A 124,735-nucleotide genomic window follows, 5' to 3' on the forward strand; every position below is an offset into this window, starting at 1 on the left:
ATACCTATTTTTTTGCATGAAATGATGTAATGCCCAGTGTTTTTACTATAGTGCCCTCTATGGGCAGTCGTATCTTCTCCAAGCTTAATGTGTTTATCTGAAGTGACCTCTGCCAGGTAAGTGAGATTTTTCACAAAAGTTATACAAATTATCCAAATATTATATTATATATGGATATGTCTTATGATGTGGGCGTAGTAAGGTTCTCTTTGAGGAAAAAAAATTTGAAGTAAAATAATAAAAACCATTTTACTGATGGATTAAAATATATTTCTGTACAAAAAACAAAAACACTCTTTAGTAGTAGAATAAAAATTGCACAGGGTCATTTCAAGTTCATATTGAATTTTAGCAAAGCACCGACAAGATTACTCGCAAAAAGCATTACATAAAATAATATAACACTAATTGCAAGCAAAAATCTTACGCCGATGTTAATTATTAACATGTCAAATTTTGTTTTTTTTTTTTCTCTTTAATTGAATACATGAAGAACTGATAACAATAATTACACAACATATTTTACAAAAGTGTTTGTAAGTATTTGAATGAATTGAAAATTCCTATAGACTCTTGTATCACCTAGGAAACCTTAATTCACTTGATGCCACAAGGAGAAAAGATGGAAATGTTAAATCATGCATTTTTGCTTCAAATAAAACAATTCAATTTCCTGTTTTTTATTCTCCTTTGGAAGCCTTTGGTTGCATATTTAAATACATATAAAATCAATCGAAAAAAAAAAAACTACCAAATGTCGTTTTGTCTAAAGTTCGATATTAGCTTATAGATAAAACTATATTATGTCATTGCGCCAGTAACATTTAATAAATTTGAAATGTCTTGATGAGAGCAACTGTTCATAAATAAAGGCTATAAAAAGTGATGTTCTACAAGAAATAGCATTTGTTGAACTATGTTCCAAACTATCAACGAACAATTATTAATTATATCATGTTACCAGTGCAAAGACAGTAATAATATTAAAATAAAGTTAGTCTAGTTGAGATGTGATTTATATCTAAAAGCTAAATATAAAACATTCATTGTTGAAATCAATCAAGATTTCTTACGGCATACGAAGAGACGAAGAAGGTGTCTAGAATGAGGATTTCTCTAAAAGTTTACTGAAGATAAACTAAAGAAACAAAAAAAATTGCCAACGGGTGAGCAGATATTATTCAACGCTTTAGTAAAATTCTTTTAATAAGACATGAAAATTTCAAAAATCTTCCGAGAGTCCAGACTTCCGTCCAGCTACTGTGGCCCTAGCATAAAAGAAAGTTCCTACTGTAACTAGTATTGAGCCCATTTTCGTATTCATCGCGTTAATTAATCCAGACACCTCATTTCTTTGAATAAATGCGTCAAGCATTGTGGTATTTTGTAAACAATTCACAGCAAATTACAATAATTAACTAAAACACATTTATTTTACATAACGATTAAGTTAATTATAAATAATAAAATATTTTATAATTGGCTCTATATTCTCATGTGATGGAACCCTATTCCTGAAAATTTTATCGGTTATATCCCCCTCAAAACATCAAAATGTGACCAACGCTAGGTCTGGTAAATGGAGGAGTAAAAAGCTAAATAAAATCATCTGAGATTTTTATTTATTATTAAAAATATATGAATCCCATACTTCTGTCTGTAGTATGCAATCTGGAGAATATTTCTCAACAGAAATTCAAATGTCTGATTAAACAAACTTTGAGTTACAGTACAGATCCCCATTTCAGTACAAGACAACAGTACAACAGCCCAGTATCCCATACACCCGAATACAGGACAGAACAGATGTTCTAGCACAGCATAGCAAAACACGAGGAATGGCGCTGTTGAATGAAATTTCAGAAACAGTAGATGCATTTCATTTCTCTGTAACTAGCCTTAATACTTTTTTTGTATAATAATCTTCCCAGATGTTAAGAGTGTCAGAATGAGGAGATTGTACTGTAATTGGATTAACAATCTGTTGTACAATATTTAAAAAAAAAAAAAAAAGTGACGCACTCGAAAAAACCCAACTTTTTCTGTACATTGATGTAGATTAAAGCTTTTTTTAAATTAATATAAACAGACAGTGATTTTGGCAGCAGATAAATTGGGTGAATTTAATTTCTTATCCTGGAGAAAATTTCTCAACAGAAATTCAAATGTACCAGCATATAGGACGATTAAACAAACTTTAGATTAAATTACAGTACAGATCCTCATTTCACAACAGCCCAGTATATCCCATATACCCGAATAAGTGACCCACTCGAAAAAGTTTTTCTGTCCATTGATGTAAAGATTTTTAATAATTAATATAAACAGACAGTGATTTTGGCAGCAGATAAATTGAGTGAATTTAAGTTCTCTAGAGTCAGAACATTAGAATCCCAATGATTTTATTTAACCAAAATCATTTATATTGGGAATGTGCCAAGCTTCCATTGCGACCTGTGTTCGTACCTAATGCATCAGACAACTATTTTTTCAGGTTAGGTTAGGTAGTCTGTTTCTGGTTCTGGTTTTCTGATTGAAACCTTGTCGAGTGGCACTTGTGTGGGATTAAAGATGTAAGGATGAGAGCAGACAGGTGGGTGGAGGGTGGGGCACCTCTTAGCAGCAGCCCCCTCCAGCAGCCCCCTTGCCCCCTACTCCGCCAGCACCGGCGCCCCCCACCGGAGAATGCTGGGCCCCGATCTTGATACCGTTGGCCTGGAGAATTCATTATACATATTGTTAGTTATGACATTTATAATAAACTAAATTCAAAATGTAAAGCTTCATCAAAATAAAGGAAATTATGTAAGATCCATAAATAAGGAAGTTGAGTGAAAAATATTTTGACTTATAAAAAATATGTTCATGTAGATCAAAAAATATCGATTCTAAATATATTTCTATATTATTATTCTTAGAATTAGTTAAACGTTCTTGAAAAAGCATTCAATAGCAATAGACTGTATACGCTCCACGATTGGTCGAAAGAATTCTGATGTCACATGTGTCGTGACTTGTACGTACAACGGATCACCTATGGTGCATCTCTTTCTATTACATGAGAGATGGTCGGTTTAGATGAGAGAGGTGTATAGGCCAAAGGTTTATTTGGGTTTGTCAAATATATGTACGTATTTGTTGTTATTATTATATGAAATGGATTTCTAAAGATACATATTCGTATAGTGCTTTATAATAATATGTTGTTTATTGCATAACTTAGAAGTTTTTATTATTATACATGTCACATAGCATGTGATACACTTCAGGCCGCCGGCCGCCCAGAAAAGTCTCACAGTGAACTGGGCTGTAAACCGTTATTTTACTTTTGGTCTTTACTTTTCTGCGCGGTGGTCCTGAATTCGCGCGGGGAACGTCAACAAGTAGCGACGGCAATACCGTACAAGTACCGTACCGGGCGGGAAAAGCAAATATTCTAACTTAAAATATTAATTTAACTATGAAATCTTAATCAATTTTCTTTTTTTTAATAACATCAATTCTAATAGACGGTTAACATTGGTAAAAAAATTGCTGGAATTCCTTGTTGAAGAATTAAAAAATTTTCCATACAAAATGCTTAAGCGACGTGGTTTTCACAGTTCGAATGACGTCACACCACACCCCGCCTCTTACCGCTCGGATTCCGCTCGTTTTGGCGGGCTTAATAAAATTTAAACTTTGAGAATTAATTTAATTATGAAAACAAACTTGAAAAAAAAAAAAAAATACCAGTATTTAAGATGCGAACATTGATAAAAAAAAAATAAAAAAAATGGACTCAACTTCCTTATTGTGAGAAAATGTTGTATTTTTCAGATTTGACAAGATTCTGAGGATTTTGCCAGTTCAAGGACAGTTGTTACACAGAAATTCAAATGTAACGTTGTCATCAAACGCCCATTCAGCGCCATTTTTTTTTTTTGGCAGTTGAAAGGTCCCCGTTAAACGCCGTTTCTAAGTCAGCTTTTGAACAAATTGTGATCAGCAGAAGCGGACAACTATCATGTTGTTAAGCTTATTGGCTTATTACAATTTGATAGTGCAGTGTCTTGCAACACTGTACAAGCGGTTCAGAACTGCTCGGGAAGGCCGAGCAGTTCCGAGCCGGTCGCGTTAACTACAGACGCTGGCGGAGCAGCGCCAGACGGAAAACCACCCCACTAGTGAGCACACGTTACCAACTAATATTGTACAGCTCGGTTGTAATTGCTTTTATCGTAATAAATCTGTAAACGAACCATCAGAGTCATCAATCATCTAACGAGCCTTGAGCAACAGAAAAGTGTAGTAAACAATAGAAACACTACAGATAGAAAGCTGAAACGCACCTAGAATCAGCATTTAACGGGGACCTTTCAAATGTGAAAAAAACAAAATGGCGCTGAATGGCCATTTGATGAAAATATTACATTTGAATTTGTGTGAAACAACCTGTCCTTAAAATGATTATGACGAGTAACGAGTCTGATGACTGACCTCATTGTTGATATCAAACACTCCCTCTTGGATCTTCTCGTAGATCTCCTTGGCCGTGTTGATGAAGGCCTCCTCCACGTTGGCAGCCGTCTTGGCTGACGTCTCCATGAACACCAGCCCGTGCTCCCGGGCAAAAGCCTCTCCTTCCTCCTTCTTCACCTCTCGTCGGGACTCCAGATCGCTGAAAGTTTTATATTATTATTATTACGGCTATGTAATAAATTTGCCATTAGTACGCAGATGCATATGATGAAGATTACCTCTTGTTGCCGATGAGCATGATGACCATGTTGGAGTTGGAATGTTGGCGCGCGTCCTCCAGCCATGTGGATAAGTGGTTGAAGGTCTCCCTCCGCGTGATGTCGTACACCAGCAGTGCCCCGGCGGCCCCGCGGTAGTATGATCGGGTGATAGATCTACAACAACAAATAGTCAACATACATGGGAAGAGATGGCACAATCAAAAACTTGGGTCCAGTCACACCAACAATCAGTAAAACAGAAAAGTATGTAATTGGAATGTTTTTTTTCTAAGATTATCTTGAATATTATTTACCATTTAAAATTTGGCAGTATGATGTTACGTAATGCGAATAGGCAATAGTTACGGACTCCAGAAATGCCGGAGAAAGCCCTACTAGTTTTTAGTTCCAACACGCGCCGCAAACATGGCGCCAGTCAAGCAGAAATGCGGCAACGAACCAGCCAGCGGCTATGACCCGTGATCCCGGGCAGAAAAAATCCAACGCTCTTAGAGCTCGGTCATGCCAATGGTTGTGCCGAGAGTTCCCGTGTCCTACTCCAACGCTTTGTGCCGAGGCATCCCGCAGCGTAGCGGCCGCCCATTCAAATAAGATGGGGATCTTATTTTAATAAACCAAGGACGTAGCCGATACCAGACGACAGGTAGACCACTTTTACTTGCCTGGCCGAGGGATTGCCTAAATCACGACCAACGCTATATTCAAGATACACGTGAGTTTAATATTTAACCTGTTTCCCCTGCTGTGTCGTGTCTTGCCGTAATATTAACTCCAGTATACCGGAGCCCAGAGAGAAATTAGATAGGATAATGCTAAGATGTTTATCACCTATGTTTTGTGTTGTTATACTACTAATATCTGTCCCATATTGTGACGCCATGTACTGCTAGATGTATTAAACCCGATGTATCACAATACTTCTTTCATTTGGTAACTGAATGCGACGTGAACCCTTTCTAGCAAAAGGTAGGTCCAGAAACATAAGCCCGATTAACGATCCACGCCTGAACTTGAGTAATCCATCTTGCCGACCCAAAGAGCTAGTCGCCGGCAAATGTACACTCCCGCCTCGCTGGGGGCCCTCAACCCCCTGAACCTACAATGAACACAAAACAAGGTGTATAGTTAGACTCTAAATCATTGGAAGCGATAAAAAAATTGCTGTTGGGGCTATGGGGAGTTTATTGGGTCACTTGCCCATTAGTGGGTTATTACCTGAAGGCCTCCTGCCCAGCCGTGTCCCATATCTGCAGCTTGATTTGTTTCCCGTCGATGGTGATCATCCGCGCCCCAAACTCCACCCCGATGGTCAGGTCATGGACAGGCTGGAAGCGTTTGTCTGTGAACTGCAACAGGACACATGACTTACCCACTCCTGCAAAAGAAATACAAACACCATATTATTCTATCTGCCGTGGTTTTTCTTTGGGAGGGAAACCACAGAACTTAAATACTAATTGACATTTCATAAATAACTAGTATTTGCTGTAAGGTTTCGCCAGAGATTTCAACATTCTTTTTTCTCGTTGAAATTGAACACTTGAAAAATATGTAACAATGCCATTATTGAGAGTTTTTCTGTTTCATGCAATTTCAGCTACATAGTTCCTCTGGCCTTGTGATAAAACTACCTAAGTCGGCTTTTTCAGTATTGAGTTAATTTGGCTAATTTGTATGGTTTTGCGAATAAAGTAATTCATAAATCTTAACTTCTTTTCAATATTTTATAATAAGCCATATTCTAAAACTTCCGGTAATTGTTTGGTTTCGGTTGTCTCCTTATTGTACCTTTTTAAAATGTCTGTTCAGAAGATTTTCATTTCTGAGCACAAACTGCCTCCTGTTTTATATTATGTTTTAGTTTTAATGTTGTTTTGTCCTGTCCTGCTGTTATTGTTATTCTAAGTTTTGTCATCACTTTGTATAAACAGTATATTTAGTTTTATGTTTAGATCTGTATTGGATAAGGCACACTGTAGGAATAATTTTAAGAACATGACCACTAATACTAAATTACTGTTTTTAAGTTTATTATAGTAAAGTGCACTTGAAGTGAAATGACACTAAACTGCGCTATATAAATGCCATGTTATTATTATTATAATTAGCCTTTGAGTCAATTTTTTCGCTTTTTTAACAGCTCATATTATGGTCTCGTAGAAATCATTGTATCTCCCTTACTGTCATGGTGAGAAATATGAACTAAATAGTGTTAGAAAGAAAAAACACCACGCTTTATATTCAAATCCAGCAGTTAACCACAAAAGAATTAAAATATATATCTATGAAATCAAAGTTTCTGACTACAATTTGAGCAACTTCTGCAACTTTTTAGTAATCATTTTTTATAAGAAAATGCAAAAAAGTGAGGTGGCAATATTTTTGGCACAATATCTTACATTTCTTAGTACAATTTAGTAATGTTGGCCTTACTGGGTGGCTTACCCGTGCTGAGGTATATTTTACAAAACATTTGTGCGATATTTTATAAAACATTTGTCTAGTAAAATATGTATTTTTTACATTATCAGTAATTTTCGGTCGGTATTTGGATGAAAAACTTAAGCCATTTTTAAAATTTTGATAACTCAAAAATTATATATTTATTTCTAATAATAAAATTTGAAAGCTTGTTTTATCACCTTTAGAAAACAATTTTTCAGTTTTCAGAAATCAATTCATTCAGAAATATTCCATTCATTTGAATTTAATTGCGAAGCGGAAATACACACAAATTTTCATACTTTCTGACAGCGTCTTTAAGAAATATAATGGTCAATATGCCAGAGGCCTGAGGGTTAATGATACAAAAGTTGGTTTAAAAAGATGAACATTGTTATCATTTGTTTATAGGATAATATGTATAATCATCGAACCTGCGTATGTACATAATATCTTATCTATCTGACTATATATTTTATATTGTAATAATTATAATACGCTTTTGCTGTTTGAGTCCCATATCAGCAAAAATATATAAAATTACTGGAACAAATTCAAAAAAGTTTCTAAGGTATCTTTATGAGAATGCATGGTGTGTATAATGCATCGCGATTCATTCATCACATGCATTTGCTCTAACCTAACCTAACTTAGGAGGAAAGGGGCCCATCAAGTAACAGCTGATAAAAACCCGTTGCCGCAGTTTTAAGACTTCCACGGTTCTTTTTGAAAATAATAGATGGTGCCACTTCCGTTTACAACAATCCTAAACTGTAGACAATAAGATAATAATATTATCAGATAACCTATTTTATTGACAGCCCATACTTCCTGGAATGCTATAAATTATTCGTACCAAACAACTACCCCCAAGGTCGACACACAATGTGCTGTATTCCATGTGGCTCAGCATAGCATGACAAGAGGTATGGTGCTGCTAAATGATATCTCTAGGTCTCTTGACATTTTCAGCATCAGCATTGAAGGTTTCAAGAGTCAATTTAGGCAAAACTCTAAAATATATTATTGTATTTGTGTAATTATTTTTAAGTTAAGTAAATTGTTTCATGTTTATTGTAATAGGTTTATACAAATCAGTAATAAACATTATTAAAAATATATACATATATATATTTAAATAGATACTTATTGTAATTTCTCATTATACAGGGTGTATCGGCACGTACCCGACAAACTTTAACCAGCTTTTCCTTAGCACATTTGGAGTAAAAAATGTTATAGGCACTTTCCTGTCCGGTAACATTTTTTTTCAATTAAAAACAAAAAATGATTAAAAAAATCCACACTCCGTCACTGTCATTGGCATTGTTTCTCGTGTTCAACAGCTGTTATTAGCAAGTGTGTCAAAAAGCGTGTACGCTCTTTCATACACACTAAATAATAATAGCTAAAAATGAGACGAATGGTGCCATGCCATTTCGTTGTGATCGTAAAAGCGCGCTAATGTAGGTACGTACATATATTATTCAACGAAACTCGAATAAAATATTGCCAGGTGGGTTTTCAAACTTTGACACAGGATAAAACAGTGGTGAAATGTGGTGAAAATATGAATAGTAAATTTTTTATTTAAAAAAAAATGTTACCGGATAGCAAAGTGCCCATAACATTTTTTACTCAAAATGTGCTAAGGAATAGCTGGTTAAAGTTTGTCGGGTACGTGCCGATATACCCTGTATATATGCTTTAGTATTATAATTCGGGTGCTTAGGATCACAGGGACTTAACTACAAAAACTGGTGTTTTGAGTTAAGCTTGGTTTCGATAATGCCATAATCAAATTTATTAGTGACGTGAAGCTCTAAATCCTACATACAGCCGTTTAAGAGATACAGTTGGGCATATGAGCATTCCAATCTTTATTTGCGTTTATCTTAAAACTATGTTTTTGTTTTTGTAAATAGGCCCCTGTGATTCTAAACCGTCGAATTATTATTGTAAAATTAGCCTGCTGACAAACTGCTTTCACAGTTTAGTGGGTGTTTATAATAAAGAGTAAAAAAGAAATAAAAAAAAAATAATAAAAAAAAAAAAAAATAAAAAAAAAAAAAAAAAGAAATACAAAATCATTCCTAAAAGAACCAAACTAACATAACCCGATTCAAAGATAAACAAGACATCGAAGTCAATATTCATTCCTTCAAACAAAACTTGTAACATAACCCAATTCAAAGATAAGCGAGACATCAAAGTCAATATTCATTCCTTAGAACAAAACATCTAACATAACCCGATTAACCGCTTCTGTGCCAAGAGCGAGTTAACTCGCATTCTTGGCCTGCTGTGCACAGCTACACTTCTACCTACTGGCATTTAAAAGGTTAAAAGATAAACGAGATATCAAAGTCAATATTCATTCCTTAGAACAAAACTTCTAAGATAACCTAATTCAAAGATATACGAGACAATGAATCCAATATAAATAATAAAATATTCAATAATCTACTGCAACTCATTCCCTTCAATATCCCCTCGCAAAGACTCAGAAATAATGAACTGCTCTTCCTCAACCATCATTCGACAAATTATGGATATTATTCACCATTGTCCAGAATGTGTAGACTGGTCAACTCAAGTCAAAACCTTTACTTTTTTGGGATAAGTCTGAATGATTTTTGCCAGTCGCTAAACAAGTGACGGAATATTATAAGTGTCCTGTGGTCCTGACCCACGGCGTATTCTTGACTTGATTCGACTTGTCACTTTATTTTCTTATATTATATCTACCATATGTCTTTGCTTTCATGTACCATTGTATACTCCTGTATTTTTCATTTTACTTTATTAGTGTTATTATTTTGTAATTTGGACGATGTCCGTTAATAAATAAATAAATAAATATTCATTCTTTAACCAGTGGACTGCCGATGGGTCTCCATAAAACATGCGAGCATTATAATATTACCCTTGTTAGAATAATTTGCGATGCGATTTTGACCTTAATGCTTCGAAAAATGTATGAAAAACAAAATCAGCATTGTTTGGGCTAATTAAACTTTAGGTTCCACTTTTGAATTTATGAATGGCGCCTCTCTGAAGGCTGAAAAAATAATTTTTCTGTTTTATTTATGCTCTGGCCTTCAACAGGTTAACCACTTAATTGCCCAACATTTTATGAAAGGTAGTCAGGAATGCTCCTGAAGAAAAGCGACCGGAAAGAAATTTCATTCTTAGCTATATAAGTGCACAAATATAATAATTGTTTGTCGCAGATGAAACATGAACAAATTTTTTGTTAACTTTTATCATCAACAGTTGATTTTTTTTTAATGGGGGTTCACTTCACAAACGCACTTTAGAGAAAACCAACACTGGACCTAACCTAACATCTGTCTGTGAGGGAGAGGTTACTACAGAGCCGCCGTGAGGCTGTAGTAATAACAGTTTCCTTTGTAAAATATGAATTTTACTTGACTCACAATGAAGTCCTTGTGGAATTAGATCACATAAAACAATCTTACTTTGAAAATTTTTGTTCATAGAGTTCTAGTGTAGGTAAATGGCATTTTAAGTATACCCTGCCATGCAGTAACATACCAAAACAACATAGGTTATTTTCCAAATATGAACCAAGGTTGCCCAAGTTGGGATAAGCTTTCGTTAGATAAGTTATCTACTAATTGTGGTTACGAGGGGGTGAGCGATTGTTATCTCGAATATTACTACAAAACACAAAGGAATCAAAGCCTACTGTTTATAATAGAAAACGACGGATTTTCGAGTTTCCCGATATCTCTGGCAGAATTGTTGTACCTAGTTGTGAATGAGCACAAACCTTGCTCCATTCATACTCTTCTGTTATTTCAACTCTTTACGAATGCTGTAGAAAAAGAGATCCCTGAGGCGTATGTCTTATAAAACCATGTATGATATGAAAAATGTGGAGATCCGCAAAGAATGCAAGGCTGATGCTTACATAGCGTAATGAGTATGATTAATTAAGCGTGATGAGTAAGATTAAGAAAGGGACGCTCAGATGGTTTGAGCACGTAGAGCGAATGAACAAAGAAAGGAGTATAAGCAGAATATATGACGCAATGTGAATGGTAGAAGTCGGGGACGCCAGGGGGAAAATATGGCACGATCAAGTGAATTAGATACTGGAGTCGGCCCATGTCAAGAATCAGAATAATAGAAGAGTATGTATGAGACGGTATGAATATGAATGAGGCAAGGAGTGTGTGCCAAAACAGAGTTGTTTGGCGGTACATCCTCTCTGCCTATGCCTGCGGAAAACGGTGTTTTGGTAAGTTAGTTAGTTCAGTTGAACATGAGCCCTTCAAGTATTTGATTGAACTTTGAATGTTTAATGAGGCAGCAGGGGTAGAAACGTTACCATTCATTTAAGCATGTTATTTTGTCCTGACACTACTTTCTATTTTACAATTATCTGAATGTTTGATTAAACTACTGATCCATAAACAGTATGTTGTATTGTTGGTAATGAGTCAGTCGTTAATCTGGTGATTCATTGTCACTACAGAATTGTTCTTATTATGCTATTTAAATTATTGTCTCAATTCCAAGATAATTTAGAGTTGCATTAGTACCTTTACAATCGTAAAACTAATTTTTACCACTGATTTTTGCAAACACAATTGCCAGCATTCTTTTAACATTATTGTACGTGTCGCATAGTTATAATTTTTCTATTTTTAAATCCAATTCAATAAAGTTATGCTAATAATACTAAATGTACCATTGTCAAGCATTTGCAAACAGAATATAATACTATCTTCACATTCAACAAGTCAAGTAGGCACAGTATGAGAAATATAAATTGTAATAGAAATATATATTTTTAAATGCAATAATAAATAAATTGGAAAGAAAATGTCGAATCACGAAATGTTTCAATCCAAATGTATTTTGGACATCTTTCAGTCCTTTTTTAAAAATTTTTGTCATTTTTACTCTATGATTCACAATATCATCTGATAACTGTATTACTCTAAAAATGCTAACTCCTCCCTTCAAATTATGACAATGACAATTTTCATGAAAATGAAGCATGTTTCAGAGATCATTTAGGATTACTGCGTTTGATTTCAAATTTGCAAATAAACTACGCGTAATACATTATATTGTGACAGACCCATCAAAATACTAGTTTCGACGTAAATATTAAGACAAAAACATCTGCCAGAATTTAAGTCGGGGAAAAGTCAGTGGCCATAACATTAATGCCGTAATCTTTTGTTTTGTCTTTCGAGTGTGTACTTGAAACGCATGAATGCATAAATTTGCAGCGACAGAAAATCGATGATCAGCTCAAAAGTCAATAAACCCGAAAAAATCTCACAACATTTTAGCGAAATAATCAATAACTCACCCGTGTCTCCGATAATAATGTACTTAAATAGGTAAGCGTAAGACATTTTGTATTGTTTTGGGGTCTCGGAACGTCAATTTTTCACAAAATATTGTAAAGTTTTCACAAGCACAAAGCAAATCGTAGATATAATAATTATTACAGCTGTCCGCACGTCATGTCGCAGATAAAAACACTGACATCTCTGGCGCAGGTATACCACCCTACCCCTATGTGGCCATTGTGTAAATGCCCAAAGTACCTACGCCCATTGTGCAAGTGTGTTGAGAGCTTAATAACAATGTATCTACCAGAACTACTATACTAGAACGTCTTCCTACAATTTGACAATAATAAGAGTTAACAACTCAACCCAAAGAAAATTATAATGAACATTCTGGATAAATAAATTGTTTTCCTTCCCTTTATTTATAATCAGTCATGCCCTAGTTTAATTAGGTGTTATTTGTTTAATAATGATTAGATTATTTGTATAGCGCCGTTTTCGTGGGAAAATCACCTTCGAAATTTTGAGGCATTACTCTCTGCACTCTCCGCCTAGCCCTGCGGACAAACGGCATGATGGTTAGTTAGTAGAGTCTTCCTTGAGGTAATTTTTCACAAAAACGGCGCTGCATAAAATTATCCAATTATTATTGAGTCATTGCAGCGCTCAGTTCTTGCCCAGTACCAGTAGTATTCGAACTATTCTCCCAAGGTCAGCTTCCGCGACAACTTCACTTCAGTTCAATTGTATTTTTTGTTCAAGTTTATAAAACATGGAAACTGCAGGTTGACAGTATGACAGTATTGTGTTGTAAATATTACGTTATTCCCAAAATAAACAGTTTTAAGTGAATAGAAACAATAGGGTGTCGCATTTGTATACGATTGAAGTCACTTTCTTGTAAATTTCTCCTCAAACTGTCATATTATTTGATTGTCGGAGGATATTAATATCGCCATGATCGAGCGATTTAAAAATATTTAAGTTCCGAGTTATATGTATTTGATTTAATTTCGACACTGAATTTGAATAATGGATCCTGGCGAAGGAAACGATCATCGTTTTGCCGAAAACCACTCAGCGTTCGAGGATAGACAGGCTCGCGAGAAGTCGCAAGGAAAGAAATACAGACATAACGTCGGGGACAATAATGCCGTCCAAGGAGCCGTTTCGCGTCCCAAGCAGCGCGCACCCGGGAACCTCACCACCAATGGCATCTGCCCGAACAGCGCCGAAGCCAAGTTCAACAACAACTGCAGTAAGTGCGAGGCAACCGACCCCTACAGTGTGTCCTACAATGTGGACTCCAAGACCTCCATAGACAAGTGCTCCTCCAAGATAGAGCGGGCCGACAGGAGCGGGGAGGGCTACCCGGGCTGCTGCAGCTGGAGTCTCGAGGGGCTCCTGGCGCATGGAGAGAAGATCAACAACACCGAGACTGAAGTTACAGTCAAACTAAACAACTGTGAGCCACAGCAAATCTCCACTCCCAACCGCAAATCTGAAAACACCCAAAATGGAGTTAACCAAAATGACTTTAATATAAATGTGCCATCCACAAGCAGTTCCAACAGAGCGGGCCCCAGTGCCGGGAGCTCTGGAAGTCGGGGGAGCAGAAAGCGAAGTGCCCAGAGCTGCCGAAAAGTGCGGGAAACTGCGGAGCTCCCCGTGCCTTATGTAGATGACTCTTCTAGCGATACGGGTAACGATGACTACTCTGTGGGTTCGGACGAATGCTGCATTTACACCTACAGGGGTGGGGAGCACCTGGCCGACCTGCCTTCCTCATTCTTCAGCTTAGACATGGGTCTGGCAGAGGGAGCTGCCTTGCCCGCACCACCCTTGTTCGCCCCCCGCGTAGCACCTCCGGCCGCCCCCTCCCGCAACTCCAGCCCAGACATGGACTACCTGGAGATGGACTTCGACCCGGGTCCCTCCTGCGAGGCAGACTCGGATCGGGAGTCCAGCCTCGACCTTGACTTAGATGCCACCCAGCCAGACGATCTCCATTCTGACAATGAAAATAGTCTTCCGCCCAACGTATCAGACCCTATTGAAATAGAAGCGAAACCTCCGGAGAATAATTGTATTCCAAACAGAGTGCCTATGGATCCAACACCATCATTAGCCATAATAGCAACCTCTTCTACTAGTGCTGCTGTTGAGCTGGCGCCTGATGTCCTGGCAGCGCCGACTGCCAATGATATGCCATCAACATCACGTCGCGGACTATCTCCTATCCCTTCCACGAGTGGAACGTGCCATGTGTCTGCCACGTGTCAGGCGGCAGAGAAGGTAGTGGAGGCTGAAGAAGAAGTGGCGCAATTGGAGCACGCTGGCTTGAACACCCTCATAGCGCACACTCTGCCAAGTGGGGAAGTGGTGTGCGTGCGGCGGACTTGTCGCAGCTGGCCCGCGAGGGAGGGGCCCGGGCACCACAGTTCTAGTGGGGACCTCATCTCACCGGGAGATACAGCCGAGTGTAAGCCAACAATTCATTCTAAACATTATTAGTACTTTATTGGTTCATCTTATCCAACAGGAATCTATTCAATGTTTTAAAAAAAATATTTATTTAGAATTTGTTTGATATTGAAATAAAATTGAAAAAAAAACAGCTTTGAAATTATCAAAATTATAGATATAAAACTACTAGCATGATTAACCTATTAATTTCATCCAGTGGTGGTTTGTGACCTATCTCGTACGGATTAAAAAAGGGAGAAAAAGTATTTCCTCAGATACGTGATCAGATATGTTTAATATTTTCCATATTGTGCCCATATATTTTTCCCTAGATGTAAAGGCATTTCATCACCAGAGCGATCGAGCAACAAGATACAATTCGGCAATTCATTAAAACCTCTGTGGCTAGAACCGGGATCACACCTGATCTATTCCACAGATATAAAAAAATTTCTATTCAATAGAAACCCAAAGTTTTTTATCTATTATTTTTTATTTTTTTTTACTCTCTTGCTCTTTTTGAAAAATTAATGTTAAAACTTTCACCAAAATAAAAAGTATATATATATTTTGGTGTATTTTGGCTATAGATTCTCAAAAAATAGATCAGATGAGAATGCTCCATAAGGAATATAATGTTGTAGGTTACAAAAAATAGTTTTAAATATGAAAATCACAATTTACAAAATAAACTGTTCGTTTTTTTGATACCGTCGAACTTGCTTATAATATTCACAGCAATAGCGAGTTGTTATTTTAGTTCAAGCTTATCTTCATATAATTGTTGATTGTTATAACGAGGTCGATTCACTGATATACCCAGAAAATAATTTTGTCAACACAATTTCTGAATACATGAATGGGTCCTTGGGTCTGAAAAAATAGTTATTAATTATTAGAGAATTATTCTCTAAGTATGTAGTAACAAGCAAAGGGGGGTCATAGTGCGGCGGTTTCCTGCCTGGCGCACAACGTCGGCTGGCGGGACATTTCCCACTTGGGACGGATTCATATTTTTATGCAATACCTGTGTAAGATTGTCGCCTATGTGAACCATTGCTACCCATCGGGTATAATGCAAAATTGTCATAAAATCTGCGAAACTCATGCGACATTTGAGCTTCTCAAATTTGTTCCCTTTTGACATCTTCTTTTGTATTACGACTCATCGTCAATTTTATTTTAAAAACAAATAAATATGTTTGTGAAGGTACCTAAGTTAGTAACTTTTTCAGCCAAGGGGTCGCTTTGCCTATTTTTCAAAAAGGCTGTCTGTTTTTGCAAGTCAAGTTTGTTGGCGCTCTAGACCAAAGCTGGCTGCCAAATTCAACAGTGGGGCGCACTTGCGATTAGCACAGGGTTATCTGCAGTATCTGCGGGCCCTGTACAGTACGCCCAGCTTCTGAGAGGTTCACTAGACTCTTTCCTTGATGGAATTATTCAGAGTTATTCAATTTCAGAGTACAGTTTCACAGAATTTGAACAATTCATCGAAGTTGGTATTAGAGTTCTGTGAAAGTCCTATTCAAGTTCGGTTTTTTTTTAATATTTATTTTTTCCTTAAACTTTACAACATAAGTTCATATATTTTAACACGTTGACTGCCAACTACAAGATAACTTGTAGATTGCGTTCTTTGCTAGGACGCCGACTACGAGATAACTCGTAGTGTGTTCACTTGCCATATTCGCTAAAATACCATAAAATTTGTAGTATATCAGTGCTAATATGGATAGATGGATTCTGGGAAGAGAACAAAAAATCAATGCTGGCTTACAGAACAGAAAATTTATTAATAAATAAACAGAAAAGATTAGAGTTTTTAATAATAAAATATGTTTAAATGAAATTGGCTTTTTATACCAGAATTCTGAAAATTGCCATGGCAGTCAACGTGTTGATGACACATTTCTATAGATTTCGTTTATATTCAGAGATATTTAACTTTTCCAAAGCACAAAAATTTTTCAAGAAATCAATAATTTTGACATTGGACCTTTTAGTAGTGAGCCACAGATATATTTCAAGTACTTAGTTCCTTGGTGCTATATAGGTGAACTCCCTGAGTCTCTCCTGTGGAGTCCGGCCGCCGCCATCCTTGGGGAGTGTCCTCCCGTGTGCCACTCGGAGTCGGGTAGACTCACCTTGGACGTGGGTCGCCTAAACCCTGAGCTGGGCCGTAGCTCGCTGCTAGAAGCGGGGCGGCATAACCTGGCTTCAGCCTTGTTCCACTGCACAATGGCCAAAAGACTGACTGTGCATCGGACGGATAATTTCCTCCATGACCAGGATACTTCTAACGTGGTGAGTCTCATTCCATATAACTCAGTATTGTAATTACGGTAAAATATCTTTTTTACGCTTTTCAAAAAAATGTGTAAAACTAGAGAAATATAAAACAGGAAATGAAATGTGCGCAGAAAAATTGATTTATCAAGTACCCGTTCAATTTTCAAATTTAAAAAAAAATGTATTTTTTAATATGATGTCCGATTTCTTCTCAGAAAGTGATTATTCATCTATTAATTTATATTTTGAGGTTTTTACAGTCGAGATAATTTCTGGTTATAAGCACAACATTTCTTAAATTCAAGTCTCATTTTAATAATTAGCAAATGAGTTCGGTGACGAGTAAGTCAATATCCCCTACAATCATCAATTCGTAATAGATTTACGAAAATATTTGAATATTATTGCTGCGGAAATCGAAACGCTCTCACTGATCTGCCACCCCAAAAACCGGGTAAGTATCCAATTAGTGAAAGTGGCAGATTATAGAGCATGCAGACAAAATATGCTCAAAATTAATCATAAAAACAAACAAACATCACTATCGATTTTTTAAAAAGGGTGTCATAATGTCGCTTGAAAATGAACAAAAACACATGCGACAGTTGCAAAGAACTAATCGAAAACTGAAAGTATTAAAAAAACAATAATACTTAAATAACAATAATTAACCCGACTTGGTGACTGATAAAATTGTCAGCCAGAGCAAGCTAGATGGCTGTATACATAGAATAAAGAATAACACATGCTAGATGGCTGTATACATAGAATAAAGAATAACACATGCTATATGGCTGTATACATAGAATAAAGAATAACACAAGCTGGATGACCGTATACATAGAATAAAGAATAACACACGCTAGATGGCTGTATACATAGAATAAAGAATAACACAAGCTGGATGGCTGTATGCATAGAATAAAGAATAACACAAGCTGGATGGCTGTATACATAGAATAAAGAATAACACAAGCTTGATGGCTGTATACATAGAATAAAGAATAACACAAGCTTGATGGCTGTATACATAGAATAAAAAATAACACAAGCTAGATGGCTGTATACATATAATAAAGATTAACACAAGCTGGATGGCTGTATACATAGAATAAATAATAACACAAGCTGGATGGCTGTATACATATAATAAAGAATAACACAAGCTTGATGGCTGTATACATAGAATAAAGAATAACACAAGCTAGATGGCTGTATACATAGAATAAAGAATAACACAAGCTGGATGATGTATACATGCATAGAATAAAGAATAACACAAGCTGGATGGCTGTATACATAGAATAAAGAATAACACAAGCTTGATGGCTGTATACATAGAATAAAGAATAACACAAGCTGGATGGCTGTATACATAGAATAAATAATAACACAAGCTGGATGGCTGTATACATATAATAAAGAATAACACAAGCTTGATGGCTGTATACATAGAATAAAGAATAACACAAGCTAGATGGCTGTATACATAGAATAAAGAATAACACAAGCTGGATGGCTGTATGCATAGAATAAAGAATAACACAAGCTGGATGGCTGTATACATAGAATAAAGAATAATACAAGCTTGATGGCTGTATACATAGAATAAAGAATAACACAAGCTGGATGGCTGTATACATAGAATAAATAATAACACAAGCTGGATGGCTGTATACATATAATAAAGAATAACACAAGCTTGATGGCTGTATACATAGAATAAAGAATAACACAAGCTAGATGGCTGTATACATAGAATAAAGATTAACACAAGAGATGCCTTGTAGTCATGTTTCATGATACAAATATTTACCCAATGGAGGCTTAAATTTCCAATACAAAACTGTGTTTACGAAATTCAAATGGAGATCTACGATGTCAGGCGAGTGTAAGTGAGGCAGGGCGCTTGGCTATTGGGCTAAATGGAACATATGTTTCGATTCAAATCTGTATGGGAGGCACTTTTAGTTTTTTTTGTGTCTCCGGGGTTTTCTCTCAAACTCTCTTATTCAATAAAACTCCGGCTTCGACAAAACACTTGAACTTTTATTGTGATAGATTGACAATGGCTTTGATATCTTAATTACTGTGAGGTTCTCACCTTATTTATTATCCTATTATTCTCGACAGCTAACTCCGTCTATGGGTAACCTAATCTAGTGCCGTCTATGGGTGAGCTCATACACTAATATCAAGGATATTACAGTTTTCTTATTTATTCTATGACTGTATGGTACAAGAGAGTGTAAGAGTAAGATATCCCAACCCAACCTATCAGTGTACAAAGCTTGGCGCTCGAGTCTAGACTTGCAACGGACTACTAAATTTGACGTACACAAATACCAGCGAATTATAGAGCTTGATTTTGTGTTTACAACTAGTCAAAATAACGGCTGATTATAGTAGTTGTTGGATAATGGAACTGCGGATTTGTGAGAGGGTACTGTATTCATATTAAGTAGTTACCTGGTTTGGGTTTGGGCCGTGTCAATTTGCCCCACTGTTTTGGTTTCAGGATGGCGTTGGTGAGTCGGTGGAGCGTCCTCTGGCAGTTCCCAAGAGCATGGTGTGGTCGGAGCAAGAGGCGTGCTGTCGTCAGGTCACACAGATTGGAACCTCCGCCTGTGGGGCCACCGCAGTCATCAATGCGCTGGTAACATAACACAATACAATTAAAGTCATACACTATTTAGCCACGTCCTATCTGCGCATCGTTATATTATGTGCTAGCTGTACCCCGCCACGCGTTGCTGTGACTCAGTCTGTATATGCAGATAGAGAAACAATAGTGTGTTTTACTTTAACCTTCAACAGATGGCGCTGTTTTTAAAAAAAGGAGATTTTTTGATTTCACAGACAAAAAGCATGTTTTTTATCTGTCACAGGTGCCATCTATATAATATAGGTTTATATAAACACACGCACATTTAATGGCAATGTTGTGCCAAAATTTCAAAGCAATTGGTGAGAACTTTCGGAGATTTAAGATTTTGAACAAACGAACATTTACATTTTTATTTATATAGATTTTAACACTAAATGGTCGGGCATTTTACCGCCAAATTGGGGGCGAAGCGCGGGTGTTTTTTTAAATTTTAGCGCCAAAATTAGACTTTCTGCAAAATATTCATATCTATTTGATATTTTTCGATGAAACTTTCAGTGTTTTACTTTAAAAAGATGTCTCTATTTGCAGTGTAATTCCTCTTTTTATGAACAAAAACTTTGATAAAAAAACTACTTTCTTGGGAATCATAGAAAAAACAGTATTTCACAATCGAAATTTATTTATACAAAATTACAAGATTATTTAGAAATTTTCAATACATATAAAAAAAAACTATAACCTAAAAGTGCTTCAATGTGTGATAGCGTTCGAAACACTTTCCTTTATGCAGGGGCACATTGCAAAACTTGCACATGTACCGCGTTTCACTGCGTAGTTTGTGAGCGGAACATACGCGACAATGATTTTATTTTTTTGTTGTGTTTCAAACTCTTTGTATTGACGGGTAGATAGATCGGGTACCGCCGGCAATAGAAAGCACATGACCCCGCACCCATTTAGAACCCCTTGTTTACAAGTTTCTTTGCGCAACAAAACGAGTAAACTCGTCTCCTGCGTCTTACTGTAAAACGGCATATGACGAGTTTTGCGCAAAGAATGTGTTAATATTTTAGCTGATGAGACTTCAAATTTATTTTTTATATAATCAATTTAAATTATGTAGTTAAATATCCAATAATTCTGTTTATCTGATAATTTTATTTATCCGGTATTCGTTATAGATAAATTTGACCTCTGTACGAAAGTTTTTTTAAAACTTTGTTATTGTTGTTAATTAAAATTGCAGTTTTTCTTTCCAGCGTGCTTTTTTTTTTTTGTTTCTGTACCTATTATCAAAGATTTACTATAATAATATGTGTTAAATTGTGTAATTGGATTCAAATTCGGGTCAACTTAGTCATTTTTTTAATTAAACATAACATCAAAATGTTAAAATTTTCATTAACCCCTCAGGACTCTGGCATATTGACCATTATATTTCTTAAAGACCCTGTCAAATGGTCAGAGAATATAAAAATATAATTAATTATAAGAATATAATTCAAATAATGGGAATATTTCTGAAGGTATCCGAAAACTAAAAACTGTTTTTGAAAGGTGACAAAATAGGCTTTATAATTTTACTATTATAAATAAACATAATATAATTTTGTAAATGCTCAAATTTTTAATGCAAACATTAAAAGTTTTAAAAATGACTCATCTTACTTATTTTCGTCTAAATACTGTCTAAAATTATTGATAACAAATAAATAACACATTTTATTAAACAAATGTACTATAAACATTAATTTCACCTCACTTTTTTGTTGTTTCATATAAAAATAATTAATCTAAAGTTTACCAAAGTTTCATAATTTTTATTCAAATTGCGGTTAGACCCTCTGGTTTCATGGGTCACATTTCAATTATTTTGTGGTTAACTTCTAGATTTGAGTATAAAGCATGGTGTTTTCTCTTTCTAACACCATTTAAATAATATTTATCCCCATGACGGCAAGGGAGACACAACCACTTTCTATAACCATATGAGCTGTTCCCAAAAGCAAATTTGCCTGAGGGGTTAATTAAGATATGATTAACATTGATCATATGAATCCTATAATTTCTATACCCGCTATATCCGATTTTTTGACAAAATGATCTGAGTATGACATCTTGTTCACATTTTTGCGAGCAACAAGAGGAGCCTAAAATTGAGTTTCAAAACCCTCCTTATCACGACCAAAAACCATGTTAAAACTGCGAGTGAGAAACCAAATACGCTATATCATACAGAAAGTTACTATCAAAACGCGCTATATCGGATTCAACCAATCACAAACAGTTATTTTGCCAAAATACAATATGGCCGCCGCTCTGACGCCACGCTCGTGTGTCAAAATGATCTACGCGTGTGTTTCTAAACCCGCCATGTCGGCTCAGTTGACTTTCAAAAGCCTCTATATCACAAAGTGAGTATCAAAATCCGCTTTATCCATTTTATTTATCGAAATTACTTAATTATTGCTAGACATATATAGAAAAATAAATGCTTTTCGATATTTTATTACTCCAATTCATTATATAAAAAATTGTAATGCAATTACTTATGTACGCTAGAGATGTGACAGTTTTTTGCGGTTTTCTCCAAATCAATGAAAGTTGATATAGCGGGTATAGAAATTGCACGACTCATATCTAAGAATATACTTAAAAATAATAAGATTTATTCCAGTATGTATGCAGGGATAGTGCAATGCAATACATTCCATATTTTGAAATAATATACATAATTAGAGTAGTAAAAATAATAATACATAGGCGATTCCGATAGGCACAAATAAAACGGAATATAAGTGAAAAAAGAAAAAGATAAAAACAAAAATGAGTGTAAGCAGCCGTTTATGGAGGATATTTGGACATCTCCCCTCTCCAGCGGGCCATCAGGGGGGATTCCATCCAGGCAACCATTGCAATGATGATTTTGTTACTTGATTGGCGTAGTCTGCGCCATAAACTTCCCAATTGATGACGGAGAAGCTCTCTGAAAGGGTGCACTCGGCCCTCCAGGAACATTTCCGTGGCGCTGCAGTATCTCGGTAGGCGGAATAGTCGGCGATATTCATTATTGTAAGCGACTTTTAGCTTATGCCATTGGGATGCAGTGTAATTCACCCACAGTTCTAACGTGTACAGCGAAGTGCAAAATGTGTTGAAAAGTATCTTTTTAATGTTTGTACGGCAAAAATGAAAACGCCTTGACAGCATACCTGCTCTAACGGATATCGCTCGTCTTTGCCTTTCCATATCTTTCTATGTCTTTCAGGTCGTCTATGATAATATGTCCCAGGTATTTGACGTTACGACTAACAATAACGTAATGTAAAGCATTTTGCACATTTTAAATTTTGGGCACTTGTAGCTAAAAATTAATTAATATATTGGAAACGTTAAATGTAACTGTTACATATTATTATAAAAATGTTATAGAGAACTTTAAGTAAACCATATTATGTCGGAATATTATTTCACATTTAGTTGTTAACTGTATTATTTTGTTGTTATTACAGATGGGTCTCAACCAACCTGTAGAGATTGAACGAATTCTGGCGGCAGTGTTAACACGATCCCGGGCCTGCTCCGCACCGCTCCCCCGCTACCTTGTGTCGCGCGCGCTCGCCGGCTGCAATGCCGTGGCGCTGGCGGCTGGACTGCGCACTCAGCATGTGCATTGCCGCCACTTTCGCACGTGGCCCGAGAGGGCAATGTCTCTGTCGCATTGGCTGGCTTATTGGATTGGTTTGGGTGAGTAAATATGTCATTATATTGTCTTCAAAAATTAAAACATTACAATTTGAAGTTTTACTCATTAACACACTTTGGCCGGGAAGGGAGTTCTACCTTTTGCGCCAGCCTCATTTCAATGGAAGAAAAGATGGAATTATTCAATGTTTTTATATACCAATCTCTTTGTATAGGTCCCAACTGTATGTACATAATTATCGTAATGCAAGTCTTCTTTTTATATTTATCTTCGTGCCTTTTGTTTACATCGGTATTTCACCAAAAGGATAGTATATTATTTGTTTAACTGTGAAACTCGATTCGAATCTCTATCTCTGTTCCGCCCCACTCAACTCCTATGTGCAAGCGAGTGAGAGATGTCGGGCACATTTAAAGAAAGCAGGTATGGGATAATACTGATAGGTTAATTGAGTTGCATTTCAAATAATATTCGATTTTCGTTTAGTACTTTTATAGTTTAGTTACTATGTAGAAATTTTTATTATAAAATCTTTAATTATTCTCAAAGATATAGTGATTTAAAAAAAATTAAAGAAATTTGTGCGGGACCTTTATTTTTGCCCGGAAACAGTGTAGCGCCAGCGCGAAAAATATCCCCCAAAAATGTGTCAAGTTATTAAAAAAAAAAACGGTTTATTCCTCTCTTTAATAATCTCTTTTATTTATCAAAAGACAGCTCCTTAAACTAATCTTAACCTGTTGAATGTCGGGCGAGAATTTTCAGAACCGTGTACAAATTTCCTTTATGAGTTTTGTTTAAATATAAAATAATAAATACTATATTTTAATTATTTAACTCCGCCACACGTTGCTGTGGCCCAATCTGTCTGTGCAGACAGAGAAACAAGAGTGCGTGTTGTTTTTACGTCCAACAGATGGTGCTGTTTTTCAAAAAAACATGTGTGTTCAACAGATGACACAGGTGACATCTATAAAATGGTGACCGGATAAATCACCAAAATGATAATTCATCACATTTTTAAAAAGTTATATAAAGTCATGGAAAGTGATGAAACAAAAACTTTATTAACTGGGTTTAGTAGGTTAGGTTATGTTAGGTTTAATTTTTTTTTTCATCGTTTCTAATGACTTTATATCACTTTTTAAAGGTGTGTTGAATTGTCACTGTGTTGAGTTATATAAAAACCCTCCCGTATTCGAATGCAATGCGGTGTCAAAATTTCAAAGCAATCAGTGAAGAACATTTACATATATAGATAATTATTTCATGTTTCTTTTCTTCAGAATACCTAACTTTATACCTAAATACATAGCCTACACTAAAAACAACAATCAATGGGTGGTTTTAAAGAAATAATGACGTTGAAGTTTGACATAATTGAGTGATTGATGTGTTTCAGGTGCCGTGCCCGTAGTAACTCTAAACCTGCAGTCGGGAGTGCTGGACCCCGCACGCACTCCCGACTCCTGGCACCATCAGATGGTGTTTGGGGTAGGCCCCCGTGGGGTCTACCTCACCAACCCCCTGGAGTGTGTGGACGAGGGGGCCCTCTGGCACCATCTGTGCTCCGATTCGGTAAACACTATATTCATTCTTATTAATTATACACTATACCGCACTACCGAGAGTCATTCCCAATTGGGGAATGCTATGAAGAAGACTCTGGAAGGAAGTGCAAATAAACTATTATTTATTCATGAAAGATAAAAGGTTTTCATAAAACTAAATTACAAATATAGGCTTAAAGATGGAATGGGAGAAGGAATAGGAGGGGAGTTTACAATGGGAACAAATTTAGCTGAGAATCATTCAAAAAGGTTTTCTGATTTAGTGCCACAAAATAAGTTTCCTTTGTTGTGTTCTGCTGGAGAAGTGTTCTTTATTGCTTGTTTTTATGTATTTCAGGTGTTGCTAGTTCGTAGAAAGGACATAGTCAGCAGATGGACTTGTAATACGGACCTCTCTCCCCTGCTGACGGTCCCAGGAGATCCTCGGTGGAGGACTATGAATGTTCTGGGTGAGTCATTTCAACAGCTATATATACATATACTCTCTCATTGAAGCGCCCCTCGATTATCCGACAACTAGTACAATCTCCTGTTATTTAATTACTTAGTAAACTCAAATATTTTCATTTTTGTGACACGGGTTAGGTAAATGAATTTTGACATTTAATACACAAGTTGTCATAGAGTCTACATTCACGAAATAAACATTAGAATCTACAGTGATATTAGTACCTGCCAGTGACGTTTTCTATGTCATTATGACATTATAGCCAGTTGGAACCGTTCGAAAGTACTGTTTTAGATAGTTTTTAAAATCAATAATTAAGAATAAAAATATTAAAATTACGCATTTTCAGAGTCAGAAAAATAAAATTTTAATTTTTAAAACATATTTAACAGTTAGTGAAAATACTCCATTCTGATATGTCCTCTATACAGTTTTTAAAGAATAAAGGTTAAAATCGCTTCTGATAAAATTCCAGCGTGGAAGGTATTAGAGCTCTCACACATGTGCGCAAGCGCCGATCACGGTCTTTAAAATTTGCACACACGTGTGCTCGAAAAACAATCCGATGGTTAAAGTTGTGAGTCATTGGGTTGTAAATAAATAATACATGAAGTAATGATTATTGAATTATCGAAGAAAGCAAACACTTTGTGGCTTGACTTGTTTTAAACTTTGTTGCATTCAATCTTCTTATTTATATTTACATTGTCCTGATGAAGGTTGAGTGCAACCGAAACCGGTAGACCTATATAACTCAATAAAGTGGTTTAAAACGTAGTAATTTTTTTTTCATTTATATAATGATTATTGTTTGTTTGTTTCCAGGTCAAGTAGTGAATGTGATAAGGGAGTCGCACACGTGGAGTGAGTCCACCCTCACTAGCCACGTCCGTATCCCGGCGTGCTACGAAGCTGGAATCACCATTGCCGCCGTGTTTGGCTCCGAGGCTCATCGGAGACTTCTTCTCGCTCCGGAACTTCCTCTGCTGCATCAGTAGACCAACAGTCGGTACTTTTAAATTTGTGCCAGCATGTACAATCGCTCGCTGATGATCAAGTATCTTTATCTTCCTTGAATGGTTTTTATGTGTTAGGATGGTTCACATAGAATATTGTTACAGGATATTTCCACTTTTGCTTTGCACAAAAGAAATAATGTACATCCATGTTCTTCAACTGAAATTTTGACAAATGATCACTTTAAAGAAAAATAATTTTACTAACCTAATGATTATAATCACACTCTTCTTTCATATTTCAAAGGAAAAGGGGAAATATTCAATTTGTTAAACATTATGTATTACATTATTTTAATCCCAAAGGATTAATGTCGTACTAAATACAGCAGAACCCCTTTAATTAGAACCACGATAATTTAAAACAAATTTGTAATTCGTGTTTTTTGCCTAAAGTGAGTTTGCCGAATCTTTTTTCATTACAATTTTTGTTTTATAATTAGAAATTTATCTTGGTCTGTGCACCGACATTTCTCTTGACTTGGCGGTAAAATGCTGTAAATCTTCAATCTACACGATTATACATCATACCTAATAATTGGTATTATTATTTCGTAAATCTGAATTTGATGGATCGCGGTGGCCGCGCCGGTAATTGGCCTCAAAAATGCACTGTTTGGTATTGTCTTCTGGTTGTTGCTGACTGGTGGAGGGTTGTAGCAGTGATGTTGGTGGTGCCTCCCACTGGTTGTTCCTCATCGACAATATCACTTATCTTCATCTACTATTTCTGATTCCGAGTATTATTCACCTGATGAATAATATTACTCTCCGTTTTTTAAATTTCTCCATTCCTTTCGAATCCATTAGGGGGGTTCATTCAAGTTCAAGACCTTTCAAGAACGAAAACTAGTTTTAAAAAAACCAATCGTTTGTGGTTGTAGTCACAATTGATAATGTTTTACTATAAGATCAGTCAATTTATGGTGTGGCGGTAATAATACACGGTACTTTACGTTTTCCAATATCAATCATAACCTTGTAAAAACAAGGATTTAATGCCTTCAAGGAGTTATTTTTCTTAACATTTAATTTTAAAACTTGAATCTCATCTTTGAAAGCATGAGAGAGCACAAGCAAACAACATACTTAAAGAGTTATATAATTCATGAACAGTTAAATATTAGATTATTGAAGACAATATTAGCGATTTCTAAACGAAAATCTGATACAGAAAAATCAGAAAAGGATACGGTCACATCTAGGACTCGAACCCAGGACCCTTGTCTTTCCGGGACACCGCTCTACAGAAAGACAAGGGTCCTGGGTTCGAGTCCTAGATGTGACCGTATCCTTTTCTGATTTTTCTGTTTCAGATTTTCGTTTAGAAATCGCTAATATTGTCTTCAATAATCAAATATTACAATTTGAGATTTTACTCAATAAAGATATTCCGAAAAATAAATAGTTAAATATTACATCACACTGTTTTTATGATGGATTCCTGCGATTATATTCAAATCTTATTAATTGTTCTGTTACCTTTTTTAATTTAGTTATCCTTGAGAATATATCCCAGTCAATGTCCCATATGAGCGTTGACCTTGTTTTGACCTTTGGTGGATCTGTACACACTGCTGCACTGCAGGCGGGCCCGGACCACTAAATGCTTAAATATAGTAATTGGGAAACGTTGGTACCTCTTGACAGTAAGTCTACAGATCTCACATGCCTCCATTGAGAGGTTTGGCTCATTTTCTGAATATCGGACACCCTATTAGCTACGAACGTTTCTAGGAATGAAGAGGGCCACAAATAAACCATGACTTCTTTCTTATGATTGAAAGCAATATCCATCCTGCTGAGGTTTTTTTTCGATTGGGGTTGAAAATTCCAAGACATAAACTCTTCTGTTAAACATTTAATAAATTCTTGGAGGGTAGGAATTTTATTTTGAATCTAATAAACTCTTCTGTTAAACATTTAATAAATTCTTGGAGGGTAGGAATTTTATTTTGAATCGGATATCGTTCCCAATATACTCTGGTGTCTTATTTGCTATAGAAGGTAAATCAATAATATACTCCATGACTGATGGGTAGATATTATTTAAATACTTACAATGTAATAGCGCTTCATCTAAGAGATTTCTTAAGCTATATGAACTTCTGACTTTGATTTTAATACTTTCGTAATTATTTACAATTAGCTTTGTATTCTGATATCTGCCTGTTAGCATCTCCCATTCCTTCTCATCTTGATGGATTGACTAGGAATTAATTAATTTCGCTTCATCACCATTCATTTGACGGCCGGCATAGTCCAGTGGTAACGCATTGGACTGCCATTCCGAAGGTCGCGGGTTCGAACCCGGCGTACGCAAATAAATTTTATTTGATTAATTTGTGTTATTTCACAATTAATTAATTTAAATAATATATAGTATATTTCCGGCACGTTCCAGAGTGGAAGATACTACCAGTATCGCCCTGGTGTAAGACCACCATTCAGAATTGAAACGTTGCTCCAAATGGCTTTAGCCGTGTTTAGTGACTAGATCTGAATAGCCAGGTACTTCCCCACCTTCCTCTTTCCCTTCCCCACCTACCTTCAGCCTCACAACATCCCCCAATTGGGGATGCCATAGTCTCACTGGCTCCAGACGGGAGCAGTTGGGACTCTTGTGAGGTATTCACTATAAAAAAAAAAAAAAAATCATATTATTAAAGTAGTCACAATTATTCACTAATTACAGGTATACAGCTGAAGTTCAACCAATCTGATGAAATGTGATAGTTTTAAAGTTGGCAACTGTATGTTATTCATTTTTGATTAAATTTTACTATTTTTTTCCGTATCTATTGCTTTTGCAAGTTCACAGAAAAGTTGTATGTTCATCCGTAGACAGACCTTCTATTTTATTTTATCTATGGTTTTCACCATTGAAGTATAATCATGTATTGTTTCATAGTGCTTTCACACAAACAAAGTTTTTATTTAATAATAATTTAAATTCGTCCAGGATAGGTTCGAATTTTGTTAATCTCACTTCTAATTCTGATTGAGTTCCAAACGGAATGGAACCCGATACCGGGTTCTATGTAATCTTTGAATCTAGTTATTTTCGACATGAATATACCCCGATGCGCTACCAAAGTTTTTAAATCCATTTTAGCAAGTAATTTTAATAATCACAGGAGACAAACTGATAATTGATTTTAAATTAGGATTAAACTGATGTTTTTAACTCAATTCACTAATTTAAAAAAACATCACACCTCGCACTGTATCTATTTACGATCTGTCTCAACACAAAAGACGTATTTACAAACTACTACGCCACCCCTCTGGTGTTAACCATCGAAACGACAATAAAAGAATCGCGATTTAAAAAAAAAAGAAATACATAACACGGTTCAATGATATCTCATTAAAATGACAATTCAACACACCTTCAAGAAGTTATATAGTCATTAAAAGTGATGAAACAAAAACTAGGTTAAATAGCTACCCATGTAACCTATTTAACCTAGTTTTTGTTTCATCACTTTTCACGACTTTATGTTACTTTTTGTAGGTGTGTTGAATTGTCATTTTGATGAGATATCCGGGTACCTAATAACACATTGTATACACAATAATATACATTTTTTTTGTATATTTTATTTAGTTATAAAATTATTTTATATCTAGTGTACATCTATTCTAAAAATTCTACAAAAATATTCTATTCCTACGTACTAATATTTGGACTTGACAACAACAAAAACTGCAAAAATTTTCGGTGTTTTTTTTTAATCAATTTCTCGAATTTCGTGGAATTTTTTAATTCGAAATTTGGTACATAGTTGAGATCCCGTGGATTTCAAATTAACTGGATTCTGCTGTATTATGTTCCTTGAAAGCAACTAATAATACACCACAATTAAAATTCAGATGCCTCTGTATTATGTATTATAATGTTGGTTGGTTGTGTTTTGTACAAAATCATAGCTTCAATATCTGTATTATATTTAATTTTTATATCCAACCTAATGTGCGGTGCCCCAATGCTAACTAATAGCAATGGAGGAAAGGCAAACAATCTTGGTTTTTCTTATTTTTGTTATCTCCCAGAATTATTAAACTTCCCGCTTTCAGATTCATTTAATCATTCAAACTGAGGAGGTTTTTAGAAAGACCCTTTTAGCATACATATGTAATTGTGTACGTGCAATAGTTGTATCAGATGCATATTAAATGCTAAATGGTGAAAAGAGCCTTACAAAACACTTTTAAATTAACTTTTATTAAAGTACAATAAATGCTTTTCTATGTTCGTGGATTACAATAAAATCTTATATATGTTTATTAGATTACAATAACAGCAGTGGAAATTTATATGTATACAGGGTGTCCGGAAACTCGTAGTACAAGCGGGAAACTGATGAATCTACATCACATTTGGAGTCGATTTTGTAGTATATTTTTTTTTTATTTGAGCTTTCGTTATCGAGTAAATCGAGTTTGAAGTTGATTTTTTTTTTTTTTTTTTAATCAAATTCTTATAAATTATTACTGAAGATCAAAGTACCCAACTAATTAAAACTATTTGAAAGTAAAACAAATGAAGAAACTCGGATTTGAAGCATTATTTTGAAATCACCCTTCATTTAACCCGGTGTAATCATAAAATATTTCTGCTCTGCAGGGTTAAAACATCTGTTATTCAACCCTAAACACCAGAAAAAACTTTAACCCTAAAATAGCCGAAAAATATATTTTTTTGGTTTTTTTTTTTTTTTGAAAATGCTCAAATCAAAAAACTTTATGTTTTTTTGGGTTTCCCATGTGGTGTAGATTCTCCAGTTTCCCGCTTGTACTACGAGTTTCCGGACACCGTGTATAAAAATGAAATGCAGTAAAAAAGTTTTCATGTTTATCGGTCTTTATATTTTTATTGTTTATTTGGGAAAAACGGTGATTCCAATAACATTTCACAACATTTACAATTACAATTAATCATATATCTACGAGTATATTCATCTTTTATATAAATTTATTGAATCGGTTGCGATGCATCATCGTGTTAAAAAAATACTTATTCTAATCTTGAATTCATGGAGACACTGAAACGTGTCTATCCCCAAAGGCATCGGTAGGTTGGTCCTAGCTCTGGTGAAGTTATCGGGGACATAACGTAATACGCTCCAGAACATCGGGATTGCAAATGTGTCCGTTGAGCAGCTTATGAGCTACTAGTACCATTGCAATTTTTCTCCTAACGTCTAGACGATCTAGTCGTAGCATTCCAGCGAGAAAGTCGGAGGCATATAACCGAGGGGTAGTACTTAAACTTTTGCATGTAATTATCGCATAAACTTTTTTTGCACCTTTTCTATATCATTTAAGTGTATGGCATCTTCGAATCCCCAAATTACCGACCCACTCTCGAGAATGCTTCGAACCAGAGTAAAATAGAGCATTTTACAAAACCTAGCATTCACATGGCAGTATTGCACACCGAATCAATATTAGAATGAAAAGTCAGGAGCTTGTCAGAAGTGATTCCTAAATCCTTTGTTAAAGAAGTAAGTATGTTTTATTAACCTTTCCCCTCTGTGGTGTGTATTTACTACACATTGCTTCTAATAACTTTAATAACTCTATAAATATAATAAATTCTGGGTTCAGATTTTAGGTATTCCTCCGTTATACATTTATGCACTGAATTAAAAAATAATATATTACATAGTTTTCAAATTCAATTAAAAATCAGAGTTTTTTGTTAAAAATCGGGAACAAATACACCAATACAATCAACCGTGTGATACTAATACGAGAAGAGTGTGTGAGGAAATGACACGCTATTGATGTCCCGCTTTAATTCGCTATGCGGGAACATGAGACATCCACACTTCTGCAGTAGTAGTTGTTGATTTAGACCATCGATACCTACGACCGCACAGCTGTGTTTGTGCCAGCACTGCCAGCCGCCAGCCAGTTGGCTGCGAACCGTCGTTAGATGTGGACCCCTCGCGCGTTTCTTTGGCATCTGCCGATGGTTTTTTCATGTTTTCAGCAATTAAATTACAATTATTATCACCTTCGATATAAAATATAATAAACATAATCTAATATTAAATCGCTTATTTTGAGATGTGTATTGACTACACAGCACCGGAACGCGTGTATTTTTTTAGCACAGTAAGGGAAAGGTTAAAAAAAAGTGATCAATATTTTTGATGTCTTTATAATTGAAAGAATTTATATAGGAAGTTTAAACGAGTTACATATCACCCATTTAACAAATAAATGTTTGTCCTGTTGGCTGAAATCCCTTGTTTAAAATTTCCTAATAACGATTTTCAAACATTCTTCTTTTCGGCTATAAAACAAAAATTTTGGAAAACTGATAAAACTGGTTGCACACTTACAGGTATCTATTGTTTGTTATCAGATGTGCGTCACTCAATAAAAAGCTGTCATAAATAACTGTAAAAACAATTTTGGTGAATTTATCCTTTCCCAGAGGTCCAATTTTTTCTTGTTAAAATGCGAAATGTGTAAAACAATTTTTTCTGTTTTTGTAAAGATCTTCTCAATTTGGCAATGTTATACTGAGGCGCTTTTTCTGCAGGGATACACACGTATCCGATACTAGACGATTCAACTATCTTGGCCACTACCGCCGCACGTCTGCACGGAGGTTCGTATTTTATAAACTCGTCGGCGATGCCAGTTTCCTGAGACGAGGTTGTCGCCACTCACGTCGTAGAGACTTTAAACATGGCATTACATTTTGTAACAGATCACCACGCTGGAACAAAACAGTCAACAATAAATGAGAGGATATAAAAAGGACAGCACAGCTTCTGTTTGGTTTTGAGTGAGGTTATGAAAGCATTCTAGTTTTGAAGCGGATCTCGGGTGACGTTTACGGACTATTTGACAAGTTGTTTGCGACGTGAGTACAAAACATGAGTATCGGATACTTGCATATCCCTGTGGAAGAAGGGCCTAATAGCGGTACTGTAAGAGCGTATGACATGTACATATAGTACATATTTTTAACACTTTGATGGCCTAGCGCACACATGTGTTAAGTGCAGTTTTAATTAACCCCTATGAGACGGATGAAATTTAGTATTAAATTATTTCATTAGAATGGATAAAAAGCAGATATTCACATTAATTTTGTTGCTTTACATCTTATAATTAATTTCCTTGTAGTATTAGTAGAAATTGAACTTTCAAATTGCCCTTAACACGTGTGTGCGCCAAGCCATCGACTTGTGTTATACTGATTGGTAATCTGCTGTTTATTGTTGTCTCCACTCCAGCAGAATTTTCACCTATCACTTTTTAATTTGTGTTTTAAAATACAGCAATATTTTAGTGGCATAATAGTCTTCCTTTAGTAACTATAAATAACTAACTTGTAAGTGACACATAAACATTATAATTGTATATATACATTTGCGAACCGAAACGCAAGCCGAACTACTAATTACGGGAAAGGAACGAAGCAACTGCAAGCGGCTTTTCGCGCCATTTGCGGTTGCTTCATTCCTTTCCCATAAATTGAGGTTCAGTTTGGCTCGCGTATGTATATGTAGCACAAAATGCTAACGGTTTATAAGAAAGAAAAACTTTTAGGTAACAAATAATGTGGTAATGATAGAGGGGAGGTAATGAATATGCCAGTGGGGCAGTACGAATTGCTTGTAACAGGTGAAACCGGTCTGGACAAAAATAACCATGTTACACAGTTGCTTTTAGCATTAGTCGTTCCTCTTCTCTTTGAATTCTTTTATGGTTTATAATTTAAGGTTTAGTTTTCGTGCAAAGATTCTTGTAAAAAGCTTCCTTGCTATGTCTATGTCTATAAATATGTATGTATTACGAAAATATGGCATAAGACTGAGCCGAGTTTATGGAAATGTGTCTAGTCATTGATTATGTCTTACTATTGGAAATTCAACACTAAATTTAAACATGCACCCTGTCTAACATTATGTATAAAATATACTTAGTCAAAATTCAAGCATTTAGAAATGTAATAGTTAATAGGTTTGTATTTAACCGAGCACCAAATTAATAGTGATTTTATGCCCCAATATTTGCCTTTTGCCAGCAAAAATAATATTTGAGCACCAAAAGATGGGCATCAATTTAGAGGTTATCGATTCCCCCAAAAAATTGGTTAGCTGGATGTTAGCTTGTTCATATTATATTAAAATGTGGCCACCAGCAATCGTATTCTATAACAAAATACGTACAAATACATTGAACCCTACTTTTAAGTTTCTCATATAGGAAGTTTTAATGCTTAAGGCGATGCACTACGTCGTGTAATATTTTAAATTGAGCCGCTATCAATAACAACACTTACGTAGATGGCGATAAGGTTTAAATTCCCGCTTAACATCCGCCTGTTTTGATTTATGCAAGAAGAAAACATGGCCAAAAAGTGCCTTTTATTTTATTTTGTGGATGTTCAGGCATAAATATTTAATTTTTTTCCAATCATTTTATGAATAACTTAATTTGCCACATTATACAAAAAAATCATAACCGAAAATGGATTTGTAAGTAGGAGCTTTTGAACTTTAAAACAGTTTTCATAGGCCTTATACATTATTTTTTTCTGGGCTTATAAAAAGACTTATAAAAAATACTCGATTATTTCAAAGGCCAAGATGTATTCTACTTGCAGTATTTAATTAAAGCATCTGATACATTTCTAGGCGACCAAAATTTCAAACCAAAAACACATGATTTTGCATTACTACGTATGGCATCGACTTAACTATTTTTTCAGTCCCTTAAAGACAGAAATTAAAAATGGCCCAATTTAAGCCACATAAATATGTACTGAAAAGATTCTCCCGGAGAGTGTTTTCATAAGAGAGTTTCTCTGCGATGGTAATGATCGCATTCTGCTAAGATACCAGTTACAATTAACCCATTCGCCGCTATGCGTGAATATTCCCTGCCATCAGAAATATGCACATACATGTTCGTGTTTATTTTAAAAGAAAATGTATGAAAGTCACAAAGAATACATCATGAAGTCGGTGAAAATATTAATAAATAAATTTATACTCGGAAATTAATTTAATTAGACCATTAAAATAATCGCTAATATTAAATTTATGGCGCTCATTTATTATTTTTTGTAGTTTGCAAATATTATTTAGGTGACCAATTCCTTAAATTGTCGTTAGCAATTTGGTGATCAAAAATACTTTGGTGCTCATTTAAATAGTTCCCGATATAATATGTGAATAGTTTGGTTAAGTGTCGGCAGTTGGACTAGTTTGATTGTGGCCTTAAATATTGAATTAGCGGAGATGATTGAGTAATTCTTTTGATTTATACATACAGAGCATAGTAAAGTTAGAATTAAATCTAAAACCACATGGCTCCGTTGAAAGAAACCTAGCGCTTTAACCCGATACGTATGTGGTGACCATTGAGCGGCTATCCCTTTACTGAATGTGGCATAAGTAACCGAGACGTGTCTGTAACGGCTGGGTAATACAATGATATGTAAAGGAGTTCCCTGCTCATACCGCGCTCATGTTCTGTTAGTCAAATGTAATATTTCATCTTTTCCATTATATAATAAATAATCATATTATGTATATTTGTTTGTATTGGCTGTACAGGTACAGATATTCACAGTTATTTGGTATGGCCTTATGATAATTAAATAAGATTAGTGATTGAGATATAATTGCCCAGTGTAAATATGATAATCTGGTACTGTGTACGCACACGCCTCGGCGTTTGCTAATTTTGTTATATATTTTTACTATAAATTTTGTGATTATTTGTTATTAATAATATTTGTTTATTCTTACGCAGTGAAATGTAAATATAATGGATTGTAAGTTAGAATATTGTTTTTCCGTTTTTAATGGAGAAGATGAATTCAGAAAAATATGATATTTCTTGTACGGACTCAGTTTTTTAAGTGTGGTTTATTTTCAAGGTATGAAACTTTAGTATAAAAGTAATGTGTATGTATATTACGTTGGCTACCATCTTAACTTAACCGAGCGAACACGCAAATATACATGAATAAAATTATAGCATTTCCGGCTTTCACTATATGTACAAGAAAAAAATTTATGTGTGTATATATTTTTTATTGAATGCTTTCAATTAAATGTCATAAAATAGATATTTTTTGGAAAGATTTTTGCAAAATAATTCACCTGCGAAATGGTTAATATTGATAAACTTGTAATCTGCCTAAACCTTCCCTCAAAACTATGGTACAGGCAAATCATTTTAAAGAGGACACATTTGAATGTATTCGTGCAAACCGATACTATTGAAAGTTTTCAAATAGTTTTTCAAGCTAATTTGGAACATCTACCCGCAGTCCCCTCTTACCCCTCAAATGAACAAAAATACTGGGTGTGTAGCGACTTGCGATTCAATTAAACAATGTCCTTTTTAACTATACTATTATTTAATTAAATTATTTTTTATCCATCCAATACACCACTACACTATCAAGGGTATCTTTAAAATGATTTACCTGTAACTACATAATGTATGCAGTAGCGTTCAAAGTTCTAATTTTACTTTATTAAATTATGCATTTTAAAAACTATATTTTTGCAGTTTGATATACAAATAGCAATATGAACTATGGATAATAATCCATTATCATAGAATGAAAAAAGAAAAAATCATTCTTCATAATACATTAAAAATTATTGAACCATATTACACATCTATATCAATAATTATTCAGACCATTTTTAGAATATAGCCATACATATTGAATTGGCAAAACTGTCCAGATTTCATTTTTTACAATATTTAACCCCTAGAAAGCATTTTTTGTAATAGTCACAAATAAAAAATAGAATTATAATAGAAAGAAGAAACTTTTCTACAACATAATCTATTTTTGGTGGTGTTGTTTAAAAAAATACCACATGGAAAATTTTGTTGACTTTGAGACAGTCCTGGAAAACTGTCACCTTGTTTTCATACAGAATAAATTCTATGCTAAATATCTAGATAATTACACACTATCATTTTGATACGTAGTGAAAAAAATTATTATAAACATGTAATATGTTCCAAACGGTTTTTTGTGACTGTTTCGAAATCAACAGCAAATTCCAGAGCAGGTTTTGCAGATCTACACCTCATGTAAAAAAATATTCATTTTAGCACTATACACCCACAGAGCGCATTGTCAGATATATGCCAACCGACATTTTTTATATAAAATGGTAATAGTTTTGATAATTTACTCTAAAATCAGAATGGTTCTATAATCTGTAGTCCAATATAGAATAATTAGTATTAAACTCACATCAAAAATACATAATATCAATGGGATTCTGTTTTCATTCAAACATTCAGGTAACAATTATGTATTATTATTCTGTTTTATTTATTGTGGGAGGCCATTGTTTGTTTATAGTGTGTTCTGTGTACCGCATCCATCTTATGTTGTTTACTTTCATAGTTTAAGCACAAAGTACCCATTCAACCAACCTGTGTAATAGACATTCAAATAAAAATGTATATTGATAATCTGCATTTTGATTCTTTATAATGATGTATTTTTTAACCCAATGTGGCTACATATACCCAACACCTTTTCAACCTTCGACTGTGTTGCATAATTGTGATTTTGGTGGCTTGCTTCATTGTCCGGGATCCATGAGAACTTGTCTGAAATTTTTTGGTTAAGTTGCAGTAGTTCTTATTTTGATTATTTTTATGCATTATGATTTGATTAAATCTGCATATTGATGTTCAATTTTTATACTAACCAAATATTTTAAAACATCTGAGCTAAGCCATGGAATTATAGTATTTCATTGTCTTCCCTTCTAAAGTGATAGTTATACACGGTGTCTAGAAATTCGTAGTACAAGAGGGAAACTTTTTTGTTGTTTGTTTTTGGGGTGTTATGCCGTGTTGCGCTAACTCCTTCTTTAGCCGACGTTTCGGACAGCGTTGCAGTGTCCATCATCAGGGCAGATCCGGTAGATCCGAAGAGGGAAACTGGTGAATTTACATCACACAGACAACACAAGTCTGAGGGTATTCCAATATTTTTTCTTGTTTTTGCCACTAAAGTGTTTAAAAAACTTTTGGAGTTTTGTACACTCTTCGACACATCTTAAAATACAGATATAAACATCCTAGTGATTGATTTTTTTTCAACTATGAGCTAAAAAATTTTAACTTTGTCTCGATTTACTCGAAATTGAAATCTCAAATCGACAAAAGTTATACCAAAAAATCGAGTCCAAATGTGACGTAGATTCTCCAGTTTTCTGCTAACCAAGTTATTATGTACATCTAATAATATATTCTATAACAACAGACATCAATAGGCAGATCACGTTCCAAATCCGGACTGCCAAAATATCTTGTTTTACTCTTAACGGTAAACTTAAAATTATTAATAAATTGCTCTCACATAGATAGTGCTAATTTCATTATTTTAGAAAAAAACACTTTTTGCAAGTTATGGCTATCAAACAATATGATGAATTTATTATTGGTTTGCAATTGTACATACGGAATATGAATAAATAGTTTTATCAAAACTCAATTCTTTTAAGGTGTACAAATACATAATTGGATTGAATCACCGAAACAAAGATAAATTGTTTATTTGCAGTTTCTGATTTACAGTTTAAGGCGATGCCCTACGTAGTAATTTAAAATCATGTGTTTTTGGATTTGAAAATTTTGTCGCCTAGAAATGTTTCAGATGCTTTAATTAAATACTGCGGGTAGAATACATCTTGGCCTTTGAAATAATCGAGTATTTTTTAGATAAGTCTTTTTATAAGCACAGAAAAAAATAATGTATAGGCCGATGAAAACTGCTTTAAAGTTCGAAATCTCCTACTTACGAACCCATTTTCGGTTATGGTAATATTGTATAATGTGGCAAATTAAGTAATTTATAAAATGATCGAAAAACATTTGAATATTTGTGCCTTAACATCCACAAAATAAAATAAAAGGCACTTTTTGGCCATGTTTTTTTCTTGCATAAATCAAAACATGTGGGGATGGTGTGAAGAGGGAATTTAAGCCTTATCGCCATCTACGTAAGGTGTGTTATTGATAGCGACTCGATTCAAAATATTACACGACGTAGTGCATCGCCTTAAATACAATTTTATTGGTGTTTGAATATAATATGTATTGTGTTTCTTGAAAGAATTGAGCTTTTATATGAACAAAACTCAAAATCAGGCATTGCAAAAAGTGTATTTTTTTTCTAAAATATTTTAGTTAGCAGTAGTAATTAGTAACAAGTAGAGTAATTTCACAGAAATTGGATAGATATTATTTTATATCTTTAAAAAATCGTAACAAATTTCATTTTTTTATTTGCAGATCGCTTACTGAATATTTTTTCTAGTATTACCTAAATTGTAGAGTATGTGATGTAAAAACAATTTAGATATCTCACACAAAACTCTCGTTTGGGTGATATATATTACCCCCCTCCCGTGATTAACACAAAAAGTGCCTTGTGAGCATGTTTCATGACAAATATTTGCCTACTCGAGGTATAAATTTCCAATATTCTGTGTTTACGATATTCAAATGGGATGGAGATTTATGATGTCAGGCGAGTGTAAGTGAGACGGAGCGCTGGACTATTGGGCTAAAAGGAACATTTGTTTCTATTCAAATTTGTATGGAAGGCACTTCAAGTTTTATTATTTATTATAAAGACGGCCTCCATCATTCATCAATCATTTAAAATAATATAAGGTATATTTGTGGCACGTTCCAGAGTGATAGATAGTCACAATATCGCCCTAGTGTAAGACCACCATTCATAAATGGAAAGTTACTTGAAATGGCTTTATCCATGTTTGGTTACCAAATCTGAATAGCCAGGTTACCTTTCTCTCCCTATCTCCTTCCCCTCCCCACTACCTTCAGCCTCACAAAATACCCCAGTTGGGGAAAATTGGGCAAATCTCACTGGCTCCAAGTGGTTAGGACTCTTGTGCGGTATTCAGATATAAAAAATGGTTGCCATGAATTACCCTGCATTATTTTTATTTATTACGGTAATGTGCTATAATGCCATGTCATGGGTTTTCCCACTCCAGAGTTTTTATTAATATTATTCAAAGATTTGTGACCAGATCAGATAAAGAAAAAAAAAATGCAAACCACATTTTATTTTTAACTGTATAATATATTTATTTCGGTAATAAAAAATTACATCTCATCCATTTCAGTAAGGTGATTTCATGTTAACAATACATTATTATATCAAACTAACAACATCACACTACATTATTACTGCTTAACAACAGCAGCTAGCCGAGGTAAATGTATTTTCATTCAAAGAAAAACCTTCGTAAGAAAATATTGAAACCATTCCTGTCAAATTATTTTTGACATAACAAATATAAAAATTAGTCTGAAAATTAAAGTTTTGCCATAAATGTAGAATTTATGAAATTAGAAGTAAAAAAAATAAATGCAACTTTAAACATACGTCTTCAACCAGTTCTCTTGAATGTTTTTAGTGACATGAATCCATAAACCAACTAACCACCTCATTTACCTTAATATTAGTTAAAACTAAATTATTTTATTTCAAATATTGCTTCATAGATGTAATAAATTCATAGCAGAATGTTTTTGAGAATTTTTGCATTTCATTGAATCTATGATAGAAACGGTGACTGGATAACTCATCAAAATGATAATTCATCACATCTTTAAAAAGTTATATAAAGTCATGGAAAGTGATGAAACAAAAACTTTATTAACTGGGTTAAGTAGGTTAGGTTAGGTTAGGTTTTTCACACTTTTTAAAGGTGTGTTGAATTGTCACTGTGTTGAGTTATCATGGAACTGATAGAAATATAGCAAATGAAACAACTTATTAAAAAAAAAAATAGCTAACACACTTTTAAATTTGTAACAAAATTTTAATTGATTTAATTTAACAAAAATTATTTAATTCTTCCAAAAATTCAAAATCTATTTTAATTGACGAAACAGATAAAATAAAAATGTTCAACAATTTGAGGCATAGATGAGTAAAATAAATTTATATTATTATTTTTTTTAAATCACAATAGAGATAGATTGATTGACCTTACCGCGGGCATCCCAAACTGGGTAAGTGAATCTAAAATATTCATGGAAAAACTTGGGACACTCGCTCGGGAGAAGTAATTCCGTCTCTTAATGCCTTACTAGCAACAATACAAGCGCGGCAGTCTGGTAGGACCAACCAACTTACTTATTCCTCTCCGTGTCATACAGAAGTGGACATAATGATTAGATTTTTCTTAAGCTAAAAGACTTTCTTCCTAATTGCGTTGAGTGACTGGAAGATGACATTACACAAATAATGTTAAAATATAATGGAATACATAATGGCTACGTAATTACATATAACGCAGCTTCACATAAAACTGGGCATTTCTTAACTGACGATCTTCATAATAAGACCTGACCTGCCTAGCAACTGCGTTAACATCAAACAGCATGAATGTAAAGATCTAGTTGCATAAGATACCCCCCTACGACCCTGAAGATAAAACATTATAGCGTCATAAAGATAGTCTAAATTCAACAGTACATATTTGTACAGCCTGTAGGTTGATCAGTTGTAACTGCTAGTAATTAAAACAACAGAACATATGTCATACAACAACTGTTATGGACCGTAATATGGGCACCACAATTGCAACAAGGTTTTCTAATTTAAAGTTAACACATCTTCTGATACAACAATACACAATTTAAAAAGCTTTAACGCTTCAACGGTTAGCGATAACGAGTTGCGGTCTCGGCAGACAATAGATGACTATATGTTATTAGTAGGTTCGTCTGTAGATCTTCTCCATGATATTGAAGAAGAGAGAGTGCGGCAAGCCACGCGAGATTTGCTGAATGTGCGTACGGATTAAGGAATAACTAGTTTCTTCATAGACAGCGTACGTATTGGGAAGTCCTAGTTCTTCGTACAACGCCTTGACACGGTCAACGTCCTCCGGCTTGGAGCTGGAGTAGCATTCTTCTAGCAAGGCTCGCTGAGCGGGGGTGGCTCGCTGCAAGGCCACCACGGCCAGCCACGAGCACTTGCCGGTCTGGATGTCAGTGCCCTTCTTGCCCGTCACTTGCGGGTCACCGAAGCAATCCAGGAAGTCATCCTAAAAAATTAAACATAGGTATATATTTTAAGCAAACATTAACAAGATGGCAGTGTATGTACAGAATATTTGTACATTATATTTTAACGGCGAATAGGTTAATACAGCATATGATACTGTTTTAACAATACTTTTGAATGTAGCTATAAATTTGCGGTTTTTATATATTTATTTTTTATACCGGCGTTTATAAAAAAGTGTAGTAGTTCAAGCAAAGCAACATTGATCATTGAAAACAATATTAGCAATTCTCAAATGAATATTTGAAACAGAAAAATCGGAATAAGATACGGTCGCATCTAGGAATTGATCCCAGGTCCTTAGCCTTGCCGGGGATCTGCTCTACCACTGAGCTAATCCGACCCTATTTCCTTTGGTTTAATATTCATATTTAACTTATTATACTTCAACTAAGAATGGGCTTCAGTTCTTAGATGTGACTATCTTTTTCTGTTTCGAATTTTCGTTTGAAACTCGTTAATATTGTCTTCAGTGATTAAATATTACAATTTGAGGTTTTACTCATTAAGTTATTACAAAAAAAAATAGTAACACTGTTTAATTTGTTTTAACAATGTTTAAAATTGAAGTAGGTAGGCACCTTTTCAGATTAATTACAGTGACTAAATGAACTTTTGTTTGTCAAGAGTTTTAATTCACAATGTACATTTGTTACTTATATAATAATAATAATTATGGAGAGTTATTAAAATTATGTAACAAATATACATGGTGAAATAAAACTCTGCGAAAACAGTGTGTTTAGAAATTGTTACAAAGTTAAAGCCCAGGAAATAAAAAAAAATAATGGCTTAGCAATACATAGATTTTCAATTTTATCAAAGCTTCTAATAAAAATCTAAACAGAAGTATTGGAAGAGAAAATTAACTAAATAAAATGAAATCATTGTGAATATTCATTCAACTTTGCTGGTTTTCATATCTTCTTGTGATCATGCAAGAGTAATATTTATGTGGAAGGAAGATTGATTGGTTAGTCGGGAGTGTTTATTATACCTGAATCTGGAAGAACTGGCCCATCTCCAGCAAGATAGTCTTGGCTTGGCGGTGCATCTCGGGGTCGTCGATACCGCTCATGAGCATGGCCAGCCCGATGGGCAACTGGAAGGTGTAGTACGAGGTCTTGTACTTGACGATGGAGTTGTAGCGCTTCATGGTGAACTGGCTCAGGTCAGGTTTGCCGTCTTTTGTAGAGTGCGTGTCCAAGAATTGCCCGGTGGCAGTCTTTAGAAGCATCTGGAATTAAAGAAAAATTCATTGAGAAAAGATGGTTTCCCCTTGCATATTAAAAGTATGTACAGAACTCTCTTAGTAATTCACCGCTGAATTATCCAACAACTACTATAATCTGCTTTTACTAGCAGAAAGCACAAAATCAAGCGCAATAATTCGCCGGCAGTCGTACAAGTAATCGTACATTCAGTAGCAGCGTTCCTAGCCTCAAGCGCCAAGCTTTGTACACCGACGGGTTGGATTATCTTACACTTACATACTCAGTTACGATACTGCCATCTAGTTTACTCTCGCCGACCGATTTACCTATCACCAGGGTTTAATTATTGTTGTTTTAGGATATTTCGGTTAGTCCTCTGCACATTCTAGCAACTGTCACATGTGTTTTCTGTTTGTTTCGTTCTGCCACAATTTTTGTTTGAATCAAAATGGAGTCTTTTCGCAAGCGTGTAAACATGACACGTTAACATTAAACAAAAAAATTGAAAATTTACAATTATCAATAATTTACAATGATCGATAGGTGTTTTGTTTTAAGAAATACCTGTTTTAATTTTGAGCATATTTTGTAATGTACGCACTATAGTTCGCCGCTTTCACTAATTGGACACTTGCCCGGTTTTTGGGGTGGAGGATTAGTGAGATTACAATAATGATAATGAAGACTGAAGAAAGCGTAGAAACAAGAATAAGAAAGGGTCGTTTAGAAGTTTTGGACATGTGAAACGGACGAACGAAGAGAGAGTGTCAGGAGAATATATGACCCGAATGGTAGAAGTAGTTATGGATGCCCGACGAAGAGTCATGTATGATACGATGCACGAATGTGAATGAAGTCAGGAGTGCACACCATACAAAGTTATGTGGCAGTCTATTTTCTCCGCCTACCCCTCCAGGGAAACGGCGTGATAGTTAGTTAGTTACAAAAACAATATTATTTATTCCATTCATCGTAATGTCGCCCTTGAAGTAATTCCCCACAAATATTATTATTACACAACTCAGGTCAACTGTTGAACTTTTTGCTGCTGTTTATCTGTCAAGTGAGGATAATCAATTATTGATAGATATTTTGAATCTAATAATAATGGTGTCAGATGCTGATGAAATTTTTGTTTGAATTTTCATGATTATAAATAGAAGCGTGTAAATTGAATGGCGCTTCAAATGCAAATTAAATTAGTGATCTATATAGATCCAAAGTCAAGCATTATAAGCAACTATAGAATTGATTGTGAAATTTACAAGCACAACAAAGACATTGTAGTATAAGGACACGCTAAATTGTATTGAAAAAATTCTTTGTAGTAGATAATAATAATCAATGTGATGTAAGTATTTCAGTTTCCAGAAATAGAACTTAATGCATTTTAATAGTTATTTCATTAAAGAAACCGATTGTTACTTGGCGGCCATTGTTATTGACGAAAAAATTTTTAAGTTAATTTTTTTCTTGCTCTTATTTAAACCAAAATATGAACCTATGACCCAAAAATAGGTTCTTAGTTTGGGTCTATTACAACATAAATAATTTAAAAAAACTAGCATAAAAAAAATTATTATGTCAAATCCTTCGTGGCGCCCTCAGGGAACCAAGGGGGGGTGGACTCTTCCCCCATGGGGCCTTCGGGGAAAAAAGGAAGAGGGAAGAGAGAAGAGAGGAGAGATGAGACCCTTTTCCCTCGTGGGACCTTTAGGGAACCAAAGACTGAAGAGGAGAGACGAATCCACTTCCGTGAACTCTTCCCTTGTGGGGCCTTCAGGGAACTAAAGGGGAGTGGGGAGGAGGGATGAGGCTTTCTTCCCTTGTGGGGCCTTCAGGGAATCAAGGGGGATTGGAGAGTAGAGATGATACCTGGTAAGACACATTGTGGAACCAGAAGACATAGCCGCATATCCAATGACAACCCTGATGAACTTTATAAAAGGGACCGGGTGTCTGTTAAAGGATTGAGGTAAAATAGCACAATGGGCCTATGGCCTAAGTGCTCACGGGAACTATGTGTAAACCGTCTCCCCTCTATAAATAAATAATGTCAAAACATGGAGTATCCTGTTTTTTTATAAAATAGCCATTAAAATGTATTATTTTCCATTTCTGGAAACTGAAATACTTACTTCTCATTGTTATCTAACTGATACACAGTGGTTTTTCTATTAAAATTGCATATTAACACACTTCACCCAGGCAAAAACAAGGGTTCCATTCGAGAAAACAATGGTTCCATTCGAGAAAACAATGGTTCCATTCGAGAAAACAATGGTTCCATTCGAGAAAACAATGGTTCCATTCGAGAAAACAATGGTTCCATTCGACAAAATGGATTTTGTTCTAAACAGTATCTTTTTAATTTAATTTTTTACATAGTAGTTACTCACAACACCCCAAATATAAAATTATTGTCCGAAATATAAGCCTACTTTTGTAATACGACTCCATAAACTGAAGTTTATAAAAATTTTGTGACGTTTTATGAAAAAAATGTATGTACAATACAATTTTTTTTTATTTTTGTACATCATCATCACAAAATAATAACATTAGATTTAATACTTATAGTTAAAATTAAACCTGCATAAAGAAAATGTTGAATTGTATCAGTAGAAACATCCATAAATAATAATGTATTGTATTATTAACGACTACATAAAAACATGACTAGCTTTCATGTCAAGTAAAGATAAGTACCTACTTTTTACGTTCCATTTTATTGGGAATTAATATTTTTTTGTCGTGAGAAAAAATATTTCAATAGTTACACATGTTTTCTAATTTTGTGAAAACTAATTAACCTTTTACAAGCTAAGAGGGCCAATAAAACATACATTCGTGTGTCGGGGGTAATGGTTTACCCATTATGACATGCACACGAGAGATAAACCAGTAGAATTGTATTGTGACCCATAGAATAGAATTGCAATTATTCCTAACTTCTGGTGAAGTTGATCAAACATTTTAACTAACTAACCATCACGGCGTTTCCCATAGGGGTAGGCAGAGAGGACGGACCGCCAAATAACTCAGTCTCGGCACACTCTCCTGGCCTCATTCACATTCATACATCGTCCCATACATACTCTTCTATTATTCTGACTCTTGACATGGCTCGACTCAAGTATCTGATTCATTTGGTCGCACAATGTCTTCCTCGGGCGTCCCCGACTTCTGCTACCATTCGCATTTGCATCATATATCCTCCTTACACTCCTTTCTTGGCTCATTTGCTCTACATGCCCAAACCATCTAAGCGTCCCTTTCTTGATGTTACTCATTACGCTTACATCAGCCTTGCACTCTTAGCGTATCTCCACATTTCTCACACGATCATACATGGTTTTACCACACATACGCCTCAGGGATATTCTGTCTTGTTATGTCCGGGGCGTTGGATTACATAATGAAAATTTGGGGACATCCATTTTCTTTTCATATATTTAATTTTTGGTATAGATCACACTTCTCAAGATCATTTGTTCAGTGTTTGTCTGTCTCTCATTTACTCTTTATTTGGAGAATTGTAATAACAAAAAAAATCCAAAATTTTTTAGCTTTCAAAAAATTAAGAGGTAACTCCATCAATGGAGTACTGAAAGCGGTTAGCGCTAATAAAACATTGTCCAAAGAAACAAAGCTAGCAATCCACAATGGAGTGTTGATAGCTACCCTGATCTATGGCGGAGAGGTATAGAATTGAAAAGGAAGGATGAAAATAGATTTAGGCCGAGGCGTATTTGCGGTAACACCAAGTATGAGATGCGGAGATTCGCAAAGAATGTAAGGCTGAAAGGGTCACTTAGATGGTTTGGGCATGTAGAGCGATGAACGGAGAAAGGAGTGTAAGGAGAATATAAGACACAAATGTGAATGGTCCAAGAAGTCGGCGACGCACGAGGAAAACATGGCACGATCAAGTGAACCAAATATTTGAGTCGGGCCATGTAAAGAGTTAGAATAACGGAAGAGTATGTTTGAGACGATGAACGAATGTGAATTAGGCAAGGAGTGTGTTAAGACCGAGCTGTTTGAAAGTCTCCGCCTACCCCTACGGAGAAATGGCGTAGTGGTTAATCAATTACGTAAGAAATGAAGAGTTTATATTTAAACTAATTAAAAAATGAAGAGTTTATATTTAAAATAATTAAAAAATACTAATTTCGGTTGCGACTCTGTCTAGAAGAAGTAGAAGAATATTTATTTTCCCATACAAACAATTCATCGTTTTTACGTATAAACTACCTAAAAAAATGAGAATTTTGAAAAAAGTCGTTCTTTTTTTTTTACTTCTGAAATCACGTAGAATCATCCCCTCAAGTTAGCGCACTATCCCTCGGGAATCCTGTATAATAATTATGTATTTAATATACTGCAATGTAACACACTTTCACTGTAACACAGTGAAAATTTAGTGTAGAATATAATTGTCATTTCACAGCTTAATATTCCATATCAAATGGAGGCAAATACTAAGATCGTTGACTGGTAGATAATATATTTATATATAGGTACTAACAAACTATGACTTATTGTCTAATATAAGAAAGGAGATAAGAAATGTATGAATTGTTTACATTGCTTTAAATACTCCTGGGCATAAATCTGTTTCACCTTATCAGCTGCTAAATATTGTGATAAGGTTTTCACTTTGCAAACTAATTTTTAACTGTAAAATTTAAGTATCGAGTACAACATGAGCTCAGCAATGTGAAACTCCAATGAAAAATATTTATATAGATCAACCAACATTATGCTGATCTGAATGTAATATATGTTTTATTATACACTATTATGTTACATAGATTTAATAAAACCAGCAGATGCGGCTCTCCCCATAAATTCACTTGTGTACCAAACTGCCAACAAATTTAAACACTGAAGCTACCTGCTTGTTACATCACACTGCCCAGCAGATGCGGCTCTCCCTAAATTCACTTGTGCACCAAACCGCCAACAAATACACTGAAGCTACCTGCTTGTTACATCACACTGCCCAGCAGATGCGGCTCTCCCTAAATTCACTTGTGCACCAAACCGCCAACAAATACACTGAAGCTACCTGCTTGCTACATCACACTGCCCAGCAGATGCGGCTCTCCCTAAATTCACTTGTGCACAAAACCGCCAACAAATTTAAACACTGAAGCTACCTGCTTGTTACATCACGCTACCCAGCAGATGCGGCTCTCCCTAAATTCACTCGTGCACCAAACCGCCAACAAATTGAAACAGTTCATCATATTCCTACTATTATGTAATATTTTTAACTCTTAAGGCTTTTAAATATTTTTACCTGCAAGTCCCAAAGGCAGTAACGCTGTCAGAAAGTCGGAGAATTAGTGTGTATTTCCGCTTCACAATAAAATCCAAATAAACGAGATATTTCTGAACACATTCGAAAACTGAAAACTGTTTTCGAAAGGTGATGAAATACAATTTCAAATTTTATTATTAGAAATAAACATGTAATTTTTGTAAATCAGTTTTTAAAATAGCTCACCTTAAATTTTTTCATCTAAACTTTGTTTAACACCCTTTGTAATATCAACCACATCGTAAAACTACCATAAGAAAGTTAATTTATTAAAAGAAAATCAAATTAACAATTATTAATGAATTACATATTTGTACGGGTTATATGTATACACAATTGTTTAAATTTATTTATATTAAATGCTAATTTCAACTAATTTGGCTATGGGCACCGTCAGTTAAATAAGGTAAACTTTAAAAAAAGATTAACATTGTACAAACGTTACGCATAAAGGTATATACATTTAAAAACTACAATAATGAACAAAATATATTAAAAATACTCACTTGTGATATGCAATATCGCTATTCGATTAATAGCTGTTTATTTCTTAATCAGTAATTTTGAACTAAAATTACTGATAACAAAAAAAAAATACATATTTTATTGGACAAATGTATTATAAACATTATAGCCACCTCACTTTTCTGTCGTTGCATATAAAAATAATTAATAAAAAATTCACAAAGTTTCAAAAAAAATTTCTCAAATTGCGGTTGGAGCCTTTGCTTTTATAGAGATGTACATTTTAATTCTTCTGTGGTTGGTTTCTTGATTTGAATATAAAGCGTGGTGTTTTCTCTTTCTAACACGGTTTAGATAGCATTTCTAACCATGACAGAAAGGGAGACAACGATTTCTGTGAGGTCATATGAGCTATTCCCAAAAGCAAACAATTGAATCTACGGGCTATAGATCTTTTTAGGTTAACGACTCAGAACATTAGAACGTCAAAAGACGTAAATATGATAATAGCGGTCAAGACATTAGAACGTTTTTTCACGTAAACGCGCGAGATTTTACAAAAATCGATTTATTTCCATCACTAGTATACGGATTCCCATGATTTAAAAAACAGAGTATCGATAATGAATAACGCTACGCGTCTGTATTCAAGAATATCTATGGAACGTAGAGGTGCATTATCTAAGTCGATTGGATCTGTCATCTTGTTCATTCATAATTTATTGCGTTTCTAAATAATTTATTAAAAATATTTTAGTTTGGACGGTTAATATTTTGAGGTGACTAATAGTTGTTAATTATATTTCTTCAATATATAAAGTGTTATTTCTTTATGATACTCAGAAAAAAGTACATTTTTCACAGCTTTGAAATAATGGTCAGCGATTTTTACATATTTTTGACGTTTTCAGAAAATGTATATTTAGAAACGCAAATATTTACGTATAACAAAACTATACGATAGTGAATTTCATAATCTTTCCAAAACATTTTTTAGAATGAGGCTACGTTTCCCAAAACGTGAGTTATGAAGCTTTTAACAAAACTCGTGAATAACACAAAAATTTTCACATTTTGACAGTTCGCAAAGGAACACAAAGTAAATAAAAGTCTTTGTCTGAGAGGTTAAGGTGCTCCCATAGCCGCTGTGCCCACATGATGCACAGATGGGGCCTTAAAGAGTCGGCGATGTGTGAATGTGGTGCAGTGCAGACCACCGAACATGTGGTCAACGAATGCCCGCTCGGCGGGATTGATGAGGTCCATATGGCGACGCCTGAGGCCGTAGACTGGCTCGCAGACCAGGATGTCCCCCTCTGACCCCCCCACCATACGAAAGAAGAAGAATAGATGTTTGTTCGCAAAACTGAACAAATTACCCTAAGGGGTTAACACAATCTTGTATTAAAAATCTGTGACAAATTTATTGACACAATAAAACATCACAAACAGTTAATAAAAAATCATCACATCAGTAAGATAGAATTAATCAACAACTGTATTATTATTACGCAACCTTCAAATGGATTGATTTAAAGCTGCAATAAAATTGTTATTTATCTCAGAGCTATGTAAGATTATTTCAAGCAATAATATTTACAAACTCACTCTGACATATGTACAACCATAATCTACTTTTGAATATTAAAAACGTAGAGTGCCTATAATCATGTCACAGAAATTGGCACTGAACTTTTCCAGAATGATCGATTAGTTGTTGGGAGAACTTCCAAACAAATAAAAAATTATTGAAAAACAAAAAATGAAGAAGAACACAAATGGGCGTGTTTTGTGATTCCAAAGTCGGACGATCGGACATAAATTTCTAATTCAGAAATTGGACCTCTCAGTTCAAATTCAAATGGAATGGCGATATACAATGTCAGGCAGTGTAAAAGAGACACGGTATGCAACGTTATTTGGCTGTTTTGATCTAATAGTCAAATGGTACCAAGTCAGTGACGACATCGGATTCCATTCAAATCTACATGGAAAGCTTTTCTATTTGAAGACGAGCGTGTTAATTTTACCCACTCGGTGTAGGAGCCAAACAAAACATCAGTTTACAGGGCATCAGGTTTTAATGTGCGGAGTAAATATTACCCTGAAAATAAGGCACCAGATCGGCCGTCACAAGAGACCTTAAGTTGCTTTTTGCTTATGACAGCAGAATTGAAGTAGGTACTACCCCTTTTTGCCAAAATTTCATCGTTTCAATCAATGCAGACATTTTCAATCATTGCAATGTATGTGTTGACGCAATTATATGCATCTCCCTTTAACATATGTTCCTGCATTCCTTCACACAATTACATGTCCCCGTCTGACAGTGTGAAGTACATACCTGCATCGGTGACATTGCAACATTTTATTATACATTACCAGCCAGAATTAAGAAAACCGCAGTGAACATGTCCCTTCAGTGCGTTTAATTCGAATCTATTACGAAAGCTTGTGCAGTGATACCTGTAGTGTCCCTCAAGGCCATAATATTGATTGGCAACAAGACGTATACCAAACACCAAGTAATTCAGCATCCCTTATATACACACATCATATACACACGGATAAGAGACATGTTAAAGGAGCTGAATATTTTGACGGTGAAGCAAACTGTGTATTTGAATGTACTTATTTTTATACATAAAATTAACATAGGGATGATGTCTAAGGAACTGAAAAGAAAAATAAATTACAATAACGAGATACACGGACACGGGACGAGAAATTCTAAGCAAATTAGATTGCCAACAAGAAAAAAAACAAACATCCAAAAATCTCTAATGTACCAGGCCGTTCAACTCTATAACAAAATCCCAAAGGAAATTGCTGTGATAGAAAATATTAATAAGTTCAAAAATGAATTAAGAAAATATGTCTATCTCAATTATTAATGTTTCTTTTTTTTGTGACTTTAGTGAAATATTTAAAGAAAGATTATGTTTGCCAAACAATGTACATGTTTATATGTTTATAAAACTATTAGCACACACGAAGATGTGAGCTAACTTAAGATTAATAAATAAATAAAATAAATAAATAAATAAAATCCCTTTCCCAATTCTAACTGTTAACCACAGCCACCCCAAGAGTTGTGTCAAATATTGAAAAAGTCCACAATAAAACCACAAACTGATTCACGTACAATATTTGCGACTCCAGTATGAGTTTTGGTGAAACTTCATAGATCACAAATGCGACATTCGCAAACGGGGATAGCCGCCTATAGGTAATCCATATGTGATATGTGACAGCTGCATAAAACAGATTGAAAACTCTTTTATTTAACAATATTAAAATATGGAAAATCAAAAATTATGCTGTCTTATTTTGCTTCGCCAGTTAAATAGATATTTAAAAGCTCCAAAATGACGTTGCAAGCTGAAAATAGTTGCGTTGATCCAAGTGATGCTAGAGCTCACGGTTTGTTGGTCAGTGACACAGAAACAGAGGTACACAATAATGCACAGTAGACATTACCTCGTTGAACATCTCGATGACGTTCTTGTAGTAGGGTTGGTTGGCGAAGTACTTTTTGAGCGTGCTGTACATGGTGGCGTGCACGAGGATGGCGTCGTTGATGGCAGACAGGCCTACTTCCTCCTTGCGGTACCAGCAAGGCACGCCGCGCCGCGTCTCTGACTGGTCCATTATGTCGTCCAACATCAGCAGGTACGCTTGGAACTGCACAAATACATCATTTATATTGCAATTATATATGCAAACACAGCACAACACATTTTATCATGCTCATTTCACTTTTTTATGTTTAAAAAGTATATATACATGGTGTCGGAAGTACAAACGGAAAACTTGTGAATCTACATCAAATTTGGAATAGATTTCATAGTTTTACTTTTTTGATTTGAGCTTTCGTTTTTGGGTAGATCCAGTTCAAAGTAGGAATTTTTCCAGTCCATGAAAAAATAGTTTATGAAAAAGATTAAAATATATACATATATAAATGTTTAAATTGAAAAAATATAAGTTTTTTTGTGTTCTCTATGTGATGTGGTCTGTGGATTCACCAGTTTCCCGCTTGTAATACGAGTTTTCGGACACCGTGTATAAAAATAACAAATAAATTTTCTACGGTGGTTTAAATTATGCATAGTTATTCATAAAAGCCGCTAAAACAATATTTTCAAAACGATTGCAGCTGTTATATCATATACACCCAGTGAGAGCTGTTGATATTAGTTGCAGTTTATTTGGTTTTATACTTCAATATCTTCCCATGTCTTGTACAATTGTGGTACATGCTTTGTTTGGTATGTATACATACTATACAAATGTATCATATTTGAATATTTAATAACAGTAAATAAACAGTGCCATGTTGGGCTTCATCCTTCTTTAGCCAACATTTTGGACAGCATTACAGTGTCCGTCACCAGGGCAGATGTTAAAGTATTCTAGAAACTTGAATAATCGAAGTCAAGATGCAGAGGAAAAATGCATAGAACTAACTTAAACTTACACTTAGCACTTTTATTATTTACCTGTACGATGTCTATTTTTTATCACTTATGCATACTCGAAATAACCTTGAAATCCAATGTCAAAATAAGATTCACAGAAGTCAGCAATATGGTTGATAGAAAGTGTAAACAACTTAATTACTCAGCAAAATGTGTAAGTAAATATCTGATCTCAACATGAAATTATTAATTCATAGCAATGTTATCTAATACATACATAATTCAATTTGATATTATTTGCTCTATCATGTAAACAATTAAAATTGCCCTGGTATAGATTTATCATAAAATTAATAGATTTTTAAAGATTATGGAAACACGACTGTATCTAATGATTTGATTTGTAAAAAAAATTTATCAAAAACTTGATGTATTTTTAACTGAAAAAAATAAACAGTACAGTATTTATGTAACCGTTGATAAAATTCCAATGATGTACATCAAGAAAACTTAAATAATGAAATTGTTGATTCCAGGACTTGAACCTTGCACGCTTGTTATCTGTGTGAATGCTTTAAGCAAATAAAAGATCTGAGATATTTTCGAAGTAATGTAAAATAAGAAATATTGAATAATGTACTTAGCAAAAATATCAGTAATAATAATGTGCAATACTAGTAATTGAACTTAATCTGTCAATATCGATGTTTGATACCTTCAGCCAATAACAAATTTTTAGAAGGCTGCCACTGTTTTCATCTTCCGACACAACATATTAAGACTATTTCATCATAAATATTTATATCATCGACGAATAAAGAATACCACCCAAATGCCAATTGTGCAGGAGACAAAATTTTGTGGCAGGAGTATTGAAGATATGTGGTATTTGATTCAAAATATAACCTATGTTGGTTGTCTAGTAATGCTTGATTTGACGCCGTGCTTGTATTAGATCATGCAGGGCCGGTTCTGAGACAAACGGCGCCTGGCGCTAGTAAAATCTCTTAGACGCTGTGTTAGGTGTTACATTATCATCAGCGTCTTGCCTCCTTGCAAGTCGGCGCCCGAGCAGACGGCTCCGATTGCGCCTGCAAAGGACCGGCGCCAGTATTATAAATTAAGTTTACAGACAGGCAGAATTCGCTTCTATACCGATTTTCATAAAAAAGTGATTTTTAGACAGTATGTAGCTTAGGCGGTTTTGTTTCTTCGTCGGCGATATGTTCTAAAATAAGAACAAAAGATACATTAAATTGCACTTGACAATTACCTACACAGAGTTATGAATAATATGACGGTTGCTTCTTACCATCTCAACGCACCAACCCATGATGTTGGCCAGCCTGATGTTCTCCGGAGTCTGTCTGGAGGGATCCTCCAGCAACTTGTAGGAGAGGATGAGGGCCAGGCCGCGGTTCTTCTTGCCGCTGGGGACGTTATACTGCAGAACCTGTAAAAGACCGACTATTGTAATACTATTCGGATGTACTGCATGTCATTATTGGTTGAGTGGTGTCTGAAATCGGCCATTACCTTAGCCAGCCACTTGGAGGCCTCGGGAACATCCGTGTGCTTGCTACCATCGGTGAGGTCCCTCACAATGTCGGGGAACACGGCCAGGAACTCCCGCACCTGCTCCTTGCTGGTGGCCAGGCCTGAGGCGGCCATGGGAACAGACTTGGAGTTGAGGGTCGACAGGAATCTGGAATTAAAAACAATATCAACACTTTAATCTTTGGAAATCATTTGGGAAGACCCAAAACGCATCAAGCAAGCCTAATTACGGAGGCAATCGAAGTCCACAAAAATCTCATTAACAGGGATGATGGGGCTAAGCCTGATGGTTCTTGTTAGCCAGCACTGGATGGCTGCACCAAAACTTAACACTGAAAAACATTTTAATTATTATACGGAAATAGCGGATTAACGCGCAAATGAGGTATCATTTCTATAAACATAAACCAACACTTCACCACAATCTACACATCTGCCCTGATGATGGACACTGATAAGCTATCCGAAAAGTTGGCTAAAAGAAGGAGAAAGCGAAAAATGGCATAATAAACCAAAAATGAATCACAATAAATTATTGATGGTTAGAAGTCATCCGTGTTTACATATTTTGTTACTAATCTTGGAGAATGACTAGACCTCCATTATAGCAAGTCTTTCAAAAACTTCTGCCCTGGTCAGGATTTGAAGTTCTGGTTTATAGAAACACAATTTGCCTTGCCAATTCCATAGAAGGCATATTTTGTGATGTAATATTACAGATGAAATAAAAATTCGTAATATTGTTTCAGCATTAACATTTTTTTTATTATGTAAGATTACATTTTATTTAGGACGGGTTGTTTCGGAGAATTTGAACAATTCATCAAATTTCAACGTTCATTTCTGGGATCTGTGAAAGTCCTATTCAAGTTCTGTTATAATATCATTATAGGCTAGTTGCTTGACAAAACTGAAATAAAAACATTATTTGAAAAAATCTTTCACAGAACTTAAAAATGAACGTTAAAATTTGATGAATTGTTCAAATTCTCCGAAACAACCCGTCCTTAGATGCCAACCAGATTATAAAATCCCTATTAGATCCCAAGTCTCTAGTCGGTTGACTACTCGAGTGATGGGATATATACAAAATAAATGCCTCGAGCGATGGAGATTCCCGGGCATTCAGTTTTCATTCATTCCGCAGCACTCATTCAAGGAAACATATAAACTGATTACTGTGGTTAAAGCCAATGAATCCACCTACATTTCATTATCTATCCCATATTTGTAGGTTTTATAATTGAGCTGTTGAGGAAGTTTAAAAATAAACTACTCTAACAGTGTTGTTTTTAGACAAAGCACATAAAATATAATATTAAGGCGATGCACTACGTGTGATATTTTAAATCGAGCCGCTGTCAATAACACCCCTTACGTAGATGGCGATAAGATTTAAATTCCCGCTTAACACCATCCGCCTGTTTTGATTTATGTAAGAAAAAAACATGGCCAAAAATGCCTTTTATTTTATTTTGTCGATGTTCAAGCATAAATATTTAATTTTTTTCGATCATTTTATAAATAACTTCATTTGCCACATTATACAATAAAATCATAACCGAAAATGGGTTCGTAAGTAGGAGATTTTGAACTTTAAAGCAGTTTTCATAGGCCTTATAAATTATTTTTTTCTGGGCTTATAAAAAGACTTGACTATAAAATACTCAATTATTTTAAAGGCCAAGATGTATTCTACTCGCAGTATTTAATTAAAGCATCTGAAACATTTCTGGGCGACCAAATTTTCAAACCAAAAACACATGATTTTGCATTACTACGTATGGCATCGCCTTAAATGAAAAAACATACAGAATGTCAAACCTCAAAGTATTTGCTTCCTTTGATAAAATATAATACATATTTTAAAATCCCTTTTCTTTAATTGATAACGAAACATGATTACATTCTTCCTTAGACCTTCATTAAGGACGGGTTGTTTAGCGAAATTTGAAAAATTCATCAAATTGCTTGAAAAAGATGATTATATATCAGTTTTGTGAAGCCCTGGCCAATAATGATGTAATAATAGAACCTTCACAGAACTTGAAAATCAACTTTGAAATTTGGTGAATGGTTCAAATTCCGTGAAACAACCCGTACTAAGCTATGTTCCCACGCTCGTTCACGCTTGATGTTTTTACGCTCATTCGAACATGTCTCAATATTCAATGCTTCTTCGATTACTTCGATTCCTTCTCGCTCGATGTTCTATGATGAGCATTGTCCAAGTCGACACATTCTATAGAGCCAAACCGTCGAGCATGAATAAACGTGTGTAATAGCTTTAGATTTAGAATTAGAGTTCAAAAGGTGAAAGATCAAAGGTTTTGGAGTAGTACGACGTCATAGAAGATCATAATATTATTGCATACAAATTACATATCATGCAAACAGAAAATTATTTTATTATTGCAATAATAATCGTTTGAGATTTAGCAATTAGATAATTGCTGTGAAAATTACTTCCAACTATACACGGTGTACTAGAACGCACCCAAAAGACTTTAACCAGCAATTCCTGAGCTTATTTGGAGTAAAAAGTGTGTATGCCATTTTGCTGTCTTGAGACTTACGCCGCTAATCTCATTTATTACACATCGCCAACAGAAGATCGCCATCATGTAATGCGTCAGGATTATATTTCGAAATGCAACACGATGATGACCCATACCAAAATTTGTTTAAAATATGTAAAACCATGTCAGAATGGTGTTCATTCGGATGGAAGTTTCTGATCATCTCTAATTTTTTCATTGATATGTATGATTCGGAGTAAAATATTTTATAAATACCTTCAGCTTCACAAATTCTACAATTGATTTTTCCCGTGATTTTTCACAGATCCGCGCTAATATAAAATAAAAAAAATGATATATTTACTTGTCTGTTGAGTGTTTAGAAGTAGCTGGTAAAGACATTTAACACTTTGAAAGAATTTGTATTTTTTAAAGTATGTCTGCTTCAAGCGAAGAGTCGACTGTAACTGAGTTCTTTTCCGGAGGTAACAATGATTTAAAAAAAGGATTTATTGTAATATTTAAAAGAGCAGCAAACAACAAAAGAAATATGAAATAAGTTAGTAGTGATCCATTCGTAGTGTCAGAAGTCAATGGAAATGGTAAGAAGCTGATGGAAGATAAGTTTTGTAAGAAAAACAGAAGTTACAAAAAATGAATAGGGAATATATACATAAATACAACACAATCACGATCGTGTTTTAGGCAGGGACGGCTCGTGCTAATGTGCAATAGTCAAACACAGCCATTGGCCAATCAATGAAACACCTAAAAAAATATATTCTAAACCATAAAGCTACAATTAGAGGCGCTACAGAGTACTAATATGTGGTCAAAACTTGTTCCACTATTAGAACGCGATAAGCGGTGCGCGTACACCGAATTCGGTAGTTTTAGTTGGAGCATTGAGAGAGTTGGAGGTCAGTTGGAGGTAAAAAAGCGGGTGACCGGGTATCTCATCAAAATGACAGTTCAATACACCTACGAAAAGTGATATAAAGTCATGAGAAGTGATGATACATAAACTAGGTAACTATTTAACCTAGTTTTTGTTTTATCATTTTAATGATTCTATATCACCTTTTAAAGGTGTTTAATTAAATATTGATGAAATATCATGAAACCAAAAAAGTGGAACCTATTTTTTCGCTTCATGTCTCATCTACATATAATACATCAATGTTCTAAACAGTGTTTTATCTGTCATAACAATAAACGGTCACTGAATGACCAATGAGAAAAGATGACAAGGAAATTGAAGAACTTATTTGAAACTAACTAAAGTGTACCCGGCGTTGCTAAGGGTTATCCTTATGACATAGACATATACCATCGCGGACCATTCTGTAGGCCTTTTTAAGATATATAAATCCATAGTACATTATTTTGAAGTATCTCATAAGGTTTAGCCAGCGTTAGCAATGTAGTGCCCGAAAATATATTTATACGACTTGATTATAAAACATTGACTTTTCTCTACTTTCTATAAATATAATATGCACGTATTATACATGTAAACCTTCCGGAAGAAATTCTCTAAATGTTAGTGAAAACCCTATTAAAATCCGTTCCGTAGTTCAGAAGAACTAAGCGCACAAACAGACGCGAATAGAGACTTCATTTTATACTATTTTGAAAATAGAAGAATAGAAATGCACCGCTAATGGTGCCGTTCTGCATTTTGAATTTATTTTATTTTGTTTCTTTATATTATTATCTAACTGTCGTAATTTTAAACATGTGTCTAAAAATGTACTATGGCTAAAGATTTTTTTTTAAATATCAAATAAAATCCATTTACGTATTATTACAGAATTTAAGAACCTTATTATCGATGTATTTCCACAATCAATGTGATTTTCACAGACCAAAGACAGTAGGATAGATTTCGTGTGCAAAGTACCTATCTACGAATTTTTTTATTGTCCCCCTGAAATATAGTTTACCGGCCGCCACTGATTGTAGGCACAGGTACAGGATGGTGTTATCTCGAGAACTGTTGTTTGAAGGGTAGAGCAAAGGATTTAGTAATAGTCTTCTGTTCTCGACAGGATTTATTAAATTAGCTATTTAAGTAACAATGGAGATTACAGGCTCTAACGTCTATAATAGTGGAGTTTTAAAGAGGACAAGTGAGTAGGCACTACCATTGTCTATTGCCGTCTCACACTAACACTGTAGAAGTCAAAGAGACGACATCATTATCCCACAAGAACCTTCCACATTATCCTCTGCTATATTCTTACCAAACAGCTACTGATACTCTCAGACCACTATTCAGAAGTGGCTCTAGTCAGTTTGGTGATCAGATCTTCTCTCCATCTCCTACCCTTTTCCCACTCTGCCATAGTCTCATTGGCTCCCAACCCTCGGGAGCTTTTTGGACTTTTGGGCGTTAGTTTGCAGCAGGTTCCCCTGTATCTACTGAATACAGTTCTCGCCTGCCTTAGCCACCATTTACGATTTACCGTGACTTTTCAGTGAGCTAGAGTAGTAAGATTGAAAAATATCAATTCTTTGTATTGTATTAGATTTTCAGAATTATTCCAGTTTGGGTAAGTGCAGCATCCCAAAATTGATAAAAAAAAACGAAATTTTGAAAAAAAAAAAATATTTTCAGCAAAAACATTGTCGCATTTTTTCAATCTTATCACTCTAGCTGAAAAGTCACGGACCACCACTGACATGCACAGAGTGGTGGTCCGGGTTCACGTGTACAGAACCAACTAGTACTCGTATATTAAATCGCAAATAATTAATAAAACGTCTCAAGAGAAGATGGGTGGATTTTAAAAGTGGAAATACAATAATTTTATTATAAGTATTTGTTTTACTTGATCGTGCTATGTATTCCTCGGATGTCCTCACTTCTTCAACCATTCACTTTCAAGTCTTACATTGTCCTCACACCTCTTTCTTCGTTCATCACGTATGCCGAATTTTACCACAAATAATTATCTGATTCCTGTCTTTTCTACCATTCACTTCACGTAATATTATGAAATCCACATTTTTACTGTTAAAAAACTACATTTTTACTGTTAAAAAACTACATTTTTACTGTTAAAAAACTACATTTTTACTGTTAAAAAACTACATTTTTACTGTTAAAAGAATACATTTTTACTGTTAAAAAACTACATTTTTACTGTTAAAAGAATACATTTTTAATGTTAAAAAACTACATTTTAACGTATTTTATCTACATTTTAAATTGAAAATGTACGCAAAACGAAACACCATGTTTTGCTCCTAGCTGCTTCGTAGATGATAATCTTAAAAGACTTTGTGTGGAAAATTCTATTCAGATTGTTATGTATAATTCTTACATCACAAAACATTTATTTTATCAATACCTACGCACAAACCGACTTCCTCTGAGTCTTTTGTATTATGTGCTAAAATATAGAACCAAATATAGGGATGAACATTCTAGAAGAATGCAAACTTGAAATGTGCTCAATTTTTTAATAAAACAAAATATATTCAAAATCTAATCTAATATTATAATATCTTAATATATAAAAATCACGTGTCACTGTGTTCGTACATGCTAATCTCCGAAACCGCCCAACCGATTTCAGTGAAATTTTGTGAATGTGTATGGATGGTTCCAGCTTGAAATATAGGATAGTTTTGGACCCCATAGGTGGTGCATACATACAACCACAAATTTTAACTTCCCTCCGTAGAAGGCGTTCTGTGGCAGGACAACGTCTTATTTTATAAAATGCATTCCAAATGGTTGAGTTAAATTCTAACTGGTTTCTAATCTCAATGACTGCGTATGTTTGTGAAAAGTAGTTGACCGATATCGCTGAAATATTTTAAAGTTTGTTATTATTAGTGCCAGGACGGAGTGTTTAGAGATGTTTAAATGGTAGAAGAAACTGGGGACACCCGAGGAATACTTATACAGGGTGTATCGGCAAGTACCCGACAAACTTTAACCAGCTATTCCTCAGCACATTTGGAGTAAAAAATGTAATGGGCACTTTGCTGTCCGGTAACATTTTTTCCCATTAAAAACAAAAAATAAATAAAAAATCCACACTCCGTCACTGTCATTTGAATTGTTTTTCGTGTTCAACAGCTGTTATTAGCAAGTGTGTCAAAAAGTGTCCTCGCTCTTTCGTACACACTAAATAATAATAGTTAAAAATGAGACAAATGGTGCCGTGCCATTTCGTTGTGATTGTAAAAGCGCGCCAACGTAGGTACGTGCGTACATTATTCAACGAAACTCGAACAAAATATTGCCAGACGGGTTTTCAAACTTTGACAAAGGATAAAACATTGGTGACATGTGGTGAAAATATGAATAGTAAATTTTTTATTAAAAAAATGTTACCGGACAGCAAAGTGCCCATAATATTTTTTATTCCAAATGTGCTAAGGAATAGCTGGTTAAAGTTTGTCGGGTACGTGCCGATACACCCTGTATGTAAAATGACAATTCAACACACCTATAAAAAGTGATATAAAGCCATGAAAAGTGATGAAACAAAAACTAGGTTAAATAGGTTTTAAGATAGTTTTTGTTTCATCACTTTTAATGACTCTTTACCACTTTTTAAATGTGTGTTGAATTTTCATTTTGATGAAATATCATAGAACCGGTTTTCACAATCATTTAGAGAATTTCTTCCGGAAGGTTTATGTATATTTAATATACACGCATATTACATTTATAGAAAGTAGAGAAAAGTAGATGTTTTGAAATCAAGTCGTAAAAAATATTTTTTCGCTGGCTAAACCTGATGCGATTTTTTTTTTTTTTTAAAGAAAGACAAACATTCCCAGGTTACGAATAACTCAACAATGTTTGAAAATCTCCTACTACCACCACAGAAAGCCGAAAATGTTGCTTGTGTTGTGATGGATGACTTAGCCAGCCGAGGAATCGAACATGCGACGCTCGGGTGAGACCCAAGCGCTATGCCCACTCAACCACTGACCGGTCAAATAATGTAATGTAGGCGATACATCAAAATAATGTACTGCGGAATTGTATATCTTAAAAAGGCCTACAAAAAAGTCCGCAAAGGACTGTGTCTATCTCCTAAGGATAACTATAAGGGTACAAGTCAGCTAGTAGTACATAACTAGAGCGTAGTTAGCAAACAATAAACAAGTCATACCATCACAATGTTTCAACAAGACATTGATTAATTGGCAACATTCTGCCTTCCAATTTGACATCATTCATCCTGTTATGTAATGGGATACTGGCAATAGCCATTAACCAATTGACCCTTAACGCAACAGGCATTCTCAAACTTTTAGCAATTTAAGGCGAAGCTTAATGCCAAATCACTATTTTGATTAATCTTTATAACGAATTGGTGTACATTATGAATACCAAAAAATATGCTTTAGATAAATTGAAGGTTTTCCTATCGCTTCGCTTGAGTAGAATACAAATAAAAAAATAAATTACTCAATAAAAAATATAAATTCAAACTACAAAAAATTTTTTTTTTCAATAGAAATGTATGAACGCGTAAAGGAAACAACTTTTAAAAAAATACAGTATTATAGCTAAGATTATCTGTGACAGTTTCACTTGATTAACTTTTTTACTTTCTTATAAAATTATTCACAAAATAAATAAAAACCAGTTTTTTGCTTAAAATCGAACGTTTCTAGACTCCGTTTGTCAAGCGATTTTAATGCCCATTACCTACGATATAAGGTATACCAAAAATACACATTTTTGGCTTGTAGCTTCCTCTTAAGACTGTTCTTTCATTGCCTTGATAAGAATTTCATTCTGAATTATAAGAATCATCAATCCATGTAAAAATAAAAATAAAACATTTATTATTATTATGATATTTGCTTTCACATTATTACTATTTTTATTGGGTGAAATGCAGATCACGCCAAACTCTGGGAATTGAATAAAAATGCACTTTCTAGATGAGAAAAATGTGTAGAAACTCATTAAAAAAAGAATTAAGGCGCGGAAGAATAAATTGAGGGAGATACAGCCGATCAAAGTTTAATAAAATTGCACTTCGCGATCTGAGGGTAATATTCGGTTTATGGGAGTATAACCGAAATTGAACTTGATTTAGACTAATTTAGGGCTGGGGAATCCGAATCTGAAAGAATTAGGTGGGGGTCGGCACTATTAACTGAGTTATAGGGTTTTGAAACTTTGTACGCGATACATAGGAACCATGTTTTATTTATCAATTATGACTTAAGAAAATCAAATAAGCAACTATTTACTTTTGAAATTTCAGTAGTGCCAACCAAAAAAACTGGGTCCAACCATAAGTGTTGCCATATAATAATAATATTTTTTTACAAAATAGGTTAGGTGTTTAGTTTGGGTTAGAGTAGGCAGAAGAACATGGGAAAAAGGTATTAGAATTAAATCACAAACCAGTCTATACAAACCTAGCATAGCCCACAAACTACTTGAAAACTGGGATATAACTCTAAAGGGGACGCGAGCAGGCGTTATTAAAGGGGCAATTTTGTGTAACAGGAAATAACATGGAAAAAAGGTATTAGTATTAAATCACAAACCGTCTATACAAACCTAGCGTAGCCCACAAACTACTTGAAAACTGGGATAAAACTCTAAAGGGGACGCGAGTGGGCGTTATTAAAGGGTCATTTTTTTGTTATAGAAAATCACAGTTAGGTTAGGTTATATATATACATAAATTAAGTATTTACAAGATTTTAAATAATAAACTACCAATCTGGCAAATGATATTTAATTTTCAGAATTTTCCATGCATTGATATTATTATATGGCAACACTTTTTATTTTTTGGATGGCACTACTGAAATTTCAAAAGTATTAAAAGTTTTTAATTTGATTTTCGTGACAAAATATGGCGGCGGACTGTCCGAATATGGTGATAATATCAGATCGCGAAGTGCAATTTATTAAATTTTGATCGGCTGTATCTCCCTCAATTTATTCTTCCGCGCCTTAATTATTTTTTTAATGAATTTCTACACACTTTTTTCATCTAGAAAGTGCATTTTTATTCAATTCCCAGAGTTTGGCGTGATCTGCATTCCTCCCTTTTTATTTGCTAAATAAAAACGCAATTTTCAATGCCGAATGATTTGGTGACAGGGACACGTGTTATCCGTGCTGTGACAATGTTTGCGAGACGTTTTATGTAGGCCAACATTGGCACGCCACACTTAAAGACCATTAAATGTCATGCCACTATTATATCGGCATACCGCACATAAAACGATTTTTTTTAATTTTATTTTATCCAATAATTGTAAACCATTGTAATGTAAGAAATTATATTTGCAACCATTGTTTATAACCCTAAGGGTGCGTATAAACACGCGTGCCGAACTGCCGAGCTGAACCAAGAAACAAAGAAAGGAACAAAGTAAAGCGAAAAGCTTCCCGTAATTGTGGTTCGGCTTGCGCGTTTTTTCTCATATCTATACGCAGAATTATGTACAAATTGTAAACATTTCAATGTACCCAATGTAAAAGCCCATGGACGTATAAAAAAATAAATAAATAAAGGGTTAAATTACAAAACAAGCGATATTTTCAGTTCCATTGATAAACATATAAATATTGTATGACTAGCGTATGAATTCAAGAAGGGGACAGCGGTCTTGTTCTATTCTGAATAAAAAAAATGATTAATGCCTTTAAAATAAATGTTTAAAATCTCGAAAACAGAATTGAAAGAGTTGAGTGCGTAGACATTTAAATTGATAAAACTTGCCCTAATATGAAATCTGTATCATTTTTGCAACAGGAGGGTTTGAATAAACTACGACATCAGTTGTATATTGACCGCCGAAGAGCGCACATTGAAATAACCAGACCATGCGCAGAAAAGTAAAGTTCGCCAAAGTAGTAAGGCAAAAGTTTGCAGGACAATACATTGTAAACGAACCGCCTGGCGTAACGACGCTAACAATGAATGAGGTGGGTAAATTATAACATATTTGTAAAAGTGGCTAACTAAGTAGTTCTAGAAAATAGTCAATTTTGGAAACAAGCCTGTACTTTTGTTTACCCGATTTGGGATTTGTAGTCAAGTTGTTTGCGCAGCCAGCAATTTTCGCGCCATTGTAAAAATGACAATTAGTAATTCTTAAACAGGACTGAATAGAGATATTACAATGCGAGTTGCCTGTATACTGTCAGATTCATTTATTGAAAAATCAAAGAAAGGGAGACGATCACGCCGCCTCCCGCGTTCCTCGCACTTGGTTTGTTGCCCTTTTCCTCATTCCAGAGGGAAGACTTGCAGGGAAGAATTAGAGAATTAATAAAAGAGGGAAGAATTCCTGACAGTTCCAGGAGAAACAACTCCAGAAGCTGTGCGAGGAGATGATAGGCCAGCTATGGGCAGAGCTACAGTAGCACAGGAAGGAACGCCTGGAGGGTCCATGTCGAGGGTTCCTCGACTCAAATAGAACAAAGTGAAGAATATGTCATAAAATTTTTAAGGGAGTTACTGTAACATGTGTATTAGATCATTTTGTCAGTTTATGATCTAATCCCTTAGGGAAAAGAATGGACGCAAAGTAATGGGCGCTACAAACCATTTTATTTAGTTGAGCGGTTGTACCAATCTGGTTGAGTTAAACGTTGAACCATGTGGAGACGCGTTGTATGCGATAAGTTGTACCGCCAAAGCATCCAACCACCCAACCGTAAACCAAGTTGGCTCGTCTGTAGCATGGTTGAGCGGTTAACCTAACCTAACCTATCATAACCCAACCTAACCTAACCTAAAATAACCCAACCCATCCTAACCCAACCCAACCTATAAAAACCCAACCTCACCTAACCTATAATAACCCAACCTAACCTATAATAACCCAACATAACCTGTAATAAGTGATAAGAACCCAACCTAAATTAACCCAATTTAAATTAACCTAATCTAAAATAACCCAACCCATCCTAACCTAACCTATAAAAACACAACCTAACTATAATAACCTAACCTATAATAACCCAACCTAACCTTTAATAACCCAACCCATCCTAACCCAACCCAACCTAACCTAACTTATAATAACCCAACCTTACAAATTAAAGGCAAATTGAAATATAATTTTATAATCTTTACCTATTCCTACTTGTTTTATTACTTTAACCAAGTCTTCGAAGATATTATATAAAATGGCTAGTTAATGTGATTAATTCTGTGTCAATTATCACTTTGTCTAAATTAGGTAGACATCACAGACATAGGAATTAATAGACGAGAAGATAATGGCGAGGGGTAAAATCAACTGTTGAAGAACGAAGGGAGTAAGGCTGACTGTGATTCGTCAATAAATCAATCTGACAGTAAATAGGCATCTCGCATTATAATATCACCATTTACTTCTTAAAAGTAAAATCTGCTTTTGAATGAATAGAAATTTTTACATGGGAGCGCAAATTACTCGCAACGTTATGAACAAATTTGCGAAGTCCAAATTCGGCAAAAAAATTCGGTTCTATTTTCAGAGTCGAATATTTCGTTTAAGTATTTAGTTAAGACACTTTTATAAATGTTCATAATTTACTTCCCAGCAACCAACCAGCTTTGTGTTTCGCGTCCAGACGTTTCTCGGTGTGATAGTATATGTTTCTAAAACTGATCTATATTATACGATGTGAATATGCTTAAAATAAAGTAAAATAATGCTTATATATGGAATGTAATACGACAATTGGGTTTATTCTCTTTTTCACATCTATTTTTACAAGTTTTCATAGTACAAGTCAACATTTTGCCGTGTTATTTCGTAAAATGAACCGATGATGCCTCGACCATAGTTCGCACAAGAATGATGACGTCACGTTTTCAAATTTCACTTGAGGCCATACGCGAGCACAGCCGGCTCCAATGGAACCGGTATGGGGAGTGGGGATAATACGCTTTTAATCACTTAGGGCAGGTCTACTAATATTCATATGTCTATGGTAGACATTATAAATAATGGCTGGATAGTATATATAATATCCGGATTTATTACTTTGGCTGTGACATAGATACCAGGAACGAAGCTCTTTTTATCCTTTTGGAACAGTTAAAATATATTGAAAAGGATGCAACGAATAAAAACCGTAGCCATTTTTGCCCACGTTTGTTCTATATTAATATTTAACGATGCTACTGGTGCGATGACACATGATTCTTTTGATAAATTCGAAGGCACGGTGCTCGTGCTCCCCAGAGGAGCAGCTAACGAAATTGAACAAACCATCGCGTCGTCTGTGCGGTTAACGCACAACGGTTTAAGGCGATGCCATACGTAGTAATGCAAAATCATGTGTTTTTGGTTTGAAAATGTTTCAGATGCTTTAATTAAATACTGCGAGTAGAATACATCTTGACCTTTGAAATAGTCGAGTATTGTTCAAGTGTCAAGTCTTTTTATAAGCCCAGAAAAAAATAATGTATAGGCCTATGAAAACTGCTTTAAAGTTCAAAATCTCCTACTTACGAACCCATTTTCGGTTATGATTTTATTGTATAATGTGGCAAATTAAGTAATTTATAAAATGATCGGAAAAAAATTAAATATTTATGCCTGAACATCCACAAAATAAAATAAAAGGCACTTTTTGGCCATGTTTTTTTCTTGCATAAATCAAAACAGGCGGATGGTGTTAAGCGGGAATTTAAACCTTATCGCCATCTACGTAAGGGTTGTTATTGATAGCGGCTCAGTTTAAAATATTACACAACGTAGTGCATCGCCTTAACCAACCAAACGTGAGAATAATAATTACGTATAATATAACTACTACAATAACAACAGTAACATAATATTTTCTTTTTAATTAAATGGTTTATGCAACTCAAACCAAGGCAAGGCAAATAATAATACTTATTTCTGCATAATAATAAAATAGAATGATAAATATGGCAGGCACATAATTGTCAACATAAATAATACACGATGCAGGTAAACAGGCGCCAGTGAAAGGTTAGGACTGGTTGCAAATATCTTCCATAATAATAGCTAATAACGTCCTTATTTCTGCTAAATCACCATATCGCTCGCCATACAATCACAGACAGATGATTTTTTGTGATCTGCTAGCCAGGCGGTATTTTTAGGCAGGGGAGGGGTCATATCAATTAGGGAGCTGCCGTGATCACGCGGCCGTCAGCTGTCAGGCGACAGATCCCGTACAAAGAAATATCCCGCGATCCTATTGATATCCCCTGCCGAAGGGACAGCTTCGTGTGACACTTCAACGTTTAATGTTGTAGTGTCACACGAAGCTATAATCTGTATAGGCCACTCCCAAAAAACGCTTAGTGCGCATAGCGTGGTCTGACACAGGCATTAATGGAATTCGAAAACAGCAACATTAAAATATAAGAACACTTAGGACGGGTTGTTTCGGAGTATTTGAACAATTCATCAAATTTCAACGTTCATTTGCAAGTTCTGTGAAAGATTTTTTCAGGTTCTGTTTTTATTTCAGTTTTGTCAAGCAACTAGCCTATAATGATATAATAACAGAACTTGAATTGGACTTTCACAGATCCCAGAAATGAACGTTGAAATTTGATGAATTTTTCAAATACTCCGAAACAACCCGTCCTTAAAAAAACATAAAAATAAAAGTTTTTGTTTCATCACTTTCCATGACTTTATAAAACTTTTTAAAGATGTGATGAATTATCATTTTGATGATTTATCCGGTCACCATAATTTATATAACAATTTACGATATTTTTTACATAACTGCCGCACTTCTGAACTATTTCGAATAATCGAACCCCATCTATGTGAATGCTATAGCTACACCACTGATGTGTAGTAGTAATCATAACTACGTCCATAACATGTACTTCTAAATATCAATATGCATAGTAGTACATACATGTTATACGTCGTAGTTACAATAATAAACAATAATGTCATAATTATTCTTTATCGTTAATATGCAAGGAAAATCAGTAACTGTAAAATTCTACGTATGCATACGCGAGCGGAACCGCCGAGCTGAACCTCTGCTTATGGGAAAGGGAACGCCGCTTGCAGTTGCTTTTTTTAAGAGGAAGCTACAAGCCAAAAATGTGTATATTCTTGGTATACCTTATATTGTAGGTAACAGGCATTAAAATCTCTTGATAAACATAGTCTAGAAACGTTCGATTTCAAGCACAAAACTGGTTTTTATTTATTTTGTAAATAATTTTATAAGAAAGCAAAAAAGTTAATCTTAGCTATGATACTGTATTTTTTAAGTTGTTTCCTTTACGCGTTCATACATTTCCATTGAAAGAAAAAAATTAGTTTACATTTAAGTATATTTTTTTATTGAGTATTTTTATAAAAATATTTTTTTATTCTACTCAAGCGGAACAATAGGAAAACCTTCAATTTATCTAAAGAATATTTTTTGGTATTTATAATGTACACCAATTCGTTATAAAGATTAATCAAAATAGTGATTTGGTATTAAGCTTCGCTTTAACCTTTCCCGTAATTTGTGGCTCGGTTCGCAAATGTAAATGTACCGTTCGTTACAAGTACGTAAGAGTAAATCAGATCTTTGGGGCAAAACAGCACAACTAATCTGGTATACTTCAACTTGACCTCTGAGGTCAAATAGAAGTATACCTTTTTTTAACTAGTTTGATTACAATATGGATAAGGATTCACGTTTACATGGGTTTCTACGATTTTTACGACGGGATTCTACGGGTTTCTACGTTTACATGGGTTTTTACGAATATTAATTTAAACAGTGCTTTTAAATTTTAATATGTTGCTTTCCTGAATATATAAATCAAACAATAGATAATTTGAAAACATATTGTTTTCAATAAAATAGAGAAAATATCACACAAATGAACAATGGTTCTCGGCTTCTATTTTGGATTCTGATAAGAATTTTTTTTAAGGCGAATTACGAACCGTTTGTTTATTCGAGTCGTATATTGTTCAATTTAAATATTATTTGACCTTGTGCCGCGGTTTGTTTACGTTCCTTAACTCCAAGCGCCGAGCGGCCGATCTCGATTTGTTTGTTGTAAATATCATTTTGTTTAGCCGGTGTTGTCAGGTGCATGCCTTATTTGTCCGGAGGCAATACATTCCACGATTCCACTCATGTAATATTATAGCCGTAACTGCACACAATACATGCTCAAAGCTCATCTTCGACTAACGGCGGTCGAAAACTTTCCAAACATCTAACGAATAAATTAAACCATCACTGACCTGTGCTCATTCCTGAAAATGAATGGCTTCTTGGATCCCTGGGCTTCTTCAGTGTTCTGCTGGGTGGCTACCTTGGCCGGGTCTAACCGGGGGGCCATGGAGTCCGAGTTGGAAACGGCCACAGTCTTGCTTATTTGCCTTCTTAGCTCGACCCATGTTGTCTTGACGCCTTGGGAAATAAATCTCTGCGACGCGAACATTTTGACACAGTGCACCCCGATTACTTAATGAATTAAACCGTCTCGCATGTGTTGTCAATTTTCACTAATTTTCTCAAGACTAATTGAAGAATATCACATATAAAAAGAGAACTTTACAAAGGTAAACACGATTGCAGCTCGATCAAACGTTTGACACAACTAACACACGCCGGCGATCGTTTTATTGTGAATTTTTGTGCTGTCACGTAAGCAAGCTAGTCTCTTGATTCGCATTCCCATCTATTTGGGATGTTGACACTTGTAAGCACTGCCATCTGACGATAAGAATTAAAATTAACGAACTTTACAAGAAAAATAACATGCCTAGATTTTTTTTAAATAGTTCTCAACTACGTCGGCTGCCAATGAAATGGGTAATTATGGGTTTCGTGAAGAGCTTCATGTATTGTAATCTGTTTTCTACTGCGCTGCGCATTCGTTACGTTGCTGTCACTCCTATTTGTCACATTTGCTATGAAAGCGCGAAATTGAAATATTCAAGAAATTATTTTGCAAACATCTTAGACGAATTTTGTTTTGAATGATAGAAAGACAAGCGGAGTTACGAATGATCAATGTAGGAAAGAAGAATCTTTCCTACATGCGAATAACCTGAAAATATTCGAATTCCTAAGGCTACGATAAATTTCATTTTGCATCCGTGTTCTAAAATTAATTATAAAAACACCCTAATATATTTAAATAGCGCCCTTAGGGTGATTTTTTACGAAAACGGCGCCGCTACATAAATTAGCCAAATATTATTATTATTATTACTACCAATTACAAGAGGAAAATGTTGCTTGTGCAATATCATTGCTACAATCATGCTACAGTGAATATTATATCAATGATGTTCGTTCACCCGATCCCGATGCATTTGTCCACACGGCTAAACATTAAAAGATGATCCGAGAAATGTGAAGGTTTTTTTATTTTGAACACTCACTAGATTCTAGATGGAATTTCTATGGTGTGCGGCGTTGGTATTGATATTTTTATGTATTATTTGCCCTGCCTACTCAATCTACAAAGACATAAACGCGAAGTTGTATGATTGTGATCATAAATAAACCACTCACATTGTGATGATCTGTTGATACCATCGACCAATGGTTGACACGAACTGAAGAATCACGTAAGTAGGTATAGTTTTCATAATTTTCATACGACACGTTTTTGTTGTCGTTAAAGATGTGTTGAAATATGTAATAAATATATTTCAACACACCTTTTTCTTTTGTGTAGTTAAACACACAATTTTTTACGATGTACATACCGACAATAATTATAGGTACCTAGCTACCTGGTAAAAGTTTTTTAAGTTTTTGTTATCAAACGTAAATACTGATATGTAAAAATAGAAATTGTTTATACAAAATGCTTCGTAGAAAACGGGTACCTTCCTAAAAGGTAGGTAGCTATTTAGATAACAATATTATTATTTATCCACATCCATTGAGCAAAGTGCACCTCGAAACAAATATTTGTAAATATCTTAGTAGGTGCAGTATTATCAATAATGTGTGCTATTACCTGTAAACATGTTACACACCAAGTAACAAAATAATGAGATATAACTATCGCGCAAGATTATATTTTTTTCCTATTTTGTAAACAATTCATTTGTAACGAATGGTGATTAATGCTAATGTTATAATGTCTTTTCCAATGACGAGATTCTTCTTTGTTAAAGGTGTGTCTATACCACGGTCTTTACAATATTCGTTTATCAACAGGTTTGTTCAGTTTATTATCATAATTTTAGTTGTGCCACGTTATCAAGACATTTTTTTCTTCTTATGTACCTACGCCATTGATTATGTGAGAACTTTCAATGCGAAAAAGAAGTAGTTATAATATAGTCGCTTCAAGCTGTAAAATATTGCAAGACAATCAAGATAGGATTTTTTCTTATGCTGCGTATAGACGCGAGAAAATGTCTTTTCGTGTAATTCGTAGCTAGAGTGCCGAGCTCGGCACGCGGCCGCTGTTCCCAACTTTTTAATCGTTATCTAAGTTCAAATCTTTGTTTTTGCTCAGCCAAGCGATTTTTAAGCATTTTGTAGGGAACGTTCGATTTGCGTTGTTCCCAATCATTTTATCTTTTAAAATCTTAAGTAGCCCTACACACTACCGCACATTACCATAGACAATAAAATGACATCAAGTTAAAAACTTTCTATGTTAAATTAATATTAAAGAGTTAATTATTGTAGCTCTTATCAATACACATTACTTCTTTTAAATACCGTTATTCATAAACTGGTATTTCATATTTTTTAAACTAACGTATATAATATATTAAAAATAAAGTGACAACTTGAACGTGATGCCACAATCGGGACTTCCCATTTGATTTGGCAGATCGATGTAAGTTTTTTCTCCGTGCGACAGCAAAACAAACCTTAAAATGGAGATCAAAGCAAAGCGTGCGAAGAATAACATTAAATTGATAGAATAGAAAGGTTTTCAGATCTGACATGAGGTAAGGGCAAAATATTTCGCACATTCATCGCAAAAATGACACTTGCGTAAATAAAAACTTACCTTTCGCTTGCATAAGTTAAATTCTCCTCAATTAGGTTCAAAATATACAAAAAACACGTTTTCGTCATACGAAAACGGTCAAAAAATTCTTTGTCATTTAATTCATTTGTAGTTATTTTCTATATGTACTTTTTCTATTTTCATTGTCTTTGCCCTTCACATACATGTACTCTCCATTCACTGTCATTTATGTTTTCTTATTCGTGTCAATATTATGGTTTTAATGGACATATTGTCCGTAAATTAATAAATAAATAAATAGTTCGATGTAATTGATATCCACACCCTGTCGCCGCCTGTATAACTCGATGCTTTCATCAATTACTTCGGCCCATTCCGCAATATCTAGTATATCTAAAATGTCTAAAACTTCTCTATCCATTTTAAAACGATAATGACAAATGCAACACAAAAAACTGAAAGGAGCGCGACTGTCGATTGTCAGAGTGACATTTGATCATTGATTCGCGGTATTTTTTCACTCTGTCGACACTTTTTGTTACTAGCTTTTTCCTTACATATTGCTTAAATAGCTAATCCAGCTGTCCGGCTGGCTTAGACTGAGCGGCTTGCTTAAGCAATTATTGTGTGTTGGAATTACGTAGTGCAGTGGTGATTCGCTTAGAATTTGATTACTAGGATTGGGAACAACGGCCGTTAGCAATGTTCATAACGTGGCGAATAATTTGCGCTCCCATGTAAAAATGTCTATTCATTCAAAAGCAGATTTTACTTTTAAGAACTAAATGGTGATATTATAATGCGAGATGCCTATTTACTGTCAGATTGATTTACTGACAAATCACAGTCAGCTTTCCTCTCTGCGTCCCGCAACTTTTGGTTTAACCCCTCGCCTTTAACTTCTCGTCTATTAATATTCATATGTCTGTGGGCTGTACTAATCCCAGCAAGAGGTCTTAAGTGACGCCATTTTTCTAGTATCTTATGTCTCTTTCGTTTTCGTACAAGCCGTGAAAGAAGAGGACGATCGTCGATGACTTAAGCAAGTACGAGCTCTCGCTGGGACTAGTATATCTCACAGAGAGCAGTTATTTTCAGTCATGCTTTATAATAATTAGATTTTTTTAATTTATAAAGGTATATTCCATTGAAAACACCGTTAAAAAAATGACCTGTAGGTACACGTACTCTATAATACCTAGGCACACAAACTTATTTACGTTATCATTTGACATATTTACGATTTTTTTCTTTTTCTAGGTGCTTGCTAAACACAAATAACTTGGCGGGTGGTACGATCTACCTACGTGCGTCTCTACAGTTCGTACCCATTATTACACAACAATCTCAGGGCCCGTTCCCACTTCCGTTTTCAAATCGGAGGCGGGTCCCGTTTTAAAAACGGACGGCCAATGGCCCTGTTCACACTACCGTTTTAAAAACGGATCCGTTTTAAAAACGGACCATACTCTACGAAAAAAAATAATTGTCGATTCAACAAAAACATGTTATTTGCTCATTATTCAGTAATGGTGCGCAATGGACGACGATGAAGTTCTTGTTGACATGTGGTACTTATTAAATAGAAGGAAAAAAGTGAAAAGAAAATTTTGAGTACACCCAATCATAGCCGAATGATTTTCTGTAGGAATTTTCCAAGTGTTAATTGGTGAGTTAAGAAGTGATGAACTAAAGTTCTTTAATTATTTTAGAATAATAATGAATGGATTATTTATATAGCGCCGTTTTCACCATGAAAAATCACCTCAAGGGCGCTTAATGGCTTAAGAGAATGTCTATCACTTCCTTTAACCATCTACTGGAATGAGTTTCAGAGAGCTTAACATATCAAAATACAAAATTGAGAAAGTGCATTTGTCCTGAAGAAAGGCTATCGATATTTTAAGAAAACAATAAACACTCAAATATTTTTTATTATGTGTTTATTTAACTAATACGCTCTTCCGTGCATCTCATTAAAGCTTTAAAATTTAAAAAAAAGTAAACTTAAATAAAATAAAATAAAAATTTTGATGTACAAAAGTTGTGTACACCAAGTGTTTTGTTTTTATTTAGTTAAATATAAAATATTACCATACTCTTTCTTCGACCAGTGGTATTAAATTTTCGGGATTTATTTCCTTATCCATTATTGTAGTTTTGATTTAATATTTTAGTAAATATAATTTAGTAAATAACCAAATACAAGCACGCAGCGTGCCTGCTTCCTTGCGACAGGGAGCGGGCGGGGAGGGGTCGGGGTTTGGCGGGGACTCTGCCGGAACGACTGGACGACAAGTGTGAACAGCTCCATACAACACTATGAGCGAGCGTGTGCCGACACGATTTGAAAACGGACGCGCTGCGTAGGCGAGCCATCCGACAAAAAATGTCGGATCCGTTTTCAAATCGTGTCGGACAAGTGTGAACAGCTCCATACATCCACTACAGCCACTAGGGCATCCGATTTTAAAACGGGACCCGCCCCCGATTTGAAAACGGAAGTGGGAACGGGCCCTCACAAGGATTTTGTTTAGTTATTTCTACATGGAAACGAGATGTCATTCATTATCTATCTATCTATCTATATAAATAAACAATTTATTGTTCGTTTGCTCAAAATCTTAAATCTCCGAAAGTTCTTAAGGCGATGCACTACGTCGTGTAATATTTTGAATCGAGCCGCTATCAACAACATATAAACTATCTAACACACCTCACGTAGATGGCGATGAGGTTTAAATTCCCTCTTCACACCATCCACCTGTTTTGATTTATGCAAGAAAAAAAGATGGCCAAAAAGTGCCTTTTATTTTATTTTGTGGATGTTCAGGTACAAATATTTAAATGTTTTTCGATCATTTTGTAAATAACTTAATTTGCCACATTATACAGTAAAATCATAACCGAAAATGAGTTCTTAAGTAGGAGATTTTGAACTTTAAAGCAGTTTTCATAGGCCTTATACAATACTTTTTTCTGGGCTTATAAAAAGAATTATATAAAAAATACTCGATTATTTCAAAGGCCAAAATGTATTCTACTCGCAGTATTTAATTAAAGCATCTGAAACATTTCTAGGCGACCAAATTTTCAAACCAAAAACACATGATTTTGCATTACTACGTATGGCATCGCCTTAACCGATTGCTATGAAATTTTGACACAATGTTGCGTTCAAATACGTATGTTTTTTATATATATATATTTATACCTGTCACTTGTAACAGGTAAAAATATTTTTTTTAACATCGCCAATCTGATGGAAAAACATGTTTTTTTTAAACAGTATCATCTGTTGGACGTAAATCAACACGCGCTATATTTTATCTATCTGCACAGACAGACTGAGCCATAGCAACGTGTGGCGTCGTGCAGCTAGTTATGATAAAAGATACCGGCACTATGAAACCACCTACAAGTGGATTTATTATTATTAAGTAGGGACCGTTGTGGAATTACCTACTCGAATATAAATTGATCCATGGACGCCATTTTTCACAAATTTTGAAATCGATCTGCGTCTATTTATTGCGCAAATAGCCATGCTCTAAAATCATTGACTAAATAAGAGTTCCTAACTCTTTGTTTTAGTCGAATAAAAAATGGCTACCACCGTCGGATCAACATGTCCTAGCTAGCAACGCTTCAGAATGCGGTATATACATGTTTTCTAAGGCTAGCTTTACACTTGTAAGTTTTTTCGTAAGTAAGCGACTTCTGGCCAATGAGAACCTTTGATTTTCAAAATCCATTGAGCCCATTGGCTAGAAGTCGCTTACTTACGGAAAGACTTACATGTGTAAGGCTAGGTTAAGAACCTTGACTTCAGACTACTCGTCCAGGGTATAATTTAAAATATACTATACTATAGTAAGTACTCACCTACCTACAACCAAGATAAAAGAAATGTTGATTACTTTCCTAGTACTACGTACAAATTTTTGTAATGTTTGTAGATTAATAAAAAAATTATGCTATCCATGTTTTCGAAAATGCTGGTAATAAAAAGCAAATAAATAAACAAACATAACGTTTCTGAATATTTTATTGATTCGTCACGAAAACCGATAACAGAAAATATTGTTAGTACCTACTTACTGCTTGTGTCACGTTTGGCCTTGCCAAGTCGTGTAACATTCAAAATCGGACCACTAACAATAACATTCCTAATGGAAATGGCGATAAGGGTGAAATTCGCCTGATTTGATTTATGCAAAAAAAAACATCGCCAAAAAGCGGGTTTTATTTTATTTTGTGAAGTTCAGCCATAAATATTAAAATATTTTTCGATCACTTTCTAAATACCTTAATTTGCCACTTTTTACAATAAAATCATAAAAGGGTTCGAAAGTAGAATATTTTGCACTAGTAGTTTATGAACCTGATACTTATTTTTTTTAAGACTTTGCACTTTGCACTTTCTTGATGCATTTAGAACATCTATACTTTTATTTCTAATATCAATGTCCTAACGCACACATGCGCAGTTTTAACAAAAGACAATCACAAAAATAAACCACGGTCGGTGGCTGAGTTGACATTGCGTTTGGGTGGTGTAGAGCGTTAAATTCCTCGTCTGGCTAAGTCCTTCATCACAACACAAGCAACATTTTCCGCTTACTGTGGTGGTAGTAGGAGATTTTCAAATATTGTCAGGTTATTCGTAACCCATGAATATTTGACTTTCTACCATATTTTTTTAAAAATTAAATAAACATTTTTCAACTTTGTAAATAGATGTTTTGTTGGAAATTAATTAAGACTCATTTAACCCAGAATGGACAAAATTTCAGCTGGAGATTCACATTAATTTTGTTGCTTTACATCATCTTATAATCAACCTGTAATATTGTAAATTATAACCCTGAGTATTCTTCTAAATTAAATTTTCAATGTGCGCCAGGTCATCGATAATATAAAGGGCCTTCTTACTTCTCACAACATAATTTTACTGATAAACAACCATTAATGTAAGGTTAAGGCGATGCACTACTTTGTGTAATATTTTAAATCTAGCCGCTGTCAATAACACCCCTTACGTAGATGGCGATAAGGTTTAAATTCGCGCTTAACACCATCCGCCTGTTTTGATTTATGTAAGAAAAAAACACGGCCAAAAATGCCTTTTATTTTATTTTGTGGATATCCAGGCATAAATATTTAATTTTTTTTCGATCATTTTATAAATAACTTAATTTGCCACATTATACAATAAAATCATAACCGAAAATGGGTTCGTAAGTAGGAGATTTTGAACTTTAAGCAGTTTTCATAGGCCTTATACATTATTTTTTTCTAGGCTTATTAAAAGGCTTATCTAAAAAATACTCGATTATTTCAAAGGCCAAGATGTATTCTACTCGCAGTATTTAATTAAAGCATCTGAAACATTTCTAGGCGACCAAATTTTCAAACCAAAAACACATGATTTTGCATTACTACGAAGTGCATCGCCTTAATGTTGTTTGACAGTTGTGTTAAATTTCAAACACTATCTGTAAGTAAGGGTTGTAAAAATGTTTTGAAACTTATTGATAAATATTTCATAAAAGTATTTTACGATTTTTTTTTTTGAATTTCCGATTTTATGTCCGGGTTAAATCTTCCCCATAGGAAAAACTAAACCCTTCCACACACTTTTCCACAAATGATCATCTAGATTCTAGTCAATCAACATTATGCAAGTGCATTATATTAACAAAATAAATACAAAAAAATACAAGAACAACACGTCAACTCACCAGAGATCAATTGGGAAAATAATTCACCGACTCCAGATATTTTCATATCAGAGGGTTCGGCTCGGTAGAACTCCTAACAGAGCCTATAAATCCTACTGATCCCTCAACATAAACATTTAAAAAATCTTTCGTTATCCTACATGTATTTAAAATGACCGATTTTTGAATTTTTATAGATAATTTTTTTGATAGATCTAATATGTCTAAATTTGATATGAAATTTTAAATGAGTAATTTATATTTATAAATTATTTTTTAATTTATTTATTATATATTTATTTATAATTATTCATTAACATCCTATCGGGCTTTTACATAGTAAATTGACAGTTTATGTATGTAAGTGTAACATAATACATGGATAATAGCATAACAAAATAAAAAAAATCAAAAGATAATACTAAGATTAACATAAAATCTAAATAAAGTAATATTGTAAATAAAGCAAAGTTTCAAGTGTAAAGTATGTATGTACATTGTACATTCGTATATGCATGTAATTATTCATGTTTGTTGCAAAACCAGTAAGACTGAAAACAGGAAAATAATTTACTCGTAAGGTAATTATAAAATAAATATATGTAATATACTGATATGTATTATAAAACCAATGTTTAAAAAATAGTATATGTATTGTTGATTCCAGAAAAAAAATGTTATCGTGTCATTGCAGGGAGCTGATCCTTCCGGCAGATTTGTTTTGGCCTTTTTTAAATCAGGCGAACTTCGGACACAGTCGTAGTACATACATACGTCATACCGGAAGAAGCTATTATATTACGCCGCAGACTTCAGCTAGTTCACAATAACATTAACATTCAATACTGTCGTAAAAAAGCACAATCATTGTTTGAAAATGTTTTTCCTTTTAAAGTAAAGGAATTCAAATTTCAAGTAATTTTAAGCTATCTTTGCGACGCTCGGGACGACAGATTTTCAACTTACAAAGCGCCGTCCTGAGAAAATGTGCTGTAAGGAATGATACCTTAGAGCTCATTTTCGCAGGACCGCACTTTGTAAGTTGGAGCCTTGTCGTCCTGAGAGAATCTGTTAACATTTATTTTTTAGGCTGATGAATGGCACAATATCATCTTCCCTATGTGCCTACCTAGGGAAGATATTATTGGCTATGGCCGCGCCTTTTTTTTATTGTTTCGGCTACCTTGTCTATGAAACTCAAAAGCTGTAATAACGCCATCGGTTAAATAATAGTGGAGAAATTTCTCCCTACAAAAGCTCTAAGTTATCAATCTACAGAGGCGGATTTGCCCTTAGGCCTATGTAGGCCCGGGCCTAGGGCGGCCAGATATTAGGGGCGGCCAATCGTGACAAAAAAGTCACAGATGATAACAAGAAATTACTTCCTAAGTACCTAAATATTCTACGTACGAAATAGCGATATGCAAGAGCGTGTTCACACACAGCACACAGCGTGCCCCCACGCCCCGCAGCCGCCCTCGCCACACCTAAGAATAGAAGAAAGCCGTTATATGTGAAGCAAGAGGTAATCGTTTAAAACTGGAACGCTTTGAAACGGCCATCATGACTGTGTTTTGGGGATTTTTACTGAATCGTATTAACGCCACAAGTAAAAAACTTCAGAGTGTGGAAATTGACATCACCATTGTCATAGAACTGTATGAGGTACTTATACATTTTATTGGCGAAATGCGAGATAATTTCGATGATTTCGAAAACCAAGCCAAAAAACTGTCATTTTTACAGGAATATGAAAGAGATTTTCGACGCAATCGAAAGCCTAAGCTACTTCCTGGCGAGAATAATACAGGTGAAGAGATGCAACAAAAAAACGGCCGCGAAAATTTCAGAATCGCTACTTTTTTTTAGTAATAATCGATTCGTTATCAGCAGAACTAAAAAAACGACTGGGTGCTTACAAATCACTTTATAATAAATTTAATTTTATTACTCAATTGACAAAACTAAGCCCGTCTGAAGTCGAAGAAAGGGCAAAATCATTGCAAATGATTTATTCTAGTGATTTAGAAGCCCATTTTTCGGAAGAATGTCTCCATTTTTGTGCCCACTGCAGTGTGAAAAATAAGGATCGAAACAATGCTGTCAGTTTGTTAAAATGGTTACGAACTGAAGATCTTCAAACCATTTATCCAAACGTGGATATTGCTCTTCGAATGTGTGTGTGTACTCCCGCCAGTAACTGTTCTGGAGACGATCATTTTCTTGTTTACGACGTGTAAAAAATTATTTACGCACAACAATGGCGGAGCAAAGGCTGAAAAATCTTGCTTTGCTTAACGTAGAAGCAGATTTTTTAAGGAAATTGGATTGCGAAGATCTAATTAATGATTTTGCTGCACTTAAGTGCAGACGAGAATTGTAACTGCCAGATTTTTGTTTTGAGTTCAGTTTTTTTTTATGTTAGATAATGCTTTACGTAATTTTTTTTACCAACGTTTTAATTTGTATTTTAAGTTAAGTTATTATATTCGAATATGTACCTTAAGTTGATTTTTATTTAAAAGAGGTGCTGATTTCTTTTATTCGTTTGGAGACTTAATAATAACTTTTTATCCAGCCCGTATCTGGCAACCCTAATTGTAACTGTGAAACACTTATATATTATTGTATGAGAATAAACCTGAAACTAGTTAAATAAATTAAACCTAAAACTGTTTTAAATGTTTTATTCAAATCCTTGAAACCTTAGAAAGTATTACAAACTAGCAGCTAGTATAGTTAACTAAATTTCTGAATCGATTTCGATAAAAGTTGTCAATAAAGTAAATTCATTATGTAGTCTATAGTCTATATCAGGGGTCTCCAAACAACGGTCCGCCAATGTCATCAATCCGGCCTGCGACAATCGATAACTATACAGTAATTGAACTAGCGAATTTAGCAAGCGTATTTTTTACATTAATTCCACACAGGAGGCTTTGAGGAAAATATTTTCCCTCACGACCTATGTCATCTTAGGTGATGCTGTGTGGAGGGTCTTTTTAAGGAAGGGAAGGATAGAAAGTTCTGAAAAGGAAAATGTATGAAAAGGAAAGTGTATGAGGGGTGGGTAGGAATCTGGGGATTAGTGTGTCCAGGAGTGACATACGTATGAATACATCCCTCCAACTGCGGTGCAAGGCGATGGGTCAAGATAGTCCGGCTGGAAAGGTCAAAAGGCCTCCCTCACCCAGTCTCTCTCGATCCGGCCCGCCACGTAGCAGGTGGGCAGACGTATCCGCCGTCAAGACCTGGACAAATCTCACCCCATGAACCATGAATGATAATGGCAGGAAAATTGAAACGGTTTTGACCCTAGGAACTTACTGAAAAGTTTGGATACTCCTGGTCAATATGATGGGTAATGAGAAAGGGGCGGCTACATGGTCTGGGGCCTAGGGCGGCCAAGACTGCAAATCCGCCTCTGTCAATCTAGTGATAGGTTTATTTATGAGCCAGTCTATCTACATTTCTATCTTGTATAAGAAGAGATGGTTTATTTTTTATACAATACTACTTTATTATTCAAAGAGTGGTGAAATTTAGCACACTTGAAAAAAAAATCAAGGTCGCTCTCTACAGGGGATTTCGAAAAACACACCCATCCTCTTTTTCCACCCCTTAACGCGGAGTTTATATTCTTCTGATTAAATTTTGCCTACTTAAAATAAAATTAGATAAAATAAAATAAAATTATGCCTATTAAAATAAGAGAAGAATTACTGCCTACGTCTGATTTCGAAAAACGCTCGGTGAACGCCGGCGACTTCGTGAAATATAAATGTGGGTGTTCAAATGTACTAGCTCCAGTTGCAGAAGAAATTAATCAATAAATACATTAAATTAATAACATTAGGTATATGGACAACATATTTGCAAACATTTCTAAATTGTGATGCAGAACGAGAATTGATGTAATATTACCATTGCATACAGTTTTTTAAATAGATGTATTATAAGTACAGGACCGAATTTAGGCCCCGATAATCTAGGCTAATCTAGGGCGACAAGTTTTAGGGGGAGGCATCATGTATTTGGCACCAACTTCAAATCTTAAAATAAATGTTTAAATAATATTATTTGAAAATTTTCAACCCTAAAAGTTAATACCACCAGTATATACGGTGTCCAGAAGCTCGTGTTATAATCGGGAATCCAGTAAATCTTCATAGGTAGGTACATAACCTAAAAAAAAACTTTTTTTCTCCTAATAAAAAGTAAATGAGACAGACAAATACCCCAAACACTGAACAAGTGATCCTTGAGAAGTGTGATCTATACCAAAAATTAAATATATGAAAAGAAAATGGATGTAGCCAATTTGTAATTATGTATTCCAATGCCCCAGACATAACAAGACAGAATATCCTTTTGGAGTATGTGTGGTAAAACCATGTATGATCGTGTGAGAAATGTGGAGATCCGCAAAGAGTGCAAGGCTGAATTAAGCGTAATAAGTAAGATCACGAAAGGGACGCTTAGATGGTTTGGGCATGTAGAGCGAATGAGCCAAGAAAGGAGTGTAAGGAGAATATATTATGCGAATGCGAATGGTAGCCAAAGTCGGGGACGCCCGAGGAAGACATGGCACGATCAAGTGAATCAGATACTCGAGTCGGGCCATGTCAAGAGTCAGAATAATAGAAGAGTATGTATGAATGTGAATGATGCAAGAAGTGTGTGCTAAGACCGCGTTGTTTGGCGGTCCGTCCTCTGCCTACCCCTGCAGAATCGACGTAATGGTTAGTTAGTTAGTTAAATTACAAAATACTTACTTGCACAATTTGATGGATGATTCTATTGAAACGATTTTTGAGCTAAGACCGAGCCACTTCAGCTTGTTATTTTAAAAATGTATTTATGATATAAGAATAGTGTTCCGGGGCGGCGTGTTGGTTGGTTTTTTAATAAAAATCTACAGTTTAACCCAAGATATTTGTACACTTGAACTTCAAAACCTCAAACTGCCTAGACCAGATTTCGAAAAACCTTCACCATCCTATTTTCTCACCGAATTTTGATTCTTGATGAAATTTTACACACTTGACGTCCAAAAAAAGAGGAAAATTACCTACTATTTACATCTGGTTTCGAAAAACTTTGTGTAAATCTGTATATTTGACAAAGCACTTTGAGTGAGAATTGGGAATGTCGCGGATTGCACTCAAATCATCGTCAATACAAATTATGATAATAGCCTTAATAAATAAATTAATTAAATAATACTTATTGCGATAATCTCATAAGAATCAAGATTATTACAACTCAAATCATAAGATAATAAGCTTGCAGATAGCTTGGATCGACTGTAATAATACAAGTAGATACTAGGTATCTATTTACTAAATAATTGTAAACATATAAGGTGTCCGGGGGTAAAGTGCACTAACTTCGGAGGTGATTCAGTATGATATATTACTATTTTTTTAATGATAAACTAATGTTTATAAGACAAGATTTTATGCGTAGCCCAAAGGATAACAAATCAACAATTACTGTAAAAAATATAATAAGCAGAAATTGCTCAGTGATCCAGAGCATCTGACTGGAAATCAGAAGGTTCGTGTTCAATTCCCGTCGGCGGCATTTATTTTTACTCGGGAGATATTTTCAATTTTTATTGATATTTCAGGCGACTAATTATTGCTTATAATGATTTGTTATGATATATGACGTCTGATAATCTCATGCCACATACATGCATTTTCCACTGGTTTAGAAAAAAATCAGATTTTCTACTAAAAATAGAGTACTGCTAAAAAACATACTAAGAGAAACTTCACTATCTCGACGATTTCACATTTGAAAACCTTTACTGAACGGCCACCATCTGCACCGGAAACGGAACGTACAAACAAATTTGCAAAATTATTAAAAGTCATTAGTCAAAAATTTCACTACTGTTAAAACTAATAGTTTATACATGGAAAGATCGCCTATACATGGTGAGTTACATCCAGAGATGTGCTTAATTTTAAATAAATCCATTTCAAATGGAAATGCAAAATAGGTATTTTCCATTTTGCATTTTAAATGCTTTTCTAAAAACCATTTTGCATTTTAAATGCTTTTCTCAATGCATTTTCCATTTTAAATGCTTTTTTGCAACATTCTTCCTACAATCTCCACTCATCTTTTTTTCATAAGCCCCAAATATCAGTCGGTCCTCAACCTCGCTATGAGAAATAATTTACATTTGTCAAGTTGCTCCCTGGTAGGAGCCCTGGCAATTGAGTGATACCATTACAAAAAATACTGAACATGGGGCCATGACGCTGTGATAAAATGTTAGATAGCAGTTTCTATGTTTTTACGTTGGCAACGCGCAATTTTTTTGTGGTTTCATAATCTGTAGTCGTGGTGTTTTTGGATTTACCATCATGACTGTAATATGTTTGTTCTACATTGATGTCCATTATTAAATGACAAAATTGTTTAAAAATTCTATAATTATTTTGATTGTTTGACCTGAGAAACCATTTTGCATTTTCAATGCATTTTGAAAATAGGTATTTTGCATTTTGCATTTGAAATGCTTTTCTAAAAACCATTTTGCATTTTGCATTTTTAAATGGAAAAGTTTTGACCCATTTCCATTTTGCATTTCAAATGGTTTTGGGTACCCATTTTGCACATCTCTGGTTACATCGTTATACATGGTGAGCGCCAAAAGGTAATTCTAAATAAGTTTTAAATTATTGAATAAAGGTGAGTTTTACAGTGACATAACACATTTAATCCGGCCCCGATTCCACGTACCGTGTATGGTAAAGTTGATCTGGCAAAATGAAATGACCAGTTTCTTACTCCTCGCTAGCTAACCTTGAACGTGACTTTTACATAATAACACATGCTATTATGCCAGCGACCAGTTGCCTCACTTCCTGCATAAAAAAAAACAAGAGAGCTAACCAACAACAACAACAACGTACTTTGTGTTGTTGTCTTAAAGTAGGTAATGTAATAACAAAGATTTCAAAACCATAAGGTAGGCGACACATTACGCTGTACGCATCATGGCTTAGCCTATTCCAGCATTACGCTCGCCATACACTACCAATGGGAATTTATGGCGAGTGATATGCTGAAATAGGTCAGGTCACGGAAATAAGCGCGCTTTTTACAACAAAAACAGCTCTATAGAAATTATGCAAATATTATTATTTTTTAGCAATGTCAAAATACTAAGGAAATGAGGTGGCGGAGGCTGTTGAGAGAAAATGGAGCGGAGGAAGAACGTGGCGGTGGCTGCAAATAAAAAAGCTTACGTCTGTACTGTTAGCAATAATAAAACGCTAAGTAAATGCTTATGATGAAATATAATATTGTCTTCACGGTCTATGACAATAACACAAACAATAATAACATCCAATATTCAGTAAGGTTGTATCGCGAATGCCATAAATAAACCACTCTCTAGATCGATATCTTCGAGCTTTTTGTATGGCGCCATTTTGTCACCCCCTTAACCACAGACAACCACAGATAAAACAGTCGTTTGGTCCAGACAGGTAAATATATTGTGGACCATAAATAAATCTCAAGGCCATTTAAAAAAGTGCAAACATAGACAATATAACTGCACCCAGCTAACATCATTCATTCACTAGCCCAAAAAAATTATATTTAAAAAATAAAAATATTGGAATGCAGGAAAAGGAAAATAAAAAAAACCCACAGCTATGCACACATAAAAATACTTTTTATTTTCAAAAAGACAATGGACAGTAATACAAAACAAGGTCAGTACAACCGATGTATTGAGCATTGATTTGTCATTGAAGTAGAATATAATACTAATATATCTAAACAAAACATGAAACAGAACAAGTCACAGAAAAATAAAAAGTAACGGTCTCAACTAGGAATCGAACCCAGGATTTCTGTCTTACTGCAACAACTTAATAGGATTTAATTTGACCTTGCACAAAAATATATACACAAAATACATATTCAGCGTGTTGAAAGATATTCGTTATGTCAAGTAATAAAAAAAGGGAGCGAAAACAAAACTTCTTGAGCGAGTTTCACTGCAATATAAATTAGGTGTATACCTTCAGAATATTCCTTCAAATGAGGATTCCACACTGTTCAAGCGTACTGTAGGTGACTTACATCTTATAAATATTAGAAGAGTAACAAATTTAAGTGTTAATTATTATTGCCACAGCACTAGAAGTTATTCAAATTCTCCTGCAAGGGTTTCATATAATTTCCACAGCTTTGTCGTCAGCAAACATCATGGAAAATGCTGATTAAATCTAAATACTTACATGATGCAATTCTGGAGAGGTTTAAATGTCCTTGTTTGATGTAATCGTGGCTTTTTTTAGCAGTTTTAGCATCCTAATACGTGGTATAGTATCACGTCAGAATACGGATAGGTCTGAAAAGGAAAATTAATTAAATTATTAGCCAATGAAGTACATTCAGGAATCAGGAACATTGTATCAAAGAACGAGAGGTTAGTACCTGTATTTAACAACGGGTTCAGGTCCTTCTTTCAGTTGGTGGAGATAGACAGCATATTATATGATGACTGGAAGATTAAGCGTTGCCAAGCATTCTTTTTTAATCCCAAAAGTACCGTATTTTTGCTTTGAATTGCGAAATGACACCCACAAACAAACGTATTTCTTGCTGCTTCTTGCTAGCACCGGATTATCGAATCCGTCTGAGCAACCTTTAACACAACACGGCATTGATTGATCACCTTGAAGAATTCTAGCACGCAACATTATTTTTAGATGGGTTAGACGATTTTCAAAATTCAAAATATTTACGCTAAAAACTTCAACTAACTTCGACTTCCGAAATGGCGTCTTGGAAATTACCGTTAATTTTTATCGCATCATATCACATGCTTAGCTTCTCTTTCTGTTACACAAGTCGCTATGGTAGAGAGCGAGAGATCAAACTACAATTTTTGCTCTGAGCCAATGAGATCTGAGATTTCAGCCACAACAGCTTTGTTTATAAGAATTTGGGTATTGAATAACTCCTCCCATCAGGGTTACAAGGTCAGACGGAAGTTGTACGCCCCTGGCGAATGCGCAGGCCGCAGTTCAAAATCACAGCCGTAACGTTGGCTGCCGGCCATAAATGAACCACTCACTAGATCAATATCTTCGGGTTTTTCGTACTGAGCCCGTGGGTAGCGATGGGCGGAATCGATGAATCATCGATGGTTTACTCGATCTTTTTTACCATTCGAAATATCTCGATTCATTTTCAGAATTAATTCGAATGCAACTCCGAGACAATCGTTTTGAAACGTCATCGAAAGTCGTCGCTGTGATTGGTCAGAAATAATCGATGCCAGCCAAGCGTTGTGATTGGTCAGAATTAATTCGAATGCAACTCCGAGACAATCGTTTTGAAACGTCATCGAAAGTCGTCGCTGTGATTGGTCAGAAATAATCGATGCCAGCCAAGCGTTGTGATTGGTCAGAATTAATTCGAATGCACGGTCCGAAATAATCGTTTTCAAATATCATCGAAAGTGGAATCGAGACAATCGCTCTGAAATGTCAGAAATCATTCGAATGTTCAGTCCGAGATAATCGTTTTCAAACTGTCAGAATTCGTTCGAAAACGCAAATCGATTCTCACATTCGAGAGGTTATATTTCGAGATGTCAAAATATCTCAGATTGCTTGACAAACGAAGTACATTGTTGGCTGCCTACTGTAGCATGTTGATGTTATAATCAACCTCGTGTGTGAATTGTAAATTATGAATTTATACTTTTAGGTGACGATTTACGTTTCCAGTAGGTATAGTTTATGTGTAAAAGATTTTCATGGTGATAGTTTTTCACAATTGAAGGTTTAATACCTACCTATGTTATTTTTAGGTTATGTATCATCTATTCGGGACATTCGGGTAGTGTATATTTAAAATCAAATAAACCAATAACATAACAAACACCATTTTTATATTTAATGCTGTTCGGGTTTCACTACAACCGTAGCTTCTTCGGGTAGTATACAATATTCAGTATATATTAAACTCATCAAGTGACATGTGTTCGTTCATATAAACATAATATATCTGCTACCTATGCTACGTACAAATATATTTAATTTATTTGAATTTAACATGAATGAAACTAACATCGGTGTCTCTTAGTTAGTAATTAAAATGAAACGCTTTCTGTAGTAAAAAAACTTTATTTACTTAATAATAATTTGTGAATTGCATACAAATTACAAATGAATGAATGGTTTGTTTTGGGTTCTAGTAGGCGCCTACAACGTACATGAGATTTAGAGGTTATTTTTAACAAAACGGCATATAATTAGTATCTTATTATTAAGAGGTACATTATAAATATTATTAATGGGAATTTGTACCTGCTGGCTACACTAAGTAGCTATTCAGCAGGAGCTTACAATATTATATAAAACAGATATCAAAGTACAGCAAATGAAAATTACAGCACAATAATAATGTACATAAAAATATTTTTCTTTGTACTTAAAAAACTTGTATAATATTTTGTTTAATTGTACGTATGTAGATATTCGAATCTTATTAATTATTTATAAAAATGTTAATTGCATATGCATACATATTTGAAATTCGTGGCTAACAGGAATAATACTAATGTTGCTAGCAGACAACAAGGGAATCATTGCCAGGAATGAAAATTAGTGATTGAAATTTCGCTAGTATTCGAGTTTCTATTTTCGAATCCTACCCCCCCACCCCCCCCCCCCCGACGGAAAAATGTTTGCCCCTGTCCGTAGCTATTGCTCCCGCACTCCGAGCGATTCATTCTAATGGATCATTCGATTCTTTTGATGTTTCGGTTAAAAAAAATCGATTGTATAAATATTTAGATCATTCCCATCACTACCCATGGGTCCTAAAGTTTGCCATAGATAAAAGTCTGTTACTGAAAATATACGTCACTACACGACATACTCACCATCGACTAGGATAGAAACTATAAAAAAGGCGTAACCATAGACAATATAATTCTCATTCGGAGCCAATACCATTCTCTAGCCTAAAATCGGCCAATGACAGCGGCCTATAAACATGCATGAAGTGCGCACTGGTTTGTGGAAAATATACGTCACACGTCAGCCATAGAGATTACCGTGTCTTTTTTTCTGACCCACTTTTTTCTCGGTGTTATACCAATACCTCCTAGAACAACTATAGGAGGTATTGGTTATACCCCCCTGCTGCCGGCCATCTGCCGGCCGTTGGGACGGGACCATAAATAAACCACTAACTAGATCTATATCTTTGGGCTTTTTGTATGAAAAAAGTGTGCACACTACTTAACCACAGATATAGCCTACGGATCGGTGATGATAGACAACATAAATAAACCTGATAGACAAGGTAAAGAATTAGTAGTAGTAATGACTGTTTTACACCATACTTTTCTCATATCGATCCCCATATCGGGACCCACACGAAATTTTTTCGCTTTACACGATAATTATTTTCATACTTATGATTTCATATAGATAGTTGAGAAGAAATAATATTTTGAGACGGTACTAAATCGTCACAAACACCTTGAACATTACGATAGATCACAATCCTGAAATCATATGTCACGTGCTTTGTAATGACAAAGATATGGTTAAAAAAGATAATGGGTAATGACCCAATCGAGGTTTTTGTGTGCCAGCTCGTCCTTAAACCGTTGTCATAATGATTTTTATATGTACTTATGCATTAGCAAAATTGCCTATCTGATCATCGTATCTTGATCGGTACCATATTTGTATAAGATATGAGGTGGAACAACCAAAACACAGCTGCGCCGATGCCGAATCAACAACTCTCACAACTCTGTCTCCGTAAATAAACCACTCACCCTGTTTCTACTAATTAATTAAAAAGTAAGTTACAATATCAAGTTAACACACATAGAAAATCTTTATGAGTTATCTGTGCGCATGTAAAGTTCTTGTGTGTTATTTCCTCAAAACAAAATGTCAAATTATAAAACAGATATTACAATATCTAACAGTAATACAAATTCACCATAAGTAATAAATAGATATTATAGTATTTTTACTATTATTTTAACTACAAAACTGAATAAACATCCAACATTTTTACATAAAACAGTAATAGGTGGCAGACGCAGACGTCAAATAATGTCCGACATCTTATGCTACGTATACATACGCGAGTAGAACTGCTGAAGTAAACCTCAACTTATTGGAAAGGAACGAAGCAACCGCAAATGACGCGAAACGCCGCTTACTATTGCTTCGTTCCTTTCCCGTAATTCGTGTTCAAGTTAGCAAATGTATACGTACCATTAAAATGTACGAAAATCGGTAATACCCAACACACGTCTCTCGCGGTACCAACTACCAAAATAGAACACATCCCTTTTTTCCTCCCAATTAGACAAATTGGATAAAAAGGTGTCATGTAAAACGGCCAACACTCAAGGCCATTTTAAAAAAGGTGCAACCATGGAAAATTGCAATCATCCATTCATTTTTTAGCCCAAAAACTATTTTTAAAATAAAAAAACGTCCTTGAAGCAGAAAAATATTGAAATGTTTCCGGAGGGCAAGATTCTGACAATGCATTGTCCATAGAAAAGGAATTTCTACAGCTCATTTTCTCATGAGGAAATATTGTCTGTAGAAACTTGTTAATCTGAGACAAAAAAACAGAAAATTACTTGAAATTTGAATTTTTTTTAAAGGAACAAGATATTCGAATAAATGAAAAACAATAAGGGCCGATTAGGTTTTTCACATATGTCAACCTTAGGTTCGTCATAGTTTTTTTTGGTGTTTCACAAAAACCGCGCCATATAAAAATATTCAATTTATTTTTATTAATAACCTTCCCAACCTATAATAAGTCATGCAATTTTTTACACACACTAAATGGACGGTCGTCGTAAATCCCAACCTAAAAATGAATGAACTGTTCACATATTCGTAGCTTCTTCGGTTTGTAGAGTGTATCCGAATTATAACACAATTACCAAAAAATAATCATATTATGTAGTACATAACACAATGTATTATGGGAATAATATCTCGTTTGTCCGAAATATTTTTGACGTATCTTGGATTTGGGAAAGGATTTGATATCAAAGAATTCTGATCAATACTTTAATATCTATGAATTATGACCAATGACGTGGCTGCAAATGATTTGAACGAAATTGTGGATTGTAGTTTCAAAAGATTTCAACCGATTCGAATCGATTCCTTGTTCGATGACGTTTTAAAACGATTGTCTCGGACTTTGGTTTCGAATTATTTTTGTGAAAATCGATTCCTTGTTGGATGGCTTTTCAAAAAAAAATCCTTGTACTGTGATTTCGAATGACTTTTGCCAGTATCGATTTATCCATGAAAGGAATCGAAATATTTCGATAGCAAAAAAAGATCGAGTAAATAATCGATTGTGCCCATCGCTAGTTGTCAGTGTTGTCATTGTGCATCACTGCGGTTCAAGTTAAGTGTTCTTTAAAATTAATAATTTCGCCTTTTTTAAAAGATAAAATGTTAGTTAGCCACTTATAGCTCAACCAACGATATACTATAATTTTGATTTTGTCAAAGTTTGCATCCTCATGTAGCCTATCGTGAAACGTGAAAAGTCAACGGAAGTAGAAATTCGATGTTCCTGTCCTGGTTTCAATGAACTGACGGCTTTGCTGCCACTGGAACCGTCGAAATTATTCCTCTGAGGAACTGTTTTTCTCAGACACCCCCGTCGTCACCTCCCGCCTATCACGTGTATTTTTATTCTTATGAAGCCGGTTCCACATCGGTCTCCGGTAACTGAAACAGTGACATACCCATGACATACCATTTCACGTACCAACCATCTCTACACAGAAGTCTCTGTGTTGCTATATTAAAAAAGTGGAATTTGATAATAATAAAAAAGAAAATCGAAAATCACGCATTTCTGTTTTTTTTTATCTATTGTCGCCACGAGCTAAAAAAAACGATTTATTTGTTTTATAATTCAAAGAAATTGAGTATTTAAAATTTTTGTCTTTGTAGAATCATCTATTCACACGATGTTTTCCAAGTAATCATTATAAAATGCATTCAAATGGCCTATATATTTTCCAATTCCAAATGTGTAAGTAGTTGTGGAAATGTAAGAAAGGAATATTTTTCGTACAGCCCGTGGGCTCATTTCGTATGGCTAAATTAAAATCCACTTTTGTATTTTATTTCAATTAAAACTATGAAATAAACTGATTTACTTTATTTAGAATTTACAAAATTAAAAAGTCCGATGTTTCTCGGACATCCATAAATAATAATATAACGGCCTCAGTCTATTTGTATTCATCATCTTTTTATTCCGGATTAAAAGTAATATTTTTATTACTTATAAACGCATGTATTAAGGTTAATAAAATCGATAAACACAAAATTATTGTTCTGTTGACTCCAACGGCAATCTAAAATATTTGATGTCTTTTCCCTGGCATTCATGTGGCTAATAATATCTTTTTGATTTTTCTTGATTCGAAATTTTTTGATTAGCAAAATTATGAAAGAAATGTGCCTCCATCCCTAGAACCACGAGATTTGAAAAGAAAACAAATTTATCTTTGATTTTTTTTCCATTCTTTTAATTCTTTTGTCTATGCATCCTCACTGAAGGAAGCAGAAAATATGGACGATACGATGGAACTGAAGAAATTGACCTACAAAATACACAATTGTTCCGGACATCTCTCCAATTATGTGCCGGAGTAAGTTAACATTTGTTTATTGAATAATCATCTTATTTTTTATCGAAGTTATATGTGCTGTCATGTTAAACCTACCCACGAACTCCATTTTCAATTTGATAACCTACCAGTTTTCACCGAAGAATGTTGTCAATAACAAATTATCATAATTTGGAATATGTTGAATAATATTTAGATTATGTTCATAATATGTTTTTCATTATCTCTTTCAGGAATATTATGATTGATGACCCGACCGACCAGTCGTCAAGATGGTCAACAAACACAAATACTCCTCCACAGTTTTTAACAATAAAGTTAGACAGACCCGCCATCGTGAAAACAATTTCGTTTGGCAAATATAACAAGTCGCATGTATGCAATCTGAAGAAGTTCACTGTCGTGGGCGGGATGCAGGATAGTAATTTCACGGAACTTTTGGCTGGGTAATTATCATTGAATTATTTTAGCCACCTTTACCGAAAGACCGCCATTTCCTCCCAAAATTAGCCAAATTCAGAAGATATGCATGATTTTGTATCCGTGTAGGTAAATGAATGCGACATTCATGCAAGCTTGCTAAAATTGTCACAATAATAAGATGGTAATCCTTTAGGATTACTGGCCACTCTCAATATGAAGATTTTTTTTTAAATAACTCAGCGCCCTTGAGGTGATTTTTCACGAAAACGGCGCTATATAAATTAGCCAAGTATTATTTATTATTATCAAATTAATTTCTTTAAAAGCCTATGTTAAAAATATTGGGGTCAGAGACTGACCTAATAACATTAATATTCTAACTTGTCTTTCAATGGCAGCATGTAAATAATAAAAAAATTTAAAGTTTAACTAAATCTAATGAAACCACATTAGTTTACCAATTTTTAGGTCATGTTTATGTTAATATGTAGGTACTTCGTCCTACAATCCTTTCTTTTTACATGGGGTAAATATTTACCTAACCCTGCACTTTTAGGAACAGATTACAGAAGTTACTCTCTGTTTCAACTTAATTACCACAAGAAACAACTATTTACATCGGGAGAGATGGTAAAAGATGTATTAAAATTCCATTTTTATTTAATCAACTTGAAAATATCTCTTATAAAACTTTCCTTTTCTGCCATTTTGGATTTTTTAAATATGGATTGAACATTTGTGAAAGTTTTGTTTCAATATAAATACGCATAAATTACTTAATAACCTAAACTAACTTGTAAATGGCCAAGATCACCCCTAATGGGTGAAAGTCAAAATAAAGAATTTAAAACCCAAACTAACACCTTGATAATCTATTTTGTACATGTAAATCGTTGTATGTAGTAGTAATTGTTGAAAAAAATTGTAATTTTTATAATCCATTCCTTGTATTTTCATTCTTTTTTTAATGGTGAATTTTGATATTTGAATATTGCAGGCATCATGGATATTATATTACGCTACACTGATAATTTTGCTTTTAAAACCTGATTTAACTAAGTGTGGTGGGTATTTATATAAGTAAATAGTCGATTTTCACAATGTGAATTTTATTTAACTTATTTATTTTTATTTTATTTAAACGCCCATAGGGCTTTTACCTATAATAATGTACATCTTTATTTTTTAAGTTACACAGATTACATTTAAAAAAATTACTGTTAACAAAATACAGGTTAGGTACATAAAAAAATATCAGAGTTAACAAAATAATATATAGGGTTCACAACTTATAATTTTAGTAAAGAGTACAGAATAGTTTAGAACAAAATAGAATCACTGAGAGTTTAAAAGAAAGTTCACGACCGTCCTCACTAAACACTTAGCGTATTTAGGTAAACACTTCAACATAATCCGCGGTCTCTTAGTTGGGCAAAAGATGCACGGCAAGTAATGTCCACAAGGCACGGTTACTTTAATTCAAGGAGGACCCAGAGGGTTCTCTCCACTTGGTACTGGTTTGTTAACTTAGCACTGACCACTAGGATGCTGTTGCTTAGCTCTACCGGGAGTCCGGTTACACTGATTTGATATAGGTCAGCACGCCTTTATATACCCCTTAGCCTGGGTGGGGTCTGCAGCGGCCGGCTGGCGACGGAGGGTGGGGATAGCTTGGGCCAATGGGGTGTCCTTTTGGCCGGGCAGCGAGGCGATAGTTGCCGAGCGAAGCGGCGCTATGTGTGCGAGGGAGAAAGTATTCGAATCTGTGGAAAATACCGGGCGCTACACAAGTAATTTGTTTGTTGGATTAGCTGATGCCTATCTATAGGAGGTTAGCTATCAGCAGGCCAATCATCAGGCTGCAACCTGCAACCAACAACTCTCTATATTACATATTCAAAAGAAATAAATCTATAGTACTCTTTCAGTAATCTGTTGTCATTTTTACTTATTGGATATTTCTGTTTGTCTTCTGTGTATTCTATAAATGTTGCATGTGTTTCCGTTCCTTTTCTTCCGCCACTTATTTTGTTTGAATAAGTTTACAAAATAGAGTCTTTTCACAAGCGTAATCTTGAAACCTTATTTTTAAGTTTTAAAAAATTACTAAAGATTTTGAGCATATTTAGTATGTACTCATATGCACTATTTTTAATTCTCAGCATATTTAGTTTGTATGTACTATTCTTCATTTTGAGCATATTTAGTATGTATGTACTATTCTCCATTTTGAGCATATTTAGTATGTATGCACTATAATCCTCCACTTTCACTAATTGGACACTTGGCGGTTTAGTGCGAGAATACTTTACTAATTAACATTTTAATGGAAGTAGGAAGTTTGTATGAATCATCTGGCTCCAGATAGTATTAAAATGATGTATATGTGGAATCTGTTTTGTACAGTGGTCTGGAGAACAACAATGTCCAGGAGGTTTTCCCCATTCGCTTCAAGTCCAAGGCGGGCTTGCAGTTCCCCGTGCAGTACATCAGCATCCTGCCGCAGCAGGCCTGGGGGCCCTCCTTTAACTACTGCCTCTGGTACCTGGAGCTCAAGGGGGTGGACCACATACCCACTGTCCGGAGTGTGCTCTACAAATTTAACCTGGTTAGTATTAATCTATTACAAAAACTAGACATTGAATATAAGTGAAGGAATGAAAAACACACCTAACCTACTCTTTTATCATGTTCTGTTTTCTCCGCTTACCAAATCTATTATGATGTGTACTCTTCAACCTTCCTATTTTCCATCTCCTTTCCCTCCCTACTTCCTTCAGCAATATCCTTGACTCCGGCCAGTTGGGGCCCTGGGCAGTAGGCTAACATATCCACAGTGTCTACACTACCCTTATCTGCAAAGATATATATGACAAAATGGAAGTTTTAAGCTATAAATCACCATAAAATCGAATATGCAGCTGTGCCAGAAAGGGTGAGTCACACTACTGTGAATGTAGGCTGGAGGTCCCCATCCACGGAGGTGCAAGATGTCGCTCAGGGAGATCATCCGTATAGAAGTAACTTTGTACGCTATGTAGAGGATCTGGTGCCGCTGTTGAGCTGGTCCGATATTTTCGAGAGGCTCCTTCAGTTTGACGTAGCCGGGTCTGGTCCAGAGTGATTTAGAATAATCCACGGTCCAGGTTGAGGGATGGGAGGGATCAGAAGAGAAAGAAGACGAGAAGAAGCAGAAATCGGAGAAAAATAAGTTTAGACTTAGCTATGATTACTGGTGATCTGCCTTCTTTCTGTTTCTTATACAAGTGGTTCGTGGAAGTGGTTCATTGGTGAATTCATCCCGGGCCTGACACCGTCATCGTGTTCAGGCTAGGAATACTACGATGCCTTGTTTTTGACAACCTCTCTGTCTGCTTGCTTTCTTATAGCCCCACTCGGATTTTTTATTTATTTTATAATAACACATCACAATTACAATACAGTTTTACAATGGTAACAAATTATTGTTGTGAACCCGTACACAATGTTCCCGCAAGGCCGATTGAGAAGGAGTCTTGTTCTGCTGAACCTTAGGCATGAGTTTTTTTTGTGTGACTCTGTCAAGTGTTCATTATAAGATACATTAATCTGCCAGTTGATTTTCCGACAACTTCTATAAGCTCCCGTTATTTTGACAAAGCACAAAATTAAGCTCTATAATTCACCGGTATTTGTATCACAAATTTATTAGTCCGCCGCTTGCCTAGACTCAAGCGCTAAACTTTATACATACACCTATGGGTTGGGTTATCTTACACAGTTAGTTACTATATTGCCTTCTAGCGTGCTCTCGCTGACCATTTAACCAGTCACTAGGGTTCAGTCATCTGTGTATTCTAGCAACAGTCGCATGTGTTTCTGTTCATTGCATTCTGCCATATTTTTTATTTCTATGTTTTCAAAACACAAGGAGGTATCTAATGAATGCTCCATGTATATATTGATATATATATGTGTATAAATGTATGTGTTAGCAAATATATGTACCCGCCTCACAACAGAAATCTTCTAGTGAGGCGGGTTACTTTCATATTTGTAATATTGATCATGTTATTGCAATAAACGCCCGGGTTTCCGGCAATTAATAAAAAAATATTAAAAAAAGTTGAAAAATACATTTATTTCTTCATATGAAGCGGTTACTTTGTGATGTGACATTATAATTTAAAATTAGCAGTAATACTGCCCTGATGAAGCTACGGTTGTAGCGAAGCAGTAATACTGCCCTGATGAAGCTACGGTTGTAGCGAAACCCGGTCGGCATTAAGTATTTACCTATAAGTGATGTTTACAAAGTTATTGTTTAATTTTAAATTTAAAATACATTTATTGAAAAAATTTATAATCGTTAAAGATTTCGCTTTCATGCTTTACAATTCCCTCCTCAAAACACTCAACGCATTATAACTATCATCACATGGTTCGAGGCTTTCAATATTATTGTGCATACTGCTTTGGTTGTAAAATCTCACTTTGTCATAAATCACTAGCATGCCGGATTGTTAATGGTTTCCATTGTAAAAGATTGGTTGTCATAAATCAGTAGTGAACAACCCACAGCCCCAATCCTTGCAGCAACACTACCCCCCTGGCTGAGAACATTTTTGTTTTTGTAGAGTTTTAGTTAATTCATAGTGCATGTTCTAAATGGAATTAAATTTGAAGAACCGGTTAGCAGTACATGACAATCAAAATAGCCCCAAAAATGTTAATTCTAGAATTTCGCTGTCAATCCCTTTCACCCTTAAAAAAAAAACCAAAAAGCCACTGGTAAGTCGCGTACCACTTTTAATAAATAGGTAAAGTGAACCCTCTGCTAAAAAGGTTATGCATAACTGTCATAAACTTATTTAAATATGAATACCTGGCGCCTACCTCCATAAACATTTTTATTGTTTACAATTTTAAATCAAAATTGACAATGAGTTGCAACACAAAAGAAGGTATGAAAAGGGAACAAATTTGCAAAGCCCAAATTTCACCTGACTTATTCAGATTTTATATGACAATTTTACGTAGTGCCCGATGGATGATAGGAACTTACACAGGTAGTGCCATAAAAATATTAATCCATCCCTAACTGGGTTTAAGGGAATTCCCGCTAGCCTTTTCTATTTATGTGTTTGGAAATTGTGTTGACAAAATTATTTGCACGCTGTATCACTGAATTGTCCTCATTATAACAGCCAATAATTAAATGAAGATAAGCATCAACTAAAATATCATTTAGTAGTTGCTCATTATAGCCGTAAATTCGCTATTGGTCAAGTTCTACTGTTTTTTTTTTTATCGGCTAGCGTTGAGTTTTTTCATCTGAACACTGAACTAAAATTACTGATATTTCATGTTAAGGCGATGCACTACGTCATGTAATATTTTAAATTGAGCCGCTATCAATAACAACCCTTACATAGATGGCGATAAGGTTTAAATTCCCGCTTAACACCATCCGCCTGTTTTGATTTATGCAAGAAAAAAACATGGCCAAAAAGTGCCTTTTATTTTATTTTGTGGATGTTCAGGCGTAAATATTTAATTTTTTTTCAATCATTTTATAAATAACTTAATTTACCACATTATACAATAAAATCATAACCGAAAATGGGTTCGTAAGTAGGAGATTTTGAACTTTAAAGCAGTTTTCATAGGCCTTATACATTATTTTTTTCTGGGCTTATAAAAAGACTTAACTAAAAAATACTCGATTATTTCAAAGGCCAAGATGTATTCTACTCGCAGTATTTAATTAAAGCATCTGAAACATTTCTAGGCGACCAAATTTTCAAACCAAAAATACATGATTTTGCATTACTACGTATGGCATCGCCTTAAGTGAATTTGGTCATAGATGCGGAGAGCCCGAGTGGCTAATCAATCTTGTTAGGTCTGTCTCCATGTATTATTATTATTTTTATATTTTTTTTTATATTTGGCAACATGTTAACTGCTCTAAAAAACCTGCAATTTTCAGTTAATTTATCTAAAATTTATTTAACTGTGATATGGTTTTTATCAACGGTCAACTGCTGAATTCTCTTATCTCTCCACCTGGTGTTTGTAATGACAAGATTATATTAGAGATAACATTTTTTAAAATAAATGTGATTAATAAACATATTTAAATATATTATTTTAACCCTTTGGAACACAGAATACTGATGAGAGGTATTAAAATGTGTCGTCTTGTATATATTGTATACTGATGAGAGGTATCAAAATGTGTTCTCTTGTACATATTGTATACTGATGAGAGGTATCAATATGTGTTCTCTTCTCTTGTACGGTTCCATGATATTTCATCAAAATGAAAATTCAACACACCTTTAAAAAGTGACAGAGTCATTACAAGTGATGAAACAAAAACTAGATTTAATAGTTACCTATGTAACCTATTTAACCTAGTTTTTGTTTCATCACTTTTCATGATTTTACATCACTTTTTGGAGGTGCGTTGAATTGTCATTTTGATGACATACCCTGTCACTCTCTTGTACATTGTATACTGCTATTAACCGTACAAACCATCTTAGTACTATGCAGATTTTCGAGCGTATATTTATAAGTTCTTGGATCTGAAATACTTTCTCGTTCCTTCATCACTTCATCTCTTACTGGTTAGTGCAAAGGGATGCTTTAGTTTAGTTTTTCACCCTGCCGCTCAAGCTCACAGATGTGATCCTGATGATCTATAATAGGTCATGACCTATTATGCACATGTTTCAGCCATAGTTGCTTCCTAACTTTAGCCATTTCTGGCAGGTTTGATTCAAGAGATGTTTCATAAAGCGTCTGCTCAGGAGTTTAGCTAACCCAGAGGGAGAATATACTCGTTGAAACCCTTTTGGTAAAACAAATGGTCCAGGTAACATATTGTTTCCTTTGGGAGGACCCATAAAGTTGTTGTAAAAGTTTATTGCACACTATTGTTGAACAGCTATAAATACTTGCAAATTGATTACAGTAAAACTTTCTTTAAGGCGAAGCTTAATGCTAAATCACTATTTTGATTATTCTTTACAACGAATTGGTGTACATACCAATACCAAAAAATAAGCTTTAGATAAATTGAAGGTTTTCCTATCGTTTCGCTTGAGTAGAATACAAATAAAAGGAAAGGACGAGGGAGGAAACACAGAGGCCGGCAGTTCGTTCCACAGCCGAGCTGTTGAACTTGAGAACGAATCGTAGATGCGACCCGTTCTCATGTGACAAATGTCAACTGTGTACAAATGTTGGGCGCGCGTTTGGCGTGTATCCCGACTACGCACCGGTGCCGAAGGGATCAATGACGCTAGTTCCTCAGAGCATCTTCCATTGTAATACCGATACGGTATACAAAGAATATACAAATTTTTGGCTTGTAGCCAAAGATATTAGAAGAACGAGATGTGCTATGAGCAGTTTATACTGCGTGAATTGTTTTGCCCAGTGTCGCCGGTTTTGTTCACCAATACTACTGCACACCTTCGCTTACGCTAAGGTATCCGCACTAATACAGAGAACAGATTTCTGTGCGTACACGTCCCGATAGTATTCAAAGTACCCTAATTAGGTAGTACTCCGCCTACGGTCCGGCGGACAACATAGCATATCTCGTTCTTCTAATATCTTTGCTTTTAGCTCTCTGAAGAAGTTTTCCAAAGGACCGGACAAAAAAACTTCTTAGGTGTGATTCAAATTTGACAATTTTTTAAATGAATATTGAAATTTTTAAAATGGGTAAAATGAACTAAAAATATTTTATTGTTTCTGGCTACAACATTATCGATACTTTCGTATTTTTTCAATCATAGCAAACACAAAAATCTTGAGCTGCCACTGTTTAAACAGTTTGTACGTTTTATTACTGTTGAAAAAAGGTTCATTTCAGGTACATATGTTTTGACACTAGTTCAGTTTATAATGGTTTTACAACCGAACTTTTAAATCTCTTCAATTGTATGCAGACAATAATGATAATTTTTGTGACTTTTGGAAAAAAGAGACATTTTCAGGTATATTTCGCCATTAGTTTTCATTTGTGATGAATTCATCAACAAACTTTAAAAAAAAATTATTTGTGAAGCAATTTTAGCTACAACTTCTTATGCAGGAAAAAAATTTGTTCTTGTATGGAATTAAATTACTGAAAAACAAAACATCTTAAGCGTGTAAACTTCTTAAGTGAGTTTCACTGCATACCTAAAACTTACTTGTATTCACTGTTAAAATTGTTAATAATCCCATTACACTATAACTTAATAAAAAAAAATTACATAAAGTTTTTTTAACTCTTTGCACGCGGCCGTATCAACTGTTGTAACGGCAAAAAGTCTATACTCACACGCGGCTGTATCAACTGTTGATACGGAAACTTTGACGGCCGATATTCCCGCTCTCTTTCGTCATAAATGTATTTCTTGCTCACTTGGACATTTGTAGAACTATCACGATGCTGACATCTACAAGAATTTCTCAAAAATAAAATTGTTTTATTTTTTATATATACAATAATATTATTATTGGGTTTATAAAAACAGTTTATTTTTAAACAAGTTCTGCTGTGTAATTATTATTACGCGTGATAGCTGTTTCGCCTTCTGAAGGCATTATCAAACTGTGGGTAGCCCACTTACAGACGATAAATTTATATTATTTCTAGGTAGGTATTTTAATTTCATTTACTGATTTCTTAATTGATTTCTAAGTAAAATATCAAAAATTATTAATGGTTATTACCCCAGCAAAGTTTCCCCAATTAGTGTAATGTTTAAATTTGACTGAATGTCTTTATGTTAGTTATTCCCAAACGATGACTCATAGGGTTATTTTAATAGCATAATTAAGTACTTCATAGTGCACTCATATTTGCATTAGGTTTGAAGATATCTAGTAGGGGTGAACGAATTATATTTGTTTGTTCATTAATTAGAATAGCTTTTGGATTAGATATCTTATATATTACTAGATATCTTCAAACCTAATGCAAATATGAGTGCACTATGAAGTACTTAATTATGCTATTAAAATAACCCTATGAGTCATCGTTTGGGAATAACTAACATAAAGACATTCAGTCAAATTTAAACATTACACTAATTGGGGAAACTTTGCTGGGGTAATAACCATTAATAATTTTTGATATTTTACTTAGAAATCAATTAAGAAATCAGTAAATGAAATTAAAATACCTACCTAGAAATAATATAAATTTATCGTCTGTAAGTGGGCTACCCACAGTTTGATAATGCCTTCAGAAGGCGAAACAGCTGTCACGCGTAATAATAATTACACAGCAGAACTTGTTTAAAAATAAACTGTTTTTATAAACCCAATAATAATATTATTGTATATATAAAAAATAAAAAAATAAAATGGAGTTCTACAAATTAAACTTAATAACAATAAATAAAATTGTATTTCATAAAAAAAGATCGATAACCAAGTGCACCTCTTCGCGCCTTTTAGTCCTTTAGTTTACATTTTTGTCAACGGATGGCGTTAGTACTAGTTTGTCATTCACAACTTTTCATAACTAAGAATGATAAGTGATCATGGTGTCCCACTTGTATCTATAAACACAGTGGCCTAAGTACACACACACCGAGAGTGGTTTATTTATGACGCCGAGTGAATGGCGGGACCACATTCAAAAGATATGGTACGTCTTTGTATGAAATTTTATGTTTTTGTTTTTATAAACATCTAAGAGTGTTGACACACGAGGATTTGTTTTCATATTGTGGAGAATAATCTGTTCTGTCTATATAGTCCAATAAATCATGCCAGAATGCTATAATTTGACATTTAATTGCATGCATAGGTATTTGAAAATATGTACCGCATACGGGTATAGATAAAACGGAGCAAATTAACGCGTTCAAAAGGTTAAACAAGATATGTGTATTAAAAAAGCTGTAGCCTAGGAACAGAAAAAAATTAAGATGGAATACTAAACTCATTAGTGCGAAGTACCTAGGTATATGGAGAAAAGCAGAAATATATAGTAGAATTAAAAGTTGATAGAATGGATAAATAACTTTATTTGTGTCATGTTAGCAAGCCGAGCAGGACACCATCCGCATTTGCCTGAAGCACCTCCGTCAGCAGCGCTACACGGCGGCCTTTGCAGCCCTGCAGCGCGAGACGGGCGTGCGGCTGGAGGCGCCCCCGCTGGAGCACCTGTACTCCCTGCTGGTGGAGCAGGGGGACTTCGTCGGAGCTGAGGATCTACTGCAGGAGGCGGGGAAAGGTACCCTCACATGATATGATATGGTTGAAGCTAGTACCGACAGTAAGATGGAAACTTTAATAATGAATTCTGACGGGGTACCCCAGTTTTGTCTGTTAATAGTAAAGTCCATTTTACTCGGGAAAGTATGAAATTGACAAATCTCAATTTTAATATTTAGCGAGATTTGCAAAAAATATAAATTCTTTTGAAATAATTTGTACACTACAGTGGTGACCCATGTGCGAGTCTACGCGGCGCAACTAACCACAAAATTATCCGCATTCTACACGCGTCGACTGACGTAGCGAGATTTCACTGTATCATTATTAAGAGATGGTCTGCAAAACTCCTCTAAGCACTCAGTGGTGCCATCTCCCATGTTTTACCTTATTCCTTGTTTCAGCTCCATCCCTTTAGATTATTTAAAAAGTTCTTTAGGGAATTCTTCTGATTCTGCAACATCTCTGATCTGATCCCTCTTCATATTTCCTACAACTTTTGGTGTTTACCACTCCCAACAAGCTGGATGTGTCTCCTGAGGTGGCAGGGAGGGAGTCCATCATCCATATTGAGCAATTACTTGGTCCTTTTGGTGTTTGAACTGTTGATGAGGGTGTTTGAGCAATGTTTGATTGCTATTTTTCCAGAAGGCCTATTTGAGTGGTACGCCTCTCGCCAACCATACACCGCGGCGTGGGGCAACATCACCCCGTGCAGCCCCTCGCTGGCAGAGCGCCTGGGTTCGGGGGGCGAGGGCTGTCCGTGCCCCGCACCGCCTCCACCGCCCCCCTCTCGTCCCGGCCAGCGCGGCGGCCACCAGCTCTGCATGGACCCCGACGGCGGGATGTTGTACCTGTTTGGCGGCTGGGATGGAGAGAGTGATCTGAGTGATCTGTGGTCTTATTGCGTTCAAGACGACAGGTGGACACTTATCTTTAGGTAAGGTTTCTTATAGGCTATTCTCACCTTTATGGAAACTAATCTCATCTTGAGAGTCTATCATAACGTTGCTCCCTGCAAAGGAGATGCCATGATCCAACTATCTTCGGGCAGTTGGGACTCTTGTGGGTATCAAATAAAATAATAAAAAATGCCTTTACACCATACAGAAATAAAGAGATTTCTTGATGCTGTGAAGAACATGGTTTTTTAAAAAATATTTCTTTTAATAAGACAGAAGTCTTGTATAATAATAAAATAATTTTTGTTTCCCCAGGCATAGTGAACATTTCAGTGGCCCCTACCCGCGTTCCTGCCACAAGATGGTGCTGGACTCCGGCCGGAGACAGATCTTCTTGCTCGGGAGGTATCTGGACGTGAAACATCGCACCGCACAAAACATGAAGGTAAAGAATTGTAAAAATTTCATACAATTTTTTTTTGTTTAATTTTTCAACTGCACTAGACTGAGTCAGAACATTATGGGTATGTTGTGCACTAATTATGAAGTTATTAACACTATAAACTGGAATAATACTTAAAAGCGACTCGAGTGTTGATACGCGTCGCTTGTTATCTGCCATATTATTTTGCTAGTGAATGGGTTTGACGTCAGTTGGATGCTACTGACAGTGCTGGTAGCAAACTCCACTGTTTGCATGCACATTTACTTACTCCTGGTTCCTACTAAATGGTATCTAAATATTTTTTAAACAATTTGTTTTCTTCATCTTTTGGGCATATAAAGGGTTGAAAAACTTTTGTAGTCCTTACTACGTTTCGACACATTTTAAAAGATAAAGCCTTAGACGAGACACATTTTGCTATATTATGCGGCATAATTTGGGCGTGGCATGTACGTATTATATGTTGGGGTGACACACTGCACTATAATCTTACTCAGGAGAGGGGGTCGGTTCGATTGGGGGACTGCCGCGGAATATCATTTCTCTGTATGGGATCTTTCACTTTGACGGACGACAGCCGCGTAATTACGGCGCACCGTAAAATGTTCTGACCCTTTCTCATGCTTTAGGTAGAAGAGGGAGCTGAATAAATTTCAATTATAGCCTGGTTAACAGATCACAGTGCATATCGTCGCCACGCCCATACTTATAACACATCATCTTTTTAGGTGTGACAGGTCTGTATGGGTTTGTATGGCGAGTAAAATGGAGTTATATAAAACGATTTGAACTTATGACGTAATCTGTCAACCCCTTAAAAGGCTAATGTTAACTACGGTGACCGATTTTTTTTCAAATTTGACCTTAAAATTCCATCTTTTTTTTTCCAAATGTTTCTGGCTTTCACTTTTGCAAGGGTTTTCTAGGCCATCATTTCAAATTATGGAGAGAGAGGGAAAGTGAATTTATTGATTTACTTGAAAACTAATGCTCAAATCAAAAAAGTTATTATATAATAATAATATTTGGCTGATATATATAGCGCCGTTTTCGTGAAAAATCACCTCAAGGACGCTATACCACCAAATCGATTCCAAATGATGTAGATTTTTCAGTTTCCCGCTTGTACCACTAGTTTCCGGACACCACGTGTATGCCAATCCCCTTGTATTATTGTGAATGTCTTCGACTGAATTAGAAATGTTAATTTTACAAGAATAGCAATGCAACTCAAGTGTGGAGTTTTATGTTTTGGTGATTGGGCCTATGCAAACTGTGAATGAACCCGATTGCTTCACTTCCAGAGCGACCTGTACGTGTTTGACATTGGGGAGGGCGTGTGGTGCAAGCTGTGCGAGGACACAGGGGGACGCGGGGGCCCCCGGCTGATCTTCGACCACCAGATGTGTGTGGACTCGCAGCGCCACATCCTCTACGTCTTTGGCGGCAAGATACTGTCCATGTACAAGTAGGTTCACCATATTGTGTCTAGTTTTTCATTGTACCAAGTGGGTGAGACAAACAGGAGGCACTGAATCCCTCATACGAGATTCCCACAGAAAAAAAATCATTCCCTTTACAAAGCTTATGAACAGGATTTTCATTAGATCTCTTCTCTTTCCTGTACAAATTTTATATTGTGGAATATTAATTATTTAATAACTTTGAATATAACCACAAATTTATTTAATTTATAATGCCCTACCGGTTTCGCTTAACACAAGCTTCATCAGTCTGGTGATGAATTTAAATAAATCATGGTTACATAAATTTATGCAAAGTTATTATTGTTTTATTTCATTAATATGTCAAACCACAGTGACTGCTTTCTACCAAAATATTATCTATTTATTTTTACGGTACAAGTGCCTTTAAATACACGGATATATATATTACAAAACAATAAATTAAAGTGATGAATTCAGCGATGAAACCTGTAATGAAATCAGTGATGAAACATGCAATGAAACTTATGATGCGATGTAATAATCACTGATGAAACTGGCTATGTTGTGTTGAATCTAGTGATGAAGCATGCGATGAAATCACTGTTGAAACTGGCGATGTTGTGTTGAATCTAGTGATGAAGCACGCGATGAAATCACTGTTGAAACTGGCGATGTTGTGTTGAATCTAGTGATGAAGCACGCGATGAAATCACTTGTATCATTAGTCATATTAACTGACATTTTTCTCGATCGAGATCCAGGACTTTGGTAATTGTAATAATTTTGGAGGTATCAGTTTCTCTCAGTAAAATACGTCCTGAATTCGACCAAGAATGTTTAAAGTTATCTCTTGCAAATTTTTTTGTTTGAGATAATAGAAATTTTCCTTTTGGTCTTAAATGTTCAGATACATAAATGCGTCTGTTTTCTTGTGATAGCCTAAGGTCAACTATGTTTAGTTTATTAGTGTTGATCGTAGTAGATTTCTTGTAATTCTTTATTTTGTTTAGGAGTTCATCGCGAGCTTGAATGCTGTTGAACGTCGCTGTAATGGAGCTGGGATTTTTTTCTGAAAGTTTTGGTTCCAATCTGTAGATTTTTGTTATTTCAGATTGTAATGGTGTGGCGGCACCTTCGTAGTTGATAATTTTGGATATTTTTTTCAGTACTTCCATATTATTTTCAACGCTTGATTCAGGAACACCTCTTATATCTATGTTGCATATTTGACTATAGTATTCTAGTTGATCAATTTTCTCGTGTTGTTTCGAAATAGTGTTTTGTAGGACAGAATTATACCTATTTACTTCCATTATATTAGTACTGACTCGTTTCTGTGATGTTTCCATCTTGAATATGCGCTTTTTTAATACATCGTGTTGATCCAATATAAATTGAATTGAATTTAAGATTTCTTTGTTTTGCGAGATGATTTTTTTAAACAGTATTTTGTTCCAGAGTTTGAATTTTGGTTAAATCTTTAATATTATAGGCATTGTTTCCGTCCTTACAGCGAGACAGATGAGAACCAGCAGTACTCGGGGCTGTTCTCGTACCACATAGCCGAGGACCGCTGGAGCCTGCTGCTGCCCGACACGGCCGCCACACTCTCGCACCACCACTCCATCCTCTCCCGCGCCAGCCACTCTATGCTCTTCCACCCGGTGAGTCTCAACTCTTTCATCATTCAGATTGATTCACCAATTGCCTCCTCCACAAATGTTCTCCACTGATTGTGGTCCATCGCCAATTCATTTATTTTGCATTCACAGTAAAATCTCCTTATGATCATAAAATGTTTTCATACTTTAGAAGTTTTGTTTTTTTAGCCCTTCATAAACTTTATATGATTGATACATTTCTTACTGTAAATATGGCTAATTTAAATTTGGTTTTTACAGGTGACCCGCATCCTGTACGTGTTTGGGGGCCAACGCCACAAGGAGCACCTGGCCGACCTGCTGGCGGTGTCGGTTGGCGAGGAGCCCCCGAAGGTGCGCCCGCTGTGCCAGGCACCCCCTCGCAGGGCTCCCCCGCCCGGCTTCAACCACCGCGCCACCATCGATACCAGTCTCAACGAGATATACGTTCTGGCTGTGAGTCCTTTAAGTTCAATTATAAACCTGGTTAAAATTATGTTTTTCTTCAAAGTTTTCACCTCCTTATCTTTTCCTCTAATTTTCAGCGCCCTTGAGGTGATTTTGTACAAAAACGTCGCTATACAAATCATCCAATAGTTTATTATATTATTATTATACACATTCTCAAACTTTCTAGTAGCTACCGCTACAGGTCAAGCAAGTTTGGCATTCCAAAGGTTAATCATAAATTCGTATTTGAAGCTTTCAAATTTGATGATGTGTGTATGTGTATGTCTTAGGGAATCAGTAAAGAAGACAAGAGGGTGTCCAACTCGCTGTGGGTGTTCTCCCTGTCCCGCCTGCAGTGGAAATGTGTCTACAAGAATGACAACCAGGGACAGAACTACTGGGCCAAGATGCAGCTGGTGGAGCCGTGTCCCAGGTAACACATAACGCATCCTATTCTCACCATTATCATCTTAAAGAGTCCCAAATGCCCTCCACACCCATAATGCTGTATGAGTGAAGGAAGTTGAGCAAAAGGAATATTGTGAGGACCAGATCTGCGGCCCTTGCACGGTCGATCGATAAAACATTATATCAATAAGATTTTGACTAAATCCGCCATCTATGGTTATTAGACGGCGGTAGGCCGTATGTGCGAGTAGGGTCAATAATTGAAATAAAATATTCCAACAGCCGGTAGACAAATCCGCCCAATTAACCCTTAGAAGACAGGTAATACAGTAGAACCCCGTTAATTCGAACCCCGATAATTCGAAAAAACGCATAATTCGATATTTTCGCCAAAAAAATTTACACAGAAAATTTTTTTCATACAAAATGGTTTTCTAATTCGAAATTCGTTAATTCGTAATTCGAAATTTATTTTTGTCCGCGCACGAAAATTTGTTTGTGTAATTCGAAAAAATTTGATTTTTGCGAAAATAAATCATAATATTTCGTAAATCTGAATCTAAAAGTCAGCCGTGGCGGTAAAACGCCGAAAAATGTATTTTTACGTGGTTATACATCGTCCTAATTAGTATTATTATTTTGTAAATCTGAATCTATTTACACTGGAATGTCGAATTTTTTCAAATTTATTTGGAATATCCAAGAAAGGCCGAGAAAATACGTTTTACGCGGATATATGTCGTAGTTTTACTAGTTTACACCAAATATCTGAATTTAAAGGGTCGGCCGCGACGGAAATCGGCTGTGCATTCTCGATTTACACGGAAATATATCGTATTTTTTGCGAATTTATTTCGAATATCTGAATTTAAAGAGCCGGCCGCGACGGAATACGGCCGCGAATTCTCGATTTACGTGGAAATATATCGTATTTATACGAATTTAAATTCAGATATTCGAAATAAAGGGCCGGCCGCTGCGAAATCGGCCGCGAAATCTCGATTTATGCGGAAATATATCGTATTTTTACGAATTTAAATTCAGATATTCGAAAAAAGGGCCGGTCGCGACGAAATCGGCCCCGTTATCTCGATTTACGCATAAATATATAGCATTTTTACGAATTTATTGCAAATATCTGAATTTAATGGGCCGGCCGCTATGGTAATCGGCCGCAAAAATTAAGAAATAATTGGTATTAATACGAATTTACTCCTAAAATACCACCCGGATTTGAAGAGGCGGCCGAGAAAATCGATTTTCGGCGTATTTTTTAAATTTTTTTTTTTCATAAAATTTCGAATTACGTGGGAATTTGTTAATTCGAAATTTGATTTTTAATGTCCCGTGGATTTCGAATTAACGAGGTTCTACTGTATTTTGTAAATGTCTCAAAACCAAATATAATATTGAAAATTATATTTGAAATAATTGACAGGCAAACGTTGACATCTACAATGTCAACGTTTTTCAATTTGGTTTAGTTTCCGTCAACTGTCAATATACACAACTTTTTGAATAATGTTGTTCGTTAAACAAAATTAGTGTCGTTAACATTAAACTGTTTTAACAGTCTAAGGTTTAACTGATAATTTCAGCAACTTTCATCTTTCCCGAGTACGAGCAGATATCGCCAACTAACAAATAGTTGACGTCGAAAAATATTCTCATTTACTTTACGTCGAGAATGGTACCAACAAATTATTTCAAATATGGAATGTATTGCATTGCACTACCCCTGCATACATTCTGGAATAATTTTTTTTTTTTTTTTCCGATTTTATGTCCGGGTTAAATCTTCCCCACAGGAAAAACTAAACCCTTCCACACACTCTTCCACAAATGATCATCTAGTCAATCAACATTATGCAAGTGGATTATATAAGCAAAATAAATACAAAACAATACAAGAACAACACATCAACTCACCAGAGATCAAATGGGAAAATAATTCACCAACTCCAGATATTTTCATATCAGAGGGTTCGGCTCGGTAGAACTCCTAACTGGGCCTATAAATCCTACTGATCCCTCAACATAAATATTAAAAAAAATCTTTCGTTATCCTACAAGTATTCAAAATGACCGCCTTTTGCATCTTTATATATAAATTTTTTGATAGATCTAATACGCCTAAATTTTGAATGAGAGAGCTAGGTATAATGCCAGTAGCCGAATTAACGAATGGTAATATTTTTATAGTCTGAGAATGCCAAATTCTTTTTATCTCATTTTTATTATTATTATCACAGACATAGGAATTAATAGACGAGAAGATAATGGCGAGGGGTAAAATCAACTGTTGAAGAACGAAGGGAGTGAAGCTGACTGTGATTCGTCAATAAATCAATCTGACAGTAAATAGGCATCTCGCATTATAATATCACCATTTACTTCTTAAAAGTAAAATCTGCTTTTGAATGAATAGACATTTTTACATGGGAGCGCAAATTACTCGCCACGTTATGAACAAATTTGCGAAGTCCAAATTCGGCAAAAAATTTGGTTCTATTTTTAGAGTCGAATATTTCGTTTAAGTATTTAGTTAAGACACTTTTATAAATGTTCATAATTTACTTCCCAGCAACCAACCAGCTTTGTGTTTCGCGTCCAGACGTTTCTCGATGTGATAGTAACAACTGATTCATATTATACGATGTGAATATGCTTAAAATAAAGTAAAATAATGCTTATATATGGAATGTAATACGACAATTGGGTTTATTCTCTTTTTCACATCTATTTTTTACAAGTTTTCATAGTACAAGTCAACATTTTGCCGTGTTATTTCGTAAAATGAACCGATGATGCCTCGACCATAGTTCGCACAAGAATGATGACGTCACGTTTTCAAATTTCACTTGAGGCCATACGCGAGCACAGCCGGCTCCAATGGAACCGGTATGGGGAGTGGGGATAATACGCTTTTAATCACTTAGGGCAGGTCTACTAATATTCATATGTCTATGATTATTATTAAAGTGGTCAATGTGATCATGCAGTGTGTTGTTGGTTGATGTATTGCCGTTGTGACAATAACGATTGGTGCGGTTATTTCCAGGTTTGCCCACCAGCTGGTATACGACCAGGTGGGCAAGGTGCACTACCTGTTTGGAGGCAACCCGGGCCAGTCCTCGCAGCCCAGTCTGAGGCTGGATGACTTCTGGCAGCTGCGACTCTCCAGGTAACCTAACCTAACCTAACTATCTACACTGAACTATGTAGTTATCATTCTATTGGGGTCAGAGACATCGCCTTGTCAATGTGCCTTCAAGCGTCTCTTGTTCTGTACTTCTTAGCAGCCTCCACCCACAGTAGGCCCAGCCTCTCATCGCAGTCTCCTGTAGTTGCTTCTTTCAACTTTACCTGGGACTGGTTATTTTTATACAGGGTGTATCAGCACGTACCCGAAAAACTTTAACCAGCTATTCCTTAGCACATTTGGAGTAAAAAATGTAATGGGCACTTTGCTGTCCGGTAACATTTTTTTTCAATTGGAAACACGAAACACGCCCAAATCGCATTTCTTGTGTTCTTCTTTAAGCTAGGTTATAACAGAAACAAATTTGGATGTTAAAAATTGTTGTTTTTTACTTCAGTAAACAGAATTATGCTTTTTTATCAACCATTTATTGGATAATCAACACCTCTACCATAGGTCACCCCCAAGTGGTTCGCTATGTATGGTGATTTAGAAGGGGTGCCCAGGTTCAACGGGTGAGGTGTGTTCAGGACGCGCCCGCCCACCAATTGCGTAGGGTGCCAGATCGGGAGAGGCTGGTTTGGGGAGACCCTTTCACCTCTCCCACTGGTCTCTCCTGACCCATCACCTTGCACTGCAGTGGGAGTGATAGATCATTCGTCTGTCGCTCCTGGATACCCTGATCCCTATATATTTCCATCCACCCCTTCTACCTTTTTCCTTCCCAGAATTTCCCTTCACACAGCATCCCCAAAGATGACAAGATGACTCCTATAAAACTAAATGAAATGTCCTTCCAGGCTGAGCAGCGAGTCGGCCTGGAGAAAGGTGCGCCTGAGCCTGCGCAGGCTGCAGTTCGAGGAGTTGGTGCGCGCCGGCCGTTCCCGCGATGCGCTCACCTTCCTGCAGACGCGCCTGCACCAGGCCACCAACCATAACAGCAGCGAGGAGGCCAAGCAGGTAACTACTCCTTATAATCCATCCTAACTGAATTCAAATTAATTTCTTGCGTCATGCGTCTGACAAATATCTTTAAGAATGACATCTAAAAATTCAAGGATAATTGTTAGAAAAAGTCCTTTATAAGAATCCTGGAAAATTAGCATTTTTGACAAATTTGGAATCCTCGACTGATCTTGTATAATGTATAGAATAATGTAACCCTCCATTGTTGACTGGGGTTAGGTTTCTGCAATGCGGTACAAATAGTGAAATTTCTGATAATGAGATTAAAATCTTTGCCTATTATTATTTCTAAAAATCACGCAATACTCTTATTCAAATATTTTTCTCAGAGTCATTCATTTCCTTTCAAAAGAAGATATTTACCTTTTGTTCCGCATCTGTCCGATGAAAAGACACGTTTTGTTCACACTAATTAAATGACAAAATATTTACCGTCTACATTGCATCGCTTTCTATTAATTCATCTAAGCATCTATCAAACATTTAAACAAAAGAAATATACATTTAAAAATTAGAATTATTAGTTAATAAATTACTTTTAATTTTCTTATCTAATATGATTTGTATCTATCAGTTCCAATTTTGAAAACGAAAATGTAAAGTTCATTGAACTTGAATAATTTTATGCACTATTCGGGAAAACAATTTTAAATCATGCACCCAAGCACCAATGACCGAAATTAGTATGTTTAATAGTAGAAATAACAGCACACATTAGTATGTTTAATAGTAGCAATAACAGCACAAAACTTGGTTGATTTCCAGTTCAAATGATATTTATGCACATGAAAAAACTGCAAATGTTTAGTTACATCAATAATTATCAATAGGTAATAAATAGTATTAAAAACAGTTTCAGTTGTTGGCGACACTGCTATTCACCGAGAAGGAGCAAACACTCTTCTTCCACCCGCCCCTGGAGCCCCTGGAGGGCAAGGAGACAGCCCAGGTCCGCCGGGACCCGGAGATACCCGAGGAGTCGCAGCCCAAGAACGGAGACTACTCCATGGAGTGTACCGACAGGTACCCCGATGCGGAGCAGCAGGCCCTCTTCGCCACCATGCTGGGGATGGACTCGCTCGACGAGTCTTCCACCTCGGTAGTCCCGCTGCCCAGAGAAGACGTGGAACCGACATCCACCGCCAAAATGATTGCCTCCATTCAGGATGAGATTCTCCAAGACAAGTGTGATAACTATGAAAAGCACTACCGCCGCTGCCAGCTGTTCCAGGAGCTCTCTGAATACTTTCCCCAGCACATGGTGCAACCAGTCAAGAATCTGACTGATTTCGCCCCCATTTGAATTCATTCTTTTCTTGCCGGTGAAAATTATTACAGTACACGGTAGAACCAAAACTTCCCTATTTTAATGCCTAAACACTGATAGCCAAAATGACCACTTTTATTGTTACAATTTGATTTTTATTTTGAGTTTTTATTTCTGTTAACACACTTACGGCGGGTAAGATAGATTTAAATTTTACGCCTGTCCTACTTGAATGGCCGTGAAGGCATTGCTGTCCGATAATTCTACATGAATATTGTATATCAATCTTTTTATAAGGGTCCCAACTATAAATATGTGTATGTATAAACGGTGTGATACAAGTCTCCCATTTTCTCATATTCTTGTTGTCTCTTGTGTGGAAGAATATTTAATCAAAAGGAATCTATACTAAACCTGTAGAATGGGTAATAAATCCTTGCACTTTTGGCACTGGAGAAGCGTGAATTGTCAATAAGAAAATATCACTAAATCGGTTTATGGAGTGTTACAAATCAGGCGTTAATTTCAGACAGTTCTTTTATAGTTGGGGTGCTATATAAAAAAAAAAAATCATTCAAATATATGTACTATTTTCAAAGATGTAGTGGTTTGAAACAAAATCCATTTTCTCGAACGGGACCCTATTTTTGCCCGCTTGAAGTGTGTTAACTCATAAAAGGGTGAAAAATTTTAAGTAAAATTAAAATTCAAATGTATGTTTTTGAACAAGATGCCACAAGGTCACATTGTCTAGACATTTATAAGGAAGGCTTTTGGTGGAAATCTGCGAATGTCATCATTATAATCTAGAGAAGAGATTGGTTCAACATCGGAATGCTTATCTCTTTAAAATATGCCATTCGTAGTCGGTGTAACTGTTAAATTTACCTCTTGATACAATCTTCTTATTATTGGAAGAGATTTTATAATTGCGTGTATGTTTTAGTATTAATTAACCAGAGAAGGTATTTTATGTTTGGAAAACTATGCTGGTGTTATGGCGCTCTCCAATCTGTGTTTTAAATAAGTCTGATTTATTTACATAATATTCTAGTATGCATTTGCTATAACCTTTACTTTAATTTATTTACTCTACGTTTAAGGTTGCAAATATTAAGTACAATATTATTTTGTTTAGTGGAAAGCAAAAACAATGTGAATGTTTTAAATACTTTTAAGAGAATAATTATTGTATTTACTGCCTGCTTAATAAATAATTAATATTGAAACGGTACCTTTGTAAAAAAATATTATTTTATAGATTTTAAGTATGTATGTTTTTTGTGCTAAATATTGTATTGTATTGTTGAACAAATGGCCAAAAAAACAAATCATAACGTCAAAACATTTACATGCTTGTGAATGCGATATGTATAATTTTTGTGCAGAAACAATTTAACAATGTTAAGAATATTATTGCAATGTCGAAAACGGTTACATATTATTAATAAAAGTTTAATAAATTAGTAATGTTAAGAATATGATTGTAAGTTTTGGTAATAAATGTCGAAAGCAGTTTTATTAATAAAAGTTTTAAAAATGACTGATATATCTTGTATGAAAGCTTTTTATCTTTATCATATGATTTTTTTAACCAAATAATATGCATATAGTAAATGTTTTAAAGTGAAGGAGCACAATGATGTATAAGAATGCGATTACAATATTTTTAAAACTCGTTTATAAAATATATTTACCAACTTCCTAACATGATATTGTATTATGTATTGTAATATTAATCTGTGACACTTAATTTATGTAAATATCTCACAATAGCCAATTCCTTTGACACACTATTTCCCTAAAAGTATCACATTTATTTGAAAAGCAGCTTACCAAATTTTGTTTCTCTTTTAACAGAGCAGCGTGGAATGCTTTACACTGACATAATATTTATGTATTTAGATTGTGTTGTCTTTTATTTATCGCCTGAGCTCTGTATTGTAAACCACACTCGACAATTATCAACTGCATGTTGACATGACTGTAAACGTACTACTATTCCAAAATACTCTATGGGCTGTCGCAATTAAATTGTCGAAAGCACGTGGAATGTTAAATAAGTCATCCGTCCAACTACATACTACTGGCATTGGACGCTAAAATTAAATAAGTTTTAATTTACAATAAAATCAATCTTCCAGCGAATACTAAAAATCATTGAAACAAATTTTCTGTTTCAAAGAGACAAATACATTTTCGTTGGATCTTCGTTTGTTATCGACAGTTTTATAATGGCTTTGAACGCTGAAACAGCTCATTAAAAAAATAAACTAAAAACTAGCAGAACTTAATAATAACGTTTTTGATTAATTTGACATTACATGTTAAAAAAACAACATTTCTCTTTTCCTTTTCTATCTCACTTTTAAAGATAGCCTTTGTACTCTTCCGACATTACATAGTTTTATTTATAAAATGGGCTCCGGAATGAAAAATTTTGATGAGACGATGTTTGATTTTTCGAAATATTAAACAGAGATCTCTTAACTGTTTAATTCCTTATTACTCTCTCTTTCCGACCATCATTACTTAAAAATATGACCATTCTGCGAATTCAAAGCTTCTAGCTTTCTACTAACTAACCATCACGCCGTTTCGCCGCAGGGGTAGGCAGAGAGGACGGACCGCCAAACAACTCAGTCTTGGCACACACTCCTTGCCTCATTCACATTAATACATCGTCTCATACATACTCTTCCATTGTTCTGACTCTTGACATGGTCCGACTCAAGTATCTGATTCACTTGGTCGTGCCATGTCTTCCTCGGGCGTCCCCAACTTCTGCTACCATTCACATTTGCATTGTGTATTCTCCTTACACTCCTTTCTTTGCTCATTCGCTCTACATGTCCAAACCATCTAAGCGTCCCTTTCTTGATCTTACTCATTACGCTTACATCAGCCTTGCACTCTTTGCGGATCTCCACATTCCTCACACGATCATACATGGTTTTACCACACATACGCCTGAGGGATCTCATTTCAACAGCATTCAATCTACTTTCATCCTTTCTTTGCCAGTTCCATGCCTCACTTCCATACATCAGGGTAGGTACCAGCACTCCATTGTGGACTGCTAACTTCGCTTCTTTGGACAATCTTTTGTTAGCGCCAACTTGCTAGCTTTCTATGTCTCCAGAATAGTTACTGTTTCGATAGCTCTTGGAATATATTTCCGGCCGCGAGTTTCTTGTTTATAAAATAAGAAAGGAGAACGGAATGGAAATATGAGAGAATGCCACCAGAATAATAAAAGTCCTACCTTTGGTCTTCGTGTTCTCAATGTTCCCTCTCTCTGCCAGCACGTAAAAACTCCACGGCGTATTGCACTTAACCCGGAATTGCAACCTAACAACCTGTTAACAGAGGCGTTGCAGGAATTGTACTAAGGAACTTCCCGTCTCCTGGTGACAAGGTTATAGGTAGAGAGTAAATTATTGGAGATAACAATCGGTTATGTGTCTGAACAGTTACCTCAGAGTATACATTGTCACCGACATTGCATTGAAACCGGCTAAACATTTTATTTATTGTTGGCTACAACAGCGTTTGAGTTCAATTCATTTTAAGGCATTTTAAAATGAAATATTAAAGCATAAGCATAAAATAAACTTAAAGCTTTTTGAAAAAAGTTTTCCATCCCCACTTTTGATCGAGAACTTCCCTCAATATTGAGGGACACATTTTATAAGTTATTCAATATTAAGGGACAGTTTTATATGTTCCTCAATATTTAACTGAGACCGTCTTCAATCAACCCCTTACGTAGTGGCATTTTAGTAGTCGGAGGTCCTCTTACATGCGTGGTAACAACATTTGTGTTCGCAATAGTGCGTTCAGCTCTGCACGTTTGTTGGATGCAGCAGTTGGCGCACTATTCTATGCGAGTTTTCTGTTACTTATTCGCAAAAACTTTTTTAAGTTTCTTTCTTTTTGGTAAAGGGTCATTATGTATTTTCTCTGATGGTACCAGTGCCCCTCGATGGAAAATATATTAAAAAATACCCTTTTATTAAGTATCTAGATATATATTTTTTTTAAATTATCAATATAAAGTTTTTCATCAGGTGTTTTTCGATCTCTGTCTCAGTAGGATATACCCGTGTCGAGACAGACGTATTGGATACATAAATTAGTGTTTACATATATACATTTATGTTAATAACATTTAACATGGTATATTTTCGTATTGATTAGAAGGCTTTTCAACCCAAGTAGGTGAGTTTATATAGATTTTAAATCTTGATATGGCTCTATCCAGTAAATTTACCCTTTTGATGTGGTTCCTGCTTATCGTTTTCATATCTGTGTCTGATGTTTTCCTTGTATTTTTCCCGTCCTGTAACATGGGATCACGAGTTAGTCAACCTCTGTGGTATTACATGTGGTTGAAACACAGTTAATTTGTATTTAGCAAGCTATCAGATGGATCTTTCCTCATCGAACGTTGTATGAATTTATTGTTGCAACAGTAGATACATAGTTAATGTTTAATTCAAAACTTTTTCTTGAGGCAGGATTGGAAACCTTGTTCATAATTAACTCAAAACTTTCTCTTGAGGCGGAATTGAAGCTCATTTTCGTAATTAACTCAAAACTATTTTGAGGCCGATTGGCAGTTCAGGTTCGTAATTAACTCAAAACTTTCTCTTGAGGCACAATTGAAGTTCGTGTTCGTAATTAACTCAAAACTTTCTCTTGAGGCACAATTGAAGTTCGTGTTCGTAATTAACTCAAAAGTCTCAATCAATTCAACCCTTTCTCTTCTTTTAACATTGGTAATCTTAGTTCCTTGAGTCTATCTACATATTGCCGGTCTTTCAAAGCTCTATTTTTGTAAATCATCACTGTACTCTATTATATCTAATCATTTGGAAAGCATATTCCAGGATAGGTCTCGCATATGTTTTGCATATTTTTAACATCATGTCCAGTGTAAGGTCAAACAGGGCTTATGGTAACTCCTAGGTCTTGTCGTAACGTCACTGCATTACATTAAGTTTGTATGCGACAGGGCAATTTTCAACATTGAATTTTAGAAGTCAATCTTTGTCCATTGATATATTCAATTTAAGTCGTGTTGCAGTTGGTTGTTGTGTATGCATTTTATATAAGCGGGTTGGCAAAGAATTTTGTATCATCTGCGAAACAGCTGGAGTTTTTTTTTTTATGGTTTTGTGTCCATTTGCTGCTCCTTTGAACAGAATGGTGCCACTAATGTTTCATGCTACTATAGAAAGAACTGAACTATTTGTATATCATTTTGCTGTTAGTTTAAACAGAATATTGTGACAAGTGTGTTGCTTTATGCTATGTATCATGATACTTCACTCCTTAATTTCTCTCAACAACATTAACTTAAATTTTTTTAAGAAATTTCTGTCGATGTATTCTTTTGAGAATATAACAAAAGATTCATTTACTTGTCTTTTGTTGTCTCTTGTTTGCAATTTGTATAGATAAGAGGTTTCTAAACTTATATAAGGTGAACGCTATAGCTATTGGACAGTTAAGAGAATGACTTTTTTTAAAAGTGTATAATTCGAAAAATATTATTATGTAGGAAATATTTCAGGTATGTAGTGCTGTAGAATTGAATGGGCCATAAGGAAATATAGATAAAAAAAATATATATCTAAGGTTTTTTTAATTATATTTTGTTAAACTAAAAAGTACGAAAAAATACAGTTATTGGACACTTTTTATAGTATTGGGACATCGGTGGCACAGTTATTGGACTCTGCATTTAAATTAGAATTTCAAGTAAAATGAATGTCCAAAGTCATACCCCCATATGTCAGCTCAGGTTCTACAAACATAAAAAAAAACAAAATAGTGTTTTCAAACTAAAAAAAACTAATTTACTACAAAAAACCCATTTCAACGTTATAGTCATTGAGTTCTTTTAATATATGCGTTATGCTTTCATCAGACCCATCAGATTCTTCAGACACCTTATAGCATACATGACATAAAAACGTGTCATTATCCTCTCTCATTGGTACATTTTCGGAATGCTTTTTTGGTATGCAGTTGACATGAAAAATTCGAACGCACTCAGAGCATTTAATTTTATCATTTTCTCTCACATGCCTTTCACATCTGTTACATCTATTTAAAGATATATTTTGCGATGATGATTCTATGGTTATATTTTCCAATTGAGCATTTGATGTTCTAGGCTCATTTTCTTTATCCTTTTTTTTATTTTCGGCATTTTTTTTTCACCATTTTCAAACGCTTCATATTCTTTCCTTCATCCAATCGTCGTTTTTTTTCATCCCGTAATTGTTTTTTTTAGCTTTTTTTCATCTTCGACTCTGATCTTTTCTCTTGCCTTATTTTCAAGGGCTTCTTGGTACTCTTTGGAAGAGATATTAAAGGAAATGCGTGCTGTTTGTCTTTTACCTTTCCTTTTAGGTTCTGCAGGCCGAATAAGAAAATCTTTTATTCTAGTTTTCATCTCGATGTCCTCAGCACTTGGGTTATTGTTCTGTGCCAAAGGCAATCTATTTATTTCTGAAGAACATGCCTTTGACATACCTTCAATTTCTGGGGAAGCAATTTCGTCTGTTGCAGTTGGCATGATGAATGCATTTGCGATTGAATTTTGTTTATGAATTAGATCTTGATCTCCAGTGGAATTCAAGGAAATTTGCGAAACATCTTCAGTGTTAACAGTTGGATGCTGTGACGAAATGAAGAAGGAATTGGTTTCACAAGTCGTAGTTTGTTCGATGGATGTATTTGCTTTATAAACCTGTTCTTGAATTTCACCTTCAGAATGATGCAAACTGTGCGGAACTTCTTCATTATATCCTTCGGTTCGTTTTGATTTATAAAATTCCCAGATCCTGAATAATGTTGAAAGCTCCTCGTTTTTATTACGTTCAACATTATCGGTAAATCTTTTAAACTTTTCGATTGTTTCTATCTCAACAATCTCCTTAAAATTTTGATAGGGCATGTCTGGGAAATTCTCGTCAACGTCGGAAATCGGTGGGTTCTTTGCTGCAAGGCACTTTGAATAATCCACTGCATCTGGGTCAAAGGGTTGCAAACCGCAAGCTCGGAAGCCGTTTATTACGCACGTTTTATCAATTTTTTCCACAACTTTGTTTAACACCACGGCAAAATTCTGTTTGTTGACTGGTTCTCCCACATGTTCTATTCCCCAATCACGCACAGCTGCCTTCCATAGTTGTTTAATGGGTCTAAAGAGAGCAACGTCCGCTGGCTGTAGAATGTGTGTGGAGTTTGGGTATAATGCAATTATTTCAATTCTCAGTGTGCATCAGCTGTCATCCACCCAGACTGGCTGAGAGCTATTCCCAAAGATATTAGAAGAACGAGATGTGCTATGCGCAGTTCGTACTGAGTGGAATTGTTTTGCCGAGTGTCGCCGGTTTTGTTCACCAATACTACCGTACACCTTCGCTTGCGCTAAGGTATCCGCACTAATACATAGAACAGATTTCTGTGCGTACACGTCCCGATATCGTTCAAAGTACCCTAATTAGGTAGTACTCCGGCTACGGTCCGGCGGCCAACATAGCATATCTCGTTCTTCTAATATCTTTGGCTATTCCCCATTCTGATGGACTTACATTTTCCACTTATGATTTTCAACATTCTGAGATTATTTGTAACATGTTCATCATTCCCCATTTGCCCTCGAGGCCACCATCGCTTCCCTAGATCTTACCAGCCCCCGTTGGGAATTGCAGGTATAGATTGATGATTTGATCATTGTTATATTCAAGGAGACAGAGTATTATATATTAGATTATATAATACTATTTATTATACATTTGATCATTGTTATATTTGTACTTCAGTACAAATTTCCTTCCTAGTGAAGACAAAAGTTTGCCTGCTTTAAGTCCAACCTGTTCCTCAATTATTACCTCTCTGAAAAGGGTACAAATATACTGTTTCTTGATCTCTCGTCTTATAAATTTAATAAAGCTTCCAATGCTTCAAAAAATTAAGTGGACTTTGATTAGTTTAATTTTTTTTTTTAATGTCTCTGACCTGTTAGTATTGTTATGCACATGTATAAAAAGGTATTTTAATTGTCTAGTGTGGTTTTACCGTGATTTTGCTCTAGCAAATTGATGGTGTGGTGTAGATATTAATTTAATCAATTTATTATTTATGAAATAAAAATAATGCAACAAAACCTACCAATTTCATAATTGCTGCTATCAAACGAAATGTTTGAATATATTTCTTTAGTTGTAGCATTATTTGAACAATTAAACACACCTTTGAGTCCATTAAAAGTGATGAAACAAAAACTAGGCTAAATACAGGGTTTTCCAATAAGAGGTGTTATTTTGAATAGCCCGCTATTTCGGTAGATGTTACTTTTGAAGCTGTCATTTTTTGACATTTGACAAGTAGAAACTACGCTATTAATAAAAATGGAACGATACACGCTTCAACAACGCATTGAAATTATTAAAATTCACTATCAAAAAATCATCTTGAGTGATGAGGCCCATTTCCACCTCGGTGGCTTCCTCAGCAAGCAAAATTGTTGCATCTGGGGCTCGGAAAACCCAAGAGTTATTGTTGAAAAGCCTCTCTATCCTCAACATGTGACTGTTTGGTGCGGTTTATGTTCCGGCGGAGTCATTGGACCTTACTTTTTCGAAAATGAGGCTGGAGCAACAGTTACGGTGAATGGATTGCGCCATCGAAAGATGATTAATGATTTTTTATGGCCAGAATTGGATGGTATTGATCT

At 35.1% G+C, this 124,735-nt stretch overlaps 4 protein-coding genes across 4 annotated transcripts; 2 read left to right on the top strand and 2 right to left on the bottom strand.

Annotated features, from left to right (window-relative positions):
- Nucleotides 1–262: 262 nt before the first annotated feature.
- Nucleotides 263–12,733, bottom strand: Rab2 (RAS oncogene family member Rab2). Its single transcript, XM_089638994.1, has 5 exons — nt 12,538–12,733; nt 5,958–6,117; nt 4,740–4,895; nt 4,480–4,660; nt 263–2,715 (listed from the first exon to the last, which is right to left on the bottom strand). The coding sequence occupies exons 1-5, from the start codon at nt 12,581–12,583 to the stop codon at nt 2,617–2,619; spliced, it is 642 nt and encodes a 213-aa protein (XP_089495120.1). The 5' UTR covers nt 12,584–12,733; the 3' UTR covers nt 263–2,616.
- Nucleotides 12,734–13,304: 571 nt separating this feature from the next.
- Nucleotides 13,305–27,259, top strand: LOC149418775 (uncharacterized). The gene is made up of 7 exons (XM_089638658.1): nt 13,305–15,005; nt 17,043–17,293; nt 19,797–19,934; nt 23,402–23,636; nt 24,998–25,173; nt 25,504–25,615; nt 26,440–27,259. Exons 1-7 carry the CDS (start codon nt 13,556–13,558, stop codon nt 26,610–26,612), a joined length of 2,535 nt encoding a protein of 844 aa, XP_089494784.1. The 5' UTR covers nt 13,305–13,555; the 3' UTR covers nt 26,613–27,259.
- Nucleotides 27,260–40,939: 13,680 nt separating this feature from the next.
- Nucleotides 40,940–71,876, bottom strand: Fpps (Farnesyl pyrophosphate synthase). The gene is made up of 6 exons (XM_089638995.1): nt 71,480–71,876; nt 55,737–55,905; nt 55,513–55,653; nt 53,260–53,463; nt 43,769–44,008; nt 40,940–42,751 (listed from the first exon to the last, which is right to left on the bottom strand). The coding sequence occupies exons 1-6, from the start codon at nt 71,677–71,679 to the stop codon at nt 42,416–42,418; spliced, it is 1,290 nt and encodes a 429-aa protein (XP_089495121.1). The 5' UTR covers nt 71,680–71,876; the 3' UTR covers nt 40,940–42,415.
- Nucleotides 71,877–94,534: 22,658 nt separating this feature from the next.
- muskelin (muskelin 1) lies at nt 94,535–117,487 on the top strand. Its single transcript, XM_089638996.1, has 13 exons — nt 94,535–94,638; nt 94,851–95,063; nt 97,447–97,648; nt 105,079–105,271; nt 105,901–106,192; nt 106,470–106,599; nt 107,904–108,067; nt 109,561–109,711; nt 109,949–110,143; nt 110,428–110,570; nt 113,607–113,729; nt 114,548–114,707; nt 115,567–117,487. Exons 1-13 carry the CDS (start codon nt 94,559–94,561, stop codon nt 116,014–116,016), a joined length of 2,496 nt encoding a protein of 831 aa, XP_089495122.1. The 5' UTR covers nt 94,535–94,558; the 3' UTR covers nt 116,017–117,487.
- The last annotated feature ends 7,248 nt before the right edge of the window (nt 117,488–124,735 follow it).

The sequence above is a fragment of the Hesperophylax consimilis genome, chromosome 13 (genome assembly GCF_061612785.1).
Source record: "Hesperophylax consimilis isolate HC1 chromosome 13, BYU_Hcon_1.0, whole genome shotgun sequence".
NCBI lineage: Eukaryota > Metazoa > Arthropoda > Insecta > Trichoptera > Limnephilidae > Hesperophylax > Hesperophylax consimilis.

Coding starts and splice junctions, on each gene's coding strand:
- LOC149418775 (XM_089638658.1), top strand. CDS start 13,556: ATGGATCCTGGCGAAGGAAACGATCATCGTTTTGCCGAAAACCACTCA. Junction 19,935..23,401: donor CCGCAGTCATCAATGCGCTG/GTAACATAACAC, acceptor TTGTTATTACAG/ATGGGTCTCAACCAACCTGT. Junction 23,637..24,997: donor GGCTTATTGGATTGGTTTGG/GTGAGTAAATAT, acceptor GATGTGTTTCAG/GTGCCGTGCCCGTAGTAACT.
- muskelin (XM_089638996.1), top strand. CDS start 94,559: ATGGACGATACGATGGAACTGAAGAAATTGACCTACAAAATACACAAT. Junction 106,193..106,469: donor AGGTGGACACTTATCTTTAG/GTAAGGTTTCTT, acceptor TTGTTTCCCCAG/GCATAGTGAACATTTCAGTG. Junction 106,600..107,903: donor GCACCGCACAAAACATGAAG/GTAAAGAATTGT, acceptor CTTCACTTCCAG/AGCGACCTGTACGTGTTTGA.
- Rab2 (XM_089638994.1), bottom strand. CDS start 12,583: ATGTCTTACGCTTACCTATTTAAGTACATTATTATCGGAGACACGG. Junction 6,118..12,537: donor CATTATTATCGGAGACACGG/GTGAGTTATTGA, acceptor TTTCTTTTGCAG/GAGTGGGTAAGTCATGTGTC. Junction 4,896..5,957: donor GCTGGGCAGGAGGCCTTCAG/GTAATAACCCAC, acceptor TTGTTGTTGTAG/ATCTATCACCCGATCATACT.
- Fpps (XM_089638995.1), bottom strand. CDS start 71,679: ATGTTCGCGTCGCAGAGATTTATTTCCCAAGGCGTCAAGACAACATGG. Junction 55,654..55,736: donor CCTCCAAGTGGCTGGCTAAG/GTAATGGCCGAT, acceptor GGTCTTTTACAG/GTTCTGCAGTATAACGTCCC. Junction 44,009..53,259: donor TCATCGAGATGTTCAACGAG/GTAATGTCTACT, acceptor CTTTAATTCCAG/ATGCTTCTAAAGACTGCCAC.